General features: G+C 42.1%; 4 protein-coding genes and 1 long non-coding RNA gene across 8 annotated transcripts; 2 read left to right on the top strand and 3 right to left on the bottom strand.

The window, feature by feature from the left end:
* Nucleotides 1-27331: 27331 nt before the first annotated feature.
* Nucleotides 27332-35206, top strand: LOC128430091 (uncharacterized). Of its 2 annotated transcripts, none has more exons than XR_008333945.1 (3): nucleotides 27332-27471; nucleotides 30261-30484; nucleotides 34590-35206. It is a non-coding gene; the product is annotated as an uncharacterized LOC128430091 (long non-coding RNA). The 2 variants fall into 2 exon arrangements; XR_008333946.1 differs by having other exon boundaries at nucleotides 27332-27475.
* Nucleotides 31971-33574, bottom strand: LOC128430089 (L-selectin). Its single transcript, XM_053416047.1, has 3 exons — nucleotides 33418-33574; nucleotides 32941-33315; nucleotides 31971-32827 (listed from the first exon to the last, which is right to left on the bottom strand). The coding sequence occupies exons 1-3, from the start codon at nucleotides 33452-33454 to the stop codon at nucleotides 32454-32456; spliced, it is 786 nt and encodes a 261-aa protein (XP_053272022.1). The 5' UTR covers nucleotides 33455-33574; the 3' UTR covers nucleotides 31971-32453.
* A 29073-nt stretch (nucleotides 35207-64279) lies between the features above and the next one.
* On the bottom strand, nucleotides 64280-111053 carry lrch4 (leucine-rich repeats and calponin homology (CH) domain containing 4). 3 transcript variants are annotated; one of them, XM_053416043.1, is made up of 19 exons: nucleotides 110645-111053; nucleotides 88372-88516; nucleotides 87089-87218; nucleotides 86686-86791; nucleotides 85317-85563; nucleotides 84705-84801; nucleotides 83381-83495; nucleotides 83178-83278; nucleotides 83031-83083; nucleotides 79125-79277; nucleotides 78701-78769; nucleotides 78466-78520; nucleotides 78326-78389; nucleotides 77276-77377; nucleotides 77001-77098; nucleotides 76016-76153; nucleotides 75245-75322; nucleotides 69210-74910; nucleotides 64280-64518 (listed from the first exon to the last, which is right to left on the bottom strand). In XM_053416043.1, the coding sequence occupies exons 1-18, from the start codon at nucleotides 110811-110813 to the stop codon at nucleotides 74668-74670; spliced, it is 2163 nt and encodes a 720-aa protein (XP_053272018.1). In that variant the 5' UTR covers nucleotides 110814-111053; the 3' UTR covers nucleotides 64280-64518; nucleotides 69210-74667. The 3 variants fall into 3 exon arrangements, with proteins under 3 accessions (XP_053272018.1, XP_053272019.1, XP_053272020.1); XM_053416044.1 differs by having other exon boundaries at nucleotides 83178-83275; XM_053416045.1 differs by lacking the exon at nucleotides 69210-74910.
* A 9974-nt stretch (nucleotides 111054-121027) lies between these two features.
* Nucleotides 121028-122944, top strand: LOC128430087 (histone H2A.Z). Its single transcript, XM_053416042.1, has 5 exons — nucleotides 121028-121179; nucleotides 121438-121515; nucleotides 121674-121787; nucleotides 121903-122032; nucleotides 122303-122944. Exons 1-5 carry the CDS (start codon nucleotides 121177-121179, stop codon nucleotides 122362-122364), a joined length of 387 nt encoding a protein of 128 aa, XP_053272017.1. The 5' UTR covers nucleotides 121028-121176; the 3' UTR covers nucleotides 122365-122944.
* An 18401-nt stretch (nucleotides 122945-141345) lies between these two features.
* Nucleotides 141346-142925, bottom strand: LOC128430086 (secretory phospholipase A2 receptor). Its single transcript, XM_053416041.1, has 3 exons — nucleotides 142769-142925; nucleotides 142292-142666; nucleotides 141346-142177 (listed from the first exon to the last, which is right to left on the bottom strand). Exons 1-3 carry the CDS (start codon nucleotides 142803-142805, stop codon nucleotides 141804-141806), a joined length of 786 nt encoding a protein of 261 aa, XP_053272016.1. The 5' UTR covers nucleotides 142806-142925; the 3' UTR covers nucleotides 141346-141803.
* Between the last annotated feature and the right edge of the window lie 1254 nt (nucleotides 142926-144179).

The following is a 144179-nucleotide window of genomic DNA, read 5'->3' as shown; positions in this document are numbered from 1 at the left end:
ACCTATCGACCGGGATCCAAGAACATCAAACCGGACGCGCTGTCACGTCAGTTTGCTCTCCCTGTGGAGGACACCACAGGAAGCACCATCCTGCCATCCGCCTGTGTAGTTGGAGCAGCTGGGTGGGAGATCAAGGGTGTGGTCCAAGGGGCCCAGAGGGACCAGCTGGCTCCACAGGGTTGTCTTCCGGACAGGCTGCCCGAAGTCGTGAGATCTCCTGTTCTGCAATGGGGACACGCCTCCCGGATTTCCTGCCATCCTGGGTTTCGTAGGACACTGGCCCTCCTTCAACAACGGTTCTGGTGGCCTTCCATGGCGGCTGATACCAGAGAATTTGTCGCTGCCTGTTCCATCTGCGCCCGGAGGAAAGCTTCACATCAAGCCCCTGCCGGATTACTGCGTCCCCTACCCATCCCTCACCGCCCTTGGTCGCATGTGGCAGTCGACTTCATAACAGGCCTACCTCACTCTGAAGGCAACACAGTGATACTTACAGTGGTTGACCGATTCTCCAAGGCGGCCCACTTCATCCCTCTATCCAAGCTACCTTCCGCCCTTGAGACCGCCAACCTGCTGGTCACCCACGTCTTCCGCCTTCATGGAATCCCCGTGGATATCGTCTCGGACAGGGGTCCGCAGTTCTCCGCCAGGAAGTGGAATGCGTTTTGCCAGGCGTTGGGGGCGTCGGCCAGCCTTTCGTCGGGTTACCATCCTCAGACCAACGGCCAGACAGAAAGGGCCAACCATGATCTGGGGGCGGCCCTGCGTTGTGTCACAGCTCGACATCCAGCTTCCTGGTCCTCACACCTCTCCTGGATTGAATATGCTCACAACTCCCTGGTCTGCTCCGCCACAGGTATGTCTCCTTTCATGGCAGCTAATGGGTTCCAACCTCCTTTGTTCCCTTCCCAGGAGACTGACGTGGCAGTGCCATCCGTGGAGGAACATCCCCGGCGTGCTCGTCAGGTCTGGTGCGAGGCCCGGGCAGCCCTCGTCTGCACAGCCGCCCACAATCAGCGAGTGGCTGACCATCACCCCGCCCCGGCTCCGGACTACCAGCCGGAAAAGATGGTCTAGTTGTCATCCCGGGATCTGCCTCTCCAGACCGAGTCTCGAAAACTTACGCCGAGGGAAATATTGGTCCAATCGAGGTCGATCGGATCATTAATCCTTGTGCGGTAAGACTGAAACTCCCCCTGTCGCTAAAAATTCACCCCACTTTTCACGTCTCTCTCCTCAAGCCAGTGTCCACCAGTCCCCTAAGCCCTCCTGCGGAGCTCCCCCCAACCCCCCTTGACATTGACGACCATCCGGCGTATACTGTAAATAGGGTGTTGGACGTACGCCGCTGAGTCGAGGCTACCAATACCTCGTGGATTGGGAGGGGTATGGGCCCAGTTTGAGTCTCATGCCCAGCTACAGATAAATGAATGCATAGCAATCCCCCAGTCCCCAAAACAACAAGGCAAAACTACTTTTTGGTCATCTACAGCAGTGATTTTCAACCTTTTTTGGGCCGCGGCACATTTTTTACATTTACAAATTCCCGGGGAACACCACCAACCAAAATGACACTCTATGGCCTAACACAGTACATATAATACATATAGTCAGTAATATAGTTTCTAAATGTATTAAAAAGTACTATTTTTAATTATTTCAGCCCTTTATTACTCTTTATTACCTTTAATGGGCACAAATTGAATCAGATTTATGAAGCAAGACATATTATGCCCATTTTACCAGTTGATGTGGTTCCTTGGGGTCTTAATAAAATGTCTGTAAAATATTTTGGTCAAAATACCACAAGGATCATTTAAAACAGCACCTTTTTACCCTGTCTATAACAGCCCTCCTCAGATTGACCTGTTTTGAGTGCCAACAGTTACTCCCGTCGTTTACCCGCGCTTCATTGAATTTCTTCACTTTGACATTCAGAGCACTGGGCAGAGATCACATCGCGTCAACACCCACCGTGGGCATTCGCGATGCTTTGTTTTAATTAAACAGTCGGATTCACCTGGTCCGCACCAGTTATAAGTCAGCTGCTAGGCGCCAGCCGAGGCGTACCGCCGGAGGGGGCGCACCGCCGGAGGGGGCCCCCCGTGCGGACGGAGGGTTCCCCCAGCGGTCGCCATAGCTGAGGTGATCCGCGAGAAGGGCCCGACACGCGTCCAGAGTCGCCGCCGCCGACCGCCGTACCCGGTCCTCTCTAACCGGTCTCCGCCTTCCGCATCGGCGACGGACACCGCCCCGCGGTCCAAGAGAAAGAAAGCCCCCGCACCAGCAACGCTGTGAGGCTCCGCGGACGAGGACCTCCCCCGCACCAAAAAAAACTTTGAGGCGTGCCGCACACTGAGCCTCCGGCGGCGTAGAGAGGAGGCGAAGGGGCGACTGCTCCGCCAGCCGCGGCACATGCCCAGCGGTTTAATCACAAATACCAATGAACATCGGCCAATGATATCGGTGAAAGTCAAGATTATTGCCGATGTCAGTAAACGAGGCGAATATAGGCGGCTACCGATGTTCGGCCGATACATCGGTGCAACACTAGATATTAGATAATTTCCCACGGCACACCTGACGATCTCTCACGGCACACTAGTGTGCTGCGGCACACTGGTTGAAAATCACTGATCTACAGAACAACAGAATCCGCTTTTATCTCATAAATCATTAAAGCAATCATTTAAATGTAGCTTCTAATCTGTAACAGAGTGACTGGCAGCATTAAGAGGTCATTCACAACGGTTATTACTGCGGCGGTGGCTCGTGGTGGGTCCTGGTGGGCGGCGGTGGATGGTGACTGAGGACTGGAGTGGCGTCTGGTCTGGATGGTGGATCGTGGTCCTGCTGGTTGCTGAACATGGACTGTGATTGCAGCGGGACTGCTTGGCATGTCATGTTGGGGTTGTCCTTCGGGATGCTTACCCTCATCAAATGCTGCTAAAAACTTTAATCTGGATGATGTTTTCCTACACGTGGCATCTATTGCACTTCTGTCCGTCCTGGGAGAGGGATCCCTCACATGTGGCTCTCTCTGAGGTTTCTATGTATTTTGACCCTGTTAAAGGGGGTTTTTAGTAGTTTTTCCTTACTCTTGCTGAGGGTTAAGGACAGAGGATGTCACACCCTGTTGAAGCCCAATGAGACAAATTGTAATTTGTGAATATGGGCTATACAAATAAAATTTGATTGATTGATTGATTATAAATCCGACCCCTGGTCAAGTCACAACTGTAACTCACTTAAACCTTAAGTGAGTTACAGTCACTTTCACTCTGCAGCGAGGAAAAGGCGGACATTACCAGCTAGCTAGCCAGATTGCCCTCCAATTCTGATTTGACTAAAAATGTTTGCAAAAGTTGCCTGGATTAAGTTTTGATGGCTGATGCGCATATTTCAGTCAATATTACGGAATGCACATTATTTGACAGCAGGAAACATTAAATATATTTACTCACCAAAGTTTTTTCTTCCACCTGCAGCAGTGACTCTGGCTTGCAGCTCAAAGCAGACTGAGAAAATAGCCGCCAAAGATAATCTGACGAATCAACCACTAGGGGCGGTCCCCCAATTAAACTCATTTATTTTGCGTTGTGATGAGTTAAACAATTAAAATATTTTGTGATACATCTGTAAAATATTTATGTACACTGTTTAAATGGATATAAATAAAAGGGCTTAAATAAAACAAACACAACCCTTCTGACTGATTACTGACTACTGTATAATCTGTAAGAGACGCTCCTTCCCCACGAGGCTTCAGGGAAGGTAAGAGAGGGAGGAGTTAACTGTTCTACATATAAACTTTGCTTCCAGGAGAGTACATTCATAAAGACGTGTGGAAGAAGCAACCAACATATCTAGATCTTGAGTACACACTTATACTCCCAAAAACATGTAGAAAGTCTTTCTGTTGATAAACTGCATATAAAAACAAGATTTTACGTGTTAGTGATAATCAGTAAAACTATCCCAGGGATATTCCAGCAACTGAGTGTTGTACCTCCATAAAGTTGAGAGCTTTGTGTGGGAGCTGTATGTTTCCTAATCTCTTTAAACAGATTATGTTTTTGAAGTTGTTTAACTTCCTGTTTCATTATAAAGTTCTAGTTTCATGGGTTCGACTGTTGATGTCAGAGACAATAATTTACAAAACTAACATGGAAGCAGAAGCTAAGGGAGGACATTTCCCATAATGCAACTTTAAAGCATTTTTCTTTGCACTTGATAACTTCCACCTCCATTTAAACTTTACTCCCTCAGTTTATATTTCTGGGTTTTAGTTATAAATCTGGGGTTTTCAAACTCAAGCCAAAGTAACCGGTTTACAGATCTTCTAACACCCACACAATGAAACTATGTTCACACTTGACTTTATATTAGTGTTAATGGTGAAGCCAAGAGTCTTGACTGCCCCCTGGTGGCTGACTGAAGTACAGGCCATACACATTTCCCCCTCAATGTTACTGGAATTACATGGAAAAAGCTAAAATGACTTGATTAACATAAAGAAACTTCAAGTGGAGATGTGTCGTCCATCATTATATACGGTTCATGAATTTTTACAGACTGAGTAAAACTTGTCATGGTGGGGAAACTGTGTAAACTAACACTAACTATTAGGGATGAACCGATATGGAACTTCTTGGCCGATACCGATGTTTAAAACAACAATGTAGCCGATAGCTGATACCGATATTTGTTTATTTTGTTTTTGTTGTTATTTATTCACCCTTTTGTGCCAGGAAAATAATTAAATAATTAATTAAAAAGCATTATTTTCAGTCTTTTATTTGTGAGCTGATATAGAGAAAATAGTATTTCTTTCAGGCTTTGCCAGTGTTGCATGGTTGTCTGGTATAAGAAACGTTAGTATCCTTCATACTGTTTGAATACTGCCGAGGCTCACTCTTGCAAATCAGTGTTTATTATTTATTGTGATTTTTCTTTACTCTAGTTGAGGGTTAAAGGCAGAGGACCTTGTTGAGCCCTATGAAGCAAATTGTGATTTGTGAATACAGGCTTTTCCATTTTATTTGTATAACGCCAAATCATAACGTTCATTATCTCAAGGCATTTTACATAAAAGGTCAAGACCTTAAAATTATAGAGAAACCAAACAGTTCCCACAATGAGCAGCACTTTTGTGACTGTGGGAAGAAAAAAATCACTAAATAATAGAAAGAAACCTCTAGAACTAGACATAATGTGGGCGGCCATCTTGATTGATTGATTGATGGTTTAAAAACCCATGGGTTTAACTCTACTGGCAAAATGTGCTCTTGTAATGACAAGGAATTGCACACAAAATGTATGAAATTGTGTAAAATGCAATGTTTTAACATGGTGAAATTGCACAAACAGATATTGTACAAGTCAGGAGGACAGGTTCAATACTAATTTCCTGCTCCATCTGCTAATGGCTTGTAAACTGAATACAAATACTGACCAAGAGCTGCACAAGTCACTGTTTCGTGTGAAATTATGCATCTGGTGTGAAATGATGCATCTGGTGGATGAACAGTGTGCATGTGATGAAGCCATGACAGAGAGGATAAACTGTGTGTTTATTGTTTCAGGGCCACAGGGAAGAATCTGGACTTTACAGTGTCAGATGTCTCAGGCTGTAACTTTACATTTTACTTTTCTTTGTCAGTCAGTGCCAGTTGAATCAGTGTGTGTCTGTGTGTGTGTGTGTGTGTGTGTGTGTGTGTGTGTGTGAGTGTGAGTGTGTGAACCAGGGATGTTTGGAATGTTTATTTAGCCTGACATCCCACAAAACCCTACAGCCATTGGCCTAGAACTTTCACGTGCCCCACCCCTACCTGTTCATTGACCCCTCGGGACATTTCAATACTTTCTCCTCAGGAGAGACGCTGTCTAAATCGAATGCTTGCACCATGTCGTTGCTCAGTGCCCGTAAAATGTCCGCGATTTAGCCTAACCGAAACCAACTAACTAGACTTATCACAACGTTACCCATCACTCATGGCACACATATGCAGACCAAACAAGCAACGTATTCCAAGTGTTTTCTTCTCTGGCCAGTGTCTCGGCTCCGTGCCACACAACTTGGTAGAAGGAAGCTTTATGGATCAGACATGAATCTGGAATCTTCTCTCAAAAAATCCACCGTGTTAATTTGCTTAGTTCTGGGTGGAAACCATAAGCTGAAGTGGCCTAGTCGGTAAAGCATTCGGTCTCTAACTAAAGCAGCTCGGGTTCGAATCCCACTCTTTCCCATTGTCAAGCTGGCAATATGTGAACAGACTTCTCCCAGCTAATGGAAATCCAGTCTTTAAAAATATCATACCCAGGAAAACATCACCGAGGTCCCAGAACTTTGTCAGCTGTGTTTCCTGCTCATGCAAACAACAAATTATTTTCTGAATAAACTCGAAAGTGTACTTGAGGTTGTCTGGAAAACTCAGATTAAGGGCATTAATGATCCCAAATAGCAGGATGACTTAGATGCCTTCAGTCACGATTCCCACGTCCTCTTGCTCCACATCTCCATCTCTTCAGACAGTGAAGAGAGTGCAATGTCCCTCTCTGCACCCTCAGTGGCGGAGGCCTAAACATCCTAAATACAAGACACTTTTTAATTACAATGCTGAACAACACAATAGAAAAATACAAACAAAAATATATAAAGTAGAATTCTTACATGAACTGCACTTTCATAGAAGGAAGATCTTCAGTTGTCGGGTCAAAATCTATGGAAGTTCATTTCAATGTGATGAAGAAAATAAAAATCCTGTTTCTCATTATTATAACTTAGTATCTGATAATAATGAGATACTAAGTCATAATGATGACACAGAGCCGCTGCTGGTGTAAACAACTGACAACCGTGACACAGAGCCGTTCAGCGGTGGCGACATTGTGCGGACGGTGTGTGGCTATATGAGCTCATAATTCCTATACATATGACACATATCGGCTGCTAAAAATGACTCAGGAAAAAGCCACCAAAGAAAATCTGGCAAATCAACAACTGGGGGCGGTCCCCCAATTAAGCTAATTTATTTTACGTTCATGAATGTGATGAGTTAATCAATGTACACTATTTTAATGGATATATATTAATAAAGCCAACATTTAAATGTGTCACCTCTAAGAAGGGCTTGAATAATTGATTTAAGTGTATAGGAATAAAATTCAATAAATAAATAAGAATATTAGAGGAACAAACATCATATAAAACAAACAACCCTTCTGACTGATTACTGACTACTGTAACATCTGTAAGAGACGCTCCTTCCCCACGAGGCTTCAGGAAAGGTAAGAGAGGGAGGGGTTAACTGTTCTACATTTAAACTGTGCTTTCAAGAGAGTACATTCATAAAGACGTGTGGAAGAAGCAACCAACTCATCTAGATCATGAGTACACATTAATACTCCCAAAAACTCATAGAAAGCCTTTCTGTTGCTATACTGCTGATTCTATGCGTTAGTGATAATCAGTAAAACTATCCCAGGGATATTCTAGTAACTGAGTAGTACCTCCATTAAGTTGAGAGCTCTATGTGAGAGCTGTATGTTTCCTGATCTTTTTAAACAGATTATGTTTGTGAAGTGGTTTAACTTCCATTTCATCATAAAGATTTAGTTTCATGGGTTTGACTGTTGATGTCAGAGACACTTGTTTAGAAAACGAACATGGAAGCAGAGGCGAAGGGAGAACTTTCTGTGACCTACACCTACACAGTTTCTTTGCTGCGGCGTAGATACATAGAATTCTTGTCCCACTTGGCGACCTGGTTCTTCGGTTGGCCCAATAAAAGAGAAAGTTAACTGGCTGCATTTCTGATGCCAGCTAAAGCATGTCTTTGTTGTTCGACCCAAAAACCAGCAAGGCTCATTTATTGGGGTTTGAATTTGAATCTGTTGTTTGGATATTTTTCAGGTTAAACTTTATATTTCAGTCGATGCCTTTTTCAAATAAGCATTTACTTTGTTGAGAAGAGGGTCTGTGTTTTGACGGTATATATTTTTGTGTATATAAACAATAACAGGTCTGAATTTGATGTGAAATGTTATTTCCATGCTTTGTGTCACACCTGCTAACACATGATAGCGTCTTACCACAAGCTTTAGTCTGTTAGTATCTCCTTCTTCACTCTGTTTCCATATCAATTGACTCTTTGTAGTCTTATCTCAATCTTTCCTTTGCCTGCGCTCGATTCCCTTCTTTGGTCCTGGATGTTCTCTCTGTGCCCTTTTTTCTCTCCTCAGCTCCCAGTTCAAGGCCGCATCTAACTGGGAAAACAAGTGTTTCCTATTCCAGCTGCTGTGCCAGACTGGCCAGTGGCATAGACCACTGCTTTTCAAATTGGGGGACCCGACCCCCAGGGGTGGCGCCAGGGGGGGCGCGGAACTGAAAGGGAAAAGGGGGGACAATGTGACAATCAAATTAAATTCAATATGTTTTTTGAATGTTATTAATCACTGCATATCGAAATATATGTGTACTTGGATGCCAATCAGTTTTTTCTCCTAACACCAATCTTTTAATTAAAAAAAAAACACACACCGCTCAAGCCAATCAGAATCAAGCATCCGCTGCATCAGAAAGTTGCTGGTTGCCTGAGAAATAGCTAGCTACCTCCTGCTAAAGGCAAAAATGGACACATTTAAAAAAAGAAAAAGACCATCAGACAAGCTGCATGACTCAGCTGCAAAACAGCAACAACCAAGGAATACCACCTTGGCATCTAAAACTCGGAGGAATGAAATCTCTTCTTCCATTTGCCACCACATACCTCTGCGAGTCAGGCTTTTCTGCATTGCAGGTATTGAAAACAAAGCACAGAGCATATCTACAAGTGGAGAATGACGTTCGTCTGACAGCAATAAAACCTAGAATGGATAAACTGTGTAAGAACCACCAACCCCCCCCCCCCACTAGTGATGGACCAGGTATACACACAGAGACAAACATACTTGAATGACAAGCACTGTTTACGGTTGATATTACTATACAGAAATGTGTTTGTAACACATGACAAATTATTATTAATCGTAAAATAAATTAAGGGAAATATGTTATGAAGCTGTTTAATTTTGGATATTCGGAAGTTTGGGAACCCCTGGCATAGACCATGAGGTCCAGCTGGTAGACCTGTAGCTATGCTAACAGGTAGAGGCACAATTAAAATAAGATTCTATATGTCAGGTCATAGTGTATGTGTGCAATTACATTCCTCAGATATTTCATCCACTTACTGCCCTAAATTAATACAATCCACGACATGATAACAATGTCCCATTGTTTCTCTCAGCATTGTGTCATGTATACGTGAAACCATTTCACACAATGCAGCATGGTTAACTGCTATGAGAAACGTTAGTCTATTTCATTCTGTTTTTATACTGCTGAAGCTCACTCTTTGTGTGTGTGTGTGTGTGTGCGTCTGTGTGTGTGTGTGGCTGTTTGTTTGTGTCCTAAACCCAGATTATTCGACCAATCTATAAAAAATTGTAATGCCTGTTAACTGAGTCTCTCCTGATCGAACTGGGCTCTCACGTCACACTGTAAATGTGTGATAACACATAATAACTAATCAATAAAAGTAGAGACAGTTAAATGTTGCAGAAATTAAATTGTATTGTTCCAACTTACCACTGCTCTGATATTTACAGTGACTGTACATGTATTCACCCACCTGAAGCGTGATCTTTATCTCACTAATTATGGGCTGTATAAAACCAACTGGCTGTACCAGTGGTGATTTTGGTGTGTCTTACTGGTGGCCTGTCAGATTCACCCTTTGCATACTATGCAGAGGTGTGTTTTCACTTTGACATTAAAGTGTCTGTCATGCAAATATACTTTGGTTGAGTATTTTTTACATAAAAACATCAGAGGGGGACTTTTTATAGACACTGCCTGTCTCCTCTGATATCTTTCCAGATTTGATGAAACAAAATACCAGTGTTACGGATATAGTTCAATTGATTTCAGTGTTCACGAGTACTACTGCATATAATATGAAGCATTTAGTGCAGACATATTCAAAATGTCTCACTAGCCTTATGCTTCTGTGCAATATATATTGAAAAATTTGATGTATCAACGTGTGGTCAAACTAAATTATGTAGGAACAACAGACGTTCGACTTAGCCAATCATGGATGGACTATTTAGTTGTCCAATCGCCAAAACCTAAAACCTGACAAAAGACATTTTCTATCTCATAATCAACGGCAGTACTTGGCAGTAATTCTGGTTAAAATAAAAAAACTGGGTTTCAAACTCAACTCATCTGTCCTTCATCTAGTGGCAGTGATGAGCACAGCCATAAAATAAATCCTCCCTCTAAATCCCAGTGCAGTGTGGACAAGCACCGTCTCATCTCATTACACCACGTCTGAGCATGACAGTCAGCATGCTCCAGCCTCCCTGGAGGACGTCCCATTTGTCCAGCAGGAACCACTGGGGCATGCTTTGCATACTTGTTCACTCCGATTGACTGAGCTCTGAGGAGCCCACGCTGGAGCTGGGGATGAAGTGATCATGAAGGAAGACAAGAGAGAGACACAAAAGATTAAAAGTTAGTGAGTAGTTTTTTTATTATTGTGACTGAGCTTAAACTTTTTGTATCTGTACTCTCTTTATGATATGATCCATTGCTACTTATAACAGGGTATCAAACTGCTGACCTCCCTTTGGGGGGGCGGGGGGGTCTCTCACCACCTTTCCACTTCATAGAAATATTTTATTTTTATTTTATTTGAAGACCATCTTCCAAGCAGTGAATTACGTCTTTAAGAGTATCTCAAGTTAAGACTTGTCGATTCCTTCTGTGTAAAGACTGCAAGTCTTAGTGGAGAGTAGAGGCTCCACAGGCTCTGACTGATGCTAATAAAACAACTGATTTGTCTTATTTAAAGAATCCTGGTTGAAATGTTCCCAGATGGCTTTTACCAACAGTTTGATTTCATGCAGGCATAGTCTTAACATTGTTGCTCGATGAAGCTTAAATACAACTATACACATTCTTCTTGACATCTGTAAACAGGTATTGACATTTCCATTTAAAGGCGTTTATCAGAAAGCTGCTGGACAACATCACTGTTTCCTATGAAACCCTCACAAACCATGTTCATGGTTTTTGCTTTTCTAGTCTTGATGATGATTCAAAGTGCTTTACAGATTTATTTGGTAGTCACCAACTCAAACATACGTTCAAACACTTTTTCTATGAGGACGGCAGGTGAAATTTTGGGATTTAATAATGTATCTTGCCCAAGGACACTTCGGCAGGCAGAGCATGAAGGATCGGCATCGAACCGCCAACCTTCTGTTGAGACGGCCTGCTCTGCCTTCTCAGCCCCAGCCGCTTTCTGCTGCTTACCCTTGAGCATTTTTATATTCATAGCTGTGCTGGCACTTGGCAGAGTCCATTGACTGCACCCGAGTAATGACCCTCATTGAAACCAAAGGCTTCACCTATTGGCCACTTCTCAATATCAATAAAGAGCCTTTAAGACGTCCAGATGCGTCCCGCCGTCCACCTGTAATCAAGCAGAGACGGTAATCACCTGGAACAGCTCGTCAAGATTCAGAAGGTTTTCTTTTGTCTTTGGGCATTATTTGTCCATTTCCTGTTTTATTTAGTGTCACTCACTTCTCATCTCATTTCAGACTGCCTTCCCTTCCTTCCCAATGTGTTTCCACTGTCTGTCATTGTCTACCCTGCCCCTTATGTCTCCACTGTCTAGTTAGTCACCCACGTCAGTTACCAGTTTGTCTTCTTACACCCGTATCAAGCGTTCAAGCATTTCTTTAGTGATTGTCCCGTCTTAGTGTGTCTCTTTGCCGTAGCCTGTTTTTTGACACTGCCTCTGCCTTTTCCCTTTTTTCCCTGCCTATCTGTATAGCGAATTTCTTGGATTCTACAGATTTATCTTCTTGTCATGCTTATGAGTCCAACACGGTTCACAGTTCATGTGATGCACTTTCCTTATTGACTCGAATTCTTCACATAAAGTGTTTTTAATTGTCTATTTGTCTTGTCTAAATGTCAAATGACTTTATGTCCTAACAACTACTCACACTCTTCAACACACTGATGCCACAGGGATTGCAGGGAAAACCTGTGGGTTCAGTGACTGGAGGAATCCACACAACCTTCTGATACCAATGAGCTCGCCCCTACCCTTCATTTCTTAACATTCCATAACTTGCCTCTTGAGACCCAATTCAAGTTACAGGAAACAAAAATGTGTGTGTTTATAAGTATATAGGTTTTAGTTGTGTTGGTTGTCTTGCCTTGACGAAAATCCCTCTGAGGGTATAACAGTCCTAGAACACTTGACAAGCACACTGATAGGGTATACACTGGTATAGCCAATGATCCACTGTGAGGCTTTTTGTTGTATCTGAATATTGCACGGACTGAATATGAATAAGTAAAACAAATTTATCCAACGTAATGATAACTCTTGTTGCCCTCTCTCCTTTCCTCCCTCCCTCTTCAGCCAGGTGTAGGCCGGTCACTCCACTTCCTGCTTTGCAATGTCTCTCCATCAGTCAGTTTGCCAAACAGCTTTGTTAACGACCCAAAGCAAACTCAAGTCTTTAACTGTCCTTGCTGATACAGTCCAGACTTTACCCCAGAGCAGGGGTCGGCAACCGGCGCCATAATCATCGGTACGCAGTCGATTTCCTATTAAAGAAATGTTCAAAGGTTTCGCCTTCACGCAGTCTGTATTAACACCTCCCAGCCGCTAAGTGCCAGTATTGCACCATAGGCTGGATGCCAATCGCCACTAAATAATAACAATAAGAAGCCTCCAAGCCGGCGTTGCTCGCAGTTTTCTGCATTAATCTCTGCAAAGTGCATCCGCACAAGTGGAATGGCGATGATCAAGCGTGCTGTATCCAGGTATGAGAAGCAGGCCAACTCTCTGAAAATACTTGCCACTGCCAAAAACCATGGGACTAAAGTACCGCGCTTTGCAGTCATGGCAAAATACTGTGATTCGACTGTAAGAGAGGAGCTCTGCTGCTAAGAGCCAATGTCCGAAACGACAAAAGTTGAGGACATAGCCAGGGTGTTTATGGAACATTTTGAGGAGCAAGGGATTGACATCGGTAAAATTTTTGCAGTAATAACAGATGGCGCCCCCGGCATGGTCGGGAAACAGAGGGGAGCTGTCAGATTAATAGAAGAAAAAGTCGGTCAGCCTATCATGAAACTGCAATGCATAATACACTAAGAAAGTCTCTGTGCAAAGATGTCAAAGTCAGAAAGTCTCTGTGCAAAGATGTCAAAGTCAGATCTTAATGAGGTAATGGCTACAGTGGTAAAAATGATTAACTTTAAAGTTAAGTGATCTTCACTGACGCACCTACAGTTCCAGTCTCTGCTCGAGGAAATTGACTGTGCGTACAAAGACATCCCTCTCCACTCGGCGATTCGCTGGCTAAGCTGCGGAAAAGTTTGGAGCAGTTTGTTGGCTGCTTTGATGCCATCAAGGCCTTCCTGTCTGAAAAGGCCTGAGACTTCCCAGAATTTGAGGATGAGAAGTGGTTTGTGAAACTCATGTTTCTCACGGTTATTACGGGACATCTCAACAAGGTACGATGATGATTTAAAAGACACATTTTTGTGTTCTGTGGCAGGAAACACTTCTGTTTTCATTTCGCCTCTATTTGCAGCACGTTTGTCTATTTGCAGCGCGTTTGTCTATTTGTTGCGCCTTTCTCTATTTGCTGCGCATTCCTGTAATGTGTTGTGTTGTGTTGTGAAATTTATGAAGATATTTTGTTACTTTGCTTGCGTTTTGTCAACTTGCATGTATTTTCTTAAGTTGCTGTGAATTGACCTCTCATAACATTCATTATCTCAAGGCATTTAGCAACAAAGGTCAAGACCTTAGAATTATAGAGAAACCCAACAGTTCCCACAATGAGCAGCACTTTGGCAACTGTGGGAAGAAAAAACTCCCTAAATAACAGGAAGAAACCTCTAGAACCAGAGTCAATGTGGGCGGCCAGCTTAATTGATTGATTGATTGTTTAAAAACCCATGACCCATCTACTAGCAAAATGCGGTCTTGTAATTACAAGGGATCGCACACAAAATGTATGAATTTCTGTAAAATGCATTGTTTTTACATGGTGATAATAATCAGATACAAAGTCATAATGATGATACAGGGCTGCTGCCGGTGTGAAGAACTGTGACACGGAGCCGTTCAACGGTGCGAGACGTTATGCGTCCGGTGTGTGGCTATATGAGCTCATAATTCCTATACATGTGACACATTTCGGCTGCTAAAAATGCCCGTGGCTTAAAACTAAAGACTAGTGGTATTTGCAGTTCATATTCAAACATGCCTGGAAGCTCTCGGATGGAGAAAGGGCTCGAGCCTGCAGCCTGCGCTTGGCCTCCAACGTGCCACTGTAACATCTGTAAGAGAAGCTCCTTCCCCAAGAGGCTTCAGGAAAGGTAAGAGAGGGAGGGGTTAAGTGTTCTACCAATTTATCTTTTTTTAAAAATCGACATAGATGATGTTAAATTGATGTTGGTTAGTCCAACAGAAAATTATATAATTGGAAATTAATAAGGTTTTATTGCTTTTCATCTGATCCCCCATTTAGACGCATGATTCAAACCTCGTTTGAGCTGTTTTTATTTATAAATGCTCAGAAACTTGAATAGTAAAAACCAACCAACATTGAAAACGTTTTTGTCTGTTTTGCATACAACAAATATCAAGAAAAAACTGATCAGGAAATAAAAGCAACACAATCCTGTCAGTAATCCTGATTTCAACATCAATACAAATAGATATATCTTTGTACTGATAATATAACCCTTACTTGAATACACTTTATTTTAATGGTAAACCTGTGGTGATTGTGTTTTGTGTTGTGTAGTTTGTTGCTGTGTTCTCCTCTTTCCCTTCTGTTTCCCTGTGTGTTGTGAGTGGCAGGGGGCGTGGCTGGCTCGTGGCTGCAGCAGGACAAGGCACACCTGATTCCAATCCATCTAATCATCCCCTCCATATAAGCCTGGTTGTCTCATCACTTCGACGCCAGATTATTCCGTCAACTACGGTAGCAAGTGCGCAGTAGGAACTCTCGACTTTCGTGTCATTTGGATGTACGCTAACCTTTGTGCTTCTCTTCAATCCAGAACCCTCGTGTGCCTCACCGCTCAGCTCTTCATCCTCTCCTCTGCCAGGATCTCCAAGCCAGCCAATACCCTGCCACTCCAGCCTACTTCTTCCTCACCAGCTAATAAACTCTGTTCATTTACCCACCAACAACCACTCCGTGTCTGCTTTGGGGTCCGAACCTTCACTTAAACATAACAGAATAATCTGGCCAAAACATGGACCTCGCAGACGCGGAAAAATTCAGATTGGCTCTTTCCTCCCAGGGAAATCAAGTGGGGCAGCACGAGGTGGCCTTACCTGAGGTAATGGAGGCTCTCACCAACCTAACCTCCACTGTGGCGCGGATCGGCGGCCGGAAGGAACAACTATCTACTCACCTCACCACGCTGACAGCGTCGTCTCACGCTTCACTTCCAGTTCTGGATCCTGCTCCACCACCTCCTCCAGCGGCTCCGCCGGGTTCTTCTTCCACTCAGCCCAGGGAACCCTTCATCCCCACACCCGCTAGGTTTACTGGTCAGTCATGGTCTGGTAGACAATTTCTATTCCAGTGTAGCCTCGTTTTTGAGCAGCAGCCCCTAACTTACGCTACAGACAAGTCGCGGATAGCTTTTGTTATGAGTCTCCTGTTGGAGAAAGCCGCGGCTTGGGCTGTAGCTTTATATAATAACTCACCGGTTTGTTTTTCGTTTCCCTCCTTCTTCGAGGAGTTCCTTAATGTGTTTGATCACCCTCTGCGCAGCAAGGAGGCTGGTATCCGGCTCTGTTAACACTCTGTTAACTTCCAGATCCTAGCGATTGAGAGCGGGTGGGATGAGAGAGCGTTGCAGGGGGGTTTTCTCCGGGGATTAAGAGAGGAGTTGTGAGACGAATTAGCCGCTCGGGATTAGACCACCTCACTAGACTAGTTAATTTCTTTAGCAATTCGTTTAGATTCTCGCCTCCATGAGAGGCGCAGGGAGAGATCAGGGAGAGTTAGTCACACCCCTCCCGTGACTCGGACGATGAGCTCTCCTCAGCGGGGGCTTACGCCCTCTCCATCTACACCATCATGTCCCGACAGAATGCCTCCTCGGACCGGTCCTTCTCCTCCCGGTCCCGATGAACCCATGCAGCTAGGAAGGATGAGACTCAGTCCACGGGAGCGTCAACGTCAGCGCCATGGTCTTCTGCATCTACTGCGGGCAGGATGGACATCTGCGGGTGCACTGCCCGGTTCTGCCAAAAGGGGGGGCTCACCAACCACTGAAGGAGCGTTGGTGAGCCAGTCCTCTGTATGTTCGTCTCCTCCTCGTTTGACAATTAAAGGTACTGTTTCATGTGATCAGACCTCCCATTCCCTGTCCATCTTAGTGGACTCTGGGGCGGATGACAATTTTGTTGACTCTAGTTTTGCTACCCAGGCTTAGATCCCCTGTCAGCTTCTTTCTCACCCAAAGAGGGTTTTTGCTTTAGATGGCAGAATCTTAGCTCAGGTCACCCACCGCACGGTGCCCGTTAACCTGATGCTTTCCGGTAACCACCGTGAAATGATATCCTCCGGTTCTGGTGGCCTTCCATGGCGGCTGATACCAGAGAATTTGTCGCTGCCTGTTCCATCTGCGCCCGGAGGAAAGCTTCACATCAAGCCCCTGCCGGATTACTGCGTCCCCTACCCATCCCTCACCGCCCTTGGTCGCATGTGGCAGTCGACTTCATAACAGGCCTACCTCACTCTGAAGGCAACACAGTGATACTTACAGTGGTTGACCGATTCTCCAAGGCGGCCCACTTCATCCCTCTATCCAAGCTACCTTCCGCCCTTGAGACCGCCAACCTGCTGGTCACCCACGTCTTCCGCCTTCATGGAATCCCCGTGGATATCGTCTCGGACAGGGGTCCGCAGTTCTCCGCCAGGAAGTGGAATGCGTTTTGCCAGGCGTTGGGGGCGTCGGCCAGCCTTTCGTCGGGTTACCATCCTCAGACCAACGGCCAGACAGAAAGGGCCAACCATGATCTGGGGGCGGCCCTGCGTTGTGTCACAGCTCGACATCCAGCTTCCTGGTCCTCACACCTCTCCTGGATTGAATATGCTCACAACTCCCTGGTCTGCTCCGCCACAGGTATGTCTCCTTTCATGGCAGCTAATGGGTTCCAACCTCCTTTGTTCCCTTCCCAGGAGACTGACGTGGCAGTGCCATCCGTGGAGGAACATCCCCGGCGTGCTCGTCAGGTCTGGCGCGAGGCCCGGGCAGCCCTCGTCTGCACAGCCGCCCACAATCAGCGAGTGGCTGACCATCACCCCGCCCCGGCTCCGGACTACCAGCCGGAAAAGATGGTCTAGTTGTCATCCCGGGATCTGCCTCTCCAGACCGAGTCTCGAAAACTTACGCCGAGGGAAATATTGGTCCAATCGAGGTCGATCGGATCATTAATCCTTGTGCGGTAAGACTGAAACTCCCCCTGTCGCTAAAAATTCACCCCACTTTTCACGTCTCTCTCCTCAAGCCAGTGTCCACCAGTCCCCTAAGCCCTCCTGCGGAGCTCCCCCCAACCCCCCTTGACATTGACGACCATCCGGCGTATACTGTAAATAGGGTGTTGGACGTACGCCGCTGAGTCGAGGCTACCAATACCTGTTGGGAGGGGTATGGGCCCAGTTTGAGTCTCATGCCCAGCTACAGATAAATGAATGCATAGCAATCCCCCAGTCCCCAAAACAACAAGGCAAAACTACTTTTTGGTCATCTACAGCAGTGATTTTCAACCTTTTTTGGGCCGCGGCACATTTTTTACATTTACAAATTCCCGGGGAACACCACCAACCAAAATGACACTCTATGGCCTAACACAGTACATATAATACATATAGTCAGTAATATAGTTTCTAAATGTATTAAAAAGTACTATTTTTAATTATTTCAGCCCTTTATTACTCTTTATTACCTTTAATGGGCACAAATTGAATCAGATTTATGAAACAATCTTTGATTGAACTAAACTTTATTTAACGGAGACATATTATGCCCATTTTACCAGTTGATGTGGTTCCTTGGGGTCTTAATAAAATGTCTGTAACATATTTTGGTCAAAATACCACAAGGATCATTTAAAACAGCACCTTTTTACCCTGTCTATAACAGCCCTCCTCAGATTGACCTGTTTTGAGTGCCAACAGTTACTCCCGTCGTTTACCCGCGCTTCATTGAATTTCTTCACTTTGACATTCAGAGCACTGGGCAGAAATCACATCGCGTCAACACCCACCGTGGGCCTTCGCGATGCTTTGTTTTAATTAAACAGTCGGATTCACCTGGTCCGCACCAGTTATAAGTCAGCTGCTAGGCGCCAGCCGAGGCGTACCGCCGGAGGGGGCGCACCGCCGGAGGGGGCCCCCCGCGCGGACGGAGGGTTCCCCCAGCGGTCGCCATAGCTGAGGTGATCCGCGAGAAGGGCCCGACACGCGTCCAGAGTCGCCGCCGCCGACCGCCGTACCCGGTCCTCTCTAACCGGTCTCCGCCTTCCGCATCGGCGACGGACACCGCCCCGCGGTCCAAGAGAAAGAAAGCCCCCGCACCAGCAACGCTGTGAGGCTCCGCGGATGAGGACCTCCCCCGCACCAAAAAAAACTTTGAGGCGTGCCGCACACTGAGCCTCCGGCGGCGTAGAGAGGAGGCGAAGGGGCGACTGCTCCGCCAGCCGCGGCACATGCCCAGCGGTTTAATAACAAATACCAATGAACATCGGCCAATGATATCGGTGAAAGTCAAGATTATTGCCGATGTCAGTAAACGAGGCGAATATAGGCGGCTACCGATGTTCGGCCGATACATCGGTGCAACACTAGATATTAGATCATTTCCCACGGCACACCTGACGATCTCTCACGGCACACTAGTGTGCTGCGGCACACTGGTTGAAAATCACTGATCTACAGAACAACAGAATCCGCTTTTATCTCATAAATCATTAAAGCAATCATTTAAATGTAGCTTCTAATCTGTAACAGAGTGACTGGCAGCATTAAGAGGTCATTCACAACGGTTATTACTGCGGCGGTGGCTCGTGGTGGGTCCTGGTGGGCGGCGGTGGATGGTGACTGAGGACTGGAGTGGCGTCTGGTCTGGATGGTGGATCGTGGTCCTGCTGGTTGCTGAACATGGACTGTGATTGCAGCGGGACTGCTTGGCATGTCATGTTGGGGTTGTCCTTCAGGATGCTTACCCTCATCAAATGCTGCTAAAAACTTTAATCTGGATGATGTTTTCCTACACGTGGCATCTATTGCACTTCTGTCCGTCCTGGGAGAGGGATCCCTCACATGTGGCTCTCTCTGAGGTTTCTATGTATTTTGACCCTGTTAAAGGGGGTTTTTAGTAGTTTTTCCTTACTCTTGCTGAGGGTTAAGGACAGAGGATGTCACACCCTGTTGAAGCCCAATGAGACAAATTGTAATTTGTGAATATGGGCTATAAAAATAAAATTTGATTGATTGATTATAAATCCGACCCCTGGTCAAGTCACAACTTTAACTCACTTAAACCTTAAGTGAGTTACAGTCACTTTCACTCTGCAGCGAGGAAAAGGCGGACATTACCAGCTAGCTAGCCAGATTGCCCTCCAATTCTGATTTGACTAAAAATGTTTGCGAAAGTTGCCTGGATTAAGTTTCTGATGCGCATATTTCAGTCAATATTACGGAATGCACATTATTTGACAGCAGGAAACATTAAATATATTTACTCACCAAAGTTTTTTCTTCCACCTGCAGCAGTGACTCTGGCTTGCAGCTCAAAGCAGACTGAGAAAATAGCCGCCAAAGATAATCTGACGAATCAACCACTAGGGGCGGTCCCCCAATTAAACTCATTTATTTTGCGTTGTGATGAGTTAAACAATTAAAATATTTTGTGATACATCTGTAAAATATTTATGTACACTGTTTAAATGGATATAAATAAAAGGGCTTAAATAAAACAAACACAACCCTTCTGACTGATTACTGACTACTGTATAATCTGTAAGAGACGCTCCTTCCCCACGAGGCTTCAGGAAAGGTAAGAGAGGGAGGAGTTAACTGTTCTACATATAAACTTTGCTTCCAGGAGAGTACATTCATAAAGACGTGTGGAAGAAGCAACCAACATATCTAGATCTTGAGTACACACTTATACTCCCAAAAACATGTAGAAAGTCTTTCTGTTGATACACTGCATATAAAAACAAGATTTTACGTGTTAGTGATAATCAGTAAAACTATCCCAGGGATATTCCAGCAACTGAGTGTTGTACCTCCATAAAGTTGAGAGCTTTGTGTGGGAGCTGTATGTTTCCTAATCTTTTTAAACAGATTATGTTTTTGAAGTTGTTTAACTTCCTGTTTCATTATAAAGTTCTAGTTTCATGGGTTCGACTGTTGATGTCAGAGACAATAATTTACAAAACTAACATGGAAGCAGAAGCTAAGGGAGGACATTTCCCATAATGCAACTTTAAAGCATTTTTCTTTGCACTTGATAACTTCCACCTCCATTTAAACTTTACTCCCTCAGTTTATATTTCTGGGTTTTAGTTATAAATCTGGGGTTTTCAAACTCAAGCCAAAGTAACCGGTTTACAGATCTTCTAACACCCACACAATGAAACTATGTTCACACTTGACTTTATATTAGTGTTAATGGTGTTAAATTAGTAATTAGTGTTAAAGCCAAGAGTCTTGACTGGCCCCTGGTGGCTGACTGAAGTACAGGCCATACACATTTCCCCCTCAATGTTACTGGAATTACATGGAAAAAGCTAAAATGACTTGATTAACATAAAGAAACTTCAAGTGGAGATGTGTCGTCCATCATTATATACGGTTCGTGAATTTTTACAGACTGAGTAAAACTTGTCATGGTGGGGAAACTGTGTAAACTAACACTAACTATTAGGGATGCACCGATATGGAACTTCTTGGCCGATACCGATGTTTAAAACAACAATGTAGCCGATAGCTGATACCGATATTTGTTTATTTTGTTTTTGTTGTTATTTATTCACCCTTTTGTGCCAGGAAAATAATTAAATAATTAATTAAAAAGCACTATTTTCAGTCTTTTATTTGTGAGCTGATATAGAGAAAATAGTATTTCTTTCAGGCTTTGCCAGTGTTGCATGGTTGTCTGGTATAAGAAACGTTAGTATCCTTCATACTGTTTGAATACTGCCGATGCTCACTCTTGCAAATCAGTGTTTATTATTTATTGTGATTTTTCTTTACTCTAGTTGAGGGTTAAAGGCAGAGGACCTTGTTGAGCCCTATGAAGCAAATTGTGATTTGTGAATACAGGCTTTTCCATTTTATTTGTATAACGCCAAATCATAACGTTCATTATCTCAAGGCATTTTACATAAAAGGTCAAGACCTTAAAATTATAGAGAAACCAAACAGTTCCCACAATGAGCAGCACTTTTGTGACTGTGGGAAGAAAAAAATCACTAAATAATAGAAAGAAACCTCTAGAACTAGACATAATGTGGGCGGCCATCTTGATTGATTGATTGATAGTTTAAAAACCCATGGGTTTAACTCTACTGGCAAAATGTGCTCTTGTAATGACAAGGAATTGCACACAAAATGTATGAAATTGTGTAAAATGCAATGTTTTAACATGGTGAAATTGCACAAACAGATATTGTACAAGTCAGGAGGACAGGTTCAATACTAATTTCCTGCTCCATCTGCTAATGGCTTGTAAACTGAATACAAATACTGACCAAGAGCTGCACAAGTCACTGTTTCGTGTGAAATGATGCATCTGGTGTGAAATGATGCATCTGGTGGATGAACAGTGTGCATGTGATGAAGCCATGACAGAGATGATAAACTGTGTGTTTATTGTTTCAGGGCCACAGGGAAGAATCTGGACTTTACAGTGTCAGATGTCTCAGGCTGTAACTTTACATTTTACTTTTCTTTGTCAGTCAGTGCCAGTTGAATCAGTGTGTGTCTGTGTGTGTGTGTGTGTGTGTGTGTGTGTGTGTGTGTGTGTGAGTGTGAGTGTGTGAACCAGGGATGTTTGGAATGTTTATTTAGCCTGACATCCCACAAAACCCTACAGCCATTGGCCTAGAACTTTCACGTGCCCCACCCCTACCTGTTCATTGACCCTCGGGACATTTCAATACTTTCTCCTCAGGAGAGACGCTGTCTAAATCGAATGCTTGCACCATGTCGTTGCTCAGTGCCCGTAAAATGTTCGCGATTTAGCCTAACCGAAACCAACTAACTAGACTTATCACAACGTTACCCATCACTCATGGCACACATATGCAGACCAAACAAGCAACGTATTCCAAGTGTTTTCTTCTCTGGCCAGTGTCTCGGCTCCGTGCCACACAACTTGGTAGAAGGAAGCTTTATGGATCAGACATGAATCTGGAATCTTCTCTCAAAAAATCCACCGTGTTAATTTGCTTAGTTCTGGGTGGAAACCATAAGCTGAAGTGGCCTAGTCGGTAAAGCATTCGGTCTCTAACTAAAGCAGCTCGGGTTCGAATCCCACTCTTTCCCATTGTCAAGCTGGCAATATGTGAACATACTTCTCCCAGCTAATGGAAATCCAGTCTTTAAAAATATCATACCCAGGAAAACATCACCGAGGTCACAGAACTTTGTCAGCTGTGTTTCCTGCTCATGCAAACAACTTCATTTTCAGCTGCTGTATCTTTGCATTGAGCTTGTGCCAATTCAAATTATATTCTGAATAAACTCGAAAGTGTACTTGAGGTTGTCTGGAAAACTCAGATTAAGGGCATTAATGATCCCAAATAGCAGGATGACTTAGATGCCTTCAGTCACGATTCCCACGTCCTCTTGCTCCACATCTCCATCTCTTCAGACAGTGAAGAGAGTGCAATGTCCCTCTCTGCACCCTCAGTGGCGGAGGCCTAAACATCCTAAATACAAGACACTTTTTAATTACAATGCTGAACAACACAATAGAAAAATACAACCAAAAATATATAAAGTAGAATTCTTACATGAACTGCACTTTCATAGAAGGAAGATCTTCAGTTGTCGGGTCAAAATCTATGGAAGCTCATTTCAATGTGATGAAGAAAATAAAAATCCTGTTTCTCATTATTATAACTTAGTATCTGATAATAATGAGATACTAAGTCATAATGATGACACAGAGCCGCTGCTGGTGTAAACAACTGACAACCGTGACACAGAGCCGTTCAGCGGTGGCGACATTGTGCGGACGGTGTGTGGCTATATGAGCTCATAATTCCTATACATATGACACATATCGGCTGCTAAAAATGACTCAGGAAAAAGCCACCAAAGAAAATCTGGCAAATCAACAACTGGGGGCGGTCCCCCAATTAAGCTAATTTATTTTACGTTCATGAATGTGATGAGTTAATCAATGTACACTATTTTAATGGATATATAATAATAAAGCCAACATTTAAATGTGTCACCTCTAAGAAGGGCTTGAATAATTGATTTAAGTGTATAGGAATAAAATTCAATAAATAAATAAGAATATTAGAAGAACAAACATCATATAAAACAAACAACCCTTCTGACTGATTACTGACTACTGTAACATCTGTAAGAGACGCTCCTTCCCCACGAGGCTTCAGGAAAGGTAAGAGAGGGAGGGGTTAACTGTTCTACATTTAAACTGTGCTTTCAAGAGAGTACATTCATAAAGATGTGTGGAAGAAGCAACCAACTCATCTAGATCATGAGTACACATTAATACTCCCAAAAACTCATAGAAAGCCTTTCTGTTGCTATACTGCTGATTCTATGCGTTAGTGATAATCAGTAAAACTATCCCAGGGATATTCTAGTAACTGAGTAGTACCTCCATTAAGTTGAGAGCTCTATGTGAGAGCTGTATGTTTCCTGATCTTTTTAAACAGATTATGTTTGTGAAGTGGTTTAACTTCCATTTCATCATAAAGATTTAGTTTCATGGGTTTGACTGTTGATGTCAGAGACACTTGTTTAGAAAACGAACATGGAAGCAGAGGCGAAGGGAGAACTTTCTGTGACCTACACCTACACAGTTTCTTTGCTGCGGCGTAGATACATAGAATTCATGTCCCACTTGGCGACCTGGTTCTTCGGTGGGCCCAATAAAAGAGAAAGTTAACTGGCTGCATTTCTGATGCCAGCTAAAGCATGTCTTTGTTGTTCGACCCAAAAACCAGCAAGGCTCATTTATTGGGGTTTGAATTTGAATCTGTTGTTTGGATATTTTTCAGGTTAAACTTTATATTTCAGTCGATGCGTTTTTCAAATAAGCATTTACTTTGTTGAGAAGAGGGTCTGTGTTTTGACGGTATATATTTTTGTGTATATAAACAATAACAGGTCTGAATTTGATGTGAAATGTTATTTCCATGCTTTGTGTCACACCTGCTAACACATGATAGCGTCTTACCACAAGCTTTAGTCTGTTAGTATCTCCTTCTTCACTCTGTTTCCATATCAATTGACTCTTTGTAGTCTTATCTCAATCTTTCCTTTGCCTGCGCTCGATTCCCTTCTTTGGTCCTGGATGTTCTCTCTGTGCCCTTTTTTCTCTCCTCAGCTCCCAGTTCAAGGCCGCATCTAACTGGGAAAACAAGTGTTTCCTATTCCAGCTGCTGTGCCAGACTGGCCAGTGGCATAGACCACTGCTTTTCAAATTGGGGGACCCGACCCCCAGGGGTGGCGCCAGGGGGGGCGCGGAACTGAAAGGGAAAAGGGGGGACAATGTGACAATCAAATTAAATTCAATATGTTTTTTGAATGTTATTAATCACTGCATATCGAAATATATGTGTACTTGGATGCCAATCAGTTTTTTCTCCTAACACCAATCTTTTAATTAAAAAAAAAACACACACCGCTCAAGCCAATCAGAATCAAGCATCCGCTGCATCAGAAAGTTGCTGGTTGCCTGAGAAATAGCTAGCTACCTCCTGCTAAAGGCAAAAATGGACACATTTAAAAAAAGAAAAAGACCATCAGACAAGCTGCATGACTCAGCTGCAAAACAGCAACAACCAAGGAATACCACCTTGGCATCTAAAACTCGGAGGAATGAAATCTCTTCTTCCATTTGCCACCACATACCTCTGCGAGTCAGGCTTTTCTGCATTGCAGGTATTGAAAACAAAGCACAGAGCATATCTACAAGTGGAGAATGACGTTCGTCTGACAGCAATAAAACCTAGATGTGACGCTCAGTCATTTATGTTTATGGTTTTCTATTTCCTGTTTTATTTTGTAGCCCCGCTGTCACTGTCTTGTTTCAGCTTCTCACTTCCTGTCGTTAATTGTCTTCTCAATCCTCATGTGTTTCACCTGGTGTAATTGCCCCGGCTTTCCTGCTTTGTATTTAAGCCTCTGTTTCCCTTTGTCTGGTGTCGGGTTGTACTAGTTGTTTTCTCCCCACGTCGTGAGAAATGGTTTGTTTGTTCCAGCGGTTTCGACCAGCTTCTTCTGCTTCCTCGTTCCTTGTTCTCAGTGCGCCTTGTCGCTAGTGTTACTTTTGTTAGTGTTCTTGTTTTGTTTTTGTCTTGTTAAAGACGTTTTTGTATATTAAATCCCCTTTTGTTATAACCTCTGCATCTTGGGTCCATGTCCTCCTTCAAACCGTAACACTAGAATGGATAAACTGTGTAAGAACCACCAACCCCCCCCCCCCCCCCCCCCCCCCCACTAGTGATGGACCAGGTATACACACAGAGACAAACATACTTGAATGACAAGCACTGTTTACGGTTGATATTACTATACAGAAATGTGTTTGTAACACATGACAAATTATTATTAATCGTAAAAAAAATTAAGGGAAATATGTTATGAAGCTGTTTAATTTTGGATATTCGGAAGTTTGGGAACCCCTGGCATAGACCATGAGGTCCAGCTGGTAGACCTGTAGCTATGCTAACAGGTAGAGGCACAATTAAAATAAGATTCTATATGTCAGGTCATAGTGTATGTGTGCAATTACATTCCTCAGATATTTCATCCACTTACTGCCCTAAATTAATACAATCCACGACATGATAACAATGTCCCATTGTTTCTCTCAGCATTGTGTCATGTATACGTGAAACCATTTCACACAATGCAGCATGGTTAACTGCTATGAGAAACGTTAGTCTATTTCATTCTGTTTTTATACTGCTGAAGCTCACTCTGTGTGTGTGTGTGTGCGTCTGTGTGTGTGTGTGGCTGTTTGTTTGTGTCCTAAACCCAGATTATTCGACCATCTATAAAAAATTGTAATGCCTGTTAACTGAGTCTCTCCTGATCGAACTGGGCTCTCACGTCACACTGTAAATGTGTGATAACACATAATAACTAATCAATAAAAGTAGAGACAGTTAAATGTTGCAGAAATTAAATTGTATTGTTCCAACTTACCACTGCTCTGATATTTACAGTGACTGTACATGTATTCACCCACCTGAAGCGTGATCTTTATCTCACTAATTATGGGCTGTATAAAACCAACTGGCTGTACCAGTGGTGATTTTGGTGTGTCTTACTGGTGGCCTGTCAGATTCACCCTTTGCATACTATGCAGAGGTGTGTTTTCACTTTGACATTAAAGTGTCTGTCATGCAAATATACTTTGGTTGAGTATTTTTTACATAAAAACATCAGAGGGGGACTTTTTATAGACACTGCCTGTCTCCTCTGATATCTTTCCAGATTTGATGAAACAAAATACCAGTGTTACGGATATAGTTCAATTGATTTCAGTGTTCACGAGTACTACTGCATATAATATGAAGCATTTAGTGCAGACATATTCAAAATGTCTCACTAGCCTTATGCTTCTGTGCAATATATATTGAAAAATTTGATGTATCAACGTGTGGTCAAACTAAATTATGTAGGAACAACAGACGTTCGACTTAGCCAATCATGGATGGACTATTTAGTTGTCCAATCGCCAAAACCTAAAACCTGACAAAAGACATTTTCTATCTCATAATCAACGGCAGTACTTGGCAGTAATTCTGGTTAAAATAAAAAAACTGGGTTTCAAACTCAACTCATCTGTCCTTCATCTAGAGGCAGTGATGAGCACAGCCATAAAATAAATCCTCCCTCTAAATCCCAGTGCAGTGTGGACAAGCACCGTCTCATCTCATTACACCACGTCTGAGCATGACAGTCAGCATGCTCCAGCCTCCCTGGAGGACGTCCCATTTGTCCAGCAGGAACCACTGGGGCATGCTTTGCATACTTGTTCACTCCGATTGACTGAGCTCTGAGGAGCCCACGCTGGAGCTGGGGATGAAGTGATCATGAAGGAAGACAAGAGAGAGACACAAAAGATTAAAAGTTAGTGAGTAGTTTTTTTATTATTGTGACTGAGCTTAAACTTTTTGTATCTGTACTCTCTTTATGATATGATACATTGCTACTTATAACAGGGTATCAAACTGCTGACCTCCCTTTGGGGGGGCGGGGGGTCTCTCACCACCTTTCCACTTCATAGAAATATTTTATTTTTATTTTATTTGAAGACCATCTTCCAAGCAGTGAATTACGTCTTTAAGAGTCTCTCAAGTTAAGACTTGTCGATTCCTTCTGTGTAAAGACTGCAAGTCTTAGTGGAGAGTAGAGGCTCCACAGGCTCTGACTGATGCTAATAAAACAACTGATTTGTCTTATTTAAAGAATCCTGGTTGAAATGTTCCCAGATGGCTTTTACCAACAGTTTGATTTCATGCAGGCATAGTCTTAACATTGTTGCTCGATGAAGCTTAAATACAACTATACACATTCTTCTTGACATCTGTAAACAGGTATTGACATTTCCATTTAAAGGCGTTTATCAGAAAGCTGCTGGACAACATCACTGTTTCCTATGAAACCCTCACAAACCATGTTCATGGTTTTTGCTTTTCTAGTCTTGATGATGACTCAAAGTGCTTTACAGATTTATTTGGTAGTCACCAACTCAAACATACGTTCAAACACTTTTTCTATGAGGACGGCAGGTGAAATTTTGGGATTTAATAATGTATCTTGCCCAAGGACACTTCGGCAGGCAGAGCATGAAGGATCGGCATCGAACCGCCAACCTTCTGTTGAGACGGCCTGCTCTGCCTTCTCAGCCCCAGCCGCTTTCTGCTGCTTACCCTTGAGCATTTTTATATTCATAGCTGTGCTGGCACTTGGCAGAGTCCATTGACTGCACCCGAGTAATGACCCTCATTGAAACCAAAGGCTTCACCTATTGGCCACTTCTCAATATCAATAAAGAGCCTTTAAGACGTCCAGATGCGTCCCGCCGTCCACCTTTAATCAAGCAGAGACGGTAATCACCTGGAACAGCTCGTCAAGATTCAGAAGGTTTTCTTTTGTCTTTGGGCATTATTTGTCCATTTCCTGTTTTATTTAGTGTCACTCACTTCTCATCTCATTTCAGACTGCCTTCCCTTCCTTCCCAATGTGTTTCCACTGTCTGTCATTGTCTACCCTGCCCCTTATGTCTCCACTGTCTAGTTAGTCACCCACGTCAGTTACCAGTTTGTCTTCTTACACCCGTATCAAGTGTTCAAGCATTTCTTTAGTGATTGTCCCGTCTTAGTGTGTCTCTTTGCCGTAGCCTGTTTTTTGACACTGCCTCTGCCTTTTCCCTTTTTTCCCTGCCTAACTGTATAGCGAATTTCTTGGATTCTACAGATTTATCTTCTTGTCATGCTTATGAGTCCAACACGGTTCACAGTTCATGTGATAAACTTTCCTTATTGACTCGAATTCTTCACATAAAGTGTTTTTAATTGTCTATTTGTCTTGTCTAAATGTCAAATGACTTTATGTCCTAACAACTACTCACACTCTTCAACACACTGATGCCACAGGGATTGCAGGGAAAACCTGTGGGTTCAGTGACTGGAGGAATCCACACAACCTTCTGATACCAATGAGCTCGCCCCTATCCTTCATTTCTTAACATTCCATAACTTGCCTGTTGAGACCCTATTCAAGTTACAGGAAACAAAAATGTGTGTGTTTATAAGTATATAGGTTTTAGTTGTGTTGGTTGTCTTGCCTTGACTGAAATCCCTCTGAGGGTATAACATTCCTAGAACACTTGACAAGCACACTGATAGGGTATACACTGGTATAGCCAATGATCCACTGTGAGGCTTTTTGTTGTGTCTGAATATTGCACGGACTGAATATGAATAAGTAAAACAAATTTATCCAACGTAATGATAACTACTTAAATCTCCCTTTCTCTTGTTGCCCTCTCTCCTTTCCTCCCTCCCTCTTCAGCCAGGTGTAGGCCGGTCACTCCACTTCCTGCATTGCAATGTCTCTCCATCAGTCAGTTTGCCAAACAGCTTTGTTAACGACCCAAGCAAACTCAAGTCTTTGACTGTCCTTGCTGATACAGTTCAGACTTTACCCCAGAGCAGGGGTCGGCAACCGGCGCCATAATCATCGGTACGCAGTCGATTTCCTATTAAAGAAATGTTCAAAGTTTTCGCCTTCACGCAGTCTGTATTAACACCTCCCAGCCGCTAGGTCCCAGTATTGCACCATAGGCTGGATGCCAATCGCCACTAAATAATAACAATAAGAAGCTTCCAAGCCGGCGTTGCTCGCAGTTTCCTGCGTTAATCTCTGCAAAGTGCATCCGCACAAGTGGAATGGCGATGATCAAGCGTGCTGTATCCAGGTATGAGAAGCAGGCCAACTCTCTGAAAATACTTGCCACTGCCAAAAACCATGGGACTAAAGTACCGCGCTTTGCAGTCATGGCAAAATACTGTGATTCGACTGTAAGAGAGGAGCTCTGCTGCTAAGAGCCAATGTCCGAAACGACAAAAGTTGAGGCCAGGGTGTTTATGGAACATTTTGAGGAGCAAGGGATTGACATCGGTAAAATTTTTGCAGTAATAACAGATGGCGCCCCCGGCATGGTCGGGAAACAGAGGGGAGCTCTCAGATTAATAGAAGAAAAAGTCGGTCAGCCTATCATGAAACTGCAATGCATAATACACCAAGAAAGTCTCTGTGCAAAGATGTCAAAGTCAGATCTTAATGAGGTAATGGCTACAGTGGTAAAAATGATTAACTTTAAAGTTAAGTGATCTTCACTGACGCACCTACAGTTCCAGTCTCTGCTCGAGGAAATTGACTGTGCGTACAAAGACATCCCTCTCCACTCGGCGATTCGCTGGCTAAGCTGCGGAAAAGTTTGGAGCAGTTTGTTGGCTGCTTTGATGCCATCAAGGCCTTCCTGTCTGAAAAGACCTGAGACTTCCCAGAATTTGAGGATGAGAAGTGGTTTGTGAAACTCATGTTTCTCACGGTTATTACGGGACATCTCAACAAGGTACGATGATGATTTAAAAGACACATTTTTGTGTTCTGTGGCAGGAAACACTTCTGTTTTCATTTCGCCTCTATTTGCAGCACGTTTGTCTATTTGCAGCGCATTTGTCTATTTGTTGCACCTTTCTCTATTTGCTGCGCATTCCTGTAATGTGTTGTGTTGTGTTGTGAAATTTATGAAGATATTTTTTTACTTTGCTTGCGTTTTGTCAACTTGCATGTATTTTCTTAAGTTGCTGTGAATTGACCTCTCATAACATTCATTATCTCAAGGCATTTAGCAACAAAGGTCAAGACCTTAGAATTATAGAGAAACCCAACAGTTCCCACAATGAGCAGCACTTTGGCAACTGTGGGAAGAAAAAACTCCCTAAATAACAGGAAGAAACCTCTAGAACCAGAGTCAATGTGGGCGGCCAGCTTAATTGATTGATTGATTGTTTAAAAACCCATGAGTTAAACTCTACTAGCAAAATGCGGTCTTGTAATTACAAGGGATCGCACACAAAATGTATGAATTTCTGTAAAATGCATTGTTTTTACATGGTGAAATTGCACAAACAGAAATTGTACAAGTCAGGAGGACAGGTCAAACACTAATATTCTGCTGCATCTGCTAATGGCTGGTAAACTGAATACAAATACTGGCAAAGAGCTGCACAAGTCAGTGTTTCTTTAAGAGGTTTGAAATGGGGGCGACCACGTGTGAAATGATGCATCTGGTGGATGAACAGTGTGCATGTGATGAAGCCATGACCGAAATGATAAACTGTGTGTTTATTGTTTCAGGGCCACAGGGAAGACTCTGGACTCCACAGTCTCAGATGTATCAGGCTGTAACTTTACATTTTACTTTTCATTGTCAGTCAGTGCCAGTTCAATCAGTGTGTGTGTCTGTGTGTGTCTGTGTGTGTGTGTGTGTGTGTGTGTGTGCGTGTGTGTGTGTGTGTGTGTGTGTGTGTGTGTGCGTGTGCGTGTGTGTGTGTGTGTGAACCAGGGATGTTTGGAACATTTATAAATGTTTATTTATAAATCACATCTACTTAAATTTCACCAGTTCTTTCCAATATGCAGATCCATCAGATGAGAATAAGGATGAAAAGAGAAGAAATGGAAATGAAGTCACAGGACATAGTTCATAATTAATAATTATTGTGTTTTTTTTGTTTTGTATCTCAGACTCTAGAGCTGCAGAATCCAGATCTGACACTCAACAACAACAACAAGTGTGATTATGATTAATAACATAATCGCATGCATATCACTCATATCGGTCTCATATTAACAACTAGTCTGACAGAGATTAAATATGATGAGTACCCAACTGTTCCTGGTCTCTCTCTCTCCCCTCCGTATTATCCGCCCCTCTCTCTCCTCTTTTCCAGCCTCCTCTCCGCCCTTCCACCCTCTGCTGATCACTATTTCATTACACATATTTAATGAAGCTACTAATGTGTGCTGCTCAAGGTATTAAGTCAAAAAGAAAATAGAAGAACAAAAAAGTAATTTATTTCTGTTGCATATACACATTATAATTGATTCATTTACACATTTTTGTCTATCTGCTTAATCTAACAAATCAATTTTCTATAACACAGGGGTTTCCATTAAACCAAGACCAGCGAATATTTAAAGTTTTTTCGGGAATTATTTCTTTTCAATCTGACAAAAAAATACAGTTGAGAGCTAAGAGCTGAAATCTCATTCACCAGGAGAATTAGTGAAGGAGACTGAAACCAGACAGAGTCAAAATGTTCTAAAGTATCAGTTTGTCTTGAAGAGCCATCACAGAGCAGATTAATGAAGTGATAACATACAAGTACATCACAAGACATTTCTAGTTTATCTCACTGTAAAGAAACAATAGACAGAACAAACTTCATCTAAATATTAATTAATGCATTCATGTTATAAGAGTCACTATTGAGACAATAACTGTTTTTCTAATGTCAGGATGTGTTCTCTCTCTTTCACTCAAGGAAGCACCATCCACGCATGCTGTAGCAGACAAATGGTTTTCTTTCTTCACAGGAACATAACCTCCAGTTTCCTCCCTCCTTCAAATCTGCAACACCACATACAACTTTCATCGAGCCAAGTGGGTTGTTACCTTGATACCAGGAGCTGAATGAGTAGTTACTTCCGTCGGACCAGTAAATCTGAGGATCTCTGTACAAACCGATCCATGCCCTATTATAATTGGATATCAAGTCCTTTATCTTGCCGTTGTCAGTGTCGTTCCTCACAGTGACCAGATCTGTGAAGTGTTCTCTGCAGTGCCTCTGAGCCTCAGACCAAGTCTTTACTGTACTCACTGACACAAAGTCAGAATCCTCTAATGTTCCTGCAGTTAATTTTGAGAACAAAAGAGGGATTGTTGAGATCACACAATGTTTTCAAAATCATATCTTATACATAATGTTGTATAGTAAAGATCAATATAAAGCACATCATTACCATTGTAGCAGACGAATGGATTATTTTCATTGCAGCTATTATCATGCCAATTTTCTCCATTCTTCATTCGCACACAGAGCTGATTGGCATCCTTATAGTTTGGGGCACCCACACTCCAGTTCCTATATACAGCTCCACTCTGGTTGAACCCATCTGACCACTTCCAGTCAATATGACTGTACAGGCCAATCCAAACCTTAGAGCTGTTACCAGCAGCAGGAACTGTGTCTTTAAGCTTCTTCATTTCTTCAGTGTTTTCAATAGTGGCCAGGTCTGTGTACTTCTCTCTGCAGTAGCTCTGAGCTTCAGTCCAATTCATTGCATCAGACACAAAGTGGTACTGATGGAGGAGGCATGTGGAGAAGGTGAGGCACCCTGAGGATGAAACCAGTTGTTTTTGTTATGTATGAGGACTCAAATTAATCTCTATATTCAGATTTCCTGTTAGACATCATACAAACAGTTAAATTCACTGACCTGAGAGACACAAGACACCAATGAAGATCCCTTCCATCCTGATGCTGCTCTGTGGACTGTCTGGGCCAGTGTTCACCTCTAACACCTAACTTAACCAGGTCTAGTGCAGCTTTAGGGAAATGTAACAGCAGCTCCTCCTCTTCTACTGAAAATAGACAGTGTTCTGTTGTACTCTTTATGCAAAAAAGCAAAGATGAAAACAACAATTTTTTTCTCGTTACTCTGGAGGCATCTCACTATGCAGATAGTTCTGATCGTATCTGAACCAGACTGGTCTCTGCCTCCACCCCTGTGCAGGTGGTGAGTGAATGAATGTCTGTTTGTCTTGCTCACACCGTGGATCCAATGATACATCTGTGACAGGGATGTTTGAAATGTTTATCTATTAATGTTGTGATCACCTCTAATTCCATCCAATATGTAGATCAGATGAAAGGATGAAAAGAGAAGAAAAAGAAAAGATGATGATGAGAATTATTAATAATAATTGTATTATTATTAATATACAACCATTCTGACAATACATCTCTCTCTCTCTCTCTCTCTCTCTCTCTCTCTCTCTCTCTCTCTCTCTCTCTCTCTCTCTCTCTCCCTCTCTCTGCTCACATTTAATCTGCTTCTCGAGGTTTCTTAGTTCTAGTAAAATAGTTTTTATAGTCAGTGCTGCTCGTTGTGGGAACTGTTGGGTTTCTCTATAATTTTAAAAGGTCTAAACTTTACTATGTAAAGTGCTTTGAGATAATCTATTTTATGATTTGGTGCTAAACTAATTAAATTGAATGAACTCATTACCCAATTCCATATCCTCAGGCTGTAACCCCACTGGATATTGAAGCCTGCCTTCAGGTATCCAGTGTTCATCTTTACAACATGGATGTGTTCATGGAGACACAATTTGCACCACATGTCTCAGATCCAGTCCTTCTATGCCCGAGCACCAACTCAGCCCCAGCATGTTGTGTGTTTCCTGATCTCAACCAAAAACAGCAGCTTTACAGCAGCAATGCCTGGAAGAAATATTTAAATAATTCAAAGGAGTCAACATGATAACTCTTCTTTCCAGTGTTCTGTCTGCTTTGCATTATAAAACCTCTCTGGCAGGAGTTCATTGAATTCACTCATCTCCCTCAAGATGTCATCAACTCATTATATCTGTCCTGAATATGTTTCAGGGAGGATTTTGGAAACGTGCTGATTTCAGAATGTCTGCTTTCACAGCAGGGTCATCCAGGTCCAATCCTGCAGCTTCACTTCAAGAACGAGGGGAGAAAGAAAACACACGTTTACAGTACAGAGGTTTTTTTCTGGACTCATATGAGGTCACCCTGACCTTTGAGCACTGAAATCTAATCTGTTCATCTTCAACATCTTCATTTGACAACTGATCAAAATATGAGGAAATTATCGAAACACAGACTTGAAATATCATGTTCAAGATATGTTTTATAAGTTAACCACCACCAACTGAAATCTAATCAGTTCATCTGTGAGTCTATGGCTGTGTTCCAAATCCCTCACTAATCACTGTATAGTGCACTATATGCTGAGTTCGCCGTTTTTTATTGGTGTCCAAATGTTTACAGATTTTTTGTATACCCTATATAATGGACTCATTGTTTCCCACAATGCATCTTGAGAAGTAGCGTACAACCAATGGTCACTAACAAAACAATATATACCATCATGCAATGCACTCGTGGTGGAGAGACGGGAGGAGCGAGGGCAGCAGGAACAGCCCGACCTGTAGTTCTAATAAAATAGAAGCAGAGCGGTGCATCACAGCACAAAGTGTGGGAAACAAGTTTATTTCCACATTTAAAGATGATCATACATTAAAGCTGCAGAATAAACATTTGAAATTTACTTTGGGATTTTCCAGGTATCTGTTGTACATTTTATTGCTGTGGCAATGATGTAATTTTCCTATGATGAAAAAATTAGCTCACTATATAGTGTGATCAATTTTCAAAGAAATGTCTCCCCTTGGGTCCATGCATCTAGCATTATTGATTACAATTGTTCAGAAATAGCCATTCACCAGTTTGGGTCTCATGCCCAGCTCTGTAGCTGGTGAAAAATAAATGCCTAGCAATCCCCCAGTTACAAAAACAACAAGGCCATAAACTTGTTTGCCCATAAATGAAAAACAGAATCCGGTTTTAACTCATTATAACTCATTAAAGCAGTCATTTAAATGTAGCTTCTAATCTGTAACAGAGTGAATGTTCACATTAAGAGGTCATTCACAACCAATGAAACTACAGTAAAATCGTGTTTATGTCCATTTGGCCTGAGTTGAGAGTCATGAAGGTGACAAGGCAGCAGTACACAAGTGGTGTAGAGCAGAGTCAAAGTCACATAGATGGAAAGGGGAAGTTATGTGGAAAACATTTCCATATGTGAGCATCCTTCTCCCAGCTCATGGAAATCCAGTCTTTAAAAATATCATAACCAGGAAAAACATCACTGAGGTCACAGAACTTTGTCGGCTGTGTTTCCTGCTCATGCAAACAACTTTATTTTCAGCTGCTGTATCTTTGCATTGACCTTGTGCCAATTCAAATTAATTTCTGAATAAACTCGAAGGTGTACTTGAGGTTGTCTGGAAAATTCAGATCAAGGGCATTAATGATCCCAAACAGCATGATGAACCCCATTATCACCTTCCTAAGTTGTCCATGACTCTGATGCCTTCAATCATGATTCCCACGTCCTCTGGCTCCACATCTCCATCTCTTTGGACGATGTATGTCCCAATGATTGTGAGTGCAATGTCCCTCTCTGCAACCTCAGTGGCGGAGGCCTAAACAACCCAAATACAAAACACTTCTTAAGTACAATGCTGAACAACACAATAGAAAAATACAAACAAAAATATATAAAGTAGAATTCTTACATGAACTGCAGTTTCATAGAAGTAAGTTCATCAGTTGTCGGGTCAAGATATATGGCGACGCCTGCGAGCTAGTTCTGGTAGGCAACTCGAGCTGCGCTGCGCCAATCACGTGACATACATCATGTGACATACCTCAATCTCCACAACCATCTATAATACACACCCACCTTATCAGGTGGTCTATTTAACCAGAGAGACATTTCCCATCAACCCCTCTTGCTCGCACTGCTGCTGCAGTATTGCTACCTGTTGCTTCAGCGTCTCAGCCGTTGACCAAGTGACCGTTGTTCCTCCGTGGGTCGTTGTCTCTCTCAATCCTAGTGATTCCTCCTCCGAAAAAGTTCGCTTTATTTCCGAAATTTCGGCTCGGTCCTTCGTGTGAATCGGACGTCAAGCGTCTGCGCCACGACTCCCGCGGGCCTCTCAGCGCGCACCACATCCTGGAGGAGCTGCGCACCCGAAGCGTTTAATTCATCCGGTCTGAGCCACGAGTTAGTTTCAACTACTTCTTGACTGAAGGCGGCTCCGCGAGGCCGAACAAACGCTGGTGGCAGCGTCACTGACGGCAGCTTCGCTGACGGATTCTTCCCGGGCAGTGTTGTGCATGAACGAACGCAAAAGAACGCGTTCATTGAACACGTTCACTTTTGTGAGAACGGTGAACTGAACGCAACTCAATGACAAATAATGAATTTGAACGGTGAACACGTTCATATTTCAGCGTCCTCGCGTATAGACGACAGGAAACTTCTCTCTTTATGTGTAACTTTATTAAAGTCCAGCGAACACGACACACTTCTTGTTGTAACTCCGACACTCCTATCTTCCACCACTGTGTTCTTCACTCCCCTTCCTCATTCACCCTTGACATGCCAACTCATCAGCCAATGAGAGCCTGTCATGCCAGGTAACTCTCCAGCCATTGGTCTAGAACTGTCACTTGCCACACCCCGACTAGTTCACTGACCCTCTGGAAATCCCAATACTTATTGACATGGTGTAGTTAGCTGAACATAAGTCATAACAAACACATAGCAGTCAAACAGAACATAACCCTAACTACCAGTCCGTTACAATATTATCTAAGGTCTAGCTAAAACCTAACGGAATGTTTTCCTTCTCCTGAGGAGAGACGCTATCTAAATCGAATTCTTGCACCATGTCGTTGCTCAGTGCCCGTGAAATGTCCACGATGTAGCCTAACCTGAACCAAGTAACTTGACTTTGCACTACGTTACCCATGATTCATCGCACACACACATGCACACCAAACAAGCAACGTATTCCAAGTGTTTTCTTCTCTGGCCAGTGTCTCGGCTCCGAGCCGTAATCTGGAGCTCGGCTCACGGGTTATCTTGGCTCGCTGTCTGGCCGGTAACCAGCCGTCCGGACCGCTCCGTGAAGAAGGAGGAGGAGATGTTTCTTTACTTGGAATGCGGCCACTTTATTTCTCGGTTATACAGCAGGAGCAACACTCGCATCACCTCTAGGCGGTCCGTCACTTCTCGTTATAAACACACTTTTAACGTCTCTTCCCACAATACCCAGGTGCACTACGTCACACACTACAAACTTTCCTTAAAGGGGCAGGCCATACCTGCAACACAACAGCTCTGGCCTCTTACAAAAATGGCTCACTTTCCACCTTAAACTATGAAATGAACTGAACTATGAACTAGTTCAGAATTTAAATGGTGAACTATGAACGTGAACTATTCATATTTACTTGTGTGAACTGAACTTTGAACTAGTTCATGAGAGGTGTGAACTTGCACAACACTGTTCCCGGGACATCTCTGCTCTACCAACTTCTCCCTCACCGCGGGATGTTGTCCCTCGGAGGCAGAGGAAGCGCGCCTGGATCCGCTGGGGCTTTCACCCTGTCTCATCTGCTGAATGAAGTCTGCACTGAACGTTATGAATGAAACAATTCAGTCTCGAATCACACGCCATCTTCCCGGCACGTGATGTAAACAAAACTACGGTACCGGCTCGTGTTATAGTACTTCCTGGTACGTCACTCCAGCAGGATTATGGGAGTTGTAGTCCAATCTCCAGCCATGGGTTCGAAGCTCCTGTCTCCTGACAACAGTACCTTTCCCAAAGGAATAAAATGCTAGCAGGTAATATGTTTTGTTATTCCGGAAACATTCAATTATATAATATAATATATATGTGGGTAGAGTGGTCTTCCTCCAACCAAAGGTTGGGGTTCAATCTTGTGCAAGATACTGGACCCTCAAATGGGCCCTCATAGATGTTGAATGCAATAATTGTAAATAACTTGTATATATGACTTTCTTATGACTTCTGACATGCGATTATTTCGCAAACGGACGTGCCATGTGCTATATTTGTCGCATTGCACATGCCCGAGTTTCAGGGATAGGAAGGGAGCGAGATGGCGCACTCCTCAGCTACTTCCATCAGCACCTCCGGTAAAACAAAGTTTATTACAGCTGCGCGAATAACACGCGGTATGAGGTAGCATAATATTAAATTCGCGGGCAACTATTTTGTCTTCGGATTGTCAACTACAATCTGGTGCACTTTGAGGAAGTAAATATGTCAGAATCTACTGTTGGTGGTCATAATCTACTTGTGGTGTGAGAAACAGTTCATAGACACACTGAGCAGTACCCGGGTTTTCCTTTCCGCAGATGAACGTCTTGGCGATGTCCGACTCGGGAAACCTTCTTTGAAAATTTCTGAACATCTTTCATTGGATGTGAGAGAGTGGTGGTTTACTGTTGTGTCAAGACACCACAACACTTCTGTGCGCAGCGTTGTCGTAAGGCCTGCATGATTATGGCCAAAATCATAATTACGATTATTTAGATCAATATTAATATCATGATTATTCATACATTTTAGGAACAATATATTTTTATAGCGCTTTTTTGTTTAAATGCACAAGAACACTGCTTTCTCTTCCATGTTGTGCTACATTCCAGCTAATGTACACATCTTTCATTAGGTCCTGGGCAATCGACTCTCCTGTCGGTTCTTATGGGAAAAAATTACGTCCGTAAGCATCGACTCTTCATTGCAAATTACAATCGATGCAGTGAATTGTCAGGGACATGTACGGCTCCATTGTTGTGCTTGATCATTGCTCACAGTATTTATGGGACACCTGTCTTTGGCCAAATTCAATGCGATCGCATCCGTTATTCCAGTGTGTCTTCGGGAAGGGTATGGATACGCTGTCGCACCATGCATGGTCGTTTATGGTTTTCTCTGTTGACGTTGGACATGGACGGAGATTCAGGGAGGTAATGTTAGCTTCGGCCTTGATGCACTTGTTGTACTATGGTTTGTGGGTTGTTTTTTTTCAGGTGGTTAAACAAGGTAGTTGTATTGCTATGCGGCGCAAACACAACTCTAAACGCACTCTGGCATGATTTGTTCTTGGTTATCCTCACTTGCCCTAAATTCCGAAACTACCAAACAACGGATGATGATCCTTTTCGAAGGAATAGCTCCTCGCCTTCTGCTCCTGATAATTGATTTACCGTTCACACAACACCGTGACTGGCTACTCTCTGTCTCTACTCTTCTAAGAAATACCGGAACTGGCTGCAGACAAAACTTTTGTTCTGGCTACCGCTGCAGGGTGCGTGCATGACAACTCCCATCTTGTTCTCCCTCTGGTGGTTAGCGAATGTTAGTCGAAAAAGCGCTTGATTGGATATGTAGCAAAGCACGCATTTTAAATGTCAATATCGCTGACAATCATGCAATTCGATTAATTGTGCAGCCCTAGTTGTTGTGGGTCCCATTGTCACTCTGAGGTCTGTAGAAGTTGAAGCAGAGGGAAAAAATAAATTGTTGCATTTCAGGTGGTTTGCTGGACTTAGAGTGTTAACTTCTGGGGTATAGGTTGCCATGTGCCAAGTCCACAATATATTCTCCTACAGCCAGGGCAGTTGGGGGCAACCTCACCAGGCAGTATATAGTCTCCCGCGACATGTGCAGCAGGCATGCGCCTATGGAGAATAGCCACACCGCAGTGGTGCGGAACACATAACAGGCTCACTAGGTAGCATATTCTCCAGCAGGCATGCGCCTATGGAGAATAGCCACACCGCAGTGGCGTGGAACACATAACAGGCTCACTAGGTAGCATATTCTCCAGCAGGCATGCGCCTATGGAGAATGGTGAATGGCGCACACATAACAGATACCGATTCATCCGTCAGGCTCCGAATCTGTGCAGTGTCGGGGGGTTACAGTATTAGCTCATCACTCCCATCATTCCTGTGTTAGCATATGGGGAGTGATTAAGTTGGAGCCTAGACGCCAAACACAAACCTGTTCTACTGTGAATAATAAATATCCTAATAAATAAGATAAATAATCAAACGTGAGTTGTCTGACTGATATGGAGTGAAGCCAGCGAGCTAGTTCTGGCAGGCAACTCGAGCTGCGCTGCTTCAGTCATGTGCCATACATCAGGTGACATATATCAGGTGACATACTTCACTTGCCACAATCAGCCACAGCACTCATCCACCGCATTAGGCGGTCTATTTAAGCAGAGGGAAATCCCATCTGTCCAACCATACCTGAGCGTCTTGACCCCATGGTATTCATCCAATTCCTACAGAGCAGTGAATAGATCAAGAACCAATAACCTTATCACGTGTCAATGCTGCTACAATAGAAAATCTATGAAGCCTCAATGATGACAGTCTTACCTAACATTTACCTTGGCTTTATATTTCCTTATTACTGAATTGTTGTCAAGGTGAGTCAGAGTATACGATAACGGAAGCAGTCTAATAGGAAATCTGACAAGGACGCTTATTTAATCTTCTACATGACCTTATCCTCTCTAGTCTTAGAAGAACACATGTTCACAACAAGTCTGATAGATCTTGTCGAGACTTCTGAATTATCATTGCTAAGAATAAATACTGCTTTCTGTTCTCCTCTATGATCAAACGCTTGCATCCGTCTTCAACCCATGCCCCTTGCCTACCAACAATGGTGGAAAATGCATGACGAGATCTCCTCAAAGCTTCGCCATCCCTGCCAGAGCTGAGGCCTAACACCTGGATGCTGTCCCCGCACTCACTAAGATGTTGCACCGCTATGACTGCAACACTCCATCATCAATGCTACTCAAGCTATGTTGGACACCACAAGAAGGAATATTGACTCTCAAACATCATCTGCAGCCTTGATGTTTTAATATGTAATCTCCGCTGCATAACTCCTTTGTTGCATGTCAGATCTCGGGATCCATCACGTCTCCGCGTCCGGGGTAGTCACAGGCATGTTTCGGCGCGCCTTCATCCCCTCAAATGGTGACGATACAATGCGAACGATGCCAAGGGATTCATTGCACCCTTGCCGTGGCATACATCTGTTCCTGTCCATCCTGGGAGAGGGATCCCTCACATGTGGCTCTCTCTGAGGTTTCTACATTTTCCCCTGTTTATGGGGGTTTTTTGGTAGTTTTTCCTTACTCTTGTCGAGGGTTAAGGACAGGATGTCGCATTTGTTAAGCCCGATGAAACAAATCATGTTTTGAATATTGGCGATACAAACAAAACATGTGAGTGAATAATTTGTATGTGTTTTGCAGACTGATTATTTTATTGCATTTCAGGTGGTTTGCTGGGCTTAAAGGTGAAATTCCGGTGCATATGTTGCCATGTGCCAAGTTCACTATATTCCCGTATAGGGAACCTCACCAGGTAGTATATTCCCACGCAGACGATTAGGCTACAGCGAATGACCACACCACGGCGGTGAATGGCACACATAACAGGTTCACTAGTTAGCATATTCTCCTGCAGGCTAATGCCCCTACGGAGAATGGCCACACCGCGAAGGTGAATGGCGCACACATAGCAGATACCGATCCGTACGTCAGGCTCCGACTATGTGCAGTTTTGGGGGGTTACAAGTATTTGCTCATCACTCCCATCATTCCTGTGTAATCATATGGGGGAGTGATTAAGTTGGAGCCTAGACGCCAAACACTAAATCTGTTGTAATAAATATATTACATGATCGAACGTGAGTTGTCTGACAGAAATATGGCGACGCCTGCGAGCTAGTTCTGGCAGGCAACTCGAGCTGCGCTAAGCCAATCACGTGACATACATCATGTGACATACCTCAATCTCCACAACCATCTATAATACACACCCATCTTATCAGGTGGTCTATTTAACCAGAGAGACATTTCCCATCAACCCCTCTTGCTCGCACTGCTGCTGCAGTATTGCTATCTGTTGCTTCAGTCCCTCCACCACCCCAGCATCCACCTGTAGGCCTAGCATCCACCTGTAGGCTCCAACGGGGGGTTACAAGTATTTGCTCATCACTCCCATCATTCCTGTGTAATCATATGGGGGAGTGATTAAGTTGGAACCTAGACGCCAAACACTAAATCTGTTGTAATAAATATATTACATGATCGAACGTGAGTTGTCTGACAGAACTATGGAAGCTCATTTCAACGTGATGAAGAAAATAAAAATCCTGTTTCTCATTATTATGACTTTGTATCTGATAATAATCAGATACAAGTCATAATGATGATACAGGGCTGCTGCCGGTGTGAAGAACTGTGACACGGAGCCGTTCAACGGTGCAGACTTTATGCGTCCGGTGTGTGGCTATATGAGCTCATAATTCCTATACATGTGACACATTTCGGCTGCTAAAAATGCCCGTGGTTTAAAACTAAAGACTAGTGGTATTTGCAGTTCATATTCAAACATGCAAACAAAAGCTTGTGTGTAGAAACCCTGGTCATCAGGGCCTGGAAGCTCTCGGATGGAGAAAGGGCTCGAGCCTGCAGCCTGCGCTGGGCCTCCAACTTTAACTCCAACTTTAATAGCTCAGTGTTGTATGCAAGATGTATGTTTATAAATGGCAGTGGCATGGCCACCCTGTACCTTGCACATGTTCAAATTACAAACATGAATAAATGAACCCTTGTAATATTTGATAAGCTTAGTATTGATTGCACAATACCAGGGTAGCTATGTTTATACAAGGCACTAGGCCCAGTTTAATACAAAACACAATTTTATACTGTATATATAGTAGGGGATCCCTGCACCATCTCTTGCCCAGTTTTGGGGTCCTTGGCCTGAAAAACGTTGAAGACCCCTGCTTTAGACACAAAGTGGTACTGATGGAGGAGGCAGGTGGAGAAGGTGAGGCACCCTGAGGATGAAACAAATTAGTTTTGTTATGTATGAGGACTCAAATTAATCTCTATATTCCGATTCAGTTAAATTCACTGACCTGAGAGACACAAGACACCAATGAAGATCCCTTCCATCCTCATGCTGCTCTGTGGACTGTCTGTGCCAGTGTTCACCACTAACACTTAACTTAACCAGTACTCTTTATGCAAATGGCAACGATGCAAACAACAATTTTTTTCTTATTTACCTCTGGTGGCATCTCACTATGCAGAGAGTTCTGATCGTATCTGACCCAGACTGGTCAGGTGGTGAGCAGGTGGTGAGTGAATGAATATCTGTTTGTCTTGCTCACACTGTGGATCCAATGATTACTCTGTGACAGGGATGTTTGAAATGTTTATCTATTAATGTTGTGATCACCTCTAATTCGATCCATTATGTAGATCAGATGAAAACAAGGATGAGAAGAGAAGTAAAAGAAAAGATGATGATATTATTATACAACTATTCGGACAATATATCCTGCTCTCTCTCTCTCTCTCTCTCTCTCTCTCTCTCTCTCTCTCTCTCTCTCTCTCTCTCTCTCTGCTCACATTGAATCTGCTTCTCGAAGTTTCTTAGTTCTAGTAAAAAAAATGTTTCCTCTCCAGAGTCATCAGTTCTGCTCGTTGTGGGAACTGTTGGGTTTCTCTATAATTTTACAAGGTGTCAACTTTAAGTGCCTTGAGATAATCTATTTTATGATTTGGTGCTAAACTAATTACATGTAATTAGATCATTACCCGATTGCATATCCTCAGGCTGTAACCCCACTGGATATTGAAGCCTGCCTTCAGGTATCCAGTGTTCATCTTTACAACATGGATGTGTTCATGGAGACACAATTTGCACCACATGTCTCAGATCAAGTCCTTCTAGGCCCGAGCATCAACTCAGCCCCAGCATGTTGTGTGTTTCCTGATCTCAACCAAAAACAGCTGCTTTACAGCAGCAATGCCTGAAAGAAATATTCAAATAATTCAAAGGAGTCAACATGATAACTCTTCTTTCCATTGGTCTGGCTGCTTTGCATTATAAAACCTCTCTGGCAGGAGTTCTATGTATTCACTCATCTCCCTCAGGGTTATTTGATCTCATCAAACTCTGTATTATATCGGTCCTGGGTCTATAAATGTGTTTCAGGGTAGATTTTGAAAACTTGCTGATTTCAGCATGTCTGCTTTCACAGCAGGGACATTCAGGTCCAGAGGAGTCCTGCAGCTTCACCTCATGAACGAGGAGAGTAAGAAAACACAAGTTTAAAGTACAGAATTTTTTTTTCTGGACTCATATGAAGTCACCCTGACCTTTGACCACTGAAATCGAATCTGTTCATCTTCAACATCTTCAAGTGACAACTGCTCAAAATGTGAGGAAATGATCGAACCACAGACTTGAAATATCATGTTCAAGAGGCCAAATCATGTTTTATAAGTTAACCACCACCAACTGAAATCTAATCAGTTCATCTGTGAGTCTATGGATGCGCTCCAAATCCTTCACTAATCACAGTACTATATGCCAGAGCTTTCAAACATCAAGCTCCTCTCCTGTAGAATAATCTACCACTTTCAGTTCGGGAGGCAGACACTATCTATCTAATTAGTGCGGCAGAACGTAACTTGTTCTATGTTCTAAAATAGGAAGCGTTTAGTTTTAAATGACATAGAGGTATTGATGGCTGATCTACTGAGTGGGCCACATGGTTTTCATCGTACTACCATACAAACCAGTAGCCAGTCAGATTTACCTTGAGCCTCAGTGTAGCCTCAAATTCGTCCTACAAGGCAAAAAACCCTGATGACGCTAAGGGGCAAAGGGAATTTATGACACGACACACGGAGCTTCTCTTTCCAGCTTCTCCTTCCTCTTCTCCATCCCTATCCGCCTTCCCCGGAATCCCTTTGCTTTATCGCCCGCAGATCCAGGGCCTCTGCTGCCGCACCATGGATTACGATTTGTGGATCGCGCATCAGAGGTCGCAATGGTGGATCCAGTATGGCGGATTCTATATCTTGCGGGCTGATCGTAGTGGTAATGGCGGATCCTGTGTCGCGTTGGCATCAGATAATGGTGGTGGACCAGGACCGAGCCGGCGGCTGATGGTGGATCCTAATAAGCGGCAGTGGACAATGACTGTGGACTATAGTGGATCTGATCTGGATGATGGATCATGATCTTGCTGGCTGCTGACCATAGACTATGATTGCAGCAGGACTGCTTGACATATATTATTGAAGTTATCCTTCAAAATATTTACACTCATCAATGCTGCTAAAAACGTTAATCTTGATGATGTTTTCCTACATTTCACATCTATTGCACGTCTGTCCGTCCTGGGAGAGGGATCCCTCACATGTGGCTCTCTCTGAGGTTTCTACGTATTTTGACCCTGTTAAAAGGGTTTTTAGTAGTTTTTTCTTACTCTTGCTGAGGGTTAAGGACAGAGGATGTCACACCATGTTAAAGCCCTATGAGACGAATTGTAATTTGTGAATATGGGCTATACAAATAAAATATCTCAGACAAACAGACTAAAGAGGACTCGGCTGCAAAACTGCAACAACCATGGAATACCACCTTGATATCTAAAATCAGGAGAATGAAATCTCTTCTTCCATTTGCCACCACATACCTCTGCGAGTCTGGCTTTTCTGCATTGCAGGTATTGAAAACAAAGCACAGAGCATATCTACAAGTGGAGAATGACATTCGTCTGACAGCCATAAAAGCTAGGAGAGATAAAATGTGTAAAAGCCACCAAGCCCTGGCTTTTATAAGAAACATTAGTCTCCTTCATTCTGTTTTAATACTGTTGAGGCTCACTCTTTGTGTCCGTGGGTGTGGGTGTGGGGGTTGGGGTGGGGGTGGATGGGTGGCTGGCTATTTGTTTGTGTCCAAAACCCAGATCATTCGACCAATCTATAAAAAAATGTATAGCCTGTCTCCTGATAAAGCTGTGCTCTCACGTCACACTGTAAATGTGTGAAAACACATAATAACTAATCAATAAAAGTAGAAACAGTAAAATGTTGCAGAATTTAAATTGTATTGTTCCAACTTACCACTGCTCGGATATTTAAAGTGCCTGTAAATGTATTCACCCACCTGAAGCGTGATCTTTATTTCACTAATTATGTGCTGCATAAAACCAACTGGCCGTACCAGTGGTGATTTAGGTGTGTCTTACTGGTTGCCAGACAGATCCACCCTTTGCATACTAAGCAGAGGTGTGTTTTCACTTTGACATTAAAGTGTCTGTCTTGCAAATATACTTTGGTTGAGTATTTTACATAAAAACAACAGGGGGACTTTTTATAGACACTGCCTGTCTCCTCTGAAATCTTTCCAAATTTGATGAAACATAATACCAGTGTTACGGATATAGTTCAATTGATTTCAGTGTTCAGGAGTACCACTGCATTTAACATGAAGCGTTTAGTGCAGACGTATTCAAATAAGATTCAGAGTTATTTTTCTGTTCAATATATCTTGAAAAATGTGTGTCGTCAAATTAAAGAAAGTGTAATTGACAATAGATACAGTTTAATAATATTTATGCCAGTTTTCACATTGTTCAGGAGTGTGCTTCCATAAATTAAGTGGAAAAAAAACAAATGTTCACTTCCACTTGTTCTATGAACGGCTTGAACAGCTGCTTTTCGCTCCTTTTCTTAAACCGCCACATTTGTTGTTCAGTAAGAGAAGCTCCAGCTTACCCTAAGAGAATTTCAAGTATGGGCTGGAATGTTGTAGTGTTGTTTCACATCGCTGGTTTTAACAACACCTTGATCTCGGAACATTTGAAACATAGTGTTTTTTAACTGAACATCAGAAGGATAAACATGTTGGGGTGAGTCCAGTCTTGATCAAAAACTCTACTGTCTATTTTTCTCTTTCTTTTCCCTCCCCATTTCAATCAGGAGAGACTTGATTTCCAATTAACAATATTTATTTTGCAAACACACAAGATATGAATGTTTTACAGTCAATGGCATTTTAGACCCCTGTGAGATGTCATCAGGATTAGAAGGGGGTGGAGCAGAGCATCGAACAGGAATACCCCCCCGGGGTCTAGACACTGGTGGTGGTTCATCAGTCAAACGAGAATTTTGGATGGCCCATATTCGTGAGAATTGTTCTATTGGACTTTGCCAATTGTGACATCCTCTGCCCTTAACCCTCAACAAGAGTAAGGAAAAACTACAAAAACCTTCTTAAAAAAGGAAAAACGTAGAAACCTCAGGAAGAGCCACATGCGAGGGATCCCTCTTCCAGGACGGACAGAAGTGCAATGGATGCCACGATTAATAGGTATATTGTCAGGCAGTTTGTTGCTTTTTTAGTCTGCGATCAGCTCCCACCGTGATCGGGTGCTGCCGTTATCACGATCCACTGACACTTTTGGGATCCGTCATCAAGGTCCATGATTGCTGCCATCGTGATGTGTGATTTGCATTTAATCAGTTGAGGTCGATGAATATCCTCCTGGAGACTGGAGGAGATTGGGGTGGAGGAGGGGTTATGCGCGTCACTGAAGGACGCCTTCAGCCAATGAATGATTGGCTGAAAAGACACCGCCAGACCTGATTGGACATTTAGGAACACAGACAATCAGCTGATCACTATGCAGGTTAAGTGCTCCGTTACGATCAGCTGATCGTCTGCAGCTTAAGTCTTCCTCACTGAACTTACACTAAGCTTCATGAATATTCATCAATATTTGGCAATTCCCAATGATTTATTGGTTATAGGCCTGGGTATGGATAGGACTGCTTCTGGGTGGGGCTCCAGAGTGTAAGTGTCTCCAGAAAGAGCTGTATGAAGTCTAATAAATGAAAAAGAAGAATACACATATCATTAAATATATCTTCTTCTTTGGCTCTATCCATTCTGAGTCAGACAGTGTTATAGCAGTGCAATAATAAATGTGGGCAGTATTTTCAAGGTGTGGTTTGTTGTGATTTTAATAGAATTTGAAACATTATTACCATATACCTCTACATGGAATCATCAGTTATTTGTACCACAAATAACAGATCCTTTTTCAGAATTCTTCAATTTCTTTCCTCAACATAGTTCAGTCTGTGTTAAGTTTGAAGAGACTGAAGAAAAATCCCTCCAATATCGGTACCTCTTATTCTGAAGTAAAATATATTGTAAGAATTAACCAGTGGACAAGTTTTTTTGGTTGATGTGAACATGTGTTGAAATTAAATATTTAAATAAAAATTCATAATAGTTTTTATATCACAACATTATTTTTAAAGTAAATAAACCAAATAATAACAGCGGTTTGTTTGTATAAATTCCAGACAATCAACTATAAATGAGCCAAAGGAAGTATTAAACTAGAATAGAAATGTAAAAGGAAAGAGTCCGATAACCTAACTTATTTTTTATCATAAAACATAAAGGAGTTGAAAGAAATTCAAAAAATTGGCCAAATATGAATAAATTATTCCTAGATTCATCCCCCAACCAAATAAGGTGGATGTGATTCAGTGGATTTTGCTTAATCTTGCTATAAAACTTACAAACACACATAACCTCCCAAGTGGAGGTAATATTGTTAAGGCAGATACTATTAAACCTTACAATTAAATATTAGAAAAGTATGTGTTTGGCAAAGTTTGAGGACTTTGTTGAATGTTAAATGGAGGCGTGAGGCCAAATATATGTTTTATAGCAGCTGTCCACTAAGCAATTATGTGAAGTTATTTGCAAAATAATATTTGGTAACTGGTGTATGAAAAGACTGATTCAATCTGTATTGCTGTTTTGCAAAAGACCCACAATCAATGCGTGTGTCAAACCTTTTATTTAATCTACAAAACTGAGGACCCGGCCTCCGTACGCCTGCAGATAGTCATTTCAAAATATACAACAGGTATAGAAGATGGGCTGATGTGATTTAAATTGTAGAGTCCTCTGATCTGGGAATGTGACTGAATTCATGTAACACTCATCTACCCATTCACCCATTCACACACATTCATCATGAATTACTGGAAGCTGATTGAACCCTTTCACACTGAAGACAACAGCAAGATGTTATTGTTTGTTAATGGCACCTTCGAGCTAATAAATGGCCTCAAAGCTGTGGCTGTCGCTGTGGTAATCAAATCAATAACCTCCAATGAATCTTTCTATTTTTCTCTTTATGGAAGACTTTTTCCTTCAAAACATACCCTGATAGCATGTAAACATATTTATGTACGTTAACATGCCTTTGAAATCCCCCTTTATAAAACATGCTTGGTGTCCACCTCTGGCAAATTCAGCTTATTTGATGGGATTTACATACTGGTCTGTGGAAAGTCAGCCCGACAGTTCAAAGTGAATGTCGGAGCCCAAAAACCCTCTCTGTTGGCCGGAAGCTGTCTGGACAGAGCATGTGATCTGACGGAGCTCCACAGGGTCAGGGACGGAGCAAAGGTTGGAGAAGCAGTCTTAAATATTGAGTTTACCCAAAAATGGGCCAGTTAATATCAGAAGAGGATTTTGTATCAATACTTGCCGACAGACTTAAGGGTGAGACAACTGCATGATAAATACATAATATAATTTTTCAAGGGGCAGTTTGACAATAGTACTGTATGTATGTACTGTATGTAGTTTTCTAATAGTACAAATATTACTTTACAGGCGATTGAGAAGCAGGTCTAGAGAGGCGGTGGACTAGTGGCAGAAACTTAGACTATGGGCAGAAAAGGTCTCTGGTTCGTCTCTGGTTCGACTCCACAGAGAAAAAACAAAAAGACAAACCTGGATTGATCTCTCCAAAAAACCAAGAGGAATCTCCCTACCCTGTCTAGTGCCCCTGAGCAAGGCACCTTACTCCCCCAACATCTGCTCCCCGGGCACAGTACATGGATGCTCACTGCTCTGTGTGTCCTGCACCAGATGGGTTAAAAGCAGAGGTTACTTTTCCCTATAAATTCCCGATAAATAAATATATCTTAATCTTAAATTAAGTTAAGCTGCACATGTGGTAAATGGAGGCTATGGCCCAAATTACACAAAACAAATTTGAGCCACCTTTAGAAAATGAGTTGCATTGGATGTAGGCAAATTTGGGCCAAAACAATTTAGCTATGTAGGAACAATCAACTCGGCCAATTATTGGACAATTTAGTTGTCCAATCACCAAAACCTAAAACCTGACAACAGACATTTTCTATCTCATGATCAACAGCAGTACTTGGCAGTAATTCTGGATAAATTTAAAAAAGAGGGTTTCAAACGCAACTCTTCTATCCTTCATCTAGAGGTAGTGATGAGCACAGCCATACAATAAATGCGCCCTCTAAATCCCAGTGAAGTGTGGACAAGCACCGTCTCATCTCATTACACCACGTCTGAGCATGACAGTCAGCATGCTCCAGCCTCCCTGGAGGACGTCCCATTTGTCCAGCAGGAACCACTGGGGCATGCTTTGCATATTTGTTCCCTCCGATTGACTGAGCTCTGAGGAGCCCACGCTGGAGCTGGGGATGAAGTGATCACGAAGGAAGACAAGAGAGAGACACAAAAGATTAGTGAGCATTTTTTTTTTTTATTGTGACTGAGCTTAAACTTTTTGTGTCTTTACTATCTTTATGACATGATCCATTGCTTCTTATAACAGGGTATGGGGGGGGGGTTAAGGAATTTTTTATGAAAACAAATTTAACCAAATTAAACTAGATCAGCTTATTAAAATAATTAGTATTCAAGATATGGAGCATGTACATCTGTTAACTCAGTAGGGTGTGTGCAAATTTTGAGGGAGACGGGGATCAAACTGCTGACCTTCCAATGGGGGGGGGGGGGGGGGGGGGGGTCACATGACCCTCTCACCACCTTTCTTCTTCATAGATATATAAGTTTTATTTGAAGATCATCTTCCAAGCAGTGAATTACATCTTTAAGAGTCTCTCAAGTTAAGACTTGTCGATCCTTGTGTGTAAAGTCTGCAGGGTCTTAGTGGAGGCTCTACAGGCTGTGCCTGATGCTTATAAAACAACTGTCTTATTTAAAGAATCCTGGTTGAAATGTCCCCACATGGCTTTTACCAACAGTTTGCTTTCGTACGGGCATGGTTTTAACAGTGTTGCTCGATAAAGCTTAAATACAACTATACACATTCTTCTTGACGTCTGTAAACAGGTATTGACTTTTGCAATTAAAGGCATTTATCAGAAAGCTGCTGGACAACCACACTGTTCCCTATGAAACCCTCACAAACCATTCTAATGGCAGAGTTCTGAGGCACAGCTGGCAGGTCAGGGGTAAGTTGGGCGCCACCTAGTGTCTAAACTGAGAAGTGCAATACAGTGGTTCATAGTCCATTACATTACATTACACTTCATTTAGCTGACGCTTTTATCCAAAGTGACTTACAATAAGTGCATTCAACCCCGAGGGTACAAACCCAGAACAACAAGAAACAAGAAATTACAATTTCTTCAAATATAAAGCAAAACTACAAAGTGCTATAAGTAAGTGCTACATGCAGCAGTTGGGTAAAACAGACCATGGTCTGAATTTGACATGAAATGTTATTTCCATGCATTGTGTCACACCTGCTGACACATGATAGTGTCTTACCACAAGCTTTGGTCTGTTAGTATCTCCTTCTTCACTCTGTTTCCATATCAAATGACCATTTGTTATCTTATCTCAAATCCCTAGCCTTCATTTCTTTATATTCCATAACTTGACTGTTGAGACCCTATGCAGCTGCCATGTCCTGCTCATCAGCTTGCCTATATTCAAGTGACAAGAAACAAAGATGTGTGTGTTTATAGGTAAATAGGTGTTAGTTGTGTTGGTTGTCTTGCCTTCAACAGTTGCTGTTATTTTTGTTTCTTCACTGAAATCCCTCTCAGGTTATAACAGTCCTAGAACACTTGACAAGCTCACTGATAGGGTATACACTGGTATAGCCAATGATCCACTGTGAGGCGTTTTGTTGTATCTGAATGTTGCACGGACTGAATATCAATAAGTAATGAAAATTGATCCAACGTAATGATAGCTACTTAAATCTTCTGTCTCTTGTTGCCCTCTCTCCTTTCCTCCCTCCCTCTTCAGCCAGGTGTCGGCCGGTCACTCCACTTCCTGCATTGCAATGTCTCTCCATCAGTCAGTTTGCTAAAGTGACCCAAAGCAAACTCAAGTCTTTGACTGTCCTTGCTGATAAAGTCCAGACTTTACCCCAGAGTATATCTGAGGAGACACCTGAAGACGACAGTTGGCCCACTTCCCATCCAATCTGATACTGCTGAGAGGATTTTTGACATGTCTGACTAGTCCTATCATTGGTTGGCCAGTCCATGTTCACGTGTTCGCTGCAGCTCTTTCAAATGTTTTGTGGTTGCCATTACATGATCAGGGATTGTAATTTGTTTCTGTTATCCAATCCGATACTCTCTGCTCTGGAGTCAGGTTTTCACCTTCCGTCTGCACAGAACTATATCTATATAGAACTAATCATCAAATCACACTGTCCAGCCATACACTAATCTTTTCACCTGGTGGGGGGATAAGGCGTTATACCTTTATGAGTCCACCAGAGGAATGACTGGGAAAAAGAAAGAGACATGCAACGAACTTCCCAGTTGGCTTCAAACGGGCTTGTTCAGGTTCGTGATCAGTGTTCATGCTAGAGTTGGAAAGCCTTCAAAACTTCTCAAGAGCAGACTACACCCACCATGGGCTGGGCACTCGTAAATAGGCAAGTCCATTAGTAACAGGCAGGTAAGCCAGCCAATCACTTCATTCAGATCGAATGAAATGGTGAGTGAGGACCACAGACACCAGCTGTTTTTCACTTTTCATATTCTGCTCCCAAGCAAGACACTTGAAGACCTTGGCAAATTGTCATCTGCATTTGTCACTATTTATGGACTCAATCGAAACTCGGATGTGATCATTAGATACAGTCATGCCAGTTTCCTATCTTCAGCAGCAGTAGTATCCTGTAGTATCAGTAAATAGTCAGAACCCATCGCCCAAGCAGCTGCATGTAAGGCATCTGTAGCATCATTAGTGAATCGTGGCTTTAAGCAGAGGTGTGTCGGCACCCGGCTGTTCCTGTTGTCTTGGTTTCTTTCTCACTCGTGGCCTGCAGCAGCTTGTTTGACTTTGACATGCAAATGATGGTTGTTGTAAATATGCAGAAGTAGAAAATGAGCCCTTTCTCTGCTTTTCTTTTCAAAGTCACCATCAAAAATGAAGAGTCCCAGTAGCAAGTGTAGACAAAAACTTTATTCCAGAAAGTCTCACATTTTGTTTATGAAGTTTAAACATCTCAAAGTTATTTTATATCTAACAACTCTGAGCATTTCCAAATCATCCATCATTTAGACATTAAACAGGTAGCGTAGACTCTGCTTGGTGGCGGTGGTTTACCTTGTGTGGCTGTAATCCACATTTTAAACCAAGAATGTGTTCATCCTGTAGTGGAATAAAATAAGAACATGAGAAAGAAATACAAGCACTACGCTATCACTTTAAAAAGCAATATATGCCCACCATTCACTGTTATTGATAGTTTGGCGGGATGATTTGCCTACTGGGAATATTCTATCAGACAGCATACATTTTCTCCATCAAATGATGTTGTGTGTGTGAGTGCATGTGTGCGTGTGTGTGTGTGCGTGTGTCTGAGCAGATGCTGGTTTCGGCTATAATTGGCCATAACATTTTATCTGATCTTAACAAAAGTCACAAGTACAGCGAAACACAGTGGGTCTTTGCCAAAACACATCATTTCAACATTCCCAGGGTTTAATAGATGCACTGTATGAATGTGGGTGAATTGTAAAACCTCTGCTGTAAAGAGCTTTGAGTGGTCATCAAGACTATGGCTGTAAAAACACAGACCATTTACCCAGTGCTGCAGGTGAAATAACACCAAATGAACCCTGGGATATGATACCTGTTGGACTGTTCTGCTTCGGCTCAGATGTGTTCTCAGGAAATAAGGCAAATGATGGGAAATTTACTCCGATGAATTGTCAGTCACAGACGATATGTTAATTAGATTAGTAATTAAGGAGCAAAGTGACATTAACCATACCTGAATTAGAATAAACAGATCAGTGTTTCTTAATTAACAGATTTCAGATAATAATGTTGTGTTTTTGACCAAAGAGATTTCCTGTTACTGCTCTCCGAGGGGAGGGACTATTCTGTGCCTCCATCCCTCACAACCCTGATGCCTCTCTTCTGCTCCGAGGGGCCCACATGTACCAGACCTAATCCACTGCTCTCCTCATCTAATGCCTTGATCTCTAGCCTCAGGCGATCAGCCACCCACAGGTGAACTGGGTTCACGCTGCAAGCAGCACACTCAGCCATAATAAGCATTTAACCCAGACATCTGGACTCAGCCCCCGACACCAGTCAAACCTTACTTTTGTGTTTGCGTGTTTGTAATTCCATAAATTATGGAACAGAGGTGGAAAGCGCAGGAATGGTTGAGAAGCAGATTTTAGATTTTCTCTACCTGGATTTAAAGGAGGAACAATATCAGTGCTTTTTATGTTTATTATTGTTTCTTGATAAACCCTGGTTAGCTTCATGAAACCCCATAGTAATTTTGAAATGATAACAATGAGACACATCATAAATTCTTTAAAATCTACAAATAAAACAATAACTTGAGATGCAATTAAATAGTTATTATTATCATTATTTCAAAAAGACACGTTACTACTCATTCAAAAACAGGGTACCTCTGACAGTTACAGTAATTTGATTGCCAGACAGGTCTGACTACTAAATGTTAAATGTCCTCACACAGCCATTCTTTGTTTCTTTCAGGTGTAAAATAACATAATTGTAATGCATTAGATTTAGCTTTTGAAACAAATTAATCCATATACAGTACAACACAGCAGCAAAAGCCACAAAATGAATGCTCATGGGGGGAACTGTTGGGTTTCTCGATCCTCTTTAAGGTCAAACCTTACTATGTAAAGTACCTTCAGATAATGTTTGTTATAATTAGGCAATACACGAATAAAATTGAAAGTAATTGAATTGAATGCAAAAGTGTCAACACAATTGGAAAAGCCACATCACAAACGCAAAACTGATAACACGTCTGCAAAAGCCGAAGAGCAAAAGAGTTGTGTTTTCACTTTTGGGGTAGTGTTGTGGCCTTTATATTCATGTTGTGACTTGTGCACACATTTCCATTAATCTGATGGTCTAAAACATCTGGCCGTCGTAGAAATGAACACTTGAACTTGTTTTAAAACCTGTGCTCATGTCCCATCTGCTAACATGGACGGGGCAACCTCTGACCCACACTGCAGCTAGCCAACAGGACGCAATGCAGATGATTTGGGGAGCAGTTGTCATCCGTCTTCATATCCAGCTGCAGACAACAGATGGGATCCTGCGGACAGTGACCAGCAGCTTTCTAAGTCATAGTGAATCACATTGTGAAAACAGACTCACCCCAATAATTCCCCGTTTAACAGTCACCTTCTAAACTCGTGTCACTGCAGGCCGGTGAACCGACACAGCAGATCTGCCGCAGACTGATATCCATCTACGTCAGAGCGTGGGGGCTCATACATATCTTCAATTACGCCCCATAAATGTCAGGCTACCTCTCCAGTCCACTGGTCGGCCTCACGGGGCCGTCTGCTCGGACGTGCGAGGAATCGGCCCGCTGCCATTTCCATACACAAGTACGAGAATTCATTAGGTGTGCGTCTTTTCTAATGAGGAGCCGATGAGCCAGCAGCAGACGGTCCTCCAAGGTGGAGCATGATAGAGCAATTCAAATGATAGTCAGTGAGGCCACACTGCTAATTGACTTGCGATTAAAGCCGGGGCTGATTAATACAGTGAAGGCGGCTCTGCTCTTCTCGGCCTTGATGGCGAGGGGGTGTGTTAGAGAGCTTGTATGTGCTGATGCATGGATATGGGCAGGCAGATGGGCCCTTGAGTCGAGCTGTATATTGAATGGCTCAGCGTTCGGGTGCCCGCACGTAACAAACTTTATTTGTTTTCCAAAAAAACAGCCTGTCTAAGCAATTAAAGGTAAGGTAAGCAAGATTTGTACCATCCCACAGCACAAAACGACCATAATATACAGCATCTGTGCAGCTTGATAGATGTGTTGCTAATAAAAGATTATTTGGCCAGATGCTGAGACGTCTGGCTTCCAAACTGGTGCTGCAGTCCCGGCTGGTCACCTACAGAATTCCAGTCATTAATCACAAAATGACACTTGAAAGAGTCAGTGCTCTCAAAATTAGATGAGAAGAAGAAAAAGAAAGACAGATAACACAATTTCTCACAATTAAAGGGATGGTTCACAGATAACTTTAAATCCACTCATTTTCTACTCACCACTGTGCCGATGGAGGGGTTGGTGAAGTGTTTGACCTCACAAAACTTCTGGAGTTTCAGGGGTAAACAGCTAGCATCGTCACTTCGGGTAGTGGACTTTTAGACTTAAAACTTCATGTGGTAAATTATGCCGTTTCAAGTCGAATAGGAATGTCGGGGCTTGCGGACACTTGGATGACACCACATGAGCAGTATGGAGGCATGTTGTGATTTTTTTCTGTTGTTCTATTACGTCTGAAGAAGAGGTCGCCTTGGCTGCAACACTGTTTAACCCAGAAACCTCTTTCAATGTTTTGTTGACTGAAACACTTCACCCACCCCTCAATCGACATAGTGGTGAGTAGATTATGAATGAATTTTCAAATTCTAGTGAACTATCCCTTTAAGTACCCATGCAGATTTTATTTCTCCAGGTATATGATTTCTGCCTCCATCAATAAAATACAGCCACACTACAAAGGAGATGAGTGGAATCTCATCAGCAGAGCTCACAGCATTGACAAGTTACATTTTGAATTCAACAGCAACATTTCTTTTTGAAAAGAGTTCTCAATTAGGCCTCTAATGACAGGACACCTAAAAATAAATTTTGTTGATGTTCTTAAATGGTAAATGGTCTTTAATTATATAGACCTGTACTAGCCTTGATGACCACTCAAAGTGCTTGAAAGGACAGTTTTACATTCCCCCACTCACATTACAGTGCATCACTTTCTCTATGAGAGGGGGCAATTTAGAGTTCAGCATCTTGCCCAAGGACACTTAGGCAAGATATTGGATACTGGAACAACCAACCTTCAGGTTAGAGGACAGCCGCTCCAACCCCTGCGCCACAGGGACAATGACATTATTGTGCTCATATGCAACTAATAAAACCAGATTTGTGTCTGTCTGTCCTTGGATTCTCTCAACAACCGCTCATCAAGCACGAGCTGACCCAGCAAAGTGCAATGTTCACGGTGAAGGTCTGTGGACTGCAATGCACAGTAACAATCGTTAAAGGGACACGATGCAAGATTGGTTCTCGGCTATCGTCGGGCACCCCCTACAGACCTTATGACGCCAGCATCCACCTGTTGCTGTGCCCGTGTGATAAACAGACATTATCATTATCAGCTCCCTGGTGACCTTTATGTGTCTGCCGCTGCAGCGTGTTTGAGCTGTGGGGTTGGCACCTCTCAGCCTCCTGCTCACCGAGGGGCTGGGTCTGGTGTAAGTGTAAATCAGAAATGATCACCTGAATGTTTTGTGCCTTTTTATAGGCTGCTGCTTGGTGTGGCCTGCCTCTGGCCACCACTGCCAGGCGTAGATCCTGCTGTTTTGGCTTTAGCTCCGGCTCTTGGCCCTTGCTCCTCTCTTTTTGTCCGTACTCACCTGTTGGCTCGTAGCACCTTGGCTCTGCTGTCCCTGGTATGTGCACGCTGGTTCCATCTGCACACTTCTATATATATTTTCCTCAGTTGATTTACTTAATAGTGCTTTTGTTCTGTTTCATTGTTGCTTCATTGCTTTTAAGGTTTATGATTTTGTATTTTGTTTCGTTTCACTGTGTTTACCCTTCATACGTTAGGTTTTGGATTATTCTTTTACTTTCACTTCTGGTCTGTATGTGTGTGTAGTTGAGCGTTGTTGAATGTGTTTTTATAATATGTGACTGGTTGTATCTGTCAACCAGATCATATCACTTCATGGCAAAGTTGTATCAATCCCCCTTTTCTCTGTTGGACAGGCGCTGTGGGCTGACAGGCTGCAGTCCAATCCCCTGGTGGTGGTGTTCTTCAAGATCCACTTCTTTTGTTGGTGTGCAGTGTCACGGGTGGTTGGTATATGAGGCCTTCCCCTTCCCTCTTTTTAGTTTCCTGCCGCTGTGCTGAGCCCCAGCCCTGTCCTTGTCTCCCTTAATTCCCCTGCCTGAGTGTCCGCTTATACTGGATTTTGGTGTCAGTACATTTTAGACTTTCATTGAACAATTTGTGTTACATTTTTGTTGAATAAATTTCCATTCTTAATTTGTCAACGCTCTCTGACCCTGTCGTCATTTTTTAGCCTGCATGGCCCCTCAGTTAAAACTCATCTAGGGTCAGTTCACCTAGGTGGCGTTGTTGCAACCCTGATAATGACCTGCTCAGGCTAAACTTGCCAAACTTAAAAGCCCAACGTTAAGCAGGACAGCACAAGGCCAAACAACCTTCCTCTTCGTTTAGTTCTCTTTTCCTCTTCTTTTTGTCGTCTGACAAAGTCCTCTTCAGTTTCTTTGGTTGCTCTGCTATGATGTCCACACTGAACTGGTAGCTTGTGGCTCTAGTTTTTGATGTAAGATATTTGCCATAAGTAGTTAATGATGTTCCAGCATGGTACAGCAGATATGTAGTACAGTCCCCATGTCCAGGGGGCGCTGTCGCAATGACAGACATAACATTTTCCCATTATAAGTTTGTTTACCATTAAAATGATTTTGAAGCTGTTGTTTTAAGGTACAAAAACTCCCTAATGTTGCTTCAAGGCAGAGAGAGCACATATACTTTTGATTTATTTCTAATGCACAACAAATAAGCTGCTGTGCAACCAGTTTCGACCTCACCTGCACTAGAGCCAAACCTCCAGGCCTCATATATAATAAACAAGAAAATACAGGAAAAGGTTTTTGTGATTTGGGGGAACCCACCAGAGAGAAAGGTCAGAGAGCTGTTTGTGTTTAATAAAATGTTAGAAATGGGAATTGACCCTTCATCACCTTCATCATCATAATCTGGAGTGTGTTCACAAAAAAAAGTGTTTCTCAGCTCCAGCACTATGTTTCCTCCTACATCACATCAAGTAACACTTCAGATCTGTTTACTCGCGGTGGTCGAATGAGTCAGAGGAAATCAGTGTTTTTAACAGACACCAACGCACCTTGGAGTGAAGCAGCTAGCGCCGATGATTACACCTTCTGTCAGTGTTGTGACAAAGAGCTGCTTAATCTCCCCCCACCCCTGCACACACACACATACACACACACACACACACACACACACACACACACACACACACACACACAAACACACCCACACACTGCTGCAGTGTTACCTGTGCTTTACAAGAGCATGTTCACATCATCGACCTCTCTGTTGAAGGGTCTCATGCCGAACGTCCACTCCCTCACAGCTTAAAGGCCTAGAACCTGAATATCACACTCTACACCATGTCCAAGATGATCCCCTGCCTCTCGTGTGGCTTTCTGTCTGCTGCTGATACCTGCAGGTAGAATGTCCAATTTCTATTTTTCAGCTTCCACCTTGATGTTTATTGAGTAATTTGCTTTTCAGTGAGCACTTAGGGTTCTTCTGAGCTTTACCTCGGCCATTTCAAGTTCTCTTTGGTAGATACTATTTGAGTAAATCAATTAATCTGCAGTTCTTCATGTTGTATATTGAAACATGTCACTTAAGGGGTATTGTCTAATTGTCTTGCAAAATGGTAAATGGTTTTGTATTTAAATAGCGCTTTTCTAGGCCTGATGACCACTCAAACTTCAGTTTTACATTCACCCATTCACACACACATTCATATCATCTATTAGCAGCACTTTATTGTTCTATGAGCGGCATCTTGCACAAGGACACTTCGGCATTGCAGATGAGGAAGACTGGGGATCGAACTACAGACCTTCGGGTTGGAGGACCCTAACCCCTAACCCTTGAATAAAATGAAAATGACTGATATGATAGATGGTCCTAACAAGTTGTATTTATATAGAGCTTTTTAAGAATTGATGACCACCCCACATACTTGACTATACAATTTGCCATTTACCCACATATACAGTATAAACTACAGACCACTTACACACACTTATACAGTGCTTCTATGTGCAGCACTTTCTCTGTCAAACATTCAATTCAATTCAATTTTATTTGTATTACTACAAATAATAAAATGCATTGTTCCAAGGCTCTTTATAAATAAGGACCTTCAAAATTTTAGAGAAACCAACAGCTCCCACAATGAGCAGCTCTTTGGGGACTGATGAGATAAATTAATATCATTAACTGGAAGAAATCTCTAGAACCAGACTCAATGTGGGCTACATCTGCCTCCACTGGATGGGGTCAGCAGAGAAAAATGGGGACTTGAGTAAAGAAGAGAGAAAGGAGAAGGAGAGATGAGGGGAAAAGAAGGAAGAGAAGAGAGAAAGATGGGGTGAAGGGGAGGAGAGAGAGAGAGAGAGAGAGAGAGAGAGAGAGAGAGGTAGTCAGTAGTAGTATTTAATGACATGCAGTAAGATAAATAAATGTGGGGGCATAGAGACAGAAAGAAGGGGGGAAGTGCTCACTCATACACCGCAGGCACAGCTGTCAGAGGTAATTTGGGATTAAGTTGCATTGTGGGTAATGGACTGTAGGTGTAATGCTGGTGCTTGTCCAGTCCTCTTGACCACTCACAGTGCTTCACACATATGCTGCGTTCCAGGCAACTCGGACTTCTATCTTGTGAACTCTCATTCATCTTCCCTGACTTCACAGAGAGAAGCAGATGACCTGACACAATAATGGCGGAGCTCATCCGAGTCACCTTGACGGCTTTACAGTACAATTCACATCCACCATTCATGCACCCAGTCATAGAGCGCTGCTATACCCAGTACTTCTTTATATGAGGTTCAGTATATCTTGCCAAAAGACACTTTGATATGTGGAATAGTGGAGACTGGGATCAAAACGCCGACCTTCTGGTCAGTGGACGACCCACTCTCCCATCCTTTTATCTTTATGGGTGTGATCTAATTTACTTTGAAGGCTAACTGTCTCTGTTTTCATCTCTGGATTTCCTTCTTCAAGTGTATTTGTACAAATTAAAGCTTTATTAGTCAACAGCCTTTAATATATACACATGATATCCCTTCAAAGTATTGGATGTTCATTTGTTTTTGTTGTATAGCATCAGGACAACTGGGTGGCTCAGAAGTTCAGAAGATGAATATGTGACGAAAGATCAGAATTTCATATTTGTTTACTGGTTATTTGCATCTACATGTGTTAGGACTTTCTGTTTGAGCCCAGCTGTCTTATTGTTGCTCAGGCTTCCCTTACAGATCGAATGTTTGAACATCAGATAGCTGTGACTGTCTGCTCCTGGGTTTAGGAGACACGTACTGAGGCTGAGACAACAATCGATTAGAGACAATTAATGTCCCGTGAAAGAAATGTCTGTAGCTCAGTCTTTGTGTAGTGAACAGACAACGGCAACAGTTGACTATTAATTGACAGAATAATGAAAGCTATAGAGGTCAGACCACAAGATGCAAACCAATCATCGACAGTGATGATCATGAGAGCATTACGGAGATGAACAACGTTTACTGGACTGATGATGAGGCCATAGTGATTAATGGTGAAGACAGACAGGATCTCTTCATGATCCAGAACATACATGTTCATCTGTGAAGCAGGGTGGCAGAATGACACATTGGTGGATGGCTGTGGCCCAGGAGGTAGAGAGGGTCATCCATTAACCAGAAGGTGAGTGGTTTAATCCCCCAGTGCTTCTAACCCCATTCAAAGGGTCTTTGGGTAAGAGACGAAACCCCAGTTTGCTGACAGAGTAAAAGAAAGCTGCATGAATGGGTGAATGCAAATTGGTCTTGTTATGAAGACTGGAAAAGCACTCCTTACCAACAATGCAACTCAACTCCTAAGTTCTGCGCATAGGCTCAGCCAGAGATCCTGTTTTAAGGTCATGTGATCTGGTGATGATTCGCAGCCCCGTTTGAAGTCAGACAAAAATTTCAACCAGCATGCATTGTGTTAGGACCAGCATGCATCATGTTAAGTCAGCGCTGCTCAAGTTGAACAACCTGTAGCCGGCACTCTTTTCCTTTTAATTACTTTTGGAACTTGTTGTTTTTAAGCCCGAACAACCATGACTCAAGTGACATTAATTACATTCTGGCGGAGACTTAAACCTGTGCACGCAGTCTGAATGTCTTTACTTAAATTAGAGCATTTCACTTCATTTCCACCGGTCATTTTATTACACTGAGCTCTGATCATTTTTGCCTGCATGCTTGTTCTGTTATATGGACTCAGTTTTCTGAGCTTCTGAGCTCAAATCCCAAGCAGGCTCTGAGGTAATGTCTTCAAGTTAAATTGTGCTCTGAATCATCACAGATGCTACTTGGTTAGACATGGTCATTGGTGTTGCTGTTATTCACACTCTAAAATGTTTCTTGTAGTTTCCAGCTGCAGCATTGTGAAAAGTGTGCTTTCTCCTCCATTTTCACACTTCTCCTCTGCCCTACATTAACAGTGTTTTGCTTTTTTGCTTATTATTTGCAGGTTGATTGTCAATCAGATTATTTAGACGATAATAATAAGACCAAGATTTCAGGTGGGATTCAGGCCAGCAGCTCAAACAGGAAGAGTGAGAAGAGATTTGAACGATTAGGTCTCTGAGAAAGAAGCTGCTGAGCAAACTCAAGGTGACAGAGGACGGGTGAAGTGTGACATTTTCTATTGCATTTATCTTATTTAATTATGCATGTTGAAAGAGTTGCAAGGTCAGCAGTAACTCAGAATCCTAACTTAACCATATGTTCATAATGTTGATGTCGTTTCGTCACTTATCTTTCTGCTTAGCTTATCCTGTACTTACCAGGGCAGGTAGTTGGTTCCAGGCCGGTGGTTGATGCCAGTCAGTGGAGCAGGGGGGGAGGGGAGCTGGCAGCTTTGGATGCAAGGCTACAGAATTTACTTGTTTTGGCCTTTTTTTCATCTTAGTATTATTTTTGGTTTTGTTGGATTTCTCTGGGTTGGTGTTTGCCTTTTAGTTGTAGTACATCTTTTCTTAACTCACAGCACAGTTCTTCACGCCGCCTAAGGATCTGCTTCTTCCCTTTCCAGTGCCAAACAACCTCCTCCACCCCTAAGGTTGTGGCACTATTAGACTATATGTGCAGTCATTACTATCCTTCGGTCGTAATTATAGGAGCATGAGATACTTTGATGGTGTATAAAACTAAAACTATTCAGTGTCTCGTTAGGCCTCGAGCTCGCTACAGTAAGTAATTGTATCTTATTAAGAATATGCAGTTTCACTTACTCATGCATGGGCCCAGCACAGTATATTGAGTGCATACAGCCTAACCCTAATGACTTCCTGTCCACTTACCTGAAGTTAACAACAATAAAACACGTTAACGGCTCACATTGTTAAAAACATACAGTAAAAAAGAAGTTTTAACTCTTCACCTCAGGTTTAGTTTACTTTTTTAGGCAATTATTTTTGCATACCTTTTTCAAGCTAAGCCACCTTGGGATATTTTACAGTGTACTGACTTTGCTAAGCTATTTTTCTTTTATTATTATCAATCTCAAACTTTTGAATCACTGCATGAAAAATACAAACGAGACTCTTAAATCATTTACAATTTTATTTGAACCCCATCCATGTTTTGATGTATGGAAGATGGACACATCATGCGGAACTGTAAATACAATATGAAGCAAATTAAAAACAAAAGGTGGATCTCTTTGGGATTATGCTGTTAAATCCCTCCTGTCATGGAGCCAGGTCGACCAACGCCTGGATGGTCTGGGCCAGCCGACTCAGCCCTTCATCCTCCCTGATGAGCTGAGGGGAACACAATGAATCCTGGGGAGGGACAGAGAGAGGACTGAGTGGATGCAGGTAATGAACAGGCAGGATTCTGCACTGTGCGGTCAGTCTGCAGATTATAATTATAATAATGACAGTAAACAAGCTAACCTTAGCTGTTTTTCCAATTGTCTTATAATGCACTAATATATTGGTTCTAGAAATTGAAATAAACATTGTGTGGCTTTGCATCATATTCCCGTTGCCTCTGGGTATGCTGCTCGACTTCTGGAGTGCGAGACGAGTTCAACGCAATAGTTCCAGTGCATATCTCCAAATTTGTGAACTTTGGGGTTTATGGCAGCGAGGCCAGACATTAAGTGTTGAGGATCCCTGATGCTGGGCCCGTTTGTTTTTAATTCATGCTAACAGCGTTAGCTCTCCAGGAGGTTTCCTATAAAGTTTTCTATAGTCTCCTGTAATCTGTCTCCGGGCCTGTTGCTCTGTTGTGTCAGGAACTTTGGAGAAGTTTCAGACAGCCCCTTCAGCATTGATACAAAATAAACTTCATAAAGTTATAGTTTTGTCAGTCTAGTTTCTTGATTTTCTCACAATATTAACTCCATTTGAACATTGTGGGCTGGTGTGGCTCTTTTATCATTGGATCTGTGCACGAAGTATAATTCATCTGCGGTTGTATATTGACAAATATCACTTCAGGGAGGGGTTGCTTGGAAATCCAGAGACAGAAAGATACTTTGCCTTCTACGTAAAGGTTTGGGGGTCTGAGCTGCATTGGCTGCAGTTGAACGAGAGTGTAATTAGGCGATACAGCATTTAGACAATATCGACTATTGAAGAATAAGATCACACCCATCAGCATTCAGGGCTACGTTTGGCTCAGAGGGGGCTGAAGTGTCCTTGGGCAAGATACTGATACCCAAATTGCCCCTGATCGCTGCGCCAGGAGTGTGTGAATGATGTCTCACTCCTCCTATTCCCGCAGGTCAAACAAAACAAAAGAAGTTTTACGAAGAGAAAAGCTATCTTTTTACGTGATCTCATCTTTTACGTGATCTCATCTTCATCCAAAGGTGTCTGGAATAGCATGGGAACTGAGGAGAGGACTGGTTCCTGCAGATCTCTGTTCACTGGCTAGCGGCTGCTAGCTACCTCGTAGAATGAAGGTGGTTTGATTGATGGGATTAAAATCTTTATCTATATCATTTATCATTGAATTTTTATCCAAAGCGACTACAAATAAGTGCATTCAACAATGAGGATACGAACCAAAACAGCAAGAATCCTGTAATTATCTTGGGTACATTAACACTTTCATTCACTTACTGCAGGACTCAGTCCACAGAACCCTGAAGTAAAGACCTGCTGCAGTTCTCAGTCTACAGAACCCTGAAGTAAAGATCTGCTAATGAACTAAGTCTACAGAACCCTGAAGTAAAGACATGCTAATGAACTAAGTCTATAGAACCCTGAAGTAAAGACCTGCCGCAGGTCTCAGTCCACCGAACCCTGAAGTAAAGACCTGCTGCAGGAAGCATTCCACAGAACCCTGGAGTAAAGACCTGCTGCAGGACCAAGTCCACTGAACCCTGACGTAATTACCTGCTGCCGGACTCAGTCCACAGAACCCTGAAGTAAAGACCTGCTGCAGGACTCAGTCCACAGAACCCTGAAGTAAAGACCTACTGCTGGACTCAATCTACAGAACCCTGAAGTAAAGACCTGCTGCTGGACTCAGTCCACAGAACCCTGAAGTAAAGAACTGCTGCAGGTCTCAGTCTACAGAACCCTGAAGTAAAGACCTGCTAATGAACTAAGTCTACAGAACCTTGAAGTAAAGACATGCTAATGAACTAAGTCTACAGAACCCTGAAGTAAAGACCTGCCGCAGGTCTCAGTCCACCGAACCCTGAAGTAAAGACCTGCTGCAGGAAGCATTCCACAGAACCCTGAAGTAAAGACCTGCTGCAGGTCTCAGTCTACAGAACCCTGAATTAAATACCTGCTGCAGGACCAAGTCCACAGAACCCTGGAGTAAAGACCTGCTGCAGGACCAAGTCCACAGAACCCTGAAGTAAAGACCTGCTGCAGGATTCAGTCCACAGAACCCTGAAGTAAAGACCTACTGCTGGACTCAATCTACAGAACCCTGAAGTAAAGACATGCTGCAGGACCAGTCCACAGAACCCTGTAGTAAAGACCTGCTGCATGTCTCAGTCTACAGAGCCCTGAATTAAAACCGGCTGCTGGTCTCAGTCTAAAGAACCCTGAAGTAAAGACCTGCTGCAGGACCAAGTCCACTGAACCCTGAAATAAAGACCTGCCACTGGTCTCAGTTCACAAAAGTTTACACGTTACATCTTGCCCTCAAGGATATGAGGCTCTGGGTTTCATTTTAACATTGAATACTTAGGTAGAGCTACAGTGTGGATGTAAACTGGAATGGCGGTGCTCTTGATGTGTGGACATAAAGGGCAACTGGCTGCTGAAAGAGTTAACACATTTATAAGACAGGCTCAACGGCATTCTGTAGCAAAGCATGTCATTTCAATCTCATATACAGTGGCTATATAGAAACATCCACACACACCCTGTCGAATGTTGGAGTGTTTATTGCCTCCAGGCCTGAAATGAAAAGCCATTTATTCTGACTTATTTCCACTTCTTCCTTGGCACAGGCAACCAGGCGGGTCGAAGTAAAAACAACCGCATGCTCACTTATGTTATGAAACAGAGAAGGTGTGATGTTTAATGGGCAGCCTGAGCCGTCCCTGGGGCCTGTTCCTCAAACACAGCTAGATCAATTCGGGCTAATACGAAGCAGGCAGGCTGAAATGATGCAGTCTATCCTCATCCAGCTGAGTTTGTGTTTCTAACACGGTGAGAGATTGAGGTAAAGCCCCTGTGAGGTGGGTTTGATTGACAGCTTGAGTAGCGCCTATTTGCATGAGATGACTTATTGGACCTGCTGTCATTATTCTCATCGGTGACATCACAAATTGCCACTGTCGTTCCACCCATTTTTGACCTGAGCATTCTACTGAGCAGGAAGTGATGATACTGTGTGGGTGAGGAGGCGTTTCTTTAAATTTGCATTTGTGACAGTATTCCAACGGGTAGAGGTTTGTTTGTACGCATGTTTGTAGTTCTATATGTGTATAAATATATATGTGTATATGTACATATTTGGCTGAACAGTTGTATGCGCTTCTAATTATTGTTTCCTCTGTCGGTCAATTACAACTGTTGATTTTTTAAATACACTTACATCTGCTGTACCATCATTTTACAGGCAATGCTAGTCTAATGCACTACTTTGTATAGCTTCAGTTATTATCTTTAAATCTGTATTCATATTACAAACACCTTATACTTCAAATATTGTATTGTCAATACCGCCATTAGCATATATTTATTAACAGTTACAGCTTTGAAGTAGATCTTATTCTTGACTCATTTTGTCCTTTTATTATTCTTATGCTCTTGTGTTTGACTGTTTTGTGAGATACTGGATTCCTAAATGTCCCTCAGGATCAATAAAGTATCCATCTATCTATCTATCTACCTGCAGTTTATTAAAACAATTCAATATAACATGAATCATAAATACAACGCAACCTATACATCCCAGCCCCTCCCATCTTGTCAAAGCTATGCCCCCAGAGCACATGAGCCAGTCCTGACTTACAAACTAAAGTCAATCCCCTTGAAAACATTCATGTCTGTAAAAGATGTTTGGATGACGAGATAAATTGAGTCAGAGGATGAGCACAGAGAAGGGATCGTGGAGCTGTAAAAGATATGTCACAAAATGTCAATGTCAGGGCGTCACTAAAGGTCAGTAAATCACTGTGGCCCTTTAACCATTTAGCTGGTTTGACCTAATAAAATATGGTGATGTGGCTGTTTGATGTGCGAAGTTTAAAATTCTAATACTAAAATATATATGCACTGACACATACACACACCGATGTTAAGTCCTGGCCCCAGATAGCTTAATCTAGTTGCCTAATGTGATGCCATATGACTTGGACTGTGCATCATTAAATGGTTCTCGGGTAAAGACATTGACCTTGAGAATTGAATGTGAGTAAGTTTATTTTAAATCTCTCTGAAGGATGTGTTGTTGTTACTTTTCTTTGCCGGCAAACTGTTTTGACAGCGAGTGGCAAAACTAATTGACTGCATGTCATTCTATCCTGGTAGTTGTTGCATGAGATGCCAGCTTTTGAAATGAATCTGGATGCACCTCCTGTAACGAGTGACGTCTGCTGCACCTCTTCATTCCTCAGTGAGTGAGACGGGGCCCCTGGATTGTCCTCAGCGACCCCTGGAACCTGCCAGAGGAGCTTACCCACCCACCAAAACTGACATTTCCCAGTAACGTCTCAAAGAATTCTAATTTTCACTCTTCATAATCAGTGCTCCTGACTCTGTAGTGATTACTGATTAACCTTAGAGTCTGATAATATGCATGATAATCCAGACGTGGAGGGAGGGAGGGAGAGAGGGAGGGGTGTGTGTGTGTGTGTGTGTGTGTGTGTGTGTGTGTGTGTGTGTGTGTGTATGTGTGTGAAGCGGGCTAACTTCAGGATGAAGTGATGTCGAGAGGGGAGATGAAAAAAGGCGACGCTGCAGTTTATGGAGTCGCCTGCTGGTGAATGGTGCCGTACAAACCTACACGGGCTGATGCTGCCTTTGCTCTGACCTTCACCCAACACACTCACCTGCTCCGACATGGGCCAGCTGGAATTTATGATGGTAAACCTCCTGTCGACAGAGCACAGAGGAGCTTCGGACCAGATTAAAGCACAGGGCATAGAGGAGTTACATCAGGATATCTGCATTGCCACATTCAAGCCTTTAGACCAATCAGGACCAAATCCACTAGTTATTGATAAGCAAAGTGGTAAACGTGGCACTAAGCACATATTTTTGTCAACAAATTCCCATGTAAGACGGTGGGGAAGTTAACCAGTCATATATTAGCCAAGCCAACATCTAGGTCTCATCCTTTTATTGTCTGAGTCTGACAAAACTTTTCATGAATCACACTGAATTAGATTTTAGTTGTGAGATAAGCTTGGGTAGGGGATACCACACATTTGAACGATGGATCCCGGAGTTAGAAAGAAAACAAAAATAAAAACCTGTGAGGTTTCTGCTCCCCAAGGACTTCCAGCAGAGCTTTGATTGAAGTCCTTGATGAAGAGAAGGTGTGCTCTTTGTGCTCCAGTAATAACTGAAAGTCCTATTTCAACTTTTTCTGCCATTTCCAACATTATAACTTCCTTTTCTTTGTAATTAGTTGAAAATCAATCAGGACTCGGAACAGGGGTTTCCCAATGTCATAACACATGCGTTGGTTCCACAACGAAGCAACGCAGATGTCATACGAGAAAACATCATATAAACGTGAAAGAAATGTTTGAAAGAAATACGACAAATATATAGCATGAGTAATTTCCAAATTCAAGAGGACACTGGAGTTTGAAACTATATTAAGCGTCGGCTGAATCTACATTTGGTGCTCTGGTGGGTGTGGTGAGCAGCAGGACAACAAAGAAGCCCGAGCACAGAGAATACTCGTCAGTGTGATGCATTCATTGTTGGCTTGGCTCATGGGATTTGACGACAGGAACAAAAATATCGAATACTGCCACTTTTAATCTCCCACGTTTAGATTTTTTCTGTTGTCAAACTAGGATGTTCAGGCAGCTGCAGATACCCTGATCACACATAACAGTTTCTGGCAGATTATGCAAAAGCAAGACAGCGAGCAAGCAGAGAAACAGCATATGGTCAAAGTTTTTAGTTTTAATAATTTCTTTACAGCGGGATGAACAAAAAAAGAAACCTTTACATATAGATTTATATAAACTCAAAAAAGTTTCTCAATTATACAAGAGTATCATATAAATATAAAACACAACAGTATTTCTGTTTCCCTAACATATTTAAGAATATAGCTTGGTCTAAGCCAGTGAATGAGTTACTGTGTGCTGCTTAGTCAGTTTCATTTATAAAATATACATTTGAATTGAAACAGTATAAATTCATCTAAACAGCAGAGTAAAAAAAAACCTCAGACACAGGAAGGGAAGTTTTTACAGTGGACATTCTGACCTTGAGACAGCAGAGATGTGAACATGAAATGGACGGTGGAAAAAAATAGTGCTGTAAAGGATATTAAATGAGTGAATCAAGAAACAAAAGGATATTTAAATTTCAACAGGAAGTCTTTTGTAAATCTGGGGCCCCAGCATGTTCAATATTAAATAAATAAACAAATAAATTGAAATATATATATATATATATATATACACTTATAAATAAAGGAACCTTCACGAAATGCTAGTTCAATTATTTTTTATATTGTCACATTAAATTTTTTATACAACTACTGAAGTCTTCAAAAGTAAGTCCTTTGTCACCACTTACAAAACAGGCAGAATTTGATGTTAAATGCGATATTATATTTTTCCTCCATATTAGGCAAATAAGAGAGAAATTAACAATTAACTAATATCACAGGACTGAAAAGGTTGTGTCTTTTATTTCATTGGGGCCTTTAAGCATGTAAGCTCAGAAACTGCTACATAAATTAGCCAATTAGCTCCTGTTATCTGAATCAATAGTCAATCATAGTGAATTTAGTGAGTTAACTGTTCTCAGTTTTGACGCAGCTTAACAAAGATGGACATGCTACCTACAGATCACCATCCAACCAGTTGCATTGGGTTTGCACGCTTGGTGAATTACTCCAGATTTACCTCTTTCTTCAAGAAAAGACACAATAATAAAAAACGATTTTCTCTTTGGACCTTAAGCCAACAAATGCTGACTTCCATTGTCCTACTGAGTAACAAGACTGCCTCACTAGCATGTGAAGCATTATTGATCTAAATAAAAGAGGTTATCTACTGTTTTTGTGCACTGTGATTATTTACTGATACAGCGAGTTTGTTATTTCAGGACGACGTTGTCTCTCAAGCTTAAAAAGAGAGACTGGATAATGTGGGTTGCCTTCAGGAGCATGTAATTTAGTGCACTGACTAGATCCCTGTCTTTGAATGAAAAAACGTCCAGTCCTGCTCCTTCTGATAACATTGTTCGATGGGTCAAATCAGGGGGTAAGGACCAGCTACCATCAGAAATTCACTTGGACGTTTTGGGCTTCAAGTGCAGGGAAAGAATGTCAGGAAGTTCGAGACAGTGACAATGACTTCAGTAATGCATGAAGGAGTCAGGGGTTTGAGAAAAGGTGTGGATTTCCCCCCCCAGGACATGGACGTCTTCAAGGAAGATAAGACATCAGTTGGCTGCAAGAATCAGTCCAATTCAGTCATTATGAAAACAAAAATAATCTGAGATTTATACAAGAACGACTTTAGTCTGAATATATTCTTAGTTTGTCAGATTATCAAAATCATTCAATCAAATAATCATTTACTTAAATATTATGAATATATATTAAACACGTTGGGGCTCCATATTTTAAACCAATCAGTCTTGAAAGAAAACCGGGAGACAGGTGGGCTGATATAGTGATGTTGCTCTCTCACACACAAACAGCTCCAGAAGAAAACCCTTCAATATATTATTTACTTCACTTTTTACGACGACTCAGTTTAGACTCGCTTTAACAACTTGAACCTTAACGATCTCGCGCTTATTTACATAATCATCTTCTGAAGCCCACATCAGTCAAAGGAGAGCAGTAATCAGATTACAATCTGAGTGTAGTTGCCCAGCCATGAGCAACACAGCATGTGGCCGAATTAGCGCAGGTTATTTAACGCTCTGTGAAATGTGTCCGAACCTCTCGGGAATCAATTATTTACCAATCAAACGAAAGGCAAACAACTTTTAAACAATCACTATTATTTTAACTCTGAATAATTGAATATTGATTACTTCTAATTAACCTTTGTGTGTGTGATTTATAACTAAAACTTATTTCAACGAAGCTTTAAGAGGCTTGAAGAACCATTGGCGTACAGACTGAACCCAAATTAGCGACGCACTTGCTTATTCACCGGAGACAAATTTAACCAATAGAAAAAGTTAAGGAAAAAATAAATAAAAAAGCAATAATTTAATCACCTGTTTACATTTATACACATATGAAATCAGCTGGTCAAACGGACCAGCGACAACCACAAAATATATTTAACATGCACGCAGCATCCTGGAGGGGGGGTTTGGGGGGGGTTTGTACCGTCTGGTAGGATGCATGAAGCTTTGGGCAGGGTTGATGAAGCGACATTGCCCCCTGCTGCTCACAGTTAACATAGCAGACACAAGTACACTCTGCAAGTGGTCAGTGTTCATTCAGTAAGAGGCACTGTATCATTTGTCTCACTGTCCCATTGCAGCGTGAGATATAACATTACTAAACATCCACGGTCCATTTGAACTAACCTGCACCTGCCTCGATGCAAAACATAAAATGAAAAAAAAAAAAAAATCACATTCACTATTCAGTCTTCAACAGGTTTCTTGAACAGCTGCTCTTGCAGGACGAGTAGAACGCCTACAAACATGCGGACTGGAGTTTAGGCTGTAACTGGGCAGAAGGGATCTCAGTGGTTTGGTGAGCAAAGCTGATGAACAACAGTCTTGTGATGTGGAAGAATACAAAATTCAAAAAAATCTATCCAGCCGTCCACACTTTTCTGTGATATGTGGTCAGTTCTGTCAGTACTGACTAGAACCAGGAGCTTTTAGATAAGCTACTGATGCATCCTGTGATGTGTCACTGTTTCCAAACTCTGTTCTACACGCTGGTCCGACTGCCTGCGTTTGGTTAATGATTCTGCCACGAGCCCAGAACTCAGCAATTAGGTTTGTAAGTAGGATGTTATCTTATCTGATAGAACAGGCTTTGAAAGTCAAACCCAAGTTTTAACAAACTGCAGTTTGAATAAAAAACACCTTTTACACAACGCAACAACTGTGTTGAGCCACAAAACAGCGCTTATCAATATTTCTTACATTAGCAAGGGATGAAATGATTGTGGGAATTTGAAAAAGTGAATTTAAGCATTAAGCCTTTAGCACATTGCAAACAACTTCACCCAAGTGGTTCAGTCTCACGGCCGCGGGCAGATGTTTACAGCAGATGTTAGACTGGCTCCATATGAATGTGTAAGTTTCTCTGTGTGGTGTGACGTGTCAGTTTTTTAAGGTGATGGGTCACAGGTTGTGTTAATGCATCTTGCTCTATTGCCTGCTAGTTATAATAATTAATGCAGCTATAAAAGTTAACTATGGATCCATATGTGCTCGATGGCTGCTGCATTTGTTGGAATTTGGTTGTTTGTGTCAGTGTATGACGTAGGATTAACGTGGACAGTTTAAGTTGAGGTGTGAACATACACAGGTAGCATTGACAACACATCTTAGATCTGATGTCAACAACAGCTTTGGACTGCGCCAAAGTAAAGAGCTTGTGCTTGTTTGAGGGCTCTGACTTCAACATTAACTAAACTAACTTGAATGTCTCCATGTGTTGTTGTGGATATTGTGCAACATTTTAAGTTGTGGAGGATGATCTTCCAATATGGACTGGGAATGATTTGGCCCTGATCAGGTTATATACTGTATCTGCTGCTTATCTAATAGGGGGCATTGGTAAGATGCATTAAAGGCGTTCTGTGTAAATGCTTGTGCTTCCTTCACTCTGCCTATTCCTGTCCCGACCACTGAGATCCTTTTTGCCTCTGAGCACATCTACCTCAGTTTTACAGTGTTACTGAGTGAAGGCTAATCTAGGCTAAGGCATTTCACTGCTCATCTACTCTCGTACAGTATCTGTCCATCACATTAGTGCTTTCTATTCCTTAAAAGGTTGAAATGGAGCTGTGTGTAGTATATTCTATTAAAAGGTGCTCTGCGGCATGCTCTATATGGCTCCAACATCCCAACACACACTCTCAGGACTGAAGACATCTGCTCTACAGTCACAGGGAGTATGTAAACTGAAAAGACACACACACTCTCAGATCCACACACACACAGTGCGGCGTATTGTCTGAGATGACAGCTGGGAGAGCGGCTGTGTGTTGGCCTCACACATAGCAACTGTGACTGCCCCACACATTTCAATTTCCATGTATGTGTGTGTTCACTATGTGTGTAGAGCTGTGACTATGCAAGTACTTTGTTTTGTGTGTGTCTCCTCTAGGTGAGAAGGTAGCAGTAGAAGACGTAGAGCAGGGCCATGACCGCACAGTAGAAGAGCAGGAAATCTGTGGACAGCAGTGACGAAGACGAGGACGAGGGCGATGAAGACGAAGGCGAGGAGTGGCAAGGGGAGTGGTCCTCCGCCATTCCACCCCCGTCCGCGGCCAGCAGGGCTGCCACACAGCGCAGCACAACGGGCAGCTTACATAGAAGCACATCAGAGTATGCACACACATCGGTCTGGACAGGACACACACACACACGCGCGCACGCACGCACACACACACACACACGCACACAGGAGGAAAATACATGTAGTTAAAACTAAGGAGACAAGAGAGGGACAAAACAGTGTAGAATTACACAAAGCAGAGTGAGGGTTGGGCTGAAACCTGAACGGTTCCCAGTCCAACCCTGACAGGACAATATAGCAAAACAACTGAGCTTATAGCAGGTGGAAAACTCTCTGGACTACATTTTTAAACTTTGCATTATAACATCTGAGTAGGCAAAACGTCAATGAGGTGTGTTAAAAGGGGGAGAGCGGGAGAATGATAATAATAGGTTGCTTTACCTCAGGAACTCCCAGCTTGCGACAAGCAGTGATGAAGTTTTCCACGTTGAGTCGACTCTTTGCTGAACTAAGTTTTGGCTGCAAACACAAAAGTACAGCACGATCACATTTGGGTAATATCACCTTAAAGTTAAAATCATAGTTTTTTTGCTTTTTTTGTATTAGTCGGGATCCGGATGTTGTCAAATTTCCATCCTCATCTGCAGAGAGTATCATGCCCTAATTTTCTTTTATATTTCAGAGGGACACCTCTGAATGAGCTTGATGCAAACCCAACAAACTCAACCTGTTGTCCTGATTGAGAGTGAGTGGAACGGGAGCTAATGTTTATCTGTGAAAGAGTGAAACTCTGACCCTGTTCAAACCTGGTAATAACCATCATGAGGGATCTGATCAGAGGTGCACAGGCAGTATATGCCATCATAAACTGCTTGTCAAAACGAATGGAGCTTAAGACAGACTACAATTTCCAAGGTAATATTTATGTCGGGTGAATTGGGTGATAAACATATACTCCAGCAGCTAGTATGGCTAATTGGCTAAAAACTAAAGCCCACAAAGCTGCTCAAACATCTTCTGTCATTACAATCAACACAGCTCCTCTCACACTGGCTGCACTTTGGATAATCTCAGTTTAATACTTTAGTTGTTTTAGTAATTTTCCTCAACACACCAGACATGACCAGAATTAGCCGACAAAGAAGTGAACATCATCAACGGCCAATCAGTTCCAGGCAGAGAGGACAGAATTGATCAGTTCTTCATACTCACCACTGCTGGGGAGGGAATGTGGATGATTGATACGGAGCGTGGTCGAATCTGGTTAACCAGCTGGCAGAGGATGGTGCCGTTGGATAAGGCCTCACCCAGATCCTCAGGCAAATTGATCTTCAGCCGAGACTCCACAGTCTGAGTAAAGAAGACAGAGTGTGTCTCGACGTGTATTTAAAAATAAAATAAAAGTATTTTATAGCATAAACAGAGTATTAACGAACAGGATTGTCACAGTCATGGTATGGAAAAATCTATTAATTACAGAAATCTCAGTGTGTCTGTGGAATGCATGTCTCGACCGTTCCTCTAGTCAGCTTCACACTTGGCCCGTATTGCCCGAGGAAGTGTAGCATTTGGTGCGATTTGGACATGTGATACATTCAATATTAATAAACTTTGAATAAACAGGCAAACAGTGCCTTGCAGTCATAAGGGGCGAGGCAGTGGGCTCTGTCCTCAGACAACCTTCTGCAGTGTTCTGGTGTCTGGTCAAAGGTGGCCCGCCAACAATAATCTCTGTCCCACCAGATCATTTTCTTAAATGTTATCATTTGTATGTCTTCTCTGAAATAGCCGACATGAAATGTATGAAGAAATACAGTAGGTATTTTGGTGAGCAGTAATAAAGCATATTTAGTTTAATTTTATGAAGATTGATGATAAAAAACGAATCTGGTAGATCATAGGCCATTTTTACAGTTTCAGAAAGAAAGCTACAACCAGGATTACCATGGGCCAAGTAAACAGTCCATTCTATGCAGGCAGGTACAGGGACGTATAACGGGCATTGAATATAAGAAATATAAATATAATATAACAATGCCATTTGATGTCAACTCACCATATGATAACAGGTGAGTTGCTATACACAAGTGATTGGTTAATCTTAATAAACTGTTGTCTCTAATCTTACTGGTTTGCCAAAGTTAATACATTATTACACTATATGATATAAAACCCTATGTGGTATGTAGTGTGTTACCTTGCGTAGATGTGTGATGTCTTGTCTATCCTCTTTAGGAGAACGCAGCGTCGTGCGAGACTCACTTCTGCCGGACTCGCCCAGAGTAAAGATGGAGCCTGAAAAACCAGAGAGTAAACAGTGCTGAACCGTTTCTGATGCAGCGCTTGTGTGTGTGTGTGTTTGATTGGAGAGTTAACTACAATTAGAAATCGTAATGGATGGAAACTCGTGGTCATGGAGCCACATCATACATTTCTTATAATTGAATATGTTATCATAAAAAGCATTTATACCTGTGGGTTTGACATTGCTCCGGGAGGAGGTGCGGAACAGGAAGCTGTTGGGTTTATGGGTCTGACCCGGTGGAGGAGACGTCTTCGGGGAGGGCAAGACATCTGATGGAAACATTCAGGCCAAAGTTACAAGTGTGTGAGGCCAGTTAAAGGAGTTAAAGTACGATACTGTTTCTAAGCTCTGAAAATCCTTTCAAAAAACTCTCGACGAAAGAATTTTTTTTGTAAGTACTTTGTGATATTTAAGCGGAAGAGTACACAGTACATCAGCATTTTAGATTTTATAATAAAATCTAAACTCCACTTAAAGGGTGTTGTAATCCTCAGAAAAGATAGTAATTGGATCACTTTGAGCAAGGATTTTCCTCACGTCAAAGTGAGTTGTTTTCAAGGTAAAGAACAAACTTTCACACTAACTTAGAGCATAACTTAAGTGCCAAAAACGTTGAATCTGACCAAATATTTAATGACAACCTCGGGTACAGTGAGTCTTCCATATGTTCCATGTCAATTTGGGCACAACTACTAATTATTTAGCGGGTTTAAAATGTATTGATTTTCCTGTTATTCTCGTATTTGGAAAAGGAAGAATGCAACTGGTTCAAAAATGCCCACACCTACAAAGTCTATAACCTACAGCCAATCAGGAAGCTGATGATCGGAGGGGGGTACAACATCAGTTTACATTAGTTCACTGGTTGAACTTCACTGATGAGCTCATTTAAAGAAGATTCAACCATATGACATGTATTTTACCTTCTAACAGTCATCGGCCAGGCATGATGAAGTATGATAAAATACTCAAATCACTTTTTGTCTTAAAGGATTGCTTGTCTGAAAGTGTGCATTCTGTTTGTGAGAGTCATTGTGTTGAGTTTAAAAGAAGAAAACAAAAAGTGAGGATGGCCTGGGAGAGATATCAATGACAGTAACATTTGAGTTCTCCCAATTTTACTGTCACCCTGTAACACTGAGTTTACTAGTTTAGTATTTTACCACTGAGCAACTCTTCATATAAGTTGTTTGAGTGTGTCTTTGTGTGTGTTGTACCTGGTCTACTGCTGGAGCGCTGTAGAAGTACTGACGGAGACAATGTGCCCATCTGTTCAGCGCTCTAATAAAAAAGAGACGAGTCATAAGTAACAGAGGAGTCAGCTGCATTCACAGAAGACATGAAGGATGCTACTCACTGCACATCTCTGCCGCAGGCCTGCAAGGGAGCTGCTGTTCTCTGGAGATGTACCACTAGGGGGAGACATACACAGTTTATTCTTCAAATAACACCCTCATGTCTCTCTTCATTTGAACCCAGCACACACTGAGTAAAATGTGATAATTGATGAGACGTGCGTAACTTGGACCACCACTCAGTGACTTGTCTGTCGCGCAGCTGTGTGTTGAATATGTTCGACAGGCCTAACTTACGCTGAACTACTTCCTGCCTGCGGTGCCGTGGCCACGTGACTTCCTGTTTTGGTCGATGGCTTCAGCAAACTGCAAAATTAGATTTTCGGACATGAAGAGCGTATAATTAGATATGAGAGGCAGAAGGGAGTGGCTCTGACAGAGAGCTGCTTCTTATGAGAGGAGCACAAACTGCTCCACACATAAAAACTTCTTGAAGCTGGTATCTGCTAAATGCAGACATACATTCATGTTCCTCATGTCATGTGACGTCTGTGTCCAATCCATTTATACGTTTTAAGCCTTCTCTAAGAAGCCTCATTCTTTGCCCGCAGTAAACTGAAGCTTTCAGTCCTGACATCACATTAAACATTAGTCTTACAGTTGAAGACATCATGTTAAAATATTGGTATTTATCAATGAGTCAGTGAGTGTGAGGGTTAACCTGGCTTTCTCTCTCTGCTGCTGCAGCCGCTCTCTCTCCTGCCAGATGAGAAGGGTTCCCGGCCTCCTGCGTTCCTCCAGGGTGGGGCTGGAGGGGGATAGGGGAGAGGAGGAGGGCGACGACGGGGGGACCACCTCCACGTGGAGGCTGGACCTGCAGAGCAGACAGGGACAGAGAGAGCAAAAGAGAGAGAGAACATCAATGAGGCAATTCAGACAAATCAGATGTTCTTCTTGGAATTGCACTTAGGTATTTGTAAAAACAAAACAACAAAAAACACACAATATTCTTGCAATTTAGAAAGCTCAGTTAACCCCACTGTCTCTTGGAGGAGAGAAATTATCAGCTTTGTTGTCTTTTTTTGATCAAAATCTCTTTAAAAGTGAGGTCCAAAGTAAAATCCCATCTGTAATGACTTCATAAAAAGTAACTGCCCCACTTAATCATCAGGCTCCACAAATGAACGGAACATCAAGTCTACATCATGGTTCAGGAACGGGCTCCAGGGCTGAGTTCAATTGAATCTGAATGATTGTGTTTGTTTCTCCTTCAATCCAATATCATGTTTTTTAAGTGATGGCCCTCATGTCTCAAGTCATCTGATGAGATTTTTTTTTAAATCCAGAACAACTGGGTCTATAACTTATGAGCATTCATTATCCTGAGTGTGAATTGTAGTAATTGAGGGACCGAAAAGTACTGAACTCAGTCCACAGACCTCTGAAGCCACCGCTGCTGCCCAAAGAGATGTTAAACTGTTCATTTAAAGCTGCTACAGAGCGCTGGTCAACTGTTTGTTCAAAATGTATCAATATTGAATCAATCACATCGCAAATCACATCAAATTAGACACTGGACTTCCTTGGGTCGCTGCGGCTCAGGAAGTATAGCAGGTCGCCCATGAACCAGAGGGTCAGCTGTTCTATCCCAGTCGCCCCCATTCTGCATGCCACTGAACCCCAAACTGTCCCTGACAGCTGTGCCGGCAATGTGTGAGTGATGAGTGTTCGGAAAAGTGCTGCAAACATCAATGCACTATGAATGTGTGTACTGTAAAGAGTGGTCATCAAGACCTGAAAAGCTCTAAATAAATACAGACCATTTACCGATACACATGCAAAGCGTGAGGTCTGGAATGGAATGGTTCTTGAGCAACATAGAGACAGAGTCATCAGACTGATTATTAAGGTCACTAAAACACTGAAGTATCTGTAAAAAAGTCCTGCTCCTGCTCCATTAGCCATTTAAAAGACATGAATGTAGATCCCTCCAAATGTACTGTATATTTATTTTTGACTAATTGACCAGGAGCAAGACTTTTACAAATTAAAATGAGAACAGATAATACTTTAAACTTTATCATTAAGTGCTAAATCAAGAAAGAATATTCTGTAGAAGTCTGCTTTATGATTACATTTTTTCATTGTTTTTTACAAACTCTCTGCTGACTTTCCATTTCAGATATGTACTCCATTTTTAGAGGTCCCACAGGAAGTGTTTGAAGCTGAGTTTTGGAACATCCGTTTGTTTGTGATTGTGAAATGCTGTGTTTATGGAACAGATCCTCACAGTCAGAAGGAACAGACTAGAGGACAATTCACACACTCCCTATCATGAATTAAGCCAGAGTACAGTTACTAAAACTCAGAGATTCAGAACAATGCAGTGTGGTTTTTTTTGTTGCTCCAGAGGCTGCGAACAATGGCACTGGGTCACATATTAAAAAGTAGCCAATAGGACTCATGGGAACCGCAGTCTCAAGAATGTGGTTATCTTGGTTATGGGACAGCAGAGCAGCATGATAAAAGCTGCCCTCTGGGCTTCAGCACAAAAGACATGTAGATGAACACACTACATGCCAAAGAAAAACAAGGATTCTGTGGGAGTTTGGATGGAAGACACCTTCTTACACAGTTTATGTTATGAGTGGAGCGGGGGTGAGCCAGTGTGTCAGTACTGTGAACTTTCCAAGATAACAGCAACCACATGCACAGAGCCTGCACAGTTTGAGCGGCAGTGAGGGGAAATCGCACTGGGAACAGCAGAGTATTGACTTTTCCCAGCTCTTTACATATCCAGTGAAGTGACCTTGTAAAACAAAGAAGGCAACGGGGAAAAAAAAGTGATAAAACCTTGCCTGTCTTTGTCACTCTGAGTGACTTAATACACAGTTTCCAACCAGTGAAAAAACAAATTGGATAAAATGGAAGACTGGCAAAGACGCAGGCTGAGTAGAACTGAGAGTGATATGTAAATATACTGAAACACCTCGGCATCTGGTAGACGCCATTCAGACCCGGTATTAACATCCATCCTGAGTGATTGAATCTCAAGTGGTCAGCACTAAGTACAGGTCTAAACACACCCATGTGTCCTCAGCGTGTCCTGAGATCTGTTCATAAAAAACACATTCGGAGTTGGTCTTGGACGCATGTGTCCAAATTCTTTTTTGTGAAAGCAAAAGCGTCCTGGCCGCAGGAAAAACCGCCAAATCAGCTGACATCTTTGACTTGCTACAGTGTAAACATATTTGTACGCTTCTTAGTGTCGATTCGTTTATAGCCACTTTCACAATATCCAAACTGATCAACACATAATGAATGATACATTTACTTAAATTAGTAAACATACAAACAAACGTCGTCATCGGATACATCTCTTAACTCAGACTTGGTTCAGAAATAATTTGGTCTTCACAAAAACAAATGACGGTCGTGTTTATTTGCACATAGATCTAGGAAGTGATCAGGAGTAAATGTGACTGGATCTCTCAGGATGGATGTTAATACCGTGTGTGAACAGGGACGTAGAGCTCCTAGAATCTGACGCCAAAGGAAAAGAGTTTCCGAAATAACCTTTGTGCTCCTTGTCCTCCCTCCTTCTCAAAGCAGATTAACAAGTAGTGATAGTTTTAAATCACCATTCCACCATCTGTTGGCTTGAGAAACTCCCACATCTTCACCCCTTCACTGTGGAAGAAGCAGCCTCCTCCTCCAGAATAATCCTGCTTTGCTCTGCCAATTAGGTTATATTATGTTTTTAGAGTTACTGCACCCATTCCAATAATCTGGCTTGTCCTTCTAACTAGTAGAAACAACACCCTGTGTGGCAGTGATGCATTGTGGTCCCTGCGTTACCAAGCTACATCACAGCTGGGTGTGGCTACAGTTTCAACACAGTAGAGCTGTGACCCAATTCAGGGGTTGCATCTCTGAATTTGATGACCGATTGCATAACAGTGGCACAACTAGGCTGTCCTGTTTTGAAGTCTCCTTCAAATGCAGCTAACATTCATTCCATTCCTTAGCAGCAAAGGATCCGACACGTGACCAAATGAATGAACTAGTTATGCTGTTATGTGTTTTTACCCCAACAACAACAACAGGAAATTAAAAAGAAATAGAAGTGTCGCTGCAACTTTCTTAACCACAGCGTTTCTACATACAATATGTACGGAGGACTCGCAGTACCGTCGATGGTGAAGTCTGTCAGTCAGTACCAGGGAAACTCCCCAAGCAATAAACAATCCACCTGATTCTGACACTTGATTTCCTCCTGACTGACTAAAGAGAAAAAGCGTCTGCTCCCGAGCAGTGACAACACGCAAACTTTACAACGCAAAGACAACACAGACTTATTGCTCTGGAGCTACTAGTCACTTCTGTGTGTTGGCTCAGATAACGCTGGGTTGTGATTGGATTGGAGTGTGATTGGACACACATTTGCATACACACAGGCTTCACCTGCTGCTGTAAAAGATTGTAGGTTTGGATTGTAGAGCAGCGAGAAGTGTTATGGTTCTGCTTTAAGTATCGCATCGGTTTGGTTCGAGAATCGTTACAGCCCAGGCTGAGACCAAGAAGCATAGCGTATCTCTCACTGTACAGTACCCTATACATGATTTACCTGCATGTTGTTGAGTCCTGGGTTTGAGACGGTGACGTTTTCTCCTTCTGGTCCTGAAAAATCAATGATACAATCAATAAGTTCCCTGTTCTGACATAACACAGCAGATATGACACAATAACAGGTCATTGTGTGAAAGACAGGTACCAGAGGAGGTGTGCGTGGATCCGGCCTGTTCTCCTCCTCCTCCTCTTCCTCCGTTACACTGCTGTCGATGAAGTCCACCTGCTCAGCCTCGCCGTTCACTGCTAAGAGACGCAGGAGAGTTAGTCTTTTCTCTAAATGTGCAGACGGATAATACAGATTGAGAAACAATAATATCCTCCAGACTCTGATTTCAAGTCCCTTACCTTTGTTCGCTTCCTGAGGAGATCCATCCTCCTCTTCCTCCTCCTCCTCCAGGTTCCTCTGGTCTCTGCTGACCTCAGCCAAGCGGAGGGAGCGCTCTGAGAAGTCGTCTGCTGACTAGACATACACAGACACACACAGTCAGTCGCAGAATCATGGATCTTTAGGTGAAGGGGGAGGATGATAATTAATCTTTTATTGTCTCATTGTTTTTGCATCACATGGCAGCTCCATTTACAAGATCACAGCTGACAAATTTTAACAGAAAGCAAAAATACATACGTTTAAAATGACATTAAAATCACAAGGACAACACAACACACATTTAACAGTATGAAACCAAGAGGATGATGTTTAAGGCCCTTTAGCGTACATTTGATCTGGGCTTAAGTTCCATATTTCATTCTAGGACTAACTGGTGCACAAAGGAGTTTTTCCAGTCTCGCATTATCAAATCGTGGAACCCTGAATCTCCAGTCCGAAGGTAACAATCTATATCCACTGTTCGGGACATGATTGGGATCAGAAACATTGATGTCGGCCAATCTTAGTATTTTACTATCGTAGTCTGATTCATAGATTTCTTCTCAAAGGAAAAGACAGATGGTTCATCCAATCACCAGCCAAGTATCTCTTGCAAGTGGCCGTCCTTTTCCAAACACTTTCGGCTGAAGCCTTCCCAAATGGTTCCATGTAACAAACCATCTGCTGTGTCAAGTCAGCACCTTACAGTGCGTACAATCGTTCCAATGCTGTCCTCTGATATTGTGAAATATACAGCATTAGTGTCTGATTTCTACACTTTCAACCGACAGCAGAATGGAATCGGGCAATAAAGTGCTTTGCTCTTTTCATATTGCCGTAATTGTTTGAAATAATGATATCAATCATTTACTATATTATAGTAAGAGTTAAATTACATCACATTGACTGTGCTTGGTAAATTAGTTCAAAAATTCCCAGTGAACCTTTAATCATTTTGAGTTACATGATGAACTAAAAGGGAGAGTGCAAACCTCCGCCAAGGCCCATGAAACGAATTTTAGATTCACTCGATTTTTATTTGGATCTGTACCAAGCTGCATACACTGATGAATATCAGTCCTTTGACATGTCTGATGATTTTAATCAGGATCCATGAATTACTCTTTGAAAAATCAACAAATATGCTGAAAATAAAAAAATATTCCTGGATCCGCTCCCAGCAATTTTTTATATAATTCTGTGAACTAACAAACAAACACACGCAGATAAAAAGATAGGCATCTTTGTTTGCTATCATGCTTCAATTCACTGGACATGTGCTTGTGTGTGTGTATCCTTCACCTCATTCCCAGACCATCTCTTGCTGCCGCTATCCACACTGTTGAAGCCAGAGTCCAGTCCACCAAACTGACCTGTGAACAGCTCATGGTCTGACAGGCTGCAGGGAAACAGACATTAGGATAACGTCACTACACACACAAGGAAATACACAGCAGCCGCCCTTACACAGGGTTGGGTGGGGGTCACGAATCTAAAAGGCAATGACTCATGTTTTCCGACTCAGATCAAATGCTCTGTCAAATACTCTTATCACTGTCCTTGGTTTTGTGCATTTCATGAAAACAGCTCACAAGGCTGCTCCATTCAAGCCGAGACTGATAAGCTCTGCTTCCTCTTAGTTAACACTGCCATCGTTTATAGACCATTCTGCATTTACTTCACCTTTCTCCTCTGACCTCCCATTCTTCCTGCTTTGGCACAAGTGTATTCTCACATGCAGATTGTGTTGGATTACTCCATGATCCTATAACATGCAACTGAAGTAGCTTCAAATATCAGAAGAAGAAGAATTTCCGCCTTATATAGTCTCCTCATTGTTATTGTATTATGTTAAAGATGTAATTTGTGATATGTGACGTTGGGACCAGTAAGAATCTCCCTCCCGCTCCTCACCAGCTGTTGAATCCAGTGGGTCTCAGGTGTCTCTCCAGCTCCTCCTGGCTCCTCTTGCATGCCTCCATGTTGAGGTACTTGAAGATGTGGTATTTGCCCTTGGAGCAGATCTGCGCAGGCGGCATTTGCAGCGGGTTGTTGTCAAGCATAATGCTCTGGAGATGTCGCAGGTGGCGGTAGCACAGGGGCACGTGGGAAATGCGGTTGCAGGACACATCGAGCCGGACGAGAGGGAGCTCGGATATTTCTGCATGGGTCAAAGTAAAAAGTCAACTTATTCATTGTATGTTACATTCTTCATTCAAATCCGTGCTGCTTTTGATGAATTAAACTTATTGCTTATGTTGGGGCCTGTACAGTACAACTTTTTACTAAGGGCCAGATTACACAACTGACTCTTTCTGGTCGTGTTGGATTGTGAAAAACTTGCAGGAAATGTTGTTGCTTCACGGCAACAGTTAAAATGAAAAGTTGAGGCAACTGGAAACAGTTGATGAATGAAATTGTTTTACAAAGACAATGTATGCAAGTATGAAATGATTGGTGTTGTTATGATAGGGTAAATGCTGCGACATGTGCATTATTGTGAATTTACCACTTGAGCTGCAGCAATATTTCCATCCTCCTTAAACATTTTTAAATAAGAAGCTAATAGATACAGATTATTTATCTGTTATCTAAATGCAAATTTTTACATGAAATCATATGATATAGTAATTAACATCACTTCGCATTAGGATAATGATCAAGTGTCAGGTCTGGTAAGTTGACCTGGTTACGGGATTCAAACTCTTTATTAGGATTTACTAAAAAGAAAAGTCTCTGTAGTTGGACAATTCAAAAAAAGTGACACCAACATTTACTACATAACTGTGACATAACCCGTTTATAGATATCTGACAGTTGAATAAACCTGCTGGCTAACACTGGCACATGTACAGACATGTTGGTTCATCGGCACTGTCCTTACAAACACAGAGAGGAAATTGAAGAAGTTTGAATATAGAAAAGCTGGTGAATCTGACTCCAGTTGGAGTCTATTTGATTTCCATTTCCTCCTAACGATTAAGAAAATGAGCCGCTAATGGTGCAAGATCCATTAGGATTGCGTTAAGTCAGACAACAGTTCAATACTTGTGGATGTAAACAATCGATAGCTCAAAATAATGAAGCAATTAGAAACCACTGCAGTGGCCACACAGAGCAGTGCTTTGACTGGGCAGTTTAGAGGTCAAGGATATCTGCACCATCATCAATGAAATCAGAAAAACTGAGCAGAATCACAAACATTTCTCGTGTTTGCTGGGTTCATCTGAGAGCCGAGCCGATCACTGTGGCCCTGCTTGGGGACGGAGGGGACGCAACATACCTTCAGGCAGTGTGGTGAGCTGGTTCCTCCTCAGGTTTAAGTCCCTCAGACACTCCAGCTGACCGAGTTCTGCAGGCAAACACTGCAGCTCATTGCAGCTTATATCCTGAGATAGAAAGACACAGCGAGGACACAGTGAACCAAGAGCTCTGACCTGTTTTAATACAGCAGAGATAAATCTAGAGACCCCATGCTTTAAACAGAAACTAGACTTTTAACTATGACACTTGAGGATATAAAAATTCTGGACTGAAAGCATGCCACCACTGGAATGTGACTCTTCAACCTCAATCACCATAGAAATATACTGTTGCTGAGAGACACCAAGTTAGAGAACTGAAAGATTCTGTAGATGAGAGACAGCCGTGTGCGTGCGTGCGCGTGTAAAGTGTGAGTATCGTACCAGCTGGCGGAGGTGTGTGAGGGAGTGTATGGAGGCGGGCAGCGAAGACAGCTTGTTGTTGCTGACGATGAGCACTCGCAGGAGAGGAAGCTGAAACACCGACGGGGGTAAACTGGACAGGAGATTACGACTGTGGAGACAAAGAAGCGCACACACACGCACACAAACCAACACACACAAAGAGTGAGCTCATTCAAGAGGGATATCCACTTGAGTATTGTGCAAGACTTTTCAAAAGGTGTATTCCCAGACACACTCTTGTTTAAATACTTCAACAAAACAAATGTCTCATATGTCACAGGTTAACTTATTAGCTAACTGGTTAGCCTACCAAAAAATGTGCTGCCACATAGATTCATAGAAAAGATCATGTTTTAACTGATTATTTGACTACAGCCAACATTTGGAGCTTGTATTACAAACCACCTGTAGGGTCTTTCTGGTTTCCTAGCAACAGCGATATTATAGAGTCTGAGGGGGTGTCACTGTTGTTGTGTTATTGTAGAAAGGTCTTGGCAGGATTTGTGAGGTTTTTTAATCAATTCCAAGCGTAAAAAAAAAAAAAACTTAAGTTCAAATGCAGTCTTCCATCGACAGCTTTCTTTCAGAGATACAGTTACGGTACAAGTACAACTTTACAATTTGGGTTTTGTTCATTTCAGTTTTCACAAGCCTGTATGCATGTCAAAATATATTGATACTTATGAATTTTTTAATACAATGTGTTCACAACAATACAATCTCCCTTCATTTCACTTGTGATAATACTGAAAAGGGGCCGAGTCAGATCTACAATCAGATTTTCAACCAAATGGGGCACTAAAGAAAAATCCTCTTCCACAAGAGGTGAACCAATCAGGTGACTGGAGGCTGAAATACAAGCAGCCAGTGAGTGACCTGTCACTGTAGTAAAGTAAACTAAAGTTTACCACTGCGGTGCACACACACACAAACACCTTCAAGTGAATCAAAATATTTGATCAGAGTTTATCCAACTGCAACTAATCTTTCTTGGTTTGTAAGATGCCCTCTTGTTGGTCACTGTTCTGTTATGTCCTGATAAAGTAAAGTAAACAGAAGCATTGGAAGTACATTTAAAAATACCTGTATGCAGCAAGATGACAGACACCACTGGTTTACCTGGACTACTAGTTGCCACTGTTACAGTAACCAGACATCTTCTATATTGATCTATCTAGAATCCGGATGACTCAGTGCCAATGTGTACCACTGTACAATGAGTAGATCAGCAACTCCAACTTGAATGTGCATAGAGCAGTTACCTGAGGTTGAGGTAGGTGAGAGCCTGGAGGTTGCCCAGGCTGGGGGACAACGAACGCATCCCATTGTGGTAAAGGCTCAGTGTCTCCAGAGAGATGAACTGACAGAGCTCCTCCGGCAACTCACAGATACGGTTCTTAGACAGGTCTGAAAAAAAATTGAAAAATGCACACACATGAAAAAATGACCAAACATTACATCCAGTTATTTCAGTATTCATCCGAACAAGACAAAAAGAAATTCAAAAACACAACTATTAAGTTCATGTTTCCTATCAGTCAAAATAATGTGACACAGAATAAGAGCTTTACCAAATATCTAATACTAAATAAATCCTTTCAGATCGATAAAAAGGGGGTTAATGGAATTTGTTACAAGTCCTCTTGTTTCTAACGCAATCATTCTGTTCAACCGTCCTCCAAATCCAAAATTATATAATAACACAGAATTCATCAAACAAATTCACACCACTTTTGGTTTGTGTCTTCTGTGTCCTTGGTCATGTGACAACGTCCATACCACTTTCAAAAACCACCGGCCTGACCCTGACAACCAGCTTCATGAAACGATGATGGGAAGGCCAGCACTCACACAATTTTGACCAAACTGGGTGAGCGTCCACAAATAGCTGCTATAGACTGCTTCCCACTTTCTATTTCCAGAGTTTGGGTAAAGTAGGCCATTCTCGTCCACCTTCAAGGACAAAGGAATACCAGTCATTTCTGATTACCATCAGATATACAAATTAATATTCCCAGTCCGGATGTACTACTGCACAACTTCAACTCTTTACCCTACATTTAGTCCCTCTGTGGGTATACTATTCCATTTTAACATACTAGTGCAGTGCCCATTCTTAACATGTCTTTTTTCTTGGCCTGTGGTAAAGTTTTAGAGTTTTTTTTTTTTAAATAGAGTGAAGTTAGAAAACTTTGCTTTCATCCTACTTATCTGCAGGGAAGATTTTATAATGAATGTTTTCATAAAATGAAAATGAAATCCGTTAAACAATCACAATCTTCGGACCCAAGTTCACAACTTTTCAGAAAATAAAAAGGCCTGTAATGTGTCTCGATATAAAGCATTGCCAAAGAGGAGGTCATTCTATAATTGTGAAGCCATGAAAGAACAGAACCTGTGAATATCTGTGTCTCATCCCAATATAATGAAATAAAAATAATCTAATTAATTGATCTGGTGGTGTTTTTGACCCACGGTTTGACCCAGTTGCCGACCACTGATGTCTATCATCATCTTTTTTTATGTGTTCCTTAGAGAGACAGACGTTTGTGGAATTAGTAGATTATAGATCATAATCTTACTCTTGATTTTTTTCAGATTTTCCATGTAAAATATACTGCCCCTACAACTCAAATTATTTGTATTCATAAAAACAGTAGAAATTAAGTAACAGTTTTAATTTAAGTTGACATTGACCTGTAAAAAACTTTTATTTTTAAATGCTTGATCATGATAGCTCTGGAAAAAAAAGAAGCTTTTACCTGTATAATCTACAGGCCTTTCAAAATCTGCCTTTCCCAAACCTCTTGTTAATGGCTTTTGTGTTGCTGGCCATGCTCAGTACTGACATCCTCAACATGACTTCTTCTCTACACAGATACAGTATTTGTATATTTGAACTCTGCAGCAGAATGACCTGAGAATGCAGCAGACAGAATAAAAAGCATCAATAGAGTGTGTATAGAGCTGTGGTAATTGCAAAAAGCACCATTAGCACTGAGCTTTGGCTGGCAGCAGGATGAGACAAAAGTCTGTCAATGGCAGACAGCCCAATGGCTGTTTATTGATTTGTGTAGGAAGCAGCAGGAAGAGGAGGAGGCAGTTCCTCTCTTTGTCAGGGCTTCTGTGGGCTTTTATTTTGGTAAACCTAAATTAGATGTAGAAGAACAGTAGTGTGAAAATAATCTAGATCATAGTCCACTGAATATAATTTACTGATAGATAAACAATGTGGGGCTTCGTAGTAGGTGTTGTTCAGTCTTTTCTTTTCATCGTCTCTCAGATTCAGAAAGCTTAATTTTCTTAAAAAATAGAATCATTTATAAACAGCTAAGCAATTAGACAAAAAAATTGAAAATTAAAGCAGATAAATATTTTACTTCTACGTTCATCTGAGAGAAGACGAACAAAACCACAGCAAGTATTTGTTAACGGGACCGTGAGAGTGAAGTGTACAGTAGCACCAAGGCCTCCTCTCTCCTTCTCCACTGTCCCATAGCTGGAGGGGAGCTGTCTGAACAATAGGTGGGGGTGGAAATAGTGCTCTCTCTCTCTGTGTGTGTGTGTGTGTGTGTGTGTGTGTGTGTGTGTGTGTGTGTGTGTGTGTGTGTGTGTGTGTGTGTGTGTGTGTGTGTGTGTGTGTGTGTGTGTGTGTGTGTGTGTGTGTGTGTGTGTGTGTGTGTGTGTGTGTGTGTGTGTGTGTTCTGGGGGATGGACTGATTGTCTGGTCTCCATTTGCTGTTGCAAAAGAACGTGGGAGCTCCAGTTTTGCAGTTATCTCTGGTGCAAAAAATAAAAGTATTGCCTGTGCAACCCATATTAACACATGTGTAATTCCATACTTGTGAGCACCATGTAATGACAATATTTACTTGCATCTCGAGAGTATGTCCTGTTCTTATCTTGAACATAAACCCAAAGCATTGCTACAGAAGCAGTCCATATTTGGTCCTCCTATACAAAGAAATACATTAACAGTCTCAGCCTGCTCCCTCTTCCCCACAGGAGGCCTTTCTGCTTAAACGTCCTGATAGCTGCTGTAACAAAGCCAGAATGACTCAACCTGAGCATCATGTGAAAAGCATGTGCTGTGGAACGGGAGAGGCCAAGCAGTGTAATGTCCCGGCTCTCACTGATCTGCCAAGGTTCACACAGCAGGACTCTGACTATTTCATGGTCCAGAGCCAACTTTGTGAGCTCTGTGATGAGGAGGAGGAGGAGGAGGAGGAGGGAGGACGGGTCAGCATGACTAGAAGTAAAACCTTCCGTTTAAAAGAGCTGACACATGCCCTGTTCCGACTTTGTATTTTGTTTCAAGATTGCCTGACTCCAACTGAGAAACCTGTGATATGAATGACCATATGTGATTGGATGTGGCTTCCCACCTCGATGCAAACTAGTTCTGATTTGATTTTGTGATAAAGAGAAATTCACTGTGGTTGGTAAAATTGTTATCAACAGCAGAGAAATTTGAAATTATACAGGCTAATAGGGCAGGAGCTATTTTAATAAACGATTAATCTGTCGATTATGTTTTTGGTACAGACTAAAGCTTCTTTGTATTGTTTCCAGCAGTTTATTGGAAAAACAACTTAGATCTTTTTACATATAACAGACATAGCAGTCTTTGTCTCCACCATTAGCCACAGTGTGTGTGTGTGTGTGTGTGTGTGTGTGTATGTGTGTGTGTGCCCTGCATTATAACAGACCTGACTAATCGATTATTATATTAGTATCCAACTATTTTTACCATTGAATATAATCGTTTTTAAGTTGCTGCAGCCCTATAGGATACAGTATAACATCTGTTTGATGGATGTTTAAAACTGATTCAAATGAGGCAAATAAGACCACATATACAGAGCATTTTCACTCTAGTGTCTAAATGCACAAACAAAAAGATTTGCAAGGCAAACACCAATCAAAACTGTATTTCTTATGTGTTATGTACTGCTTCTACGGATCCTAATGAACAACTATCTGCCACATTCATTCATTTATTCATTAAAGATTAAAAGATCAGACTCATTCATTATGAAATTCCATGTCGGACACTAATGTGTTTGAGTGTATACACATTCCTTTAATGGTTGAAGGTGGCTGCCTTCAGCGTGTGGTGCTGGCAGTATCGTCATAATGACAACAACCAATCTAAGGCTAAATGCTAGTGAGGCACATTACAAAAATGTGCTCAACAACCAAAAGAACAAACACCAGTTCAGCAGCTGCCTCCTATCTCCAGGTTATTAACATGTTGCTTAAACTAGCCACATTAGGATCCGTGCTGACCTGGGCTGGCCCCTGCTAAGCTACCGTGGTGACCAGGCAGATTTTGTAACAGGTTTAACAACAGGGTCAACTATCATTAGCCTAGAAAGATTCAGCGGGCAGTTGATGCACCAAAGACATAACAGGTCTATGTAGTTCGAGAGGGTTTGTGGTTTGTAGCTTTTTATAAAGCTCTAGGGAGCTCCTCTGTCATCGTCCTACACCATATTTTACATTTGTTACTTTCTTCTTTGCTGCCAGATCAGACCATCAGAGATACAGTGTTGACTCTGCCAAGCAAGAGGAGTTTCAGTGGTCGCTGGCAGGATCAACACGCGGACTCCCTCAGACAGTTATTGGAAAACGCCTGCTATGAAATCACTGAGTGTGGTGTGGCAATAGGCTTTCAAAGTTCAAACCATGCACATCAGTACAGCAGCAGTCTTCTGCACAATATATACGTTGGATGAACCTGCATCCTGACTGCAACTGATCGAATTATGTGGCATTGTACTAAATTTAAAGGTGAAATCAAACTGCAACTGTAAAGGAGGTCAAGGTAATGGGCATTAATGGTAAAGTAAATTGGACGTAATTGAGTGTTATGGACGATACTCCATGACAACTTTGCAGACCCCATCGGCTGATGATGACCTTTTCATTTGGATTAATGTTTCAGAAAAACCCTTAAAGTCTTCATGATAGGATCGTTTTGTCAAAATGAAAAGTCAGAAAGACTTTTCAAAGCTTCCCGTGGTTTTCTAAAAAAAGGGCAGAGGTATGTGGATCAGTGAGGCAACACCATATAGCCTAAAACAGTGTCGGGGGATTTCAAAGGATCAGTCAGAGAAGAACACTGCGTCTAATTACAGGCCAGGCTGTGATGTAGCAGGATCTACATCAGACAATTACATCACTGTTGACCCATTGACCTCTAGAACTTACACACTGGTAAGGGGGGGCTATTGTAAACCCTCTTAACACAAGGAAAGCCCAAGCATCGCAACAGGCAAACGAACCATACAAAATGAAACGCATGCAACAAGGGTACATCGTTCAGATTGTATTTCATGGCATGAGGCCTCTCAGAGGCTCTGTTCAACACACCTACATAAACTTCCAGGTCTTTAATCTGCAGCTCAAAATCTCACTTCATTTAACAACCCAAAATAAACCAGTCTGAGGTCTTCAAAGGTTTTGTAGATCCTTTGTACACCTTTCTTTCAGTCAGACATCATGCCGACTGGTGGTTCTGCATTCATCACACTTGGTAAAAGTTCCCAATGATCACACAGAGATCCTTTCATCTTTACACGTGGACCTGCACAATTGTTGCTGCGTACTGTCAAAGTCAATTACCACACTAATCTGTTAGCAAATCTCATTACCTTTCAATAAGACTGCTCGAGTAAAGAGAACGTAAGAGGCCTCAACTTATGCCATGCTGTGTGATACTGGCATCCACAAAACCATATAATTCATGTTTCTTTTGTGTAAGCAAGTTGTGGTTTTTCACTGGGTGGGATTTGGTGCATCACTATGTGCAAAACAAAGTAACATGGGAGCCACACACTGCTTTTAGTGCTAGTCAAGACATGTAAATAACCAAGCTCTGTGCGCACACGCACACACACACACACACACACACACACACACACACACACACACACACACAGAGTCTCTTATCCCCTCCCTACACACATGGAGAGGTGGAGAGACAGGTTGACACTTTAAAACATGTCTTTTAAATCCTTCTAAAGAGAATCTAGTGGAGAGCTGCTGAGAGAAGAGGACAATATTGGACTATGTCCTCAATAATACATTTTAGTTTTAACTTTTGCCATTTTTGCAACCGGCGCCATACTACTCCAGGGTTTTCGACTCCCTAAAACAGTCACACAATGCTGCTGGCACTGTTTTAGTCTGAAAAGACAGAAACAGCCTTCTGGACACAACGGCACAGACCCAATGTTAGCTTCCTGGTTCTCATCAATCATGACTCCATATCTAGCGGTAAATGCATCGCAATCACTTACTGTCCATAGCAGTAAAAACATATCCCCCCCTTAACACTGGTCAGCAAAGAAGAGGACTACTACATAGGCAGAATAAGATTTGCCACGGTGTAGGGAAAGAAAAAGACAGCCTCTTTTAAATACCTCAATCCCCATTGACTTGCTTCAAGAGGATTAGCTTCAACTAGAAAACTATTCTCTACAATGCTTCTACTGATGCGTATTATAAATATGAAAGTTTTCTGATCTTTGTTCACCCAATCTTAGTGTGTAGCTGTACAAATCATGAAATGGAGGGAAAGAGGGAACCTGGGCCTCCCTGTACAGAGTGTGTCTGTGTGTTGGCAAACTGAAACTCTACTCATATCACGTTCTGAAGTAGTAGTAGGGAGGTGAGGTAGAAGAGGGTGAGTAACAGGCAGATAATAGAAGAGGGAGGACATGGACAAAAGAACCCGGGAACAGCCAGAAGGAGGGTCGGAAAACAAAGAGGCTGAACACGAGGATACCAAAACAACAAAACCCCCCGAAAGGAGTGACTCAACAGAAAGGGCAGCTCTTCACTGGCTTCAATCCACACAGCTGAAGGGGCTGCTGGGAAATGGCCTGTCCCTACCGAGGCCAAATATGACTGACTCACAGGGAGAGGACTGTTACTGCCGATTGCAAAAAGCTTTGTGACACTTTCTGTAATAATATGCAGCATTTCCAATGTATCAAACTTCTTTAACATTACAATGCTCAAATACCTACGGCATTCCCCACTAGTATAAGGCTACCTCTAAACCCAAATGGAATCAGCAGGCTTCTACTTTGTCTAAATGAAGTTGGCTGAGAACAACCTGTAGCCATAGACAACCATGCAATGATTTATATTATGTTGGAAATGAAAGGCTGGATTTATGAGCACTGAAGGACTTTGAACTCAAAAGGTTGCCGGTTCTGGTAAGAAGACTGATGGCTGCTAACGTTAGGTAACTTTAGATAGATACTTTTGTGCAACTGACATTATTGAAATCAGTTTACCGACTTCACAACACTTCTTTACTTGTGCAACTTCACACAAAATTTTAACAAGCTGAAAAAAAAAAAATCACACAGATCTTCCATTTTTATGAGCTCTGTTGACATGCGTACAGCAAATGGATACATCCACATGACATGGTCACGTCTATGTCCATCAGGTCATGTCTGTCCAGCATACACTCTTATTGTCTCCGTTTTGGTCTCCACCTTCTCCTAAGAAAATATAGCAGTGCAGCTTTAATGGGTATTTTATTTTACTTACTTATGAAGGTGATCAAAATTGAAAAAGTTATTCATTATTGTTTTCCTCAATACAAAAACAATTAAATCATGTTTGCTTTGTTTCAAAGCAGCTCCACCTGAGCCTGGTTTATTTAAAATGCTAGAAAAGCATCCGCGCCCGTCATTTGATCTGATGCTGCTTGGGTTTATTTTACAATGTTGCCAGTGACAACAGTGTGTCTGCTGTGAGACAGGATGTGGCAGTGTTGATTCCTGTTACCGTGTTAGTTACAGCAAGCTGAGGAGCAGCACTGTTGAACACCAAAGCGCTGTGTGTGTGGGTGAAACGGTTACATAACTGCGGCGGAGTGTGAAAAAAAAAAAAGTCAACTACATGGTGTTCTGTAACTGAGTAAGCAGTGGAAATATGCTGTGACTGGAGATGGATACAGTTAGTGAGTTAATATTCAAGTAGACATATATCTACGTCAACCTCTAAATCCAGGTTACTATGTAAACATTATAAAGCGGTTAGTGTATCCAGGTAGGTACCTGCGTATATTAATAAGATTCTAAACTTAGTAAAAACGAGGGGTTGCAACAGTATAAGAACCATCCAAGAAAATGTTATTATTTCACAATCCTCTGTTACAAGTAAAATTCCGGATTGACTGTTTGGTTTGTAAAAACACACGTCTTTCTAAAAAATTATCAAAATGTCAGCCCCATGATCCCACAAAGTGTTGGTGTATTTTTATGGGGTCTGATCGGAGTAAGACTGTAAATCAGAGTTTATTGACCAGAGAGACAGTGCAGATGAGTTAATGATCTGGGGAGTGGAAAATGACTTTTTTTAATTCAAATTAAAACGTTCCCATATGTCTTCATCAGGGATTATAGGGATGGTATTTTCCAAGATAGCCAAACATGGTCAAAGTGCTCCTTCAGCAGCCAGGACCTTGGACAGGATTGATGCTGTGTCCCATTCTCACGCTGCATATTAAATCTCAGCAGGTGTTGAATATTTACTGTGTTCACACTGGAAAATGAATACAGTCTATAATTGGTGTGTAAAATGGATTGGGGAGGCAATGTGAATGAAAACCAGAAACAGACATCACCTGCCATATGTGAACATCGGACAAAAGACAATCACGACCAATGTTTGACACTAAGGTGTCGGGATTGAGGATTTAGCAAGTATGATTTTTGGAAAGGGTCAAAAACTTTGTATAGATAACGGATGGATGGCGTTAGCATTGTGAGTACGAGATATTTATAGGTCAACAACTGCTTGATGCATTGACACATATCTCAGGTTCCCATAAGATATAACATGTGAATGAAACGGTTTTGGTCGTGTCAGACTTTTGATGAAATTGTGATAAAAGCAAAGAGATTTAAGATGCAAATACTGTATAATAATAAGCAATCTAAAACCATTAAATGCTTTGGGCTAACTATGGTTCACCAGCCTATATGATTTAAGTCCATACCTTTGTGTGAATTGCCACAGTGCTCCCCAAGTTGAAAAGAGAGCTAGGACTTAGTGTCGGGACAATTCAACGTGATTTACTTGTACCCACTTCAATCCGTCTTCTCTCATACACCAACACCTCTATCCATCTTCACTCGTGTCTTTCCACCGCCTCCTCTTTGCCTCCTACAAAGTGCACGCTTTTCTATGCAAAGCTCAGTGTGTTCATGCAAAAAAGGTAAAACCACGAGCACACTCAACTCCTCATTGAAGATAGAGCAGAAACGCAGACAACAAAACTAAAATCACAAGAATTTAGAGGGCACTGTTATTGGGCTTAAATAAAAAAGATAGCTCTTTTTCAGGACCTGTGAATTATAACTTTCAAATTGCACTGGAGGCAGTCTGTACATAAAACGATGAGTGCCACAATCTGAAAAGTGAAAAATAGACAGATCACTACTTTTATCGAAATAACTTCTGGGACGGCTTCAGATATTAAAAAGTTACTGTGAAAAATTATTTGTAATGTGTTTTTATGAATATTGTAATGATAAAGGACCAAAATTATGTTGAAGTGCAGATTTTCACAATGCACAATGGCCAGTAGGTTTAGGCCAGTGGGCCCACGCCACCAACGAGCCTAAGCCCCCCCAGAAGCCCAAGGAAAACCCTGACTGAGTTACACATCTGTAAGGTTGGATAAAGGCTTGAAGTTTGAAAGTTAACCAACAAGTCTAAGAGGAAGACTGGAATCCATATGATGTCTCTGGTACCAATTAGTCTTCAACATGTGTCTCTTAATAAAAAGAGACGTCAGCAGACATGTACACCCCCACATCGCGCACATGCTGTAGCTATTAAGCGTTTAATTAAATGGAGTATAGATTAAGGCAGGGGAACATTGTTGGGTGGCGAACACATCTTATGAATCCCTTGGGTCTTTACAACACTATGTTATTATTGCTTTGATACGAATACTAAAATGAGAAATATTAACAGTGCAGGATAGTGAACATATATTCGACCTTGAATGACCCTCGTGAAACACTGTCTTGGAGGAATTACCTGGCTATCACAGTTCCTATCAGATCTCCCCAGAAACATTGCTCAATACTACACCTCGTAATAATTTTTGGTTCAAGTTGAAATCTTTCAATTCAGTAGAATTGGTCTCTGGACTTCCTATGTTTGGTATATTTATGAAAACCAGAGAAACTTTCAACAATTACTCATGTTCTCTCTGTGACTTTGCAAAGCTGGTTTTATCAAGTAAAATGCGAGTTGTTACCGTGATCTTGCAATAACTATAGGAAGTGAATATGTTGACACACAGACCCATTGCCACCCCTCCTAGGCCCCATGCCTTCTCTATCGTGCACCGACCTCCTCAGCGACTCAGCCATCTGGACACCAAACACTGGAGTTAATGGATCTGCTGGGTTACATAAGGCACGGCCCCTGCTTTCATTATTCACCATCACTAGGCAGTGAACTCCACACCATTAGATTATTTGCACACACTCTTATAGTGTTACATTGTGTTGCTGGGACAAACAGAGCCAGGAGGAATGGCACTGAGGCCCTTAAACTAATGGCTGCCTGCTGAGCCTGGAGGAGACAGAGGCTGGTTTCCCGTTCAGCCTGGTCGTCTGTCTGCCAGCCTCTCTGTGGTCTTGTGTTTCTGGATTATAAATCTTCAAAAGGTAACAAACTAGAGGATTTTGCTCCTCTGGGTTTCATATTGCAACAAATGCCAGTTTAATAATCTGTGAGATGCATACAAGGTCAACAAAGGAAATGAAATACAGAAGGTACTGCAAGATTAACGTAATTCATTGTTGGTTCAGTTTTTTAATGTGATTTGTTGATTATAGGAAGAAGAAAAAATAATGCCCGTTATCCTTTAAAATGGTGATCTCGAAAACATGAGCAAATTGCCAACACAGTGCTATTCTCATCTCCGCCAAGGAGTTTATGTTTTTGTTTGCGGTTGTATGTTAGTTTGCTAGTTAGTGAACAGGATTATGCAAAAAATACTCAAATTGTGTGGAGGGGTAGGGCATGGCTCAAGGAAGAACCCAGGATTTATTTTCCACTTTCTTTGAAATTGAGTGATAGGGCCTTTTTTAAACATTCTCGATGAATCAGGTATAGGGGAATGCTTTTATTAGTGTGTGCAATTTGATGCGGATCCAAATAGAAAGTTTTGTTGTATGTCCGTAATGGATTTTTGGAATTAGTGCCCCTAGACTGGACAGTGCCATCCAAGCCGGTTCAGGATAAGCAGCAGTTAGAAAGAGAGTGTAACGAAATACAATTTCATCAGTGGACCATGACTAGAACACAGCTGCCAATGCCGGACAGGTAAGAGTGCAGTCTCCCAGCCTACTAAGATTTGAAGGACCCTCGGAGTAACATCCACAGCAACAGCCGAAACTTTGACGAGGTCTTTCGATCTACATGGACGGTAAAAACTTAACAGATATTTTGACGGCAAACAGGATGTATATACCAATGCTGCTGAGACAGAGAGGAAGAGAGAGAGAGCAACGGAAAAAAGAAACGATGCACACAGGTCTACAATGAAGCACCAGCACAAAACAAAAAGTTAGGGATCTGCAAAAAAATCTTTGGTTCAATAGAAACTATAGCAGGACAAATTGGACAATGGCGAGCTGCCACAGTCTAGATAATTAACGGGAAACACTGAAACACAAAGCCCCAACTACCACTTAATGAATAAGGGGAACCTGGACGCCAAAGCCGAATCAGCTGAGCGGTTAAAACGTTATGTCGTTTAAAAAAAATAAGGGACGAAAAATGAACATGCCTGGAAAGAAATACTTCCTTATTTCGAGGTTCGCTTGCGTGGGCAAAGTCACTTATGTGTCAGATATTATGCAGCTCATGCAGGTTCACGCCAGCACTTGAAATAAATACAGCTTTTGTGATTGGCTGTCTCAAATGGAGAGAGCAGGTTTCACAGGGAGCCCATCATCCTTGTAACCACACTGCTATCCACCACCAGACTCTGTATCTATGGAACAATGGCTATGGCAACCATGGAAGATTTTTAACACACTCACACACACACACACAATGTATGGCACAATATATATTTGCTGGCAGAATCTTAGTGTGCCCTACAGCCTCTGTCTCTCTACCGTTTCTCTGGTTACTTCCCATGGGGCTAAGAGAGATTCCCCCTCCCCACCAGCTGCCATGCTCAGAGAGGGAAAACACACCAGCAGGTTTCAGACATCAACACACGCACACACAGACAAGCTCTCACACATTACAACCAAAAACGCTGTCAATAAAAGTATGACAAAATAATTGAGCACGCCACAGCCTTATATACGCCTCCACTGAAACACACAAGTGACTCCTGGTCTCTGTTAATGCAACAATGCATAAAGAGATACACGCTGCTCTGTGCTAAGACGGGAGCCTTGACAAGCCATGGCATTCATTAGCTGACATTAACAACATGGTCAGTATTTATCGGTTCATGAAAGACTCCTTAAAGTCGCCACATGAACTTCTTGTTTTGAATGACTTGACTAGCTGGTTAGTTCCAGCTAACGGAAGCGGGCCCATCTGGTGTTTTCATTTTCTGTGGCTTTAAAACAAAAGGGTTAGTATGTTGACCGTTCACCCAAAACCCTTCAAAATGGGCTTTGTGGGGCCGGTCGAAACCGTCTGGGACAGCGGAAAGATGTCGGCTGACACAAAGTGTGAGGCAATCAGAGAGGCAAAGCAGTGAAGATCCAGAAAAGACGACAGACAAAGCAGAAGTAAAGGTTGTGTGAACAGGCAGCCCACATCCGCAGCACAGAGGAAACGGCACATGGGGGGTGGGGGGTTACACACACACACAAGCACACTGCACCGAATGCGCACACACACGTAGTCTTATTTAATGACACAGAACAGATGTAAACAACTGACAGAGAAAGGCACATCCATATGTTGAGCTCAAGAGCTAAAACACCACCATTAACCAACAGCCGACTGTAGGTCTGTAGTGTCTAGCCGCTTAGCCAGAGCTTTCCTGTATGAGACTTAAAACAAGGCCATTCTTAAAGGGCGCAGGGTACTTATTATCACCCCCCATCACTGCATGCCATTACACTGGATTTAACCAATAAGACCTGAGGCGCTCTCTAAAAAAACATTCCAAAAAAAAACCTTATTATTTGAAAAAAAACTACTAAACCCGAGGGATTTCTGAAATCGTCTATTATTTCTCAGCCTCTAAGCAGAGAGGTTGTTGGTCATTGTCCGCACCCTGTAAACTGGATATGGCTGAAAGCAACGAGCATGTTTGCCAACATTTTTCATTCGGTTTAATTATTTTCTTATTGATTAAAACAACGCTGAACAATATTGGGGCAAAGGTAATTATTTATGGTACTGAGGTCTAAGGGGTGAGTGGTGTTTTGAGTATGTTATGGGGACCAGTCTGAAGCATAAGTTGCAAAGTACAGTTTTAATAACATTTTAATTAAAGCATGTTATCAGGTTATTAGGATTCAGCCTGTGTGGACTGTACGTGCCTGCACCACATTTCATCAAAGTCCGTCCAACTGTTGTTGATATTCAATCAAATGTCAACCTCGATGAATGTCAAGGATAGCCAGCGTCTTTAGGTTTCATCCTCAAGGGATAACAAATGCTAATCCACTCAATATTTGGCCACATGTGTCAATGCTGACTGATGACCTGGGTCTGCTGTAGGTTTACACAAACAAAACAGGAACAAAAACAAGCAGGTCAATTTAAAGTATTTGGCAACTTCTGAATTTGGCAAATTCAAGTTTCAAAACGACATCAACGTTGGGATCACAATATCAGATAAATTGTATCAGATCATAAAGAGGGAGGGAATTAGGAGAAAATATGATTTGCCGGTTCCATCTGCCGGCGTCTGAGGCAGGAGCAGTAATGATATCCTGGTTTTCAGGTCTTTCTCACGGTGGTCTGAAGTTATTCTAGGAGTCGTCAAACGCGTCACAGCTGTGTTCTCTGCCATGTTTTAGTTCCTTTGCCCCAAAATAAACTCCGGTCTCAGCCACAATGTACAGAGCTGGAGCCAGGACGTTTTTGTTACTATGAGACTGGCCAATAATCTGAATCCAGTGAGTCCAGGCTGACCACAGCTGTCGTCCTTCACAAAAGGAAAGAGTTACTGAGTTTTTCAGAGCCACCTTCGGAGTTCATACACAAACACAGCTGAAGCAGGGGCCCTACAGACAACTGGACTCTTTCTAGAAAAAGGGACAGATAGGAATAAACAGGAGCCTAGGACCAGACGCTGGGGTTTCATGTTTGTTTTTTAAACGTGGATAATAACAGAAACGGCGATCAACAGTCAGAAACCGATAACTGCTCAACATGAATTTGAAACACACCCGTCACCCTTACACTTCTTCAGAATGTGCGACTGGCTGTTTAGACTAATGGTTAATAATTGTTAAAATAGTAAAATTTTATTTAATTAAATCACAAAACACAACGTGGAAACAGAGAAGAGTCTGGATATTTGATCAAAGGCCAAAAACAGGCCTTATTGTTAACCACTTTACGGGACCATGGCATCGAAATATCTCCCCCCCTTACCCACACACACACTCTTCATCTAAGCATGCGAGTGTGCGTGTGTGTGTCGCTCCCCTCCGGCGCTTGACAATAACTCCTTGTCTCTCACATCCCCAGAGGTCATATGAGACTGGAGGTCAGTTTATTAACTTTGTGCCCATGCAACAACATTTCCATGAACTTCTGCCACTGAACAAACTAAAAATTCCCCTTACAGCAGCCTCTGTTGTTGTATGAAGGCAGAACTCAATATCCAGTTTATTACTAGGAGGATGTTCAAATCCTGATCCCAGTCCGTTATAATTGAGTATCTGATGTTTTCATTTGGTTCTCCCTATGTTTTCTTCAGTGTTCGCTTAGGTAGACCCATATTAAATTCGCAAAGCAATTTAAAAAGGGAGAGAGAGACACTGTGGGTCTGTGTTGGCAGGAAGGCCTGGACAACACTAACACAACACTTGTATTCAGAAGGAGTTTTCATCTGGCAAAGTTTTGTGGGCCTGCAATATTTTATTGACGTGAAAGATATGATGCTTCATTCATTGCTTTTAAACCCTAAAGCAGATCTGCTTGCTGCTGTGTGTTGTCATAACATTAACAAAGACTGCTGGCTGCTTTATAACCTTCGCATGGGAGGAGTGAATGTTTTCAGCCATGTCCATTTCTTGGTTGGTTTGTACGCTTGTGTTTTAATAAGATTACACAAAAATAACCTGATTGATTGTCACCTAATTTGGTGGAAAGATGTGGTAGAAGGGATGAAGCCTTGACATTTTGGTGCAGAGCCATAAATCACTGATTCCTTTCACACATGAACAACGCAGCAGGAGATTCTCTGATCAGACGCGTTCGCAACAAAACAGAAAATCTCTGGAGTGTTCAGGTGAGGGAGGCAGATGCAGAATGAAATGTGTTTTATTTAAAAGGTAAATCTACAATGATGTCGGCTCTTATCACCAAAAACTCTCTTGGCATCTTTGTCTGTGTCTTCAACGTGTGTCTCCGCTTTTTCATACCGAAAAAATGGTTGTTTGTTTGTTTGTTTTCATTTGTTTGTCCCCTAGTATAAAGTGTGGAGGCACCCACTGCACCCACTTGTACATTTGCATTAATACATAAGCCCCTCTGCAGAAAGTCCGTGGTTTCATTAAGGAGACTGTTGGGCTGTAGCAGAAGTACAAACTCAACCGGGTCCCATACTAGTTTATTTTTTGTGTGCCGTCCACTTCCGTCAGTCTAAATGCTTGAGGGTTTCAGTTTTTAGATAGAGCAATAAAATCTGAAATAGCTACTTTATTCTACCAGGACCTTAAAGGCCACAGTGTGCTGAAAACAACAACACTGTCATCTGACCATCTGACCAACAGCGTGTGTCTTTTCTGTCTTTGATTTGATGCTATTATTGGCACATATGGACGGTGTTCATTCAGATATGCGATACTGCACTCAGTTTTTAAAACTGATGGAAGTAATTACTTGAAGAATGAAAAATACTAAAGGTTGTGTAATAATGTAGTAATGGGTGTGTTCCTGTCATCAAGGAACTAGGGCTGGGTAATAAAAAAAAAAAAGATCTGTATTTATTGCGATATAGATTCAATCAAGAGTACTAGAATTAAGGTTAAATATACATCAACTGCCTGCTGAGATCTACCTAGGATTTGTAAAACATTTTACTTTACATCAAATGCAGAAGACTATAAAACTACAACATTCACTCAGGAGCCAAAATGTAAATAATGGGACATTTATTGTGATAAAATGTCCACCTTAATATCCTTTTTGGCCATATCGTCCAGCACTACCAGGAACACAGAATCAAACCCCAATTTAAAGCTAAAAGACGCACACAATATACAATGACTGGCCTTTGTTTCCTTCAACCGCTCTGAGCTACCGGGAAATACACTGCAAGATGCAAGCCAAGTCCTCCTCTTTGTGTGTGTGTGTGTGTGTGTGTGTGTGTGTGTGTGTGTGTGTGTGTGTGTGTGTGTGTGTGTGTGAACCTTTGACCTTCCTGAGGCAAGCAGCTTCAGTGGGGAAGACGGGGAAGAAGGGGGGGGTCGATGTTATCATAAACCCCACTGGGCCCACACAGACGAATCGTATCCCCGTTTAACCACCATCTTTATCTCTTCGTAATAATGATTCCCCCCCCCTCCTTCTCACAACTATAAACCCCCGCCAAGGATGGAGCTACTGCCACAGAATATACAGACAGACAATAATTGTCTGCAGCACAGATTCAGTGATATCCTGCCAGATGCAAATCATTGAGGCCAAAATGTGCTGTGTTGCTATCTGAAACAAATGTGTGAAAACACCGCATTAGTCTACAAATAATTCCAAACAGAAAATGTATATTTCTGATTTATTACCCATATTAATGACTGGATGATGAGTACAAAATGTTAGACTTCTGGACTGGACTTTGGGCTGATTGACTGGTGAACTTCATGTCGAATGATTACTGTCGCTACTCTCTTCTCAATCAAATAGGATTCATTCATAATATTGGTAACTTGAGATATTGGTCAATCGTCATATATAATATAATAATACCAGCAAACTGTGCAGCTCAGCCAGCACATAGATGATATGTCATCATCATCAACTCTCCATATGGATGGCTAATTTCAGCAAATATACTCAGCCAAGGTGACTGCGCAGCATCAGACACCAAACATTTAGCAGGTTCAGGGTCAGGTATTTCTCTCAGGAGTTGGTGAAGAACAAAGCGGAGCTGCAGTAGAAGCAGAAGGACCGACACCCTGAACATCAGTGAGCTGGTCAGAAAGGACTGACTTCAGTGGGGTGCTCACGTTGCACTTTGTCCGCAGGATTTGTGAGTTTGCTACGAGCAAACAAAAGCAGTTGAGACATAACGGCATTAGGAGTAGGCAATATAGATTAAATCTTCTGTTGTCTGGGTTTCCACTATCATTGCCCTGAGGGGCAGAGGGTAGTCACAGGCTGTGACCCATCTTAGCTGTAAGAGAAAAAGATTCCTCTTGTCTCTACATGACCAGTATTGGTCTGGTTGTTTGTAAAAGAAAGTCAAAAATGCACTTAATTCAGCTTCATGTTTTCTTGTGTCACCAGTTCCATTATAGCAAAAACACCTATAGTGCTGCAGTCGAGCTCACTGATGTCTTGTATTGCCCATAACGGGCTAATGGACAGATAGACTTGAGAGGTACCACAGTATAAGTGATGTGGCACAATCACTGACAGCCTCAGAGCCAGCATTTCCCACAGTCCCAGCACGCCTTCCATGATATGCTGGGATTTCTCCCAGTGCTCCCGATGACCTGTCTATGACTGATGAGTCAGGCAAAGCGAAATACCAAACATCCCATTGTTACAGCTTTTCAAATGTAAATAATTGCTGCTTTTCTTTCCCTCAAGTGAAAGTAAGCAGTCACCGAGTGTGGAGTGGACATTTGGTCGAACCAAACAGGACATCTAAAGAAGACACTTTATACATTAGAGAACTACAACAGCCATGTTTTACCATTTTGAACCATGAGTTTAACAATATTGAAATTGATAAAGAATTGCAGACCTAGACTAAGCGTGATTGTTCCGAGAGGTTTTCTTGTTTTGAAGTGTTGTTATCAATAAGAAAACATATGTGTGGTTTGGTTTTAACATCCTTTCTAACGCGATGCAAGTGTGTGTTTCTTTTGATTGGTTGACTGTATTCTGATGCATTGGCTGCCAACCACAGGGACAGACTGTAGCTCTCTACTGTTGCTTTGTTAATGGTTGCTTTGTTAGCTCAATGGTGAATGTAAATGGCAATGGTCAGTCAGTGCTGAAATGACACCAGTTTGAACTTAGTATATTTCAGAAATATTAGGACGTTAGCTGGTGGTGTTACATTACAAAGCTCAGGAAGGCTGTGCGGTGATATGCTGGTTTCCTGACATCCAGCGACTGCGCAGCACTTCCTCCCCATTTTTCCATTTTGTAGCTTGTTGGTTCAGCCTCAGAAATACAAGAGGCTAGTAAATAAAAGTGAAAACCAAACAATTTGAGCTAAATTGTAGGGAGGGACTAGGTGGGTTTTGATGGGAATGTAGCTGAGGTCTGTCGCTTGTCAACAAACGTTTCTGAATAATAACTCCACAGTATTTATACAGCACCAGATCTGCTTTATAATCGAAAAAATATGAATAGAAAATATCATTTTAAGATAAGGGACCTTTGGAGGCAGTTCTATTATTTTTAAAGGTCTGATCATACACCTGAATAGACTTAACAACTCTGTCAATGACAAGCTCTTCATTTCACCTTTACTTAAGTGTAGCTACTCTACATTAGAAGGAATTGCAAATAAACCCACATACATATATCTATATGACATGCAGGTGAGGCATCAGTGCCTCACCACCTCACCAAGTATCCTCCCTCGTTCACTTGACATGAGGATTAGTTCAAATCTAACCTGGCAAGACTGTACCTGAAAACCACCATGACAGTTTGGTGAATCAGCCACAGCTGTCACAGACACACACACACACACCGAGGGTGCAGGGCAGGACGCTCATCTGATATAATGCTAGAGTGAGTAGACCCTAACTACCGGGTATGTCTGTGAAACTGAAAGCACCTCATTACTCAGATAGTACACATTGCCATACAGACATCCTAGGTGCTGCACAAACATGCAATAAAGGCTAAATGTCTAGAACGGGGCCGACAATGGAGCACAACCCAAGAATTAGAGTTGGCTGAAAAACAAATGAGTCACCATGACCCGGAGAGAAAGGCAGTGATGTCAGCAGCAGCCTTGTTCAGAGTGGAGGTGAGGACGAGGCAAACTGAAAAGAAGTAGAGAGATTCCTCCACAACCGTCAAAAGTGTGTGAAACACATACTTCCCCAATTGTAGTAAACAAACTTTCAAAACTCCTCTGTGGCCTATGAAAAGTGAGAGCTCATGCTTCACAGTTTTTGAGCTGTGAATTGGCACTTGGTTTCTGTACCAATGCTTCTCTCGGGCCTTTTTCATTCAACAAAATAATTGTTGTGTGTGGCAGGTGAACTGTTTAAATATGCCTCTCACAAACTCTAGAGCGAATCAGACAAACACAAAGTAAACTTCAGTACTGTTCAGATACTTATAACGCCTGATTAGTGCTGGTCTTTATTTTTAAAGTGTCAAGTGAGCACAGATCAGCGGGGGAGTCGGGACATGCAGCAAAGTCCAAAATACCTGTGTAGCACTTGCAAAATTAACATACTGTAGCCGAAACCCGACAGTTCCTGATTGCACGCTTTGGGTAAAGTATTGACCAAATGAACCGGCATGAGCTAGATTAAGTCGGTTGGAGGTTATAAATGTCAGTTTGCCATGCTCTAGGTACAAATACTACTTAGTCTGTGAAAACAGTTGTACAATGTCTTTTCTGGCTTTAGAGGAGCTTTGTCAAGTCTGCCATAATAACCCTGATGATGTCAAAGTGAAGTCACTGCTGCCCGGGCCTGGAGACAACAAAGGTGTAACAGAGAGACTGCGTGGTGTGGAGCATGAAATAGGTCAGACGTCTGTGTGCAGTCCAAAATGTGTGACCAAGGTGACTGTGCAAGGGAACTACACATGCACCAGGCATAATAAATCCACCTAGAACAAGACTAGGGGGAGGAATGATGTTATATTTCTATTTTGTTTTATGATTTAGTATAAAAGACAAATGATGGGAAATCTAATATTAATCTATGTAATTCATGTTACTGAACATTTATGTTGTTGTGTTTCTCTCTTTTTCTACTACATAATATGATGATAGCTATCTTGTGATTTTCTATCTTTTTATAAGAAACGTTTGAAATAAACTGAACTAAACTTAACCTACAGGAATCGAATGCAATGTGGGATCAGGTGCACGTGCATTGGAACGCCACACCAACACGGACCCTCGTTTATACTATAATTAGAACCATGGGCATGGACGTGTGATCACAATGTGTACGCAACTCTCAGTGGACACAGAGTGCGGAAAAGCATGGTCAACTCTCTACGGGAGGGCGAGACGTCTGCAGCGTTGGTTCTGAACGGTTACTTAACCTCTTGTTGTTCCTGGTCTGTCTCTTGTCTCTCAGCTTTTTTGTTGTGTGACGTTAAATTGCCGGCCCACCCCTTTAAGAAACTCACTTGTTCCAGCTTCTGAAATGTGGGTTTTTGCTGGGTTTTAAAATTAACCTCATCAATTCTTTAGCTCAATTTTCTGAAGAAGAGCAGGGGATATAGCTGAAATATTGTGTGGAATGCCACAGTTATTTCAGTTCAAGTCAGTGTAGCTACTGCACAAAGGGTTTCTGGCAGGGCTCTAATGTAAGATGTTGATTTATGAGTATGGCTGTCATCATTACAAGGCCCTGTTCGTTTTTCTCTGTTGCCACCAGCATGCTGAGGACTTGGATGACATCACCATAACATCTTCTGAGGTGATTTTGTCAGACTTAAAGCTCCTCCAGAGCCACATTATTGAACTGTTTTCACATGCCGAGTAATACTTCTCGTGATGTTTAAGCTGTACACTGCCATGCCCCTTTAAAAACACATCTTTAAGGATCACAGGTGTGTGTTTTACCGACTTGCCAGGCTGGATTATCCATTTATTCAAGGATCTGGACTCGGATAAACACGTCCTGATCCTGAGGTGGCATTACCGTGGGTACGGAAAACAGCTTCATCACCGCCACAGTCATTAGGGTTGGGTTTCTCTAGTGGCAGGTGTCGGCGTGTGTGTGTGTGTATGTGTGTGTGTTTACATGCGCTCATGGCCTCCTCATCCCATAGGGTGTGGACCTGGCTTGTTATGAGCAGATGGCCATAATTACCAAAGCATGGAGAGCAGCCGCAGAGCAAAAAGGGGGTGTCGGTGTTAAACTGCTGCACAGCCAGATTGATTTCAGCAACCTGGATGGGGTAAGCCTTTTTTCAACCAGGCCAGGCCATGGTACTTCCCTGTAATCCCCATACTGTCACCTGCGCCCACTCCACTGTTCAGGTTTGCTCTCTGCTGTTATCACTAGGTCAAGGTGACTCGGTACATCCCACAAAACAAAAACAACTTAGTGAAGCCTGAACTACACCAAACACAGGACAGATGTAGTCTCACACGTTTGGGAAGAGAAACTCACGTCAGACACTTCTTTCTTTCTCTTCTTTCAAATCCACTTTAAGAGAACTACCTCTTTTCTTTTTTTAAGCTAGAACTCATGTGGTTTTGCTTCAAGAGTAAAAGCTACTACACCATAAAACTTACCTCGACCACCGAGCAAGTACTTGTATTTAAAAACCCAACATTCTTTAACTCGGAGCACAACAGTTTAAAAGTGGATTCATGTATTTGCATACCAGCATTGTATTTCTATTTCTCTATTTTACACTTCTCTATGTACTCTCTCGAGATTTATCTCCAGGATTTATCCTATTCCGTGTACTTCCTTTATTCTGCTAAACTGGGCTCTCTGATTTTAAACTGAGCTCTTATAATATATAATACTATATTGTTTTTGCATCATCTATGTCCTCTCTCAAGATGGATCTCAAGGATTTAACCAATTTTATTACGTTTCCTTATTTTATTCTGCTCGCCTTTGATGACTTATATTCCGCTAAACTTGGCTTTTATGATTTCAAACTGACCCCTTTTCATCCAGGGCGTGCAGCACCCTGAATATACATCTGTGTATGAACTGTGATTTATAAACGAAAGTGACCAGGAGAAAATGAAAGTGGCAGGTTTTCTGGGGAGGGGGGGTCTTGCTAAACGTGTCGGGGGCAGAGGGAGAAGGCGAAGAAAGAAGCAGGTGGTGCTACAACAATAGGCGCAGCAGCCTGCTCGCTGACACCGCTCCGGTGGAAGTTGAAGAGGAGAGCGAAGGGGGCGAGAAAAGGGAAAAAACCGACCTGCGTGAGTGATGTCGGACAGGTCGTAGTTGCGGGCGCTGCGGGGAAACTCCTTCAGTTTGCGGGTGGCCAAGTTGAGCGCCCCGCTCGCCGCAGCCTCCTCCAGCGCCTTCTCCACGCTCCGGCTGGCCGCTACGGTGGCCGGCAGGGCTCCATCCCCCGCAGCCATCGAGCGCACAGCTCTGCCTCCTCTTCTACTTTGTTTGAGGCGTCCGCGCCGCGTTCATACCCTGCACGTCCTCATGCGGTCCAAACCGAGCAGCCCGCCGATAAACTTGTGTGAAAGTACACGGTGAAATCCGAGAAAACAGGGGGAAGTGATTCTGTGAAGGTGCGTAGTGGTTGTTCCTCCGCGGGAGTTGTCTTCTTCTACCGGAGCGGAGCGCTGCGAGCTGTCAATCTTTCAGGAAGTCGCATCAAGCCCGAGTGTTTCACAACGGTGTTAACGGAAAGATGAGCCTCTCCTCCAGAATAAAAGCACAGATCTTTCCACCCCCAAAAGAACAATAAAACTATGCCATTCTCTTCCATATTCTATTTATAGTTCAAGTTCAAAGCGTTTATCGTCATATGTACAGTCCCTATACAATGAAATATATTATATGTAATATAGTATAGTATAATATATTGTATAACAAATATGTATAAATTACATACAATATAGAGCACAGGTTAAAAAACATTTATAGATGTATAAGAAGGATTTATGGGATTGAGATTGAATAAATTTCTCCCCCTCCTTTTCGAATGTTTAGATTAAATCCTTAGTATTTCATTTAGTTTTCCTCATATGTTTGTAAATAATACTTTTTTCAGTTTTTTCCACTTGTAAGTATACTTTATCTTTTTTCTATTCACTATGAATACTGTTAAGAGTTCAAAAAATCTATCTAAGAAAAGTATAAAAAACAATTAAGAGTAAAAGATATAAAAATAATAATTGCAATAAAACATCAGTGCAGTGTAGTGCAATAGACACATATTATGATCAGCCCATATTCACAAATCACAATTTGTCTCATAGGGCTTTAACAAGGTGTGAGATCCTCTTTCCTTCCCTCAAGAAGAGAAACGAATAACTAAAAATACCTCTTTTAACAGGGGGGGAAAACATAGAAACCTCAAAAAGAGCCACATGTGATGGATCCCTCTCCCAGGAAAGACAGTAGTGCAATAAATGTCAAGTGTAACTGAGGGAAATCGCAACAAAATAACAGTATTTACAACATTGATTTGAAGAATCGTTTTTTAACATAATGAAATGTTGTGATCATAGTCCACATCAGCTGCCAACATGATTAAGATCAATGATTCGCCATCACAGTCTCGGATTTGCGAAACCTCTATCATGATCTATGGTCCATGATCACAGTTTAAAATCCACCATTATTATCCAGGATGTGGTCGCAGCAGCGATCCTGGAAATGCAAACAATAAAGCACAAGGACTCCAGGAAAGAAGTCAAGTCAGTAGCATGTGTTCTTGAGACATTAATGTGATAAAGAGGGAGAAGAGGAAAGAGAAGCATGTCATGTGTCCTCTGACATTCTAGACCTATAGCAGCTTAAGTAATAGCAGGTCCAAGACAGACCTGAACCAACTCTAACTTCACTTGTTAATTCTACTGCTAATAATAATAATAATAACAATAATAATAATAATACTTTCTTTAAATGGTATTTCTCAAGAAAAAATTACAAAGGGCTTCAGAAATAAAAAAAACACACGGAGTACAAATACATAAAAAACATATTATCAAATAAAATTCAGTCACATGAGAATAAATAAAAGAATACAATTTACTAAATTCTAGGATGACCAACCATTACAGTAAAAAAAAAACTAGTATTTACAGACTCAGCCTGTCGTATTCCCTCATCACTACATTATGTTTCAGTACATAATATTATTAATGCTATTATTATTATTTGTTGAAGTAGTACAAACAGTAGTTGTAGAAGTAGTAGTAATGTTTTTTCATGCAGAAAACAACAAAAACACACAGACATTCTGTTAACTGGCCTGTATTCACTGCTTTTGTCGTCCTTGTGAGGCGTTGGTCTAGTGGCAGAAACTTGGACTATGGGCAGAGAAGGTCTCTGGTTCGACTCCACGGAGAGACAACAAAAGACGAACCTGGATTGATCTGTCCAAAAATCCAAGAGTCTCCCTACCCTGTCTAGTGCCCCTGAGCAAGGCACCTTACTCCCCCAACATCTGCTCCCCGAGCGCCGTACATGGCGGCTCACTGCTCTGTGTGTACTGCACCAGATGGGTCAAAAGCAGAGATTAAATTTCCCTACCTGCATGAGTGTGCAGAGCTAAAAAAAAAAAGAAAGCATTTTATTGTGATAGTTATAACCGGAAGTATAAGAGAGCAGTAATTCTCTCTACCTGGCTTTTATGTCGCTGCGAGGGGGCGTGGGCGTGGTCACAATGCAAGTATTTTTGACCGGCCCCCCAGGGGGGCGGGGCCTCTGTTTACATATCTAATGCTGTTTTAATTTCAGCATCAAATTAATGTTGAGGCTCAAAGGCAACAGGCAAAATAGGAGTTGTACACTTGTGATATGAATGAAGCAGCCAGATCATTAATGTCCCATTATAAAAAAATTAAAAGGAAAAGCTCATGGCTCTTTGAATCCATCCAATTGTTTATCTTATTCTTCATTGTAGTTATAAAAAGTACAAGATCAAAGGACCCTCAGTTAAGGAGGAAGAGCAGAACCCCAGTGTGCGTCTGTGGTCTTTGTGTGTGTGTTGTAGCTGTTTACACAAGTGTCTAAACATTCATATAAGTGCAAATGCGGAGTCAGCAGGACCACATTGTCTCCCGAGAGGTTTATAGCCCTTATTCCTATTGCTCAATTCTTTCAGGAACAGATGAATCCCCTCCTACACACACACACACACACACACACACACACACACACACACACACATTTCTGCACCCATTAGCATTGTCCCCACCTCTCCATCCTCTATCCATCCTTCCCTTTAGCTCTTGTCTCCTCCCTCCCTCTCCAGCGTCCCATTGGACCATCTGTCAAAGTCCTGTCTGACTCGTGTCCCAGCTGGGACCAGTGTGAGTGTGTGTGTGTGTGTGTGTGTGTGCGTGTGTGTGTGTGTGTGTGTGTGTGTGTGTGTGTGAGAGAGAGTCTGTATCGGTTATGCAGGGGTTAACTTTCACTCTGCATGTGCTTGTAAAATCCATTAACAGTCGCTGCCTAACTCATTTATTCCACTGTATTTCTGTGAGATTATAGTGACCTCCCCCCACCCGTGGGGATGCTGTAATACTGCTTGTTCGGCTGTTTTGAGGTTTCCTTTGTTTGTTTCCATCTTCTGAACCCATCGAGTCTACAGAGCCGAAATACAGGCCACTAAATGAAATGTTGTCATGTGTTGACTGATGATATATAAATACACAATGATGAATTAATGAATAAATAAACAATCAGTGGATATGTTTTTGACACAAATGGCATTTGTTCAAGATGTATAATATAGGCTGCACAAATCCAGGTGTCAACCAAGTACATGAAATGCTGGAGATACAAGAGTCATTTTATACAGTGCTGCTATAGAGACGCAATTTTGTTATTTTATCCCAAATTCTGGAGTGGTCTTGCACAGCCAGATCCCCTCGGTGCTGGCTGCTACTTAATCATTCTGATGTGAGGGGGGGTATTTCTCTAATCCTAACCATCTTGGCCAGTGACTGTGCCCCTGCAAAATAATGTTTGCAATAGTATTTCCCTGTCATTAACATGGCAGATTACAAAGAAACTTATACATTTTAGAAAGGACAGGATGGTGAATATCTCTTGTATGTTTGAAGGTCTTCCCCAATAGTAAAGTTGCCATCCGCCAGAAGATGTCAGTGGATGTTGGCAGCCACCAGTGGATGTTGGGGACATACCTCATAGGTTGTGTACCTTAGCCTCAACATGTGCTCCGGCCTTTTAAGCACAAAACACCCTCTTCCAAGTGGAACCCACCACAGGCTGATCAGACCTGCGTGTGTGTCCTTAATATCTTTGGATCTCTTCTTCTGATTCAGAGTCACTGGTTGCAGCATTCTGCAGTTTGTTCTGGCACAGGGCTTCTCCGTGGATTACAACATCTCAGAGCAATCAGATGGTGGATGTTGCAATAAATCCCCTGCAGCCAACCAGCACTGGACGAACTATTCCTTTACAGGCAACTCCGGGTACCGCAGACTCTTCTTCTCATTTGCGTCATCGACAGCATCCTCCCAGGGTTACAGCCAATTCACCAAGTAGACAAAGTGCAAGAATGGTAAAAGACATGCTTCGACTTTGTGATTGCAAGTTCCAAATCTTCTCCACAACTTGGCATTTTCAGGATGCAGGTGGTTGTTTCCTTTAGTGAAGATGATTTCTAAAACAAGCAGATAATGGATGGAGAGGAGAATACAGAGTGGGACATGTGGTCAATGACAGGCTATACCCTCAGTCTACCTACATTCAGTCAAACTATGACTATAGTGACTTGGAGTAAGTGTGTTCCGACTTCACTGGAACAAGAGCAAGGTGTCACCTTAGCTCCTTCACATATCAGCACTGATGCATTCAGTTGATGTCGCAAAGGGGAGGATCCAGGAGGGGTTTTTTACCTTCGATTTCACTGCAGGGTAATTAAACTTTTCTTTTTTTTTGATCAGGCATGTTTAAGGGACTATTATCTATGAGTGTGCGCAATTTGGTGCAGCTTCTACAGAGACTGTTAGGCCCAGGAGGATGCACTCATCTCAGAACCATTCTAGTTGCTGTCCGTCCGTCTGTCTGTCCACAGGATTACTCACAAACTACTGATCGGATTTCCTTGAAATCTTTTGAAGGGGGAGGCATGACCCAAACATAAACCCATTATATTTGGAGCGGATCCAGATAAACTTGCAGATCTGGAAGTTTTTTTCCATTTCTTTAACGTGGCGAGATAGGGGGTAAGGATTGGCCGAGGTATGCACTCTCTGAGCACTCTTGACCTCCTCATATAAACTTATTTAACACTGACTCACAAGAGGTTCAACAGATGATTTGAAGCACACACACACACACACACACACACACACACACACACACACACACACACACACACACACACACACACACACATACACACACGCTCTTTCGAAAACAAATGCATGATCATCCAGTGTATGAGCAACACAACAAGGGCTGTCAATAAAAAGAGCAGTGACACAAGCTCTCTGATAATGAGCGTGAATATTCATGCTCTTCATTGACCCACATGCTTTTGTGATGATCTTCATCATCATCAATGTGACCAATCAAAAGAGACAAAAGTTTGTCAGAATTCATTTAATTCATTAACCCACCAGATCTTTTTTTGTATCTAATGAAACAGCCACTCATCTTCTTGATGAGGGGTCTTTTCCCACCAAAATTGTCTTTCTTTTTTTGTTTTGGAGTGACATCACAGTTTCTCACGCTCTTTGTCCATTCCTCCTTCCTCTGAGCTCTCCCTCTCTTCCTCTCCTTCCTGCTGTTTAACCCCATGTGGGTTGTAGAGACACAGTCAGTGTCCTGAGATACCTCTCTCCAGGGTGCAGACCTTTTCCTTTCTCAGCGTTGCTAACCATAGCAACAGCTACACTAACAGATCAAAATTGAATTTGAACATAGACGTTGATTTCGAGCCATGCAGGAGTGTGTGTAAGTGTTTTAAGGTTAAACAGACTAAACTGTGAGATTTGATTGGCCACTCTGAAACTCTAAGATACGATTAGCCTGATGTTAATGTTAGTCAACTATTTAATATTTATAATGACGATTTTAGAATGAACCCTTTAAAGCTACATCTGCTCCTGAGGTCCCTTTATACAGAGTAGTCTGTAGTAGTGTAAAATAATATATATCTCTGCATAGTCATAATCATAATCTTATAAAGGTGAATAAAGTGGTCAGGTGGGACCATTTAGAAATGAACAGAACCAATAACTGAACCCTGTGGAACATCATATTAAGTTTTTATGTTGTTTGGACCTGAACTCTGTGGAGCCCAAAAAGTTAAGATTGAGCTAATTCTAGAATAGAATAGAATAGAAGAATAGAATTGTATTTGTATTATCTATTTACGTTCAGTTCCATTAGTAGTTCAAAACAACCAGGAAAAACCACAACTAATAATGACTTTCAATCGGAATTCTGTGTCTAGTTAAATTCAATTTCAGAAGCCCTATGGGTATTAAAAGTGAATAATGCATGTGTAGTCTTACAAGTGTGAGCGTGAGTGAGAGCTGTTGCTGCTCTTAGTGCTACTTGTAAAACAATGAATGAAATTACACATGTCTGCTGCATCATATCAGTCTGTGTAGCTGCGCTTTGTTGTCTCTAACCCCTGCGGCTGAGCAACTTCAAGGATTTGCTAGTTGTCCAAATATCAATATATGGATATTCGACAATGTTCGGCTTGTCCACACAGCCTATACAGCTGCACACAGTGTGGAAGATCATGGAGATTACAGCAACTTCAGAGTAGAGGGTACACAAATAACACATGTACAAAACAACCAACCACAACAAATGTACATTCTTCTCCAAATTTGACAGCTTTAGTCAGTATTTACTTACTGAGATGAACATTGTACACAATGGCACAATGTCGTTTAAAATACGCACATATATATAATTGTATTTTAGAGTTGACAGATCTGAGTCTCTACACTTATTATGTGGTTTCATTTCAATAAATTATCCAATTACTGCGTATCTCGACACACCAGTGATGGTGCCCTGCTGTCGAAGCATGAACGGATGCTAACCCTGCATGTAAGAGTAGGTGATCAATTCACAAAATGTCTCAAATACAGAGACATACTATTTAGAGATAGCATTTTACAGAGTACATCGTAGATATCCCAGGTTGTGTCATTAGAGCTTTATCAGTTAATTTAAACATTAAGTCTACTAAATCCAGCCTATCAAACTTTTTATGTTACAAAATGCCTGCAACGCTACTTTAACTTGGTTTCATAATTTCAGTGTTTGCTCTTTTCTAAAAAAACATTTGTGTTATCACTGGTTGTGTGGTCCTGTGTCATTTGGTTCCTGGATCAGGCCTGACCTGACGAAAGAAGAGCCAAGAGTGGATGAACCCCCGTGACAAATGGAGAGAAGGACTTCAGCAGCAGAGACTGAGAGATGATTGACAGTGACTGAGGGAGAGAGGGAGCGGGGAATGAGCGAGCGAGGTGGAGGTCAGTGGAGAGAGTGAATGAGTGACTGCTGAAAGCCTGAGAATGAATGGTATGTGATTTAGATGTGACCAGCCCACCACCAGCTGTGCGTGTTGTCTCAGACACAGACGCATGCATGCACACACACCAACACACACACGCACACGCACACACACACACACACACACACACACACACACACACATTTTGTCTTATCAAGTCCTGACACACACCCCTGAACTGGAGCCTGTTACCCATTAACACTGCAGTAAACCGGGATGAAAAGGAAACTTCAATCTCTTCAGTCTCAGCTGCTGCCTGATATCACGAGATGATTCGTGATCATCTTGAAGCAACTACACACTTTCAGAAAACACTCATGTGGACTTATATCAATAATACTCTTATTTATAGCTCTCACACAGCCCTAACATTGATATCCATTCTGTGTATTCACTTTTTTTTCTTTATTCTTTGCTTCCTCATCAATACATTTATTAATTTGTTTGAGGTTGATAAACTAAACAAAACTGCCCCGCTCATAGTGAAATGTAAAAGTCCACCCTTACCCCCTCCCCACATAAGAATGATGAAACAGTTGTAGCCCATAAACCACACAAAATCTCTCTTTGTAAAGGGTAACTGTGTTTTGATGTTTGGAGACAGAAGCTCAACAAAAAAAACTGAAGGGAACCTTGAGTTAAGTTTTGTAAAAAAGATAAATAAATAAATCAAACTGGTGGTTTAAAGGTCCAGTGTGTGGGATGTATTGCACTGTGGTTGCGCCAGAACGTTTCTACAGTAGCCCAGATTGGACAAACCAGACACTGAGAGAGGCCCTTTGGTGTCTGTATGTCATCTGTAGACCACTTTCTCCACACTTGGAAAGAAAGGGGTTCAGTGGGATTCAATATGATGGGAGGGACCCCAGTTTAAAGTGTTAACATCAAATCAACTTTATTTAAAATGGGGTTGTTGCTGTGTCTGGAGGTCAAAGAAAAACCTTTGTGTCGTAAAACAAACTTGGGAGAGGGATAAAGCGCCAGTTGATACAGGTGGATACAAGGTTAACATGTCAAACATCTTGGAAGTGAGTTGGTCCCATTTAACCCATTAACACATTGGATATTACCTCAAAAAATGTTTTATGAAACAGCGCACAGTTATTAAATCCCATAAATAAAATTCAATGGAAAAGCATGACATCATCAATGGATAACCTAAAGTACCTATTGGTAAATTTTCCTCAACCAAACCTTTGACAGATGTTGGAGCTTAAACTGTAGAGTCCAAGTTTGGCGCCATTTCACCATTCACTTTCACAGTTCGGTCCCATTTAATGCGAACAGCGCTGTAGTTAAAGTAATAGAACTGAATAGTTATCAGCTTGAAATGCTGATCATTTTTCTTCTTATTGTCTTAAAGCCAGGAAGGAAGAAGGCAAATAATACAATGTCAAATTTGAGTAGAAAGGTAGACAGGTGGAATGCTTGGATATTTATTCCCTATCTTCTGGAAGAAAATCTGGGGAAATGGAGAGAGACATTCCTTCACTGTCTATGTCTAACTGCTCTGTGTCTCCTGGTTAAATTCCAGTGGGGAAGAAATATTTCAGGTAGTGGATTTGGTTTTTATGTCCCTGTGTCAGTGCGAATCAGTAATCTGTTGTTGTTCTATTGTGAATTATATATCATAGGTATATCCACTTTTTTGGTTGAAACTCATATTTGTCAATTATGAGAATAATATCTGGGTCTTTATGTCTAAAGCAGTATCTTCCCAGATAGAGGCTAGAAAACAAACACCACTAATTATCACATTAAGGCTCCCATAGCTAATTTCATTTCAAGACATTACAAACAATACGATAAACACAATGATCCTCTTGTTATGAAAGTATTTTTAATTTCAAATTGAGGGAGGAAATGTTGAGGAGGCATTCATATAATACTCCAAGGATTTTATATTGCCACTCTGCCAGCTGGGGGACTTTCGAGATTAAAAAATAAATACTGTTGGGCGAATGAATCAGCTGTCTCAAGCTAATTCGGCTTGGGGGCCTGAAAGAGCGTAGTCCAGGTATGAAGCTCTGGTGGGAACAGGAAACTACTCTTTGTGATTTATTGAGTTTAAGATTAATCCCATCATCCGTCTGCACCTTGAACCTGTCATAAAATGTATCTCTCTGTTTTAATGTTGTGGATAGAGTTGAGGGATGTCACTATTTACAATGACTGCACCCAGAATTATATGCATATATCGCCATCAAGTGGTAGAAGTACAACACTGCAAAATCGTGACTATAAGAATATTTGGAAAATGAAATATTTTAATGAGTCAAACCTATCGAGATGAAATACAGGGGTTTTGGTCGAAAATATAATAAATGTCTCTTCCCAGTCTTCTGACACTCTTCCTGTCAAAGTTCCCTTTTAGCTTTGGAATTTGTATTGTTTGCTCTGTGTTTGTTGAATATTTCATATAACTGGGATGTTCATGTGTGTTTTTCTCAGTAGAACTGATGACAAAAGAATGTTGTTTTCATTGCGAGATATAAAATTCAGGTGGCAGAAATACAACTTCCCTTTGACTGTAAAGAAAAATAAATACTGAAGTTTCTATGGCTTTTTACATCAAAACAATGCAGTCAGTCGAAAGGTCAAATAAGAAATAGACAGTGTCTTCTGTCAGGAGAGGATGCTTTTACATGATTAGTTTTAATTATAACTTTAAATATAACAATACCCCATCCTGTCAGCTGCATCTTCATGCATAAGCACATTTTACAAAGACCTTTTTCAAAAAAACAATGGAAACACATCTTGATGCTTTTGACCCTGAGGGGCTGATGAGTTTTGAATTACACCTGTTGTGATTTGTGTCATTCGAAATGGAAGTTGTCCAGATACAAAAAAAGTATATATTTACAGTTTAGTATTATGTCGAATATGAAACTAAACTTATGTGATATAAATACAAAAAAAAATTGATTTGATTAAACAAAATAGACAATAGGAATCGACTTTCTGCAGGTGAGAACTACATTACCCAGCTTCCCTTTGAAGGGTTATTTACGACTTTTCCCGCATAGTGAGGCTTCTCCCCGTCCATTGGCCGAGCGCCACAGTAGGAAACACACAGCGCGATTCGATTAGCTGCTGCGCGGCCTCCAGATACCCGGATAAGGATGAGCTATATATGACATCCAGCTGAGGGCGGGCGTTGTAGTTCAAACCAAGGGACGATACTCGCGCGGAGCTGTGTCAGTGTGTCCTGTTGCGTTGGACATTATCAGAGCATTCTAAACATGGTGCGTGTTTTACGTCGTGTCCGTTCAATGTGTGTGTGTGTAGAGGTTTGTTTGCGCCAAATGAGAAAAGGTCTAGAGCGCGTTCCTGTGAGGAGCCGACTGTTAGCGGCTATCGCTAGCTGTTGTCCTAGCCTAGCGTGCCAGCTAACGTGTCGCCAGTGGTTGGGTGAACGGCGTTATGACGCTAAAAGGCGCGTTTAGTCCATGTAACATGTGTGTTGTGACGGGCCGGAGCTCATGAGCGCTGTTTTTTCCCAGGCTGGCGGCAAAGCAGGGAAGGACTCGGGGAAGACCAAGACCAAGGCTATCTCGCGCTCACAGAGAGCAGGACTGCAGGTTTGTCCGCTCATTCATTGCCCCGGCGGTGCTAGCACAGGCTAGCGGAAGCTAACGGGCTGCTGAGGTTACTCAGCTGGTGGCCGTCTCCCCCCGGCGGGCCACCGAGCCCTTTGTTTCGTCGCCCTGAAGCCCCTCTCTCTGTCTTGTCGCCGCAGTTCCCCGTGGGCCGTATCCACAGACACCTCAAGACGAGGACCACCAGCCACGGCAGAGTGGGAGCCACCGCCGCCGTGTACAGCGCCGCTATTCTCGAATACCTCACAGCCGAGGTAACGCCGAGCTTCCTTTTGATTTCCGTCTAATCGTTACTCAAATGAAGTGACCGGGCTCTGCGGAGCTGCCGTTCGGGCCCCGGTGAGTAATGAAACCCTGGTTTTGTGTCAGGTCCTGGAGTTGGCAGGAAACGCATCGAAGGATCTGAAGGTGAAGCGCATCACCCCCCGCCACTTACAGCTGGCCATTAGAGGAGATGAGGAGTTGGATTCACTCATCAAGGCCACCATTGCCGGTGGAGGTAAACAGATGATCAGCCTCTGTGCATTTAAAAGTCCACATTACTTATCTATGATCTGTATATTGGTTCTAGGTAACCACACTATCCAACTCTTTAGATTCTACTTGAGGTTGCCGGCAGACTCTTTCCACAATGTGTTTTTGCTAATTCATGATCAGTCTGTAGCAATCTGGAAGTTGCACGTGGATTCTGTTTTGATGATTTTTACTTCACTGTCTAACTGAAACAATGTTAATGTCACATCCATTAACTCCCCCCTCCTCCCACCAGGTGTGATCCCTCACATCCACAAGTCTCTGATTGGAAAGAAGGGCCAGCAGAAGACCGTATAACCTGGAGTCCCCTGGAAGTCGTGCCATCTCAGGACGATGTCTACATCAAGTGATTGTTTGTCTTTAGATTAGAACGCCTTTAAGAGTTGTTTGTATTGTTGAGCTTGCATTTACTCACCTGGGGTATTTTTAAAAAGTGGCTTCAGAGAAGCTCATCTTTTGTGTTTTTTGGCTTTTTTCTTTTTTTCTGGTGCTGCAGTTCATGTGTCAAAAACTTAAGTTGTCGCATTCCCGTGTTTAAAGTGGTGTTTTAATAAAGCTCTTGTTCGGGCATTTACACTTCTCTTTCAGTTCTTGCTTGGTGCTCTGGTATCACTCTTATCTGTATTCAGTTGTCTGCCCCAGTGTTGATGGACAACATGTGTTTGGCTTTAGTGTTACTAATCTTTGCCATTCAAAAGACTCCGTCCTGGTGATCTGCTGCAGTGTGGACAGCATTGTGGCCATTGAACCATCTTAACCTGTGCAAACCATCATTCTCGTGCAGGTGCATGAATTGCAAAGCATGCTGAAGTTCACTGGAGTGACATGAACTTTGGACTCAGAATAAAGGCTGGACTGGCACAGTCAGAACATTTTACTCATTGTGGTGTATGGATCATTTGCATGAAACTGTCCAGATGGATAGAATATCTATAATGACCCAAGGGTGTTAATGTACATAATTTGCGGAGCCAGTGTATTTATTTCTGTCAAGCTATAGAATATTTGGTTAAAAATATTGTATGAATGCATAAAGGATACAAAATGGCATGGGGCTTATTCATTCATTTGAATCATGTAAAACATAATACAAAAAAGTGAAAGTATTTACAAACTGATGAGGGGAAAGAAAGTCCAAACACGTATTGACTTAATCTACATATTTGAAAAGGAGTGAGAGATCATTTATTAATCTTATAGCTTCCTCTATGTATAAATGTTTAACTGCTCTATTGTATATTATCTACAAAAAATGTGTTATAAAGAATACGGCTATATATTTATAGATATATGCACCCACATGCAGCTTTTGGAATAGCCATGGAAGCGTTTCCAGACGGACAGGCGTCAACGTGGGCCCTCTGGGTGATGGTGGGAGTGTGAGTCGGTTGAGTCTGGTCAAGATCAGTCCAAAGAGCTGACACTTTTGTTTTATTTCTTAAGAGTTAAGAAATAAAACTTTGCTCAAACTAATTGGCACCAAGGAATCTTCTCCCACTCCCACCAGACTGAACATATAAGGGGAAAATAAGGGAAAGTTTGAATATAATTAAATGTGCTGTTTTGTGAAATATGCTTTTTTATATTGGAGAGTAGGAGAAGATCTGTACCATTTTCAAATCTGTCCTTTTATTACCTTGCTCTAATAACAAGGTTAATAATAATATTGATAATAATAATAGATCTCCAGCGTCCATCTGGTTTAAGTAAAGGTCAAACTAAAATTCAATGCAGAAGTACAATTAAATTGAACTTATGAGGCTTGATATGTTGATGCTATCTACAGTAAAAAAGTCTGATTCAATGACAACTGTGGTGAGCTAGACAACCACCGTGATGGGAGACACTTCATCATGATGCTTTGAGGGGGATGGAGTCTCTGGTTCTTGTATGATAAACACTTGCGGGGAATTTCATTCTTCTAACCCTAACCCCTCATCAAATTTGATACAAATATGAATGTGTCCTCATATAAAAGTTAAAGAAATGTATGTAAACTGATACTGCAAGGCAATAACTCAGGTCTTGTCATGTCTATGGAAATATTGGTACCGAAGATACTGTTGTGATGTAAAATTCTAGATCATCTGTACTCTTCATAGGTTTCCTTCTATTGTCCTCATAGCTGGATTAATGAAGTGACCAAGCAGAGAAGGGATCAGGAATGTTAAACTTTTATTTCCAGAAGGTTTTTTACAAGATACTTGAATAAGCTGATCAACGGAGACACCTCCGAAGGCAGAGGGCGGATCACCTAAGAGAGGTACAGCCAGATGTTGGGCACCTCTTCATCAGGACCATCTTTAAATTGACAAAAACCTGGTGCACGGTCTGCCACAGTGCTCCTGGTGTCCTCCAAGCTGCCATGGTTGAGAAAACTGTCAACAATTTTTCACATTATCTACCACTTGTTTGCATTTCACTGTGTGAATCAAAGATGACAGATTTTACCGTGGGTAAAAGTGCTTTTTTTAAATCAGTTAACTGCACATGATGGCAGATGTCATACGTAGCACAATGACAGCTGTGAATAAAAGAGTACATGAAAACCTTCTGTTCATTTATTTTTTTCTTTTCTGTTTGTCAGTATAGCCATAAATCAATGATGTGATTAGTCTGACTTTAGGCAACATGACAGCTTGGAGTATAAAAGTGCCAACAAAAACTTATTTGGGCATTGTTGATAAATTTGGGGTCATCATAATAACATTGTTATGTTGGATTGAAGGGTCTTCAGACATTTGTCCCCAACGAGTTTGGATTATTAATTTTATGGAACACTTTTGGCAGAAGTCCTTTGGTTGGGGAATTAACTAGTACAGTAGCAACATTTTAACAGTGAAATGCACACTTGGTAAAGGTAATCTGTAAAAACGAGGTATAACCATATCAAATGTTGGCGATGTGTACACCAGAGGGAGTCAGAGGTACAGGGCAGAGGAGCAGAACAGAGGGACCATCCCGGAAGCAGCAGTTCTAGAACAAGCCAGCCAGTGACGAGAGACAAATCTTCTAGCTTCACACGTTAAAGCAAGGCGGTGGTTCGTATAATGGGTAGAGGTATCTCTGTATCACTTTCAGTCATTTAGCTTTTCAACTTTATCCTTGAAAACCAAAAGATGCAGTAAAGACAATCAATTTCTGTGTATACATTTATGTTACACTATGGCCTGTTATGGGGGGGGGGGGGGGGGGGGGCTTAATCAGTCTCTCCCTAGAATTCACAGCTCTATGCTACCGGCACAAAGGCCTTGAATAGGAAACTTCCAGGTGCACCCAACAAGATGGACACTATTGCAGGATAGCAGCTTCAGAGCTAGTCTCCAGATGTAGCAAGATGTTCTGTTTTCCCATGGAGTGCGGTAACAAGTCTCTTTACTAGAAGTCATTGTATATCTTTACACCAAAATTGTTGTGTGATTACAACAGGGAATTGAGATTAATACGGATTTGATGGGATTTGTGTGTTGAAATGAATTCACATACTGTCTAACAGAAAATTATAAATGTGAAATACAAGGCTGACAAAGCCACCTTTTTATGAAATCTATGTTTGACTTTACTTTGAAAAATCTCTTAATCTATACAGTAAAAATGTCTGATATTCAGTATGTGGGTAGTCAAAGAGGTCCTAAACACAGTCATATCAGTATCACTCTGGAATTATTGGGCAAAGTCTTTTTATAGTACTTTGAAATATCCAGAAATGATGTATTCCACAGTGGAAATGTTGGACTTTACTTAGTAAAATCTCTTAATCTGTACAGTAAAAATGTCTGATATTCAGTATGTGGGTAGTCAAAGAGGTCCTAAACACAGCCATATCAGTCTCACTCTGGAATTATTGGGAAAAGTATTTTTATAGTACATTGAAATATCCAGAAATTATGTATTCCACATGGGAAATCTTGCACTTTACTTTGAAAAATCTCTTAATCTATACAGTAAAAATGTCTAATATTCATTGTGTGGGTAGCCTGAGAGGTCCTGAACACAGCCATATCAGTCTCACTCTGGAATTATTGGGAAAAGTATTTTTATAGTACATTGAACTATCCAGAAATGATGTATTCCACATGGGAAATCTTGCACTTTACTTTGAAAAATCTCTTAATCTATACAGTAAAAATGTCTAATATTCATTGTGTGGGTAGCCTGAGAGGTCCCGAACACAGCCATATCAGTCTCACTCTGGAATTATTGGGAAAAGTATTTTTATAGTACTTTAAAATATACAGAAATGATGTTTTCCACATGGGAAATCTTGCACTTTACTTTGAAAAATCTCTTAATCTATACAGTAAAAATGTCTAATATTCAGTGTGTGGGTAGCCTGAGAGGTCCTGAACACAGCCATATCAGTCTCACTCTGGAATTATTGGTAAAAGTATTTTTATAGTACTTTGAAATATCCAGAAATGATCTATTACACAGTAGAAATGTTGCACTTTACTTTGGAAAATCTCTTAATCTATACAGTAAAAATGTCTAATATTCATTGTGTGGGTAGTCAGAGAGGTCCTGAACACAGCCATATCAGTCTCACTCTGGAATTATTGGGAAAAGTATTTTTATAGTACTTTGAAATATCCAGAAATGATGTATTCCACATGGGAAATCTTGCACTTTACTTTGAAAAATATCTTAATCTATACAGTAAAAATGTCTAATATTCATTGTGTGGGTAGTCAGAGAGGTCCTGAACACAGCCATATCAGTCTCACTCTGGAAGTATTGGGAAACGTATTTTTTATAGTACTTTGAAATATCCAGAAATTGTTTATTACACAGTAGAAATGTTGCACTTTACTTTGAAAAATCTCTTAATCTATACAGTAAAAATTTATAATATTCATTGTGTCGGTAGTCAGAGAGGTCCTGAACACAGCCATATCAGTCTCACTCTGGAATTATTGAGCAAACTGTTTTTATTGTACTTTGAAATATCCAGAAATGAACCGATTTGATTGGGCACATGTTTGACTTTACTTTGAAAAATCTCTTAATCTATACAGTAAAAATGTATAATATTCATTGTGTGGGTAGCCTGAGAGGTCCTGAACACAGCCATATCAGTCTCACTCTGGAATTATTGGGAAAAGTATTTTTATAGTACTTTGAAATATCCAGAAATGATCTATTACACAGTAGAAATGTTGCACTTTACTTTGAAAAATATCTTAATCTATACAGTAAAAATGTCGAATATTCATTGTGTGGGTAGTCAGAGAGGTCCTGAACACAGCCATATCAGTCTCACTCTGGAATTATTGGAAAAAGTATTTTTATAGTACTTTGAAATATCCAGAAATGATGTATTCCACATGGGAAATCTTGCACTTTACTTTAAAAAATCTCTTAATCCAAACAGTAAAAATGTCTAATATTCATTGTGTGGGTAGCCTGAGAGGTCCTGAACACAGCCATATCAGTCTCACTCTGGAATTATTGGGAAAAGTATTTTTATAGTACTTTGAAATATCCAGAAATGATCTATTACACAGTAGAACTGTTGCACTTTACTTTGAAAAATCTCTTAATCTATACAGTAAAAATGTCTAATATTCATTGTGTGGGTAGTCAGAGAGGTCCTGAACACAGCCATATTAGTCTCACTCTGGAATTATTGGGCAAAGTATTTTTTATAGTACTTTGAAATATCCAGAAATGAACCAATTTGATTGGGCACATGTTTGACTTTACTTTGAAAAATATCTTAATTTGTACAGTAAAAAACGTTTGATATTCAGTGTGTGGGTAGCCTGAGAGGTCCTGAACACAGTCATATCAGTGTCTCTCTGGAATTATTGAGCAAACTGTTTTTATAGTACTTTGAAATATCCCTGTTCCCGTTCTGGGCGGTTCGGATGCGTTTACCATAAATATCAGTATATAGGTGCAGTAGAATTTCTGTGTCGGCTGATTTGACCACAGAGACTCGAGTGTCGGCTGGCTTGACCGCAGTCATCCTGGGGTGATGCGCAGGACCGGCGGCGTGTTTGCCGTCGGGGGTGCAGTGCAGCCCGGTCGACCGGGGTCGAGCAGGCTGTAACTGTAATGATCCCTCCGCAGGTTCACCTTCAGAAACTTTTTTACAAGTTTTACCTCCTCTAGTCTAGATATTCCAATTTGATCGTCTTCTCGGCGCTCCGCCAGGGCCGTGACCAACTTTGGCGGGGCTGATCAGAGGACCTCACATTCCCCATCCATTTACAGTGCCTTGCATAAGTATTCACCCCCCTTGGACTTTTTCCCATTATGTTCTGTTACTAACTGGAATTCGAATAGACTTCCCGTTTGATCAACAAAACATGCATAGTACTTTGGAGGTGCAAAATAAATGTTATTGTGACACAAACAATAATGAGAACAAAAAAGTTGACATCTGTTGGGTGCATAAGTATTCAACCCCCTGTGTCAATACTTGGTAGAACCCCCTTTCGCTGCAATTACAGCTGCAAGTCTTTTGGGGTATGTCTCTACCAGCTTTGCACATCTAGAGATGGAAAGGTTTGTCCATTCTTCTTGGCAAAAAAGATGAAGCTCTGTCAGATTGGATGGAGACCGTCTGTGAACCGCAATCTTCAAGTCTTGCCATAGATTCTCTATTGGATTGAGGTCTGGGCTTTGACTGGGCCATTTTAAGACATTAACATTCTTTAATCCAAAGCATTCCTTTGTAGCTCTGGCTGTATGTTTAGGGTCATTGTCCTGCTGGAAGATGAACCTCCGCCCCAGTCTCAAGTCTTTTGCAGACTGCATCAGATTTTCTTCAAGGATTTCCCTGTATTTGGCTCCATCCATCTTTCCCTCTATTCTGACCAGTTTCCCTGTACCTGCTGAAGAGAAGCATCCCCACAGCATGATGCTACCACCACCATGTTTCACTGTTGGGATGGTGTGCTCAGGGTGATGGGCAGTGTTGGGTTTTCGCCACACATAGCGTTTTGCATTGAGGCCAAAAAGTTCAATTTTGGTCTCATCTGACCAGAGCACCTTCTTCCACATGTTTGCTGTGTCTCCCACATGGCTTCTGGCAAACTCCAAACGGGATTTTTTATGGATCCCTTTCAACAATGGCTTTCTTCTTGCCACTCTTCCATAAAGGCCAGATTTGTGGAGTAGACGACTAATAGTTGTCCTGTGGACAGATTCTCCCACCTCAGCTGTGGATCTCTGCAACTCCTCCAGAGTAACCATGGGCCTCCTGGTTGCTTCTCTGATTAATTTTCTCCTTGTCCGACTCTTCAGTTTGGGTGGACGGCCTCCTCTTGGTAGGTTTGCGGTTGTGCCATATTCTTTCCATTTTCTTATGATGGATTTTATGGTGCTCAGAGAGATGTTCAAAGCTCTGGATATTTTTTTATAACCTAACCCTGCTTCATATTTCTCCACAACTTTATCCCTGACCTGTTTGGTGAGCTCCTTGGTCTTCATGATGCTGTTTGTTCAGTAATGATCTCCAACAAACTCTGAGTCTGTCACAGAACAGGTGTATTTATACTGAGATTAAATTGCAGACAGGTGGACCCTATTTACTAATTATGTGACTTGAAAATGTGACCTGTGAATGCAATTGGTCGCACCAGATCTTTGTTAGGGGTTTCACAGTAAAGGGGGTGAATAAATATGCACTCAACACTTTTCAGATTTTTATTTGTAAATAATGTGAAATCCATGTAATATTTCCCCCCACTTCCAAATGATGCACTATTTTGTGTTGGTCCATTACATAAACCCACGATGAAATAAATTTTAATCTGTGGTTATACCATGACAAAATGTAGAAAAGTCCAAAGGGGGTGAATACTTATGCAAGGCACTGTATTTTACAACATGCGTCTGGCTGAATTTTAACTCCTTTTTTCTTTCATTCAGCTACTCTTACACCAACTCATTTAGACATATTTTACAGTGTAAGCTGCCGGTATCTCTTTCTCTTCGGCTACTCTTACACCAACTCATTTAGTCATATTTTACAGTGTAAGCTGCCGGTATCTCTTTCTCTTCGGCTACTCTTACACCAACTCATTTAGTCATATTTTACAGTGTAAGCTGCCGGTATCTCTTTATTAAATATAGAAAAACACAATTGCTAAATACACAGCGTTGCAGTGCCAGATCTGGCCGCTGTGCCATCCCTATATCCCCAAATGCCCCCTCCTTACGGTGTCAACACAGGTGTAATACCTCTGTCTCCCCAGAAGAGGGAGACAAAGAGGGCTCCAACTGAACTTCCACCAAGTGCCTACACGATGGCGCCAGTGCGCGTAGTAGAGGGAGGAGTGCTTCATGGAGTCATGCAACTGACAGGAGGACAACTTACGGTGAAAGATGATTCACTTTCGGAGGCAACACAGATCCTTACAGGAACAGTAGAAACAGTACAAGGTGAAATCAGACTGCTGAGAGAGGAAATGGCTGCAATGACTGCAGCGGGAACAACTGAAGGAGACCAAGATGGAGGGCACGAGGGTCACAGAAGCAGAAGAGAGACACCATCGCGCTCCGCCAGTGGATCGGTGAAATCGCATCGCTCACCGTCACCAGATGGGGCTAGAGGAGGGCCGGCCTCTGCCCACGCATTTGAAGGGAGGATCAGAGAAAGGAGGTCCAGCCTTGGAGACCACACTCCATGGGGAAAGGGGTACACCTGGACAAGGTCAAAACAACATCCCTCCATGACACGCACCCTGTTGCCCTCAGAACGATGGGACCTGTCTAATCCACTTAAAAAGGGGGCGCCGGTTCTCCATCAATCAGATGACGAGTGGGAGAAATTAACACAAGATTGGGACAAGCACCAGTATAGGTCGGCCACTCAGAAGAGGAAGGCGAAAAGGGGGAGGAAAAAGAGGGAGTCCACGTAATTAATGGCATCTTACATGGCAGTGCCACACCTATGAGGACGAGAGGGCATCAGGAAAGGATGAGGGAGGCCCAGAAGAGGGAAGAAGCAAGACAGGAGGAGAGGCCAGCATACTCGCTCCCCTTGAGACAGGCACCTGGACAGTCACCCGGCATGTGTGATTTCCACCCATGGGGATTTGCTGATATGACTGGCCTAATTGAAGGATTGCCCCCTCTCACGTCAGGAGCCACTCCCTGGATTGAGGCGTTTGAAACCCTCACCATGGGGAACAACCTGGCCGCTGGGGACCTCCGCCCGGTATTAGCTCGCTGCATAGATCCACATCGTGCGGCTAAGCTGCTTCAGGAAGGAGGAATCACTGCATTGGTCCCCAACCATGCGTCTTTTAACTCCTACCGGAACCCCCTGTGGACCGCCTTAAGGCGCAAGTACCCAACCCCACTAAACAAAGGTGCTCTAAAAGCCTGTAAGTGGGATGGGAAGATGTCCCCTGCAGAGTTCATTAGACAAACACAGGCGGCCTGGAGGAAGGCCTACCTTGGACCCCATGACTCCTCCAACCTTACCATCTCCATGTGGAGAACAGCTACCATTCAAGGACTTCCACCATCAGTTCAGACTAAGCTGGAGGATTGCGTGGGCCTGGACGAAATGGTTGGAACTGAGTGGCAGGCTCAAGTCACTCAACACATGAACAAGCACACTGAAGCCCAAGACAAATATGATGATGAGATGAAAGTGCTGCAGAGAAGGCTCATGGTGGCTCAGGTCTCCGAACATGAAGGCACCAAGGCTGAGAGGAAAACAGCAGCGGCTGCCAAAGTAGTGAAACCTCCCACGGCTGAAGAAGTAGCGGACCTGGTGGTTAAGCAGATGACAGCGATACAGCCTCTTCCTACGCCTCAGCCACAGTTGCAGGTTCCTCCCCTCTACAATGGCCCACAACAACAGCAGCAGTATGATCAGTATCAGCAACCACAAGGCCCGTATCAGCACCAACCCCAAGGAAGAAGAGGAGGTTGGGCACCAGGAGGAAGAGGAGGTTGGGCACCAAGAGGCAGAGGACGTGGCACAGGAAACACCTCGTTTCCCTGCTATAACTGTGGACAACCAGGGCATTTTGCCAGATACTGCAGGCTGGGACCCCAGCAAATGGGGCCCCCACATGGTCGAGGCTATGACCAACCCAGAGGACCACCTTACCAACCACCCCCTCAGAGACAAGCCAACATACCTTACCAAGTCCCATTCACCCAACCCCTCCGTGTGACGCTGGGAAGCCACACAGTTTCTCATGCATTCCTCTCTGCCCCAACATGCCCGGCCAACTTATTAGGACGTGACTTGATGTCACGTCAAGTTGAAGATTTATCTCGATGAAAAGGGGGTCCAAATCTCCTCTGAAGTCCCAGAAACCACAAGACAGCATCCAATTCGTATCCTATTCACTGGAGAAACACCCCAACCGCAGGATCAAGAAGTGTTTTGGCTCAGATTGATGCCCACTGGCCCCTCAACACCACACATCCAGTTCCTGTTCAATACATACAAACCTAAAATCTATGCCTTACACCCATACAAAACTCCCCTCTCACACATACACTGCACTCTTAATGTCACCTCGAACCCTGATGAACAATATGAGGAAGACTGGGACGAGAACATGGCTCATCTACAACCCAAGATCACATGTTCAAGTATAGTGTGTGGCAAAGAAGGAGTGGCTGCAGAGGTTAAACTGGATGACTTTGCTGAAGAATGGTACCAGCTCACAGAATCTGCTCCACATGTAACACTAACTGTGGGATTTGGCCATGAAGCTCGCAGTCTAGGCCCCATGATGAAGAGAGCACAAGGTTTGACCTGGATTGCCACTACAGACCCAGAAGTTCTCAAGGCCGCCACTGAAGACATGTGGAAGTTCAACATCCCTGCCACCACGGAAACCACACTCCCAGAACACTTGCCCATACCAAGACATCACGGTTTGTCCTGCACTGGCCACACCAGACTACACCAAGCCATTTCATCTTGATGTTGCAGAGATGGGTGGTGTTGTGAATGCAGTATTATTCCAAAGGCGTTCAACAGACCGATGTGTCCTCATTTACCATTCCTCCAAACTCGACACGGTCGAGACAGGACAAACTTTGTGTGCCCGATACGTTGCAGCTGTAGCGAAAGCCATTGACAAAACCAGCCATGTCGTCATGGGACATCCAACTCAGATTCACACCCCGCATGGAGTTGCAGCTTTCCTCCAGAGCAAAGAGTTCACCTTCAGTGCAGCCCGGAAGACCAAACTTCAGGTCCAGTGCAATCAGTCACACATAACCTTTGTTCCAAGCATCAACAACATGGCAACCAACATTACAAGTGGAACACCCCATGTTTGTGGAGAACTTGCGATCAAGGAATACAAGCTCAGACCAGACCTGAGTGCAGATCCCATTCTGAATGCTGAGGCCTGGCTGTACACGGACGGTTGCTGCTACAAAGGAGAAGATGGCAATGTGGCCGCCTATGCTGTAGTGCAGCAACACCCAGATGGAAGTCACACCACCTTGGAAGCTGCAATCATTCCCCAGCCAGCTTCAGCTCAGTTAGCTGAAGTCACAGCCCTCACAAGAGCCCTAGAGCTGGGGCAAGGACAAATTGTAAATGTCTACACTGACTCTGCATACGCACATGGTGCCATTCAGCTTGATGGCCCGTCCTGGATGAGACAAGGCTTCCTGACCACCGGTGATCAACCGATCAGACATCAAGTTCCAATGAGACGCCTCCTGAGTGCAGTTCTGCTGCCCAGACTCCTGGCTGTCATGAAGTGCAAAGGACACGACACCAACCAAACCAGAATCAGTGCTGGAAATAATGCAGCGGACCAAGCTGCCAAGGAGGTAGGAGGTTACACGCCGCCTCAGATGGTCATGGCATCCCCCAGCCCAGCTCAGTTCCCTGAGCTCACTGAAGACACACTCGTCCAAATTCAGAGAAAGGCTGGACCGTATGAATGGTCCACATGGAGACGAAAGGGGGCCCGGAAGTCTAAAGAAGGCCTCTGGAGGTCCCATGATGGACGCATCGTTGCCTCGGCAGAACTTTGTGCCATGTTGCTCAAAGAAGCACATGGCCTCACCCATGAAGGAAAACTCAGAACTTTCCAGAGAATTTCAGCCCTACGGTGGCATCCACATCTCGAGAGCATCTCCAATCTATTCTGTGACGAATGTTCCATTTGTGGGAACCACAATCCTAGAAGACCTTTCCAAACGCCCATAGGTTCATATCCCGTTCCTGCAGCCTGTTTCCAAGACATCAGTATAGACTATACAGACATGGGTGCAGACGGGAGAGTGCAGGGAATGAGATACATGTTGGTAATGGTATGTAGGTTTTCTAGATGGGTTGAAGCCATCCCCCCCAGACGGGAGGATGCAAAGTCAGTGATCAAGTGGCTGCAGAAGGACTTGATCCCCCGTTATGGGGTTCCACGGTTCATCCGCTCAGACAATGGCACACACTTTAACAACACACACCTAAGAGAGGTAGAGGCTGCCTTGGGCATTCACCACAAGTTTGGCTCAGTGTATCATCCACAGTCACAAGGCCTTGTAGAAAGAGCCAATCAAACGTTGAAAGCCAAAATTGCGAAAGTTTGTGCAGACACTAAAATGACATGGGTTGAAGCCCTGCCATTGGTGTTGATGACAATGAGGTCGTCCCCAGGCGGTAAGACACACCTGTCGCCACATGAACTGTTGACAGGCAGAGTTATGCCTGGTCCACCCAGGGATGGAGGTCACGTGCCACCCCTGGATGTACATTGAAATGTCAAGTTATATGAAGGTTTTAACTGCTGTTACTGTAGCTCTCTCCAATCAGGTCTCCAGGGCCCTGGCGACTGATCCGGAGGAAGCTGCAGGACCGAAGGTAAAAGTTGGTGACTGGGTAAGAGTTAAGGTTCACAAGAGAAAGTGGCCAGAACCCAGGTGGACTGGACCGTACGAAGTGAAGGAGGTTACTTCACACTCGGCCCAGGTCAGAGGTAAATCAGGCGCACCTTGGCACCAAGGACTGCCATGGAGTCCTGTGCTTCTTCTGGTTGTAAAATTACTCCCAAGATTAAGACGTGCACAGCACAGGATGAAAAGGGGGAGGGTCAGAAGCCTTACAGCTTACCACTGGCGTTAAACATCACAAAGAGACGTGTGAAAGGAGGGGCTTATATTAGTATAAATCAAATGTGATTTCATTGTTCAGGGCCATTGACTCAAAGTCTGAAAGTGACAAGAGTGCTCTGGCCCCTAGTCGCAGCTAGGTTGAATTGTATGAACCAGAAGATAATTGTTTGTCTGTGTTGTGTTATGTATTAAAAATCCCAATACAGGCGCACAGGGGCAGATGTTGGGGGAGTAAGGTGCCTTGCTCAGGGGCACTAGACAGGGTAGGGAGAATCAACTTGGATTTTTGGACAGATCAATCCAGGTTCATCTTTTTGTTGTTTCTCCGTGGAGTCTAACCAGAGACGAACCAGAGACCTTTTCTGCCCATAGTCCAAGTTTCTGCCACCGCCTCTCCCTTTAATTTGTTAAACGATGATGTTTAACAAATTAACGTGACGTTCCCTCACGTTATCGTTCAACATATGAAAACTGATTCGTAAAGTTCACCGTTCACGAAAAGTATGCTGGACATGCACAACACTGTACAGGGAGCCACTACAGAGGGGCTGAAGAGCCGCAGGTTGCCGACACCTGGCCACGGTGAAAGGGCGATTTGTTTACTGTTACGCCGTTAAAGACATGCGGACGTCAAACATTAGTTCCTCCTCACATTTACCCCTCCCGGTCGCGCGCCTCACCTGTTATGCCTGGGGCACACCACACAGTTTGAGAATCACTGTATTAGAGCAACATGTCTTTCAGTGTGGTCACTTCTGGCTGAATATGTCTGACAGGTCATAGTCAAGACCTGTCAGACTGTCCAGAAGAGAAAAGTAATGAGTTCAATATCAAGGACAACCTAGCTTGGGGGGTTGTTCTCCAGAGGCTGGTGAAGTATTTTCATAAATCAGGGGCCACAATTTACTCAGAGGGGACAATGATATATCAAACATCCATGTCCAATTCCTGATTCAGTAAGATGCACATTTAAAGATTCAGTTTGTAGAATTTGGTGAGATGTAGTGGTGCAGTTGCATATTGCATCTGAGTTCACCTCACAGCTTGCTCCCCTTCCAGACCCGCACCTGATGTAAATATGAAGTATTTAAATATAAGGGGCTCATTTAAGAGGGAAAGAAGTCCACAATTTTTTGAATTCAGATGAAACACACTGGTTAAAAAATCACTTGCATTACTTTATATTCACTTTCTGCAAATAGATCCTTTCATAAAAGAGATCTAGCATGATTGGTGCAACTTGGTTGAATTTAAGGGGACTGTTGGGCCTTGATGGAGTTATGCAGTTTACTCAGTGGCACTGTAGTTTGATCATAGGGCCTAAAATTCCCTCCAAGTTTATGTTTTAAAGCTGTGTTATGTTTGCAAGACATCCACAGTGAGCAAGAAGGGAATCAGAGACTTATCGGTGGTAAAATCCAACAGTGCATCTGCAGGACTGTTTACTCCCTTTGTCTGTGTCTCTGTTTGTCATTTTTAGACTTCTCATATCTAACATAAAGCAAAAATAACATTATTACATTAACTAGTTGATAAGTTAAGTTGATTTAAATAACACCAACTTATCTTTTTTAAAGTCAGCTGAAGTAAATATGAACTTTTCCTTGAATACACATTTCTTTAATGCCGAACCTTTTGACGTGCACTGGAAACAAATAGTAACATGACATCCATTCAGCATAAAGAAGCCAATTTACATAGAAATTTCTCCCCTTGGGTCCATGCATCTAGCAACATAGATCGCAATTGTTCAGAAATAGCCATTCACCAGTTTAACTCATTTTAACTCATTAAAGCAGTTATTTAAGTGTAGCTTCTAATCTGTAACAGAGTGACTGGCAGCATTAAGAGGTCATTCACAACCAATGAAAACTACAGTATAATCCTGTTTATGTCCATTTGGCCTGAGTTGAGAGTCTTGAAGGTGACAAGGCAGCAGTACACAAGAGGTGTAGAGCAGAGTCAAAGTCACATAGATGGAAAGGGGAAGTTATGTGGACAGAATTTCCATATGTGAACAGACTTCTCCCAGCTCATGGAAATCCAGTCTTTAAAAGTGTCAGACCCAGGAAAACATCACTGAGATCACAAAACTTTGTCGGCTGTGTTTCCTGCTCATGCAAACAACTTTATTTTCAGCTGCTGTATTTTTGCATTGAGCTTGTGCCAATTCAAATTCATTTCTGAATAAACTCGAAAGTGTACTTGAGGTTGTCTGGAAAGCTCCGATCAAGGGCATTAATGATCCCAAACAGCATGATGAACCCCATTATCACCCTCCCTAAGTTCTCCATGACTTTGATGCCTTCAATCACAATCCCCACGTCCTCTGGCTCCACATCTCCATCTCTTCGGACAGTGTATGTCCCCATGATTGGGAGTGCAATGTCTCTCTCTGCACCCTCAGTGGCGGAGGCCTAAACAGCCCAAATACAAAACACTTTTTAAATACAATGCTGAACAACACAATAGAAAATTACAAACAAAAATATAAAGTAGAATTCTTACATGAACTGCAGTTTCATAGAAGGAAGTTCAATGATCGGGTAAAAATCTATGGAAGCTCAATTCAACGTTTTGAAGAAAATACAAATCCTGTTTCTCATTGTTATGACTTAGTATCTGATGATAATAAGATACTAAGTTTTTGCATTCATGAATGTGAGTGAAACAACTAAAATATTTGGTGTTACATCAGTAAAATATTTTTGTACACTATTTAAATGTATCTATATTAATAAAGAGAAGGATATTTAAATGTGTCACATGGAAGAAACGGCTTGAATAATTTTTTGAGTGTATAGAAATTGAAATCAAATAGATAAACAATAATATATTAGAGGAACAAACATCATATAAAACAAACACAACCCTTCAGACAGATTGTCTTCTTGTGTATTTGCAGTTCATACTCAAACACGCAAGCAAAAGCTTGTGTGTAAAAACCCTGGTCATCAGGGCCTGAAAGCTCTCAGATGGAGAAAGGGCTCGAGCCTGCAGCCTGCGCTGGGCCTCCAACGTGCTACTGTAACATCTGTAAGAGACGCTCCTTCCCCACGAGGCTTCAGGGAAGGTAAGAGAGGGAGGGGTTAACTGTTCTACATATAAACTGTGCTTTCAGGAGAGTACATTCATAAAGACGTGTGGAAGAAGCAACCAACATATCTAGATCATGAGTACACACTAATACTCCCAAAAACATGTAGAAAGTCTTTCCGTTGATATACTGCATACAAAAATGTACCATACAGACTTCCCCCTCAATGTTAGTGGAATTACATGGAAAAAACTAAAATGACTTGATTAACATAAAGAAATTTCCAGTGGAGATGTGTCGTCCATCATTATATACAGTTCATGGATTTTTACAGACTGAGTAAAACTTGTCATGGTGGGTTAACTGTGTAAACTAACACTAACTATGTTAAATGTTGGAATGTCACTTTTAAATCTCAAATTTTGTTAAAATAATAGAATTTCACCGATTGCTATAAGCTTTCAGCCACAAATTATAGATCTATTCCAACGTGGCTTTGCTGCATGTGCACTCTAAGCCTGTCCAACACTGTTTTCTTTGATACAGGAAATTTGTTCAACTTCTTCAAGGTCCATCCTTAGGGGAGCGCGAGACCCTAAGCGTCCGGAGGTCGGTCGGGCTGCCTTGGTCAACCGGGGTCGAGCAGGCTGTACCGGTAATGATCCCTCCGCAGGTTCACCTTCAGAAACTTTGTTACAAGTTTTACTTCCTCTAGTCTTGATAGTCCAGTTTGATCGTCTTCTCGGCGCTCGTGACCAACTCTTGCGGAGCCGATCAGAGGACCTCACTAAACTACATTCCCAATCCATTTATTCCCTTTAGAATAATCCAGGTGCTCATGCAGGAGCTCACTTCAGTTCAGTCTTTGTTATCTGGTCTGAAATTTGGCCTGCAGCAAAACTAGGCTGTGTCCGGTGATTTTTTTCTGCTCTGTATAGCACTGTGCAGGTTGTCAACGAAAGAGGAAAACAATCCAATTTTGTGTGCCTAGAACTTGTTTCCTTTTGCTGAGTCACCATTAGGGGCATTGTGTATCACTCCTGCTGATTAGAAAGTGGAAGGTCCATGTTTAGTGATATTTACAGAATGTTTTGGTTATACTGTGGTCTATTAATGTTATTAGGCAGACACAAGAGGGCCTGGTTTATTCTGTTGTGTTGGTTCTTCGTCTTCCTTAGAAGTTCAGATGCACTAGTCCATTGCTATTTAAACCTCTGCATCTGATGTTCAAAATTTGTAAAATTATACATTATATGTATATTTGTTGTAAGTAGAAATAAAGCCTGAAGAGAATAATTTTGTGTGTGTGTCTGTATAGGCCTACTATAAAAAGCACTTTGCATTTTTAAGTTTGGTACCTGTACTTTTTATACATTTCAACACCAGAGACTTTTAGTACTTAACTACATTTAATATGAGCTACAAGGCTTTTACTCAAGCCATTGTCTTACGGGTGACTTTTACTTTTACCGGAGTCACTTTCAGGTAAGATATCTGTACTTTTACTCAAGTCTGGCTTTCAAGTGCTTGCTGCTGGATGTGTTCATGGAGACACAATTTGCCCCACATGTCTCAGATCAAGTCCTTCTAGGCCCGAGCACCAACTCAGCCCGAGCATGTTGTGTGTTTCCTGATCTCAACTAAAACAGCAGCTCTACAGCAGCAATCCCTGGAAGAATTATTCCACATCCTAAAATAATTTAAAGGAGTCAACATGATAACTCTTCTTTCCAGTGTTCTGGCTGCTTTGTAAATCCTCTCTGGCAGGAGTTCTTTGTATTCACTCATCTCCCTCAGGGTTATTTGATGACATCAAACTCTGTATTATATCTGTCCTGGGCCTATGAATGTGTTTCAGGGTGGATTTTTCAAAACTTGCTGATTTCAGAATGTCTGCTTTCACAGCAGACACATTCAGGTCCAGAGGAGTCCTGCAGCTTCACTTCAAGAACGAGGAGAGAAAGAAGGTCTGTCTCTCCCCTCTGTCTCCTCCGCCCCTCTCTCTTCTCTTTTCCACCCACCTCTCCACCATTTATCTCCTCTCACCCAACCAGTCGAGGCAGATGTTGCCCACAATCAGTTTGGTTCTAGAGGTGTCTTCCAGTTAATGAGGGAGTTTTTTCTCTCCACAGTCGTAAGTGCTGCTCATAGTGGGAGCTGACAGAGGTTTGCGCTCTACTGAGTGTCATTGTAGTGTCAGAGTGGCCATCCTGTTTACTTTGACCTCTACATCTTGCAGAGCCAATATTTGTTTACTTTGCTCAGTGTTGCATCTTGAAGACGAACCTCTGCAGCCTTCTGCCTTTCTGGCTTGGCCTTTGTGTTCTATGGGGCTTTGAGCTGGTTGGTATGAAAATAGTGTGCATTTGTAAATTGTGCATTTGTCAAATTCCGGCTTGTGGGATGTATCGTCTCTTTGCAAGGTGTCTAAAAGTGTTGCCCCTTACGTATGGAAAATGTTTTAGAGATAATCTCAATGCAACAGATAATGCTCGGTTACGTTGTCACCTTGGTTCTCTGAGTGAAGAGACTGTCTCTCCCACTCTAAGGGCTCTCAGAGACATGTGTCAATCAATCTATCAATGGATTTCAAGCCAGCACAGGTGTTTTATAGTTGAACTGCAGGGCGTGGCCGGGCAAGCTGGTGTATATAAAATAAATGTCTACGCACCTTGAGAGAGGGGGATCATTTCCCATACATATGTAGAATATGTAATAGAGTGGAGAGGTAGTCTCTTCACTCAGAGAACCAACACTACAATATAACCAAATGTTCCGTTTATTTTATGTTTCTCTACCCCTTGTGTTTTCTACTGAGCAGTGAAATATTATTTTTACATTGATTTTTTATTGTTTATTTACCAAAACAATCTCACATTATCAATTGAATATAAATGATTTAATAGATAGCCTAAAAAGCCGGCCCCTTGCAAATATGATGATCAATACTGCGGTGGCCAATTGATTTGTCAACTATGACCTAATGTCACAGTTCACCAAGAAGAGAAATGTCCATTCAAAGTTATAATTAGCTGGTCATGTTTGGAGATCTGAGGAATTTGGTAACATGTAGCAACCTCTGCTGGTCACTATTTCAATACAATATATTTAATGAAGCTCCTTATGTGTGCGCTCTTGATATTTTATATCAACAAGAAAATAGAAGAACATACAAGTTTTTTTTGTTGCATTTAGTATATTTATTGATGCATTTATGAATTAACACATTTTTGTCTATCTACTTAATCTTACCAATCTATTTTCTAGAAGACAGGGGTTTCCATAAAACCAAAACCAGTGAATTGTAAAGATTTTTTAGTAATTTTGGTTTTAAATCTGACAAAAAAACCTGCTGAGAGCAAAGAGCTGAAATCTCATTCACAAGGAGAATTAGTGAAGGAGTCTGAAACCAGAGAGAGTCAAAATGTTTTAAAGTGTCAGTTTGTCTTGAAGAACCATCACAGAGCAGATTAATGAAGTGATAACATACAAGTACATCACAAGATATTTCTAGTTTATCTCACAGTAAAGAAACAATAGACAGAACAAATATCATCAGAATATTAATTAATGCATTAATGTTATAAGAATCGCTATTGAGACAATAACTGTTTTTCTAATGTCAGGATGTGTTCTCTCTCTTTCACTCAAGGAAGCACCATCCACGCATGCTGTAGCAGACAAATGGTTTTCTTTCTTCACAGGAAATTAAACTCCAGTTTCCTCCCTGCCTCAAGTCTGCAACAACACATACGACTTTCATCGAGCCAAGTGGGTGGCCCCCCTGATACCAGGAGCTGAATGAGTAGTTACTCCCGTCGGACCAGTAAATCTGAGGATCTCTGTACAAACCAATCCATGCCAAATTGAGAGGTATTGTCAAGTTCTGTATCTTGTCTCTGTCAGCGTCATTCGTCACAGTGACCACATCTGTGTAGTGTTCTCTGCAGTGCCTCTGAGCCTCAGACCAATTCTTTGCTGTAGTCACCTGCACAAAGTCAGGATCCTCTAATGTTCCTGCAGTTAAGTTTGAGAACAAAAGAGGGATTGTTGAGATCACACAATGGTTTTCAAAATCATATATTATACATTATGTTGTTCAGTAAAAATCCATATAAAGCACATCATTACCTCTGTAGCAGACAAATGGAAACTGTTCGTGGCAGTCCTCATCAAACAATTTCCTTTCATTATCCTTGGACACACAGAGCTCATCGGCTTCATGATTGTTTGGTTGATTTTCCTTCCAGTTCCTATATTCAGCTCCACTCTGGTTGAACCCATCTGACCACTTCCAGTCAATATGACTGTACAGGCCAATCCAAACCTTAGAGCTGTGACCAGCAGCAGGAACTGTGTCTTTAAGTTTCTTCATTTCTTCAGTGTTTTCAATAGTGGCCAGGTCTGTGTACTTCTCTCTGCAGTAGCTCTGAGCTTCAGTCCAATTCATTACATCAGACACAAAGTGGTACTGATGGAGGAGGCATGTGGAGAAGGTGAGGCACCCTGAGGATGAAACCAGTTATTTTTGTTATGTATGAAGACTCAAATTAATCTCTATATTCAGATTTCCTGTTAGACATCATACAAACAGTTAAATTCACTGACCTGAGAGACACAAGACACCAATGAAGATCCCTTCCATCCTGATGCTGCTCTGTGGACTGTCTGTGCCAGTGTTCACCACTAACACCTAACTTAACCAGTTCTAATGCAGCTTTAGGGAAATGTAACAGCAGCTCCTCCTCTTCTACTGAAAATAGACAGTGTTCTGTTGAACTCTTTATGCAAAAAGGCAAAGATGCAAACAACAATTTTTTTCTCGTTAACCTCTGGAAGCATCTCACTATGCAGATAGTTCTGATCGTATCTGACCCAGACTGGTCTCTGCCTCCACCCCTGTGCAGGTGGTGAGTGAATGAATGTCTGTTTGTCTCCAATGATACCTCTGTGACAGGGATGTTTGAAATGTTTATTTATTAATGTTGTGATCACCTCTAATTCCATCCAACATGAATATAAGGATGAGAAGAGAAGAAAAACAAATGAGTATTATTAATAATTATATTAAATTAATGTTATTATTATTATTATTATTATTATTATTATTATTATTATTATGCTATCATCTATACATTATTTTAATTACAACAACCATTCTGACAATGTAAGTATATTGAAGCATGCCTTCAGGTATCCAGTGTTCATCTTTACAACATGGATCCCTCAGGGTTATTTGATGTCATCAAACTCTGTATTATATCTGTCCTGGGTCTATGAATGTTTTTCAGGATGGATTTTGAAAAATTGCTGATTTCAGAATGTCTGCTTTCACAGCAGGGTCAATCAGGTCCAGAGGTGTCCTGCAGCTTCACTTCAAGAATGAGGAGAGAAAGAAAACACAAGTTTACAGTGGTACTAGCTTTGTGAAGAAGTACTTGGATCTTTTATTCACAACACAGTGAGGATCCTCTGGTCTCCAGGCTGCATGTTGCCCACAAGACAGTTTGATCAGGCCTCTCAGACAATTCACAAAAACAAGCAACTCAGAAATAAACTTCCACCCTGTGGTTGTTTGCCTACTTCAACCTGTGCAGTTTATTTCTGTATAAAAAAAAATGTCTGGACTCATACGAGGTCACCCTGACCTTTGACCACTGAAATCTAATCTGTTCATCTTCAAAATCTTCAAGTGACAACTGCTCAAAATGTGAAAAAATGATCGAACGACAGACTTGAAATATCATGTTCAAGAGAAGAAACATATTTTAAGTTATATAAGTTAACCACCACCAACTGAAATCTAATCAGTTCATCTATGAGTCTATGGCTGTGTTCCAAATCCCTCACTAATCACTCTATAGTGACCTATATGCTGAGTTTACCATTTTGTTATGGTGTCTTAATGTTTAAAGATTTTAATATACCCATGTAATTGACTCATTGTTTCCCACAATGCATAATGTGAAATAGTGAACAACCAATGGTCACTAACCAAACAATATATCCCATCATGCAT

This window comes from Pleuronectes platessa, chromosome 23 (assembly GCF_947347685.1).
Source record: "Pleuronectes platessa chromosome 23, fPlePla1.1, whole genome shotgun sequence".
NCBI classification, from domain to species: domain Eukaryota; kingdom Metazoa; phylum Chordata; class Actinopteri; order Pleuronectiformes; family Pleuronectidae; genus Pleuronectes; species Pleuronectes platessa.
This window is presented reverse-complemented; position numbering and strand designations above follow the sequence as displayed.

What these genes read in the sequence shown, in the direction of transcription:
- lrch4 (XM_053416043.1), bottom strand. Translation starts at nt 110,813, where the DNA reads ATGGCTGCGGGGGATGGAGCCCTGCCGGCCACCGTAGCGGCCAGCCGG. An exon ending in TCACACACCTCCGCCAGCTG is followed by an intron (nt 86,792 to 87,088) that starts GTACGATACTCA and finishes TTTCTATCTCAG; the next exon opens with GATATAAGCTGCAATGAGCT. An exon ending in GCTCACCACACTGCCTGAAG is followed by an intron (nt 85,564 to 86,685) that starts GTATGTTGCGTC and finishes TGACCCATGCAG; the next exon opens with AAATATCCGAGCTCCCTCTC.
- LOC128430087 (XM_053416042.1), top strand. An exon ending in CACAGAGAGCAGGACTGCAG is followed by an intron (nt 121,516 to 121,673) that starts GTTTGTCCGCTC and finishes TTGTCGCCGCAG; the next exon opens with TTCCCCGTGGGCCGTATCCA. An exon ending in GGCCACCATTGCCGGTGGAG is followed by an intron (nt 122,033 to 122,302) that starts GTAAACAGATGA and finishes TCCTCCCACCAG; the next exon opens with GTGTGATCCCTCACATCCAC.
- LOC128430086 (XM_053416041.1), bottom strand. Translation starts at nt 142,805, where the DNA reads ATGGAAGGGATCTTCATTGGTGTCTTGTGTCTCTCAG. An exon ending in TGGTGTCTTGTGTCTCTCAG is followed by an intron (nt 142,667 to 142,768) that starts GTCAGTGAATTT and finishes TTTCATCCTCAG; the next exon opens with GGTGCCTCACCTTCTCCACA. An exon ending in TCCATTTGTCTGCTACAGAG is followed by an intron (nt 142,178 to 142,291) that starts GTAATGATGTGC and finishes ACTTAACTGCAG; the next exon opens with GAACATTAGAGGATCCTGAC.
- LOC128430089 (XM_053416047.1), bottom strand. Translation starts at nt 33,454, where the DNA reads ATGGAAGGGATCTTCATTGGTGTCTTGTGTCTCTCAG. An exon ending in TGGTGTCTTGTGTCTCTCAG is followed by an intron (nt 33,316 to 33,417) that starts GTCAGTGAATTT and finishes TTTCATCCTCAG; the next exon opens with GGTGCCTCACCTTCTCCACA. An exon ending in TCCATTCGTCTGCTACAATG is followed by an intron (nt 32,828 to 32,940) that starts GTAATGATGTGC and finishes AATTAACTGCAG; the next exon opens with GAACATTAGAGGATTCTGAC.